The sequence below is a fragment of the Mustela erminea genome, chromosome 1 (assembly GCF_009829155.1).
Source record: "Mustela erminea isolate mMusErm1 chromosome 1, mMusErm1.Pri, whole genome shotgun sequence".
NCBI lineage: Eukaryota > Metazoa > Chordata > Mammalia > Carnivora > Mustelidae > Mustela > Mustela erminea.
The window spans coordinates 87254727-87398248 of NC_045614.1; the positions used below are offsets into that span (position 1 = coordinate 87254727).

Below are 143522 nucleotides of genomic sequence, written 5' to 3' on the forward strand. Positions count from 1 at the left end.
CTGTCTGAGTACCAAAGAGATCCTGAGTAGCCCGGCAGACAAGAGCAACAGATCATTCTTGGCCAGCCAACCAGAACTGCTGTCCAGCACTCAGCACCCGTAACGACAGAGCTGGTCCAAGACAAGGTCATGACCTGGCCCATCTCAGCAGGTTACAGAGAGTGACAGTGAGTCACTGGCAGGGTGGTGGGCAAGACTGGTGGGCCTTGCTCGGCGACCAAGGCAGGCAGGCAGGCAGACAGGCTCTGTGGTGGTGGGTGGACAGAGGCAGTGGGTGGCATCTCCCCAGGCTCCCATCTCATATTACGCTTAAGATGCTCACCCAGCACAGAAAGGCCTGGGTTGGCCACTTTCTCTGTACCTTTCCTTCCCTGCCAGATGCTTTTGCCAGTCAGCACAAGAGCCCCCTGCTGCTCCCACATTCCTGAATCTCAGGGTTCTAATGCTCCTGTGCATCTTAAGTGCTCAGCCCTAAAGCCCAGCCCTTGGGCCTGGGTCCTTTGGGGTCAACTGATGAGTCAGGGCTCCTTACAGTAGCCAGAGCTTCTCATATTCCCCTCACCTCTGAAACACTGCTGACCTCTGCCTTGAATCAACTTTGAAATTCCCATCAGGGCAACAGCCCCTTCCTTTTCTCCTGCTGAATTTAAATCTGGGATTGAAACAGTTGAGAAATGATCTCTGCTTAAAACTTGACAAAATTCAAAATCGGGCAGAGGCTGGAATACTGGTGCCAGCCATCATCAGGCCCCAAAAGTCAATGATGCCACCAAAGTCCTCACACTGTAAGGCCCACAGCCCCCAGAGATGACAAGGGCCAAGCTGTCTTTTCCCGGCAGCTCAGGAACAGAATCCCAGCCTGGGCTCCTGTGTCCCCAGGACTGATCTTTCTTTCTCCCCAGATTCCCTTTACCCTTACATAGTTCTCCAAGCTGGTAGCCTTGGGCCCGACACTGTGTGTCACAGAAAGAATGGCCTGGCCTCAACCTATGCCCTCCTTTTGGATTTTATAAAAATCTAAACGAAAGTAAGGATAGCAGTCTACTTTCTAGCAGTTTCATTAGAGCAGCCTTGGGATGAGATGAGGCTCCCCCATTGTCTCTAACTATCCTGGAGACTGCCCCCAACCCTGGGCTTAGCAAGGAGTTAAATGTCATTTGCTTTCTTTCAGTCATTTAACAAGTATGTGCTGACGAGCTGCTGGTGCCAAGAAGAACCCAGGCAAAGAAATGAAATAAAAGACAGGAAAACAGGATTTGGAAGTGGCTCTGTACCCCCTAATCAATCCTCAGCACATTCTTATAGCCAGCCAGCCTAGTCACTGAAGGCAGGTCCGACATAGAATCCAGCAGTCACCAGTGCCTTTGTCCCAAACAAGCAGCCGCCTTCTACACAGGCTGTGAAGGCAGGCGGCCAAGACGCAGAGCACAGGAAGGGTTTCGTTTGAGAAGAAACTAACAATTAGTCAGGATACATACTTAGGACATTCATTAACATTAAGCAAACATGCCAGATACTCAATTCCCTCAAGCAGTTTTCCTCATAATCTTCCACTTCCAAATCCACCTTCGATGGTCTGAAGAAGCAAGGCTTCCAGGTATAGGAAGGTGAATGAAGACATTAAATATAAGAAATTTCCAAAGTAAAATTACTAGGAACTTGTTTAAATTTTAAGTTTATTGAGCATAAGATACAAAGGTTGCTATCAAATAAAGAGAGCTTACATTTTACACACAAAACGGCATTTTTATATGATTAAATTTAAGTCTATGTCTCCTTTTTCCCTAAGAGGAAAGAAACTCTTTATTGACCACTTCAAGATACATCATGAGATAATCAGTTATTAATAAAAGAAAATCAATAGAGAAAAAAATAACTTAATCAATGAAGTCTTTGTAAAAAATTTATCATCTAAGTCTGTCAGCTGTTTTTTTTCTTTTACACTCCATCTGGTCACTTAGTTCAGCCTTAAAAAAAAAAAAAAAAAGCGAAGCCAAGTAGGGGTAAATTCGTCGTGCCACAAATCCTGTCTCTGTTGCTGTCCTGAGGAGACTTCGCACCTTTCTCTTTTCTACCTTTGCCCGCTCCCTACCACCACTTCTCAAAGCAAATGTGTTCTGGGGGAACACGGCTGTTTTCCAGTTGCTTGGAGAAAAAGTCTGTCATTGGGGGTGGGCCACAAATATAGAACAAAGTCTCTTTCGAAACATGATCACTTATCTCCTTTTCCGTTATTCTTCCTTCTACCAGAAAAACAGAAAAACACCAAATAAGCCCAGCATGCCGGTACTGGAACGAGGAAGGACTAACCACAACTCAGCAGCGGGGTTTACTTCCAGTAACCCAAGTCCCAATAGTCCAGCGTGGACGCACTCACACACCGGCGCCTGATAGCAGCCCCGGGCGTCAGACCCAGGGACAGGGTGCGCCTCCAGGTTCCCCAAGCGGACAGCGAGCCAAGCAGGGCGCTGACCACCATGCACTCTTTAGACAGGGCCAGTTAGCTTCCTGGTCTCTGGTAGAGATTCAGGACTGGGTTCAGCAAAGTAAATAAACTGTCCAAGCAGGGGGAAACCACGGCTAATTTAAATGACCATTAATGGCAAATGGCATCAATTCAGTCGAGGCCGGAACATAAATTCTTTGTATGCATACTATAGCGATGACGCAAAGTTCCCTTTAAAACATGTGGAAAATAAATTTTTAACATGGGCAGTAAGAACCCTGTATATAGTAAGTAAATCCCACCAAATCTCTCCTTTTTCCATGATGAATCACCTCCCAGTTCCCCAGGTAGGGACATTCCCAGCCGGCAGCTCCCGACAGGAAAGCGTCTTCCCTCCACCAGCTGCCCGGGGCCACCACACAACTGTGTGGAGAGAGTCCAGATCCCTCTAAGGGACTCACCCGTGATGTATGGCTTGAGTTCTGCACTGATTTGTGTTGTCTGTTTTGTAACATGCAAACGGCACGCAATCTTCTCAGGAAATTCATTTACTAAATCGAGGATATTTTTCTGGAATGTCAAATGTATCTGGTCACACTACAATTTTAAAAAATCAAAACAGATGTGCATAGCCACTGCCGCTGAACCTCGACTCCCATTCTGCACACGTCTGCCACTCTCTCCACTTAGAGAGGTATTGTTTGCAGCCTAGCGGGCCGGAGCCTTCCGAGTACAGAAGGCTATTGGGCTTTAATTGAAATCTGAATATGCTAACAAGCATATTACTAACTCTCCGGGAGTTTTTTCTTTTCCCTTTTCCTCAAGCATTGGCAATTAAGCAGCAGTTTCACTGACCACAGTTGTCTTTTAACTGTTTCTGTTCTTTTGTTCATCCCTGCAGCTGCAAAGCAATCCAGAGTGAAAGGCTTCTCCTGTCCCATGTACTTCCTTTCAACAGACAGAACCGACGGAGGTTTCATTCACCCGGTGGGGGCCAAACTCGGTGCCTCTCACCTCTACCTGTACCGGTGAGCCCCCCTGTAGGTCTCCTGACTCTGCAGCCGCTTGGGCTGTGGTGACCTTTCTGTCCATCTGCCCCCCAAGTCAGGCCCACCAAACCTGTCCTTATCCTGTCCTTTCACTGGAAGCCTCAACACTAGCTGTTTCGCTGTCCTGCCTACCAAGTGTTGCTTAACTCCCCACCTGAGCATGGTTAAGCCTTGCCACGCCTAATGTTGCAACGAACTCTTTTGGAGAAGACAGAAGTAATGGGAGGAAAGTTCCGTGGACGACTCACACGCCGCCATGCGTTCGCTCAGGGCAGGCTAGGACACGTCTGCCTCTCCCTTACCTTAAACAGGAGCTCACTGGTGTTTTGGGCACTGTAGAAGAGCTTTATCGTCCCCATCTCATAGCCGCCTCCTTTGTCTGCCCATTCTCTATGCAGGTCGGCCGCGTGCCGCAGGATGGAGAGCAGAGGGTTAATTCCGACTCCCCCTGCAATCAACACGAGGTTTCTGGGGGCATCTGCAGGCTGTGGGTCAAAGAAGAACTCTCCGCCCACTCTCACGGCCACTTCCGAGTCAAGTGTACACTATGGCAGGAAGGAAAAGATCCATAAGTGCCTTGGGGCATAAGCCTTACACCTAATGCTCGTCTTTAAGAAAACGGACTACATCCGCCTCCTGCCTTTTTATCAGTGTGGAGCATGATTTTTACAGTCGCTCTCAGTTGTCGGGGTGGGGGGGGGTGGGCTGTGACCTGGTTCCACTTGTCCATTTCGTAGGCTGTTCGCTCCTCTGCCTTTGTGATCCATACTGCACAGCCGCTCCAGAACTGAGAAGAGGGGACTCCCTTCAATCATGCTGCCACTTGTTCACTTCTTAGGGGATGAACTGGGCTGTGAGAGAGACACTGGACCCAGGGGACAGCTCTGAAGCAGGAGTTTCCTGAGTGGCGCTCCTTTTCTGGTCATAGCCATGGAGCGGGGACAGGCAGGTGGGGCAGGTGTCATTACACTGCGGCTGCCCTGGGCTGGTCAGAGAAGACTCTGGGTTCCAGGGAAGCTCCCTCCGGGCCACCAGCAGGGCATAGCCAGAGCTGCTGCGCAGGCTTAAGGCTGGGACTGCAGTGCTGATTGGGACTGTTTGCTTCTCTCTGGAGCAGCAAGAATGGGCAGCTGAGGCTTCCCTCACCAGGCAGCGACTACCATACCTGCCCACCCTTGAGCGCACCTGTTGGGTGAGGTCACTTAGGAAATACCATCAGAACTGAACGCACCAGTTCTCCATGGGGGTGACAGCAGCCCTGGAAGGAGGGGTTTGGGAAATACATGGTGATACTCTTTTATTGTCAGAATGGTTTGGAAAACCTGACTGGCATTTAGAGGGTAGGACCAGAGATGTTAGATGTCTTGTGAAATTAGCAGTGCCCTGGAGCTGGCTCCCACTCAGTTGATGGTGAAATTCTGAAGGATTTCATGAACCGGTTTTTTTAAGATTTTTTTATTTGAGAGAGAGAGAGAGGCAGCACAAGCAGGGGTAGCAGCAGGCAGAGGGAGGTGGAGAAGCAGGCTCCCCTCTGAACAGGGAGCCTGATGCAGAGCTTGATCCCAGGACCTCGGGATCATGACCTGAGCTGAAGGCAGATGCTTCACTGACTGAGCCATCCAGGCGCCCAGTGCACCAGTTTCTACTGGTAGTTTGAGATCGGCCATTGAGGGAGTATCTGCAATACAGAGATCAGCAAATCCTGCAAATCACGACTTTTCATACTCAGCCAGTTTAGCGGCACATCCTTGTCGCCAATGCACAGGACTGCCCTGCAGAAACTGCTGAATGGCCCACGGGACATACATGGAGGTGAAAACTGGTTTGTAATGAACTGAGACTAGATCTTACTCATTTATAAAAAAAAAACCAAAGCATTGTGTATGGATCTCGCGGAGTGTGAATTTTCCAGAATGTACCCATTGTGTAGACTATACTCTACTGAATCCAGAACATCAAGTATGTTCGTCACTGTTCTGGCCAACCACATGCCAGCTGGAAACCTGCATGTGTGGTTGTTCGTCACCACACAACCGCCTGTCCCACACACACCTGCAGACAGGGCACTCACGATACTGATTCTATGCCGAGGAACAGCCATCTGACCACTTCATTCTCTCTTCTAGTTAAGATCTGCCCAATCACTGATCTAGTGAAATAACATGGTCTGTGACTAGGAATCCCTTCTTTTTATTTCTCCCTGGCATTACACCTAAGAAAATTATGCCACCAAAAAAAAAAGAAGAAGAAAAAAAAAATCTTTCATGTGTTGATTACATTAACTTTGAATTTCATTTCAGGATAGTTCTAGAAAGAGGGCATTGGATCTGACAGGGCTGAGACCTCTAGTTTGGAGAAACTATACTGACATAGGAGTCAAAAGACTGAATTTTAATCCCAGTCTATGAAATCCATCAAATTCCTTCATTTCTCTGAGCCTCTGCTGCCACATCTCTTAAATGGGTACCAACCCCTGTCCTGCTCATCTAACAGGGCTGTGGTGGCTATCACGTGACACCCAGTGGGAAGGTACTCCCTGCTGGCATCGAGCTCTATTATAAGAGAGGGTTTTAGTCATTGAAGCTGCCAGTGAAGAAAAAGTGCTGGGGGTGCCTGGTCCCTTCTTCCCTGTCACTAAAATACAAAGAAATGTGTATGCAGAGCAAAGGTTTTGCTCCATTACATCTTCCTGATGTAAATCAACAAAATGAATTCCCTCCTAAGAAGCAATAAGTTGTAATGTGCTTTTTAAAGACCAAACCCTTAGCACTCACTCCTCGGCGTCCTGCATGGCAGGTAGGCAGGTAAGTACTTTTTGACGTGACTTTACTTTGGGGCTTTACAACTTAAAAGAAGAAGTCAAATCTCAAAGAAGAGTTAATCTCAGAGAAATAGAAGAAAAAATGAAAATTATTTTAATTCACAAAAGAGGTCCTTTCTGGTAGAAAACTATTAAAGGAAGGGAAATCCTTCCTCTGAGGGAAAAGAAAAATATCTAAACTTAATTTTAAATATGTGGGCCATTTTTATATGAAGGAGGATAGGTGGGTTTTATTTTTGACAAAAGAAATGAGCAGCAAGGGAGCATTCTGTGATGAATAAGTACAATCTAGGAATTACTACACCAGCCACCAAAGCGCTTTAAAATGCCCCTTCTTTGCAAGTTTCAAAAACAGAAGCTGTGGTATGAGAAGTTCTGCCTAATGACGCCAACAGATTGAATCTCTCTGTCCCCTCCCTCCCAGTCTCACTTGCCTATGCACCTCTCTTTATCCCTAAGAATCGAAGAGTAAAAGAGATGAAGAAATGAGAGAGAAATCGTTTTCCCCAATGGTCATCTTTAGCAGGCTTAGTTATGACAACAAAGTCTTTAGGATACTGTTTTTGAAACCAGAGTATTTTTAAAACCTGAAAGTTGGCCAAAAATATTTTTAAAAAATAATAATAAAAAAAAATAGAAGAAAAGAAAATGGGCCTGTCATCTCCTTAGTGACAAAATAATCTTAAATAGTCTGTCTTCTCATCTGCTAGCATCTGGAAAGAATGAAAAGCCATCTTTGTCTTTTATTGATCAATAAAACCTGCCAGGGTAGCACGAACACAATACCTCGAGTACCGTACACTGTAATACAGAAGTGAGCAAAAAGACATTACCTTCCATTATGTAGCCATGTTTCGGGTATAGATTTTCTACTTGTAAAATAAACAACTTTTCCACAGCAACTGGAGCTCAGCACACAATAGGCATCTAGAACCCTTTACCCTGCCAGGAGCCCGAGCCAAAGCCGATAAAATAAAGGAAGACATTTATGGCACTTTATCCCATGTCCCAACAGAGCAGCCTGTTGCTACCCAGACATTCACGTGCCTCCATTGTCCACTCTAATGGCTTAATAAGACAAATCCTCAGGAGGAAAACAGCCACCTGAGAATGGCTCCAAGAAAAATCTGACTTCATAAGGGCTGTTTGCAACTCCCACCAGGCAGAGTGGAGCAGGCACTACAATTAAAATGTGCATTCAAGCAATGCCACTTGAAAATTTTTTTACAGCCTCCAAGAGTAAGTTCCTTCATTGAAATGCCAATGAGGCATGAAACCAAGCAGGGGGCTGTGGAGCAGCACCAGGTCAGGTCACATGGGAGGCAGATAACCAGAGGGAGCTCCAGGGCCCTAGGAGCAGAGATGGACAAGCTCACCGCAACCCTGGGCAAGGGATGCACGGAAATCTTGCCGGTCCCACCCACATGGCATTTTTTAGAGGCTCAGGATACAGCCTACAGACAGTAATGGGTGGAAATCCAGAAAGAATCTAAAAAGGAATGAGGCAGATGAGGACACATGGAAGGAATGACTCAGAAGGTCAGAGGGTAAAAATGTGACAGGATACACTTAGAATGGAAATGCTAAGGCAAGCAGCTGCCTTATTCTGAACAGATACAACTTGACATGTAAACCATAATTAGATTAGACATTTTTTGTGCCCCTATAGATTTAAAAACCTTTTATTTTTTTTTTTTAATTATCTTGCAGTAAAACTTGCTTGGGGAAGCAGGGGAGGGAGTATAGTTCTGCGGATTTTAAGACACACCTAGATATGCCTACCTCCCACCAAAACCAACATACAGAATAGTCTCATCACTCCCCAAACCTCCCTCTGCTTTCCCTCTATGCTCACACCTTTCCCTACCCCTAACCCCTGTTAACCACTCATTTGTTTTCCATCATTGTATTTCTGTCTTCCAGAGTGTGACAAAAATGGGATTATGGAGTATATAACCTTTGAGACGGGCTTTTTTCCACTCAATATGTGGCCTCTGACACTCACCCAAGTGCAGTGCATCAATGGTTCATCCATTTTTACTGCTGAGTAACAACACATTGTATGAATGGATTACAACTTGTTTATCCATTTACCTCTTGAGGAACATTTGGGATCTTTTCAGTTTTTGATAATTATGAACAGAACGACTGTAAATGTTCACACACAGGTTTTTATATGAATAGAGCTTTCAGTTTCTCCAGAATAAAGATCCAGGAGCAGTATTACTAGGACTTAATAATAAATGTACATTTAATTTCATACAAAACTACCAAAATGTTTTCCAGATTGGCAGCAGTATCTAGCATTCCTGCTAGCAATATAAGCTATATAACAGAGTTCCAGTCACTCCACATCCTTACAAGGACTTGGTATTGTCAGGATTTTTAACTTTAGTCATTCTAATAGGTGTATAGTGATATCCCACTATATCCAGTTTTAAACTGCATTTCCCTAATGGTGGTCAACATCTTGCCATTGCCTACTAGCTGTCCTTATATCGTTTTTAGTGAAGTGTCTATTCAGTCTTTTGCCCATTTTTAAATTGTGCTTTTTTTCCATTCTGCTGACTTTTGAGAGTTCTTTATGTATTCTGGATATTACATATCCTTTGTTGGATATCTAATGTGCAAATAACTTTCTCCGAGTCTGCAGCTTGTTTCTTAACATTCTGTTAACAGTGACTTTTGCAGAAAAACGTTTTTAATTTTTATTAAGTCCTGTAAATCAATCTCTTCTTTTACAGATCTGGCTTTGGGTGTCATGTCCTAACACATCTGCCCTCAAGTTCAGAATATTTCCCATGTTTTCTTCAAAAATTGTTATAGTTTTGTGTCCTCTACTTAGATCTACAACCTATTTTGCGTGAATTTTCAACATATAGTAGGACACTTAGGACAAAGTTGGGTTTTTTTTGCATATGGATAAACAACTGTTCCAGCATGATCTATATGCTGAAAAGGCTATCCTTTTGGCACTGAATTTCTTCAGTGCTGTCATCAAAAATCAAATGGCCATATGTGTGTTGGTCTACTTCTGACCTCATTATTCTGTTCCATCAATTTTATGTGTCCATCTCTTTACCAAGACCACACTATTTTGATTACTGTAGCTTTAATTTTAAATTTGAGCAATGTGATTCTTGCCACTTTATCCTTTTCCAAAACTGTTTTAGCTATTCTAGTCCTTTGCCCTTCCATATAAATTTTAAAATCAGTTTATCTATAGCTACACTCTCTGTCCTGGTACATTCCTTTCTGGCAAAGGAGGTAAGAAGATGGGCTGGGATGGGACGGAGGTTGTTGGTAACTACAGAAGGCATACTCTAGAAATAAAAGGAATGGTCGAAAACTAGGAAGACAGCTGATTTGTGCTGAGCTCATTCCTTGTTATCAGAGTTTTCAGAGGTAACGAACAGTCAGCTTATGTGGGATTGTGTCAGGTCCCATGGTGAAACATGAGTGATAAGCCACAAATGTGGATTTCCTGCCAGGATCCCATGTGAACAGCTCTCCAGAGAGGTAAAAGCACCATGGATTTAGCCGCACTCAGCTGTGGGCACAAGCGGGATGTAATCAGAAACCACTACCTTTCCAAATGACAAAACAAAGTTCAATTCCTTTTACTTAAGATACTTAAGGGACAAAATAACCTGATTTATAGATTTACCATTTACAAGACATACAGACAGAGGGCCAATTTAAAGAAACTTAAAGTAAAATGTTTCAATAGTAAAGTAGTATTCAAATTCAGTATTCAACTGAACACTGGTAACCTGGAAGATATTTTAAGATCCCAAAGTATTTTTGCATCTTCCTTAAGGCATCAGAAAGTTTCTGCTTCTTTGACCATTATGGAGTCTGAGTTCTGGGTGTGGGGGAGCTCACTGTGAGCATGTACCCCTCCCACTCAAGCCTAGGTTTCTTAGGTGCATTAAGTGAGTTGAGCACAAACTTTGTGGGTAGGCAGAGATGCCCAGATCTCCAAGTTTAAACAAGTTTGCTCACCTGATTGTGAATCCAGAGAGCAGGAGGGTGGTTTGTATATTTCACTGCCAATTCTATCATTCTTTCTTCTTCTAGCAGTCTGGGGCTGGAGCATATTGAGAACCCACCAACCACTGAGACTCCTGGGATAAAGAAATCAACCCTATAAAGAAAGGCAAATAAACTGAAAGTGGGCAACAAGATAACCAAAACTGACAAACTTTAAGCTAGTTAAGAGAAAAGATAAAATTAGTAAAATCAAGAGTAGAAGAGGGGACATCATCACCAACCTTACAAAAATAGAAAAGGTTATTACAGGAATTCCATGAACAACTATATGACAAAAATTTGGGTAACTTAGAGGAAATGGATACATTCCTAAAAAGACAGAAATTACCAAACTGGATTCAAGAAGACACAAAAAATCTAGACCCCTAACAAGTAAATTTAGTTAATTTCAAGACTTATAGAAAGAAAAGGATAGGCATCACTGGTGAATTCTACCAAACATTAAAGAATGCTAATCTTTTACAAACTCTTCTCAAAAAAACCAGAAAAGAACATTTACCAACTCATTCTATAAGACAGTATTACCCTGCTACCAAAACCAGACAAAGATATAAGAAGAAAAGAAATTACAGTTCAATAACCCTTGTGAATATAATGCAACAATTCCAGGAATACTAGGTTGGTTTAACATCTGAAAATCAATCAGTGAAATACACCACTTAGTAGAATAATGGGCAAAACCTAGGTACCAACTCAATAGATGCAAAAAAAAAAAAAAAAAAAGCCATTTGACAATATTTAAGACCCTAACATATAAAAATACTCAAGAAACTATGAATAAGTAAAAACTTCCTTAATCTAATAAAGGACATCTATAATATATCCAACATTTAACGGAGAAAAGCTACAGGTTTCTCCCCTTAAGATAGAAACAAGACAAGGATGTCAGTTCCTACCACTTCTTTTTCACACTGTACTAGAGGTTCTAGCCAAGGCAATTAAGCAAGAAAATGAAATAAAAGGTACGAGATTAGAGAGGAAAAAATTGCAGATGACATGATGTTGTATACAGAAAATCCTCAGGAGGGTGCCTGGGTGGCTCAGTTGGTTAAGCAACTGCCTTTGGCTCAGGTAATGATCCTGGAGTCCAGGGATCGAGTCCCGCATCAGGCTCCCTAATTGGCATGGACCCTGCTTCTCCCTCTGACCTCTTCCTTCTCATGTTCTGTCTCTCATTCTCTCTCTCTCAAATAAATAATACAATAAATAAATAAATAAAATCTTAAAAAAAAATCCTCAGGAATCTATATCTACTATAAGGATATTAGAACTAACAGACAAGTTCAAATAGTGTTGCAAAATACACGAGTAATAAAAATCAATTGTATTTCTATACACTAGCAATTAACAATCTAAATATGAAATTAAGAAAAATAATTTTATTTACAATAGCATAAAAAAGAACAAGACAACTGGGAATAAATTTAACAAAGTAAATATATAAGACTTGCAAACTGAAAAATTACAAAACCTTATGGAGAAAAATCAAAGAAGATCCAAATAAATAAAAAGACATCGAATGTTCATGGACTGAAAGAAAAATATTAAAATGGCAATACTCTCCAAACTGATCTACAAAGCCAATGCAATATCTATCAAAACTCTAGCTGGTTTCTTTGCAGAAACTGACAAGTTGATCATAAAATTAATATGGAAATTCAAGGAATCCAGAATTTAACTATAATCTTTTTAGATTTATATCTTGTCTGAAATGAGCAGGAAATAGAGGTGGCTGAGTGGCTCAGTCAATTAAGCACAGTACTACTAATGTCTACAACACAAACATCCAATCTAGATGTTTCTGTGTCATCAAAGAGCAAAAGTATCACTTATCCCCATTTTATTTTCATGTAAGCCAGGAGGCCTACATGAAAATCACACTGTGTTCTCTACTGATTTGATTTATGACCTTAAAAGATGTTCTCTTCTGATCTTTGGCCTTAAACATCTGGACATTCTCTGAGTCTTAAAAAACCAGTCTGGACTGCAAGTGCTACAGAAAAGGTCCCCAGCATACTTTTGTCTATAGTCACTTGATTCTTTTCCACCAATATTTTTATTTCCTTTTTTTTTTTTAAGATTTTATTTATTTATTGGACACAGAGAGAGCGAGCGAGCACAAGCAGGGGGAGCAGGAATGGGAGAAGCAGACTCCTGGACCCTGGGATCATGACTTGAGCTGAAGGCAGGTGCTTAACTGACTGAGCCACTCAGCCTGAGGCTCCTATTTCCTTTTCATTTCAGACAAGATATAAATCTAAAAAGACTATAGTTAATATTTATTAACACAGTTGCTGTATGCTCTCCGAGAAGAAATATAATAGTATTTCCACAGCTTCCATGTTTAAAAAAAAATAAGTTAATTGATGAGCTACTCTTGCGGCTTCATCTCCTGAACTCTAGCGCCCTCTGCTGCTTGATGTTGATCAAGACCATTCTCTCAGGTGAGTGAAAGGGGATCCTTCTCTAGTAACTTTGGAAAGCAAACTTTAAAAAAAATAAAAGGACTCCTTCATTAAATGCTACAGAATTCAAATGACATAAAAACTTCACCTGAATGGATTTAAGAAAATATGCATGATACATATTTAATGAAGCATCTGTGTAAGAAAAATTTTAAGTTTTAAGCACACACACACACACACGTACACTTAAAAATGCCCCTTGCAAGATCAACATTCTTGAAGCCGAGAGCTGAGGCACCTACTGCACTCTCAGGTGAGTATATGTTAGAAGAACTGGGAGGAAGAGCCTATTTCTGTAGTGAAGCTGCATATCCATATCCAGCTGTGACCCCAGGCAGGCCCGTCCCGCCCACAGATGCCGCCCAGTGCCTGGCACACAGCAGACACAGAAGTCGTGGCCAAATGTCGATGCTTTACCATGAGATCCTAAAACTCTTTAGTCCTCAGTGTGAGGCTTGGAGGCCCTGCCTCATCCCTTGGGCGCACACCACAGAGAGCTCCTGCTCATGATCTACAGGCACCGCTGTCAGTGCCAGAGGCAGAGAAGCCAGCATGTCTGGATTCCTGCCCTCAATAAACTTACCCTAACAGGAGGAAAACTAACAAATGTAATTACATGGGCTCTGACAAAAATCTGCTTGGAGGACAGAAAAAGCCCATCACTTAAGACCTGTCTGGAAGAACTGGTACTTAGTGTAGATTTCTTCGTAGCTCCTACATACGTGATTCTGATTTTATCAAGAAAATACTAATAAAACCACTATTTTATTTTTTAAACATCTGCTTGGAGGGGAGGAAAGCAGAGGAAGAAGCAGTCAATTCTAACAGGCGAGGAAGGATTAACAAAAACTTCAGAGGAGTCTTAAAAGACGTACAACACTCACCAGACAAGCATGGAGGAGGACCCAGTCTGAGCAAGGACATCAAGGACTGCGGCACTGTCTCTGTACTGAGAGACACGGGGCTCTCACACGTGAAAGGCAGGGCTGCCGAATGCGGCCATGCAGGTTAGATGCTATCTACAATGCAGTGGCCCTGCTTGAGGGAAGGGGTAGAGTCCTTTTTCTCCAATCTTACTCCTCTCGTCTATTTCTTCTTGGAGTCCTTCTCTCAGTCACTTTCCAACATGAAAACTATGTTCTCTCATATTAAGTGAAAGACCTTGCTCTTTCCAAAAATGCTTTGGCCTTGCTTCCTTCCCCTCAGTGCCATACAAGCCCAAGTGTGGAATGCATACTGACTAAGCAGGAAGGGTGCCATCTTAGTGGAGATGCGCACTCATCCACTACTATCTGGCCTGCTGCTCTTCCAAACAGCAGGGGAACCGGCCAAGGAACTAAAAACTGGAATCTGTCCCCTGGGCCTCACCAGCACAGATGACTTAACTGACTGAGTGAAACACCAGCTATAACAAAAAGCAAAAGCAAACTAATGAAGTTAAACATTAGGCATTGTGTTAAACACCTGACATATCCCAAAACAAAGGAATATTACTATTCCCTCTTTAAAGACATGGAAACTAAACTCAGAGAAAGAAACTACCCACAACACAGAACTAGAAAAGCCAGCATGTGAGTCATGTGGCCTCCAGAGAACTAGGCATAAGACACTGTGGTAGAGACTCTCTCAGGGGATGGACCCCGCCCACAGCAGTGAGCTCCGCAAGGAACACTGAATCTGCCAACCTTAGGCACACAGACACTAAGTGAGTAGCTCCTACATTCGTGAGGACTGCTGGTGGCACTCTAGTCCCAAGAGAGAATCCCGATCTTTCTATTATCAGGAAGGAGAACTGATTAGGTCAAGAGTGGGACTCATGAAGGAGCTAAATGCTAGGCAGTGGATCTACTGGTGATAAAAACCTAAAAGTGGATTTAGTCCTGCTCCTAGGAGCAATGGTTTTGAGGGAATACCCTCTTTCGACCTTTCTCTGATTTGAGTTCTTGGAACTGGTTTCCCGGTATAGGAACTAGACCCCTCTGTATAGCACCGGAAGAGCCCCAGAGGCTGATGTCAGGTCTATACTGAAGGTGTCTACCTGGAACTCTGTGCCCAAAGTTCCAGAACATTCATTCACTTATTTAGAGGCCAGTCTAGAGCCTCCCCGTCAGTCTGGCAGGTGTCAGAGGCGGCCAGTGGTCAGGAATTCAGAGACGTGGGATCATGGCCCAAACTCTGACCCCGAAGATAAGCCCCAGAACAACCCTCTTACCCCTAGTAGCACTCCATTCCAATAATCCTAACTGTACCAGCTGCCTGGAAGCTACAGCCGTACTGTCTCTCTCTCCCTGACCCTTCCTTTCTTCCCCAGAATGCCACACGGAGCTTACTACCAAGCTGATGACCTTAGAGAGCACAGAGCGAAAGCCATCCCAGCAACAGCACCGAAGATGCAGACATCACCAACCCAAGCAAATGGCCATCCTGTAACCAAGCAGTCAAATATCCAAAGGAACTTAGAATCCCCAGAGCCACACACTAAGTCAGTGGTAAGGGAGCAATCTTTTAAAAGGGGACATTCAGATGCCAGGAATGAATACTGATGGACACCTGGCAGGGAAAGGTCAATTGGTACTTTATAGCCAGAGATGACCTTCAAGACATCTGCCCTCTGGAGCAGGGTTCGTCAGGCACATTCTAAAGCCAGTCCCAACATCAGTGAGACTACCAAATCCATTCATCGATATGGGATACAGAACCAACCCTGAAAAATTTTACCTTGAGGATCACAAGGGAACCCTATTTGTTTCTGTATCACTAAAAATACCAGTACATATTTTTCTGATCTGATAACTGCAGTTCGCAAGAGCTAATACACTTGCAGGCACACCAAGGTAGCAGCATTATAAACCAGCACCCGGGCCTTCTCTAATCCAGACTCTTGGTGCAATCCAGAGCCAAAGGCCCAGAGACAATGCTGCGCACGGGACCCAAACGCTTTCACAGAAGGCAAGTATGGAAAGACAGATCACTACAATTAAAGTTTCCACTTTTCAATGGAATAACTGCTTAACTATTTTTGAAGGGTAAAAATGTTGCCCGCCCCCCTAAAACAGCCCAAATGCATTTAATATGTATCACTGAACATGTGCAAAGATTGCAGTAAATTGCCTCACAAACGCAAATTAGTGCAATCAGCATCTTGTTTTCTAGTTCTAAATTCAAAGGCAAACTATTAACACAAGACTGCTCTCTCGCTATTATCACACATCCTCCTCCTAACAAAACCGCGTTTCCAGATGGACTGCCAAAATTAGTCAAGTGACTCCTAAGAAACACTAACTACCAAGATTGACACGCCAGAAATTCACTTAGAAATGAATGCTTTATTTAAATAAAGGAAACATACACCCAAACACACCTTTCCTAAGGAAATACAAGCTGCTTTATTTACAACTCCACTTGAATTGCAACTCAGTGAGGCCACTCGCAGGAACAGTGGGACAGCTGTGCCTGTCAGTATTCTGACCAGTCCCAGACCACCCCATTCAGCAGGGAGTCAATCCGGGCAAAATCAGGAGCATGGTGCAGGTTGGACCCAACTGGGGAATCCTGATAATAGATTCAGCAAAAAATTTATATGCAACTCAGACAAGTAAGGCAGGAATTCAGTCGACAGGGTGGCCAGCTCTGTGACCTAACTGGGCATTCTTTCCAGACTGCTGTGTTTACTCTCTATCTGACACAACAATTAATTTGTAAAAATGTATCCATCCCCAACAACAAATAATCAAGCAGTTTAGATTATTCCAGTGCATTCTATCATAGCAACCATTTCTAAAGAGCATAATCATCAATTATCAGGTCTGTGGCTCAGAACTAAGCTTTGTTTCAATCTACAAAACTGAAGGCAGCAATTTTCATCTATGACTGAGAAGGTCAAGGGCTCAAAACCAAGGTGAGCTCTGGGGCAAGGAAGGGAATCAGATTCTTCATGCGGAAAGAAGGCTCCTCCTGAATGGGGATGGTCTAGAATTCCTATTCCTCAGGAGAAACAGCTAGCCACAGTAGTCCTTTCCGGAAGAAAATATAAGCCCTTCTAGGGGCACCTGGGTGGCTCAGTTGGCTGGGTATCCAACTCTTGGTTTCGGCTCAGGTCATGATCCCAGGGTCATGGGATCAAGCCCCGCATCCGGATCCACACTCAAGACAGTCTACTTGAGATTCTCTTTCTCTCTCTTTCTCTCCAACCCTCTCTCCCTCTTCCTGCTCTCTTTCTCTAAATAAATAAATAAATAAATAAGCAAGCCCTTGTCGTTGACAGCACCTTCTTGAACACACACACTACGGAAACAGAAAAGCCACTTACCACTGGCCAGCTTTAAAAGAAAAGTCTTTATCTGCAACAAGCAGGCGGAGCCTCTTCACAGATGGTGACTCATTCGCAGCCCCACACACCTTAGCAGCTGACACGACCTAGAGTCAAGAGATGAACTGTGGCTGAGGTTAGTGTGTCTCCACACCAGGAACAAATAGTGGCTTTCTGGTAACTAAGGTTTGTTGAAATCTACAAAGACGTGATTTTTGAAAACTATAAAAAAAGGAAAAGCACACTTTGCTTTAAAATGCTGCCCACCACCTGGTGAACAAATTTAATTATAATTTAATTATTTTTGAGAGACTTGCTATCCTACTAATTGAATTTTATTCTGCAGACAAAATTTATCTCTTAAAGGGGCTATTTAATAAGTGTTGGTTTGTTGAGCATCTAGTACGTCCCATGTACCGGGCTGGATCATTTGGAAAGACCCTGGGGGAACGGGAGCCCTGTGAACCACCTGCCTAGCGGGAGTATGTATGACGTACATAAAGTGACACCCACCGTAGGATATGAGCTTGTGTGTGTTCTGAGCCTGTGAGAAGTCCAGGACTAGTAAATTTCAGAAATTACAAGCAAGCACTAGAAACTTTTTTAGCAATTTCAGTCTGTTGAATCTAATTATGGACAACAAATTGGGTTTGTACTCCCTATGTTTTCATTTTTTAAATTTTTTCTAAATCAGTGTTGATTATCTTTGACAAAATACAAACAGTCCACAACCTCTGAACTGTATCAAAACAGTCCTTCACTAAACATAGCTTGAGAAGCACTATTCAAAACACTATTCTGGTTTCTAGAAAATCCTAAAGTGTGAGCTAGGCTCTCCTCAGTGTCATCCACACCTCAGCATCCCCCAAATTCAAAATGCCTCTACTTCCTCCATCCTTTTTGTTTCTTCTACCTTTGAGTTTTTCTTCCTCCTGAAATCTGGGGTATTTTCATGACAGAGGAGAAAAGATAATATGACTCTTTCCTTGACCTCTGACTGCCATTCAACTCCACTTCTGGAAGCAAACAAAAGCAGTAGCAGGTGACCAAAACACAGTGATTCTCCTCAGATGGTGTCAGCTTCACCGTTTCATCCAAGCGTGCCTTGGAAAGTTGTCAAGATCAAAGGACCTCACACCCTAAAGCTGGCTCCTTCTGTCCCTTTCTCTAACAGGCCTCGGTCGAATCCAACTACCAGTGGGAAACAACTTATAAAAACCCACTGCAAAGTTCTCCAGATGGTTGGTCTCCCTCACCGACTCAAAACATCTCTGGAAATGTCTTACCCTTCTCTTGCTCCCATAAAATCCCTTGCCTCTTTTCCCCTGGATTTTTGCCAGTCTTCCTTCTCCTCTTCCTGAGAGCAGGTGGGTTGGTGTCCACACCGAGCTTCTTCCTGCACTTCTGGTCCTAGTCTTACCCTCCCTCATCGAACCAGGGTTGCACCTACTCCCACCGGCCCCTTCCTTCAGGGTAATGACTCCTCCCCTTAGACCTCTTGTTTATCAGACACGGTACCTACTGCCATTTGCCTGCCCTAAACAGTTCAACGACAGAATAAAAAGCAGCAGCACAGTGTGGCTGGTGACAGCACGGGCTCTGTCACCACACTGTCACACACTGCCTGGTGTGTAATCGTGCCCCCAGCACACACTTAGCAGCTGTGGGCCTCTGGGCACATTACCTAGTCCCCCCTCGGCTATAAATAAGATCAATACCTGTATCTCAGAGCTGCAGGGGGGAAGTAAAGAAGTAATACGTGCAAACCACTTATAATGCTGCTGCTCATAGTAAGTACCCATTCAATGTTGATTATAATGTATCTAAATGCATTCATTATAATTAGCTTATTAGTGTTTATTATATTATATTATATTATACATTACCCTATATTCATATATTGATATCTATACAAAACTACCCCAGGGCTGCCACACAGGCCCTCATGCACTGAGTACTGCACACCCCTGGGGGCCTATTATCATGAACAACACTAAGCACCTATAAAGTACAGTGGTCTCGTACCACATCCTAGCTATTTGCCAGAACAGACTTCAAAGCCATACTGTCTTTAAGCTATTTTAGAAATCTTGTCTTTAATCTCTGGCTCTACTGATAACTTCCTCATTCAACAGTATCTTCTCCATCCATGACACTCTTGGTCAACACAGCTAACTGGGCTCCCACTCTACAGCAACAACTTCTAAAGTGCATGGACACCTGCCTGAACAACCGAACTCAAATGTCCAGGCTCCGTTCTGCCCCTCCCTGAGCTCTCTGCGCTCCATACTTTTGACTTCCATCCCTCCTGACACATTCTCCTTGCCTGGGAGAGCTGATACGGAACTCTCCAGGTCTCCTCCTGCCTCTCCCACCTAGTCCTCGGTCCTCGCACTTCCTCAATGGCCTCTCCCTCTAAACTGCCTCGCTCCTCCGCCCTCTCCCACCTCTAGGCTAGAGCTCTCAGGTATTCTCAAAGCTACTAACCCTCACCCCAACTCATCGTTACTTTTCTGGCAATCAGGCCCACATCTGTGCTCCCCTGTGAGTAACAGCCAATGACTGAGGAGCATTTATCTCAGGTGTATTCTAGGTGCGGACTTAAGGGTTTCATGGACACCAAGTCATTTAGTTCATAGGAATAACTAGATTGTATCCCAACGGATGCTGCTACCCTCCATTCTGAATGAGCAAGGTTTGGTAACTTGCTCAAGATCACTCAGGAATGGCTGAGTCAGGATTTGAACCTAGGTATGCTTGGCCCCTTATTCACGTGACAGTCCCATCCCAATGGCAAGCTCACTTATGTGTCCAACGAAATCCACCATATTCATCCCTTCCACAAACATTCCCTGAGCATGTGCTGCCTGGCACTGGAGACGCAGAGATAGGGTCCCACAGAATCAGCTGCTTCCCCTCACCAGGATTTCCATTCAGTTCTTATCCTGAACTCAAGAGTCAAATCCATTTTCAACTGGTACATGTATACACGTAAATGCACACACACACACACACACACACACATACACACACACACAGAATCCTTGACTCTCTTCCAAGCATCCTGTCCCTACCATGAACAAGTTCCACAAATTCAGCTCCTGTCTTTTCCTCCCCATGCTCACCCACCGGCATCCTAAGCCAAGAATTTCTTCTCACTTGAACCGCTGCCTTAGCCTTACTGTCTCTCTCAAAGCAGCCAACAGCTAAATACTGCTAGTATTCTGACCTCACTGAGTGACCCTCCAGCTCAAAAACCTTCAGTGGCTAACACTCAACTGAAAAACAAAACAACAACAACAACAACAAAAACGCTAAATGGCCTTTGTAGCTTGACCTCTCTTGTATCCCTAGACTAGTGGTTTACCGGCCAAGCTGGAAAATCTGCTGTTCTCAAAGGCACCTGACATTTGCTGGCCTCCCAAAACCCTGCCTAGGTCATCTGGCACGCACCACACTCTCAGCCCTGTCCCTCAACCTCCTACTCACTCTGATCAAAGACTAACCCCTGCCTGACGTTTTCCTGCTTCTCTCCATCCCCTCAATTCTACCAATAAAATGTTTCTATCTTCTTATCATACTTAGCACATCTTAGTGTAACCACCAATCCTCAAGAACGAGTCTCTTCCACCACACGAGACTACAAGCCTCCCAAGGTCAGGTACAGGGTTCAATCTGCGTCTGTATGAATTCCCCAGATCAAGCACAGGGCTCAACACATGCTGAAGATTGAGTAAATACTTGCAGAATGAATGAATACTCTAACTAAGAGTCACTTAAAGTTAGTTTCCTGAACAAAAATTTGATGTTCAGGAACCTTTTGTTGTTTAAAAAGAAAAGGAGGGATAGGGGTAACCACTACAGAAAATCTAGATTCATGCTTAACACTGTGAGAGAGGTAAGGGAAGGTGGAACTTCTTCAGTAGAACAGGAATCTTCCTTCGTCTGCCAGATACTATTTCAAATACCTTATTACAAAAACAAGTAATAAGATGCACCAGAGGACTCTCCATTATGTTATTGCTCTTATTTTTCTTAGATATACCAAAAAGAAGTTTATTGTATAAACATTCATTATTTTCTTTCAACATAATAATCTGTAAAAACATAGCCAAGAGCTAGATTATTTCATTTATAATGGCATCTGTTTAACTGGCATCTGTCGGATTCACTGATAAAACTAGACAACTTTAAGAACATCCTCAAGAGTCACCTGGGGACAGGGAAACCAACATTAATAATCACTGAGGGGGAGCCAGGCAGGGGGGCACAGAATTTCAGCTGGAAGGTCAGCATGCTTCAGTCAATGAAAATGAAATCAACAATCGCTTGCTAATGTTCAAACATAAAATTCAATGAAGAAAGGAAAGAAGTTACATTTTCTATTAAAAAGTCATATTTTCACTTAGATAGCCTCTATGAACAAAAATGTTCCCAGACGTTTTATGCTTATTGCTATTAATACAAACGGTAATACACCTGTTGTGATCAGTCCTACTAACCTGGGCAAAACTGCTCTAACCGGTCACACAAAATATGTTGCATGACTCATTATTTTTTAACACATGCCTTCCTATTAATACTTTATTTTATTCAATTAATGCAAATCTACATACTACATAAAGAATTCTAATAATGTAGATTAAAAACATTAGAAACATATTTTTGAAGGGGACATCTTTATTTTATTCTGGAGCTAGTTTCATATAATTAAGATCTGTAATCATGGCCCTTGTTATATGCCATTCTTTCTTTACTTTTACGAATAAGCAAAACATGATGGAGAGACAATATGTTTTACCATTTGTACTTGTTCTCATGCTTAACGGATCAAAAGATTTCACAACTGAAAACCTCAACTAGCCATGTCCTAAGTTGAAACACATGGCAGGAAATGAAGTTTTCCATAAAATAACATTTAGACTTTTCTACTGTTCAATAAAATAACAATAGGTTTGCCAACTTTTACTAGCACACATTTTTAATGGTTTGACAGAGTCAGCATCTAAAAGGAAATTCCATCATACTGATTTTAAAAACTGGTTTTATGTAGGGTACTTTGTTGTTACTGTTGCTGCAAAACTCTCTGTGCAGGAAATAGGTCTTTCTTTGGGAAACCTAGCTGGCTTCCTCTGTTCACTCCCATACATTTGTTTTGCTGTTTAAAAATGTAGACAAAGCCAGGATTAGAGATAACCTTAAACAAAAATACCATTAGGACACAGAGAATTTCAGAGTCGAAGGAAATTTTAGTCATTCTCCAAAATAGTACATCATTTTACACATAGGGAGATCAAGGCCCAGAGATATTCTTTAAACTGTGGCAGAAAACCAATGTGATGAGTAGGAATCTGACTAAAAGAAACTGGTTTTACTGAAATGATTTACTGACAAGGGGAAAGATCACAAACTCCTGCCAACTGGACACCTTTGTAAGTAGCTTGGCCTGTCCACACCTTGTCCTGGCATGACAAATGGAATCTCCTTGCTCCTACCAAAGGCTAACTTGTCCCCCTGGGCTGAGTTTCCTCTCTGCTTTCTCCAGCAGTACCCTCTCTCACACATCACTCCTCTTCTCTCCTCTCCACAAGACACAGAGTGTCGCAAGCACGCAATCCTCCACTCACCTAACGTCAGCCGCAAACATCTACGCACAACTTACCATGCACCAGGCACTTTGTGTACTCATTCATGCATTCTTTGCAACAACTCTAGAAAATAGGCATTATTATTGTCATTCCCATTTTTTTTTAAAGATTTACTTATTTACTTTAGAGAGAAAGAGAGCACAAGCAGGAGGGGGCAGAGGGAGAAGGACAGAGACAAATCTTAAGCAGACTCCACGGTGCCCACTGCAGGGCTTGATCCCAGGACCCCAACATCATGATCTGAGCCAAAACCAAGAGTCGGAGGCTTAACCGACTGCGCCACCCAGGTGCCCCTCATTTTATATGTTATATATTACAAAACGGAGGTCTCAAGGCTAATAAGTGTCAAAGCAAAGATTCGAATTCAGGAATCAGGCCACTGTGCTTTGCTGCTTCTAAAGACAAACAAAACAAGCCTATCCCTTAATCCAGTTGTCTGGCCGTTTCTCTGCTCACATTCACTTACTAAAACATTTTCAAAAGGGCATATAGCCCTGGCTTCGTTTCCTTCTCTCCCATTCTCTCTCCAACAAAGTCCATTTAGGCTTTCACTCTAGCAATGTACTAGCGGTCATTCTGGTCACCCATCTTCTATTTTGCTATATCCAATGATGCCTGTCCACGTAGAGTTCAACAGTTGGCCACTCCTCCCTTGAAACCCCTTTTCCTGGCTTCCCCAACACCCTGCTGATTTCCCTCTGGCCTCACTCGTCCCTCCTTTTCTGCTGCACCTCCAAACATTGACACATTCCAGGGCTGAGCCGCAGGTCCCTTCCCCTACTCTCTACAAGGCTAAAACCTTTTATTTCCAGTAGTGAACTTCAAAACTCATATATCCAACTGCTGATTTGAATTTCCATTTCAAATGACACATCCAACATAAAACTCTTTTATCTCCCCAAGCTTCTTCTTTTTTATTATTATGGGAAACAAACATACAAAACCAATAGAAACAGTATAATGAATCTCCACCCAGATCCAACAGCTGAGAGAAGCTGATGAAATTTACGGCTAATCTTGTTTCATCTCTAACTCTACCCACATTCTACCCTCCCACCCTGGATTATTCCAAAATTGAGCACTTTGTTTCCCCTCCTCCAACTTGTTCTTCTCCATATTAGCAAATATATGCACCATTATCTACTCAGATTATTCAAATCCCAAAGCTAGAAATCTCTTGTTTCTGCTCTTACTACATCCACTACAGCCCTTTCACTCCCAATCTGTGAATCCTATCAGCCCTTCCTCTGTCTTAGTTCCCCACCTCCACCCCTACAAACCCTACTCGGAAACCACCCTGACTTCTTCTGGGACTGTGTCCTTAGCCTAGTCCTCCTCCACACCTCTAGCTGTTGTCAAAGCCCATCAAAAGCTATGTTCTATCAAGCAAGAGGTGACCCATTGAAAATATAAATCATATGGCATTTCACAGCTTAAAACCTTTCTTCATTCCCCACAGAATCAAATTCCAACTCCTTATACAAGCCCATAATAGTTTATACAACCTGGGCACTGCCTAACTCTCATCCTACCACCTTCCTCTGAATATGCCAAGCTCATTCCTGCCACCATGCCTTGGCTCTTGTCTGTTCCTCTGCCAGAAATGCTGTGCCCATGGCTGGCTCTTTTCCTCTTGTCTTGGCTCTGGTGTTACACATCAATTTAGAACAGCACCCCTGCCACCGGCCAGTCCTGCCTCACAGGACCCCACCTGTGCTACTGCCTTCAAGGATCGATGACCTCTGACATTCTCTGGCTGACCTGCCCTGGAATGAAGCTCCACATAGAGCAGCGGCTTTACCTGCTTCAGGCACTGCTGTAGCTGCTGCACCTGGAACAGGGCTGTGCGCACAGCAGGTATTCAGAGCAGGTCTGCCGGATCTCAAATAAAATCTATTTCATCAGATTAGATCCCCTAGGGGGAAAATAGAAAAGAGCCTTGCTTTTCAAATGGCTTAATTTGTTGAGCAAAAGTGTCCGTGAAAAGCATTGACACTACACATTTTATTCACTTTTTATTTTTATTTATTCATTTGAGAGAGGGAGAGTGCAAGAGCACAAACAGGGATGAGGGTCCGAGGGAGAAGCCGACTCCCTGCAGAACCAGGAGCTCGATGGGAGGGCTCGGTCCCAGGACCCCGGGATCATGACCTGAGGGGAAGGCAGATGCTTAACCAACCAAGCCACCTAGGCACCCCTACACATTTTAGACAGTAATAAGTTCTAGGTACTGCTAGGAAGTGGCAGTATAGGCAAGTCCTCATTTTTCACGCTCCCACCTGTGCAGAACCACACAGTATACTCACACTGTCACCACGTCCCTTGAGATGGAGGCCATTACCATTCCTACTACAAAGTCACTCTTCCAAGGCAGTACAGGTGATCCGCCCAAGGAAGGTGGGGGGTGGTTAACACTCATTTCTTCTACTCAGTGAACATGGAACATGGTCTCTGTGCCACCGGCACTGTGCTGGACCCTCTGGATCAACACTGGCATGCTGGGCCTTCCACCAAGGAGCCCCCCTCTCCGTTGGTTTCCACCCGGAGCATGGTAGGAGCCACAGGCTGGCTGCCAGGCCATCATACTACATGGCCCTGGGAGTCTCACCACAAGACAGGGCCCAGGCCCTCCGCAAGCCGCACAGCTACCTCTCAGAGATGGAGGCCTGACCTTTCTCCCCACCATGCTCTGCTGTCGGAGCTGACAGTGTGGTAAGGCTAATGCTGTCTATGGCTCATCCAAGACTGGATAATCTCTCCAAGGCTATCTATCACACACTGATAAGCACAGCAAATTAGGCATCAACTGTTAGAAATATTCCAGATTAAGGAGATAACTGCCCAGAGGCCCCCAAGTTGGAGAAGGCCATCCCAGCATACAATCTTCCCAGAATGTGTAGGTGATGACTGGCAGAGAATTTTAAGGGTTCAACTCAAAACACAGTCCAGATCTCCAGCTAAGCAGCTCACCCCACTCAAACCCAAGCCTCCACAAAACCACAGATCAAGCAGACTATTAGCACTTGACAGTCAGCACAGGGCCTATAGGATCCCCAGAGCTCTCTGCCCCAAGAGCTCAGCCATTTGACTTTATTAACTAACTACTGTGCCAGTCCCAACTCTCTCCTTTCTTACATCAACACTTAAGTCAAGTTTTGGTTTAGAACACAGATGAGGGTATGTGAAATTTATCTTCCACTGTGTTGCTCAATTAAACTTGGTCTAAATCAAGTGTCACATTGTTCTGTTGTAGTAGAAAGAGAAACCAATTTGATATCAAAGATCTGAATTCAAGGGCTGAGGCCCCTACTTGCTAAACAAGTCCTTCAAATGTAAGCCACCATGTAATCTGCATCAAAAACAGGGCCCTTGAGAGAGTGAAATAGCATGGCAGGCTGGGCAAACCCGGAAGCAGAGTCATCCCACCTAAATCTCTGAAATCTTCACTTCCTCAGTGGTGAAATCGGGTGAGGACCCCTTCACCTCCCTTGCAGGGTGCCTGTGAGAATGAAGTAGCAACTTGTAACAATCCAGTGCTTTGTCAACAAAAAGGTAATGACACACAGAAGGCTTTTGTGGATAAGGCTTATTAGGCTTCTAAAAGAAGCGAACTAGTACCACTGAAAAAGGATCAGAGGTTTCTCCCCAGTGAACCAGGTGCATAAAATCAGCCTCTTCTGATCAGACTCCCACTAGAACATGAGATCAAGAACTTTATGTATCACACTCAGTGCTGCAACCCTAAAACCTAGCGTAGTGTCTGGCATATCTCCAAACAAATGCATTCGAATTCGTCATTTTAAAAATGCTTTCCTTACCAAACTGGGCTGTCAAACTGAAGGACAGAGTCTGTCTTGCTCAGTGCCGGCCTTCTAGAGGCCAAGCATGGAGTGACCCCTCCAGTGAAATCTTTGTCTCACTTCAACAATCCTTGCAGCATTACATAATCTTACTTTTATCTCCTTGACATTTCTAAGGTTACCCAGACTGCTTATTCTTTGAGCCTTAAGAAAAAAATCTGAACTTGAACACCAACAGTCAAATGTCATCCAATTCAGACCTCAGCTTCCTGCATCAGCATGACCTCAGGCTGGTTACATTTAGAGCCCCAGATAAGAAAAAAGCATTAACATCATAATATGGTCATTCAATAAATTCTTCAGAGGGAACTCAAGCCCTAACAAGGAAAAAACCTTTCTGTGCGGGTGAGTGCTCTATTCTTTAGCCACTCCTGGAGGGGCAGCAGGGTCCTGAGGCCTAGGAGTCAGAAAGAGGGCTGGAGCTTCCCTCAGGGAAAGCCACTAGCTTATCTCCTCAGCTCTGCTTCCTCTTTCATAAAATGCAGATGCCGTCCTGTTCTGAGGCAACCTCACAGACTTGAACTCAAGAGCAAGTGACATGCCAGGAGTCGTTTCTGTAAAGTGCACTTGCAATACAAGTTAAAGGCCAGAGTGGAATGAGTTGGTGATCTATCCAGTTCCATTAGGGCCCAAGCTTGAGATGCTGTTCATTTCGGCCAAGTCCAAGGTCAGGCTCCTGCTCTATGGCTAGGAGCCATCCTCTGGAGGAACTGGGATGAGACCCCACAGACCTTATATACCCAATGAAGCTGTAGCCCAGACACCATCTGGCTTTATCCAGCTCTTCCCAGCTCCCATTCTGTTTGGAAGATGAGAAGAAATAAAAATGAAGAAAAAAAGAATTGCAAATGGAAAATTCTTCTGCCAAGGTCATACCATGGGTGCATTTTCTGACTTCTGGACATTACAATTCTTAACTTTGCAATCACACTATTAGAGCTTACATTAACATCCTGTGTAGTTTTCTTAAAACTTCACTCAGGGACCCCGGGGTGGCTCAGTTGGTTAAGCATAAGCCTTCGGCTCAGGTCCTGATCCCAGGGTCCTGGCATCAGGCTCCCAGCTTGGGGAGGAGTCCACTTCTCTTTTTGCCCCTCCCTCTGCTTATACACACTCTCTCAAATAAATAAAATCTTTAAAACAAAAAACTCCTCTCAAAAAACACCCCGATAGTCTCAATACTTTTGTCCTATAAAATTCTGAAATGCTACTCTAATTCAGGAATTGGCAAGCTAAGATCCACAGGCCAAATCTGGGTATTTTGATAAATAATGTTTTACTGGAACACAGTCGCTCAGATTTATTTATGTGTAATGTTTGACCACTTCACACTACAAAAGCAGAGTTTCGTAGTTATTACTAAGACAACATGGCCCATGAAGCCTAAAATACTTACTATCTGGCCCTTTATAGAAAGTATACAAAACCCTGTATACCAAAGTATACCAAACAATAGAAAAGAATGTAGTTCAAGCTTGTCAAATAAACTGCTTTTTCTTCAAAACTGGCAAGATTTCATTTTTTTTAATTAAAAAAATTTTTTAATTTATTTGTCAGAGAGTAAGAGACAGCGAGAGAAAGAGAGAGAGAGAGAGAGCGCACAACCAGGGGTAGTGGCAGGCAGAGGGAGAAGCAGGATCCCAGCTGAGCAAGAAGCCCAATGCAGAGCTTGATCCCAGGACCCTGAGCCAAATGTAGATGCTTAACTCACTGAGCTATTCAGGTGTCCCAAGATTTCACTTTTTAAAAAGAAATCCTAACAAGTCACATATTTACAGGATGAGCATTTTTGTATGTTGAGCAAACCAAAAAGAAAAAACGAATTTTCAGATTTATCATCACTGGGGAAACTGTACTTTCCTCTACATCCATAAATGCATTATGCTGAACTAATCTCAAAAAAAAAAAATATTGGCCTAAAACTGAACCTACAAACACACTACCCCTGATCTCAAAGAAATTTTCTTTAGAATTAGCTTGAAAAATAGGGCCTAAACAATAGTCTTTTACATTAAAGTGTTATCTTACTATTAATACTAAAAATCAAATTCCTACAACAATGCAATGTCTGACCATGTTTATAGAAGTGTTTAGTAACTTTCTTACTGTTTGAATACACAACAACACTAAGCTAAATATATCTAAATATGTGAAGAATTACTCGAAAAGCAAAATCCAATATCCAATTTATGTTTGTAAAACAAAATGGGATTACTCACTGAGTTAAAGGGTGAAGATCCTTTATTTCCTGACACCCCTTCAGGTGGTAGATTAGCTTTCTAGGGTCTGAATATGGTGGAAAAAAATCTGCACATGGGAAGGATAAAAAGAGCTCATCCACCTTCCTTTCTCAGATGTTAGTGCTTTCTCCTTTGATGAAATAAGAAGTTGTTCTAAAGTAGGGATAAGAACAAGGACTTTAAGACATGATGCCAAAAGAAGCAAACAAATAAACAAAAAAAGGAAAAGGTAAGCTACTCATAAAATGTAGGCTGTCAAAGTTCTATCCTTACAATATAACCCTAAACACTACACATGTCCTGAGTGTAGGTCCCTCAGTTGCTGTTATACGCCCTTCATCAAAAATTAATCCATTTATTCTCAATTTTATAGGAAAATGTGAGTATTTCGCTGCCAACTTTTCGAATCAGTTGTCATATGTCTTATCAGAAAAGTTCTGAACAAAAACATAACAAACTTTCCCAGACTGTCCTTCAAAGGGATGGAGCTCATCTATGGCCTCCTCCATGAGCTGGTAATAACTGTGTGCACTGTCCAGCCTAGAAAAACTTGCCACAGCCCAAAGATACAAACCTCCCGACGAACGACACTGGCAGTTCTCTCCAAGTGATCAGTTTTCCTTTTGGATTTCATTATGCTTTAATAGAAAGTAAAATTAGATTATTAAGTATTATCTTCATAAAAGTAATTAGTTGTCCCTGTAATATCATGATTATCCAAAATACACAAGAACATTACAGATCCTAGAAAGTGGTCAGTGAAAATTTGCACATCTAACTCAAGTTTAACAGTCTATGGGTGGCAAGCATTATTTAAGCAAGATGCTCTGCTATGCCTTCAGGAGTCTGATAAGCCTCCCATGACCATCAGCAGGTCAGGTCTTTGAATCACCTCAAATGAGCCAGAAACTCAAAGGGCCAGAAACCCACCTTGTCAGAGTAAGGTGGCGCAAAGCGCTGAATGTCAGTTTCAGTGAAGCAGCCGGACTGCAGATGGTTCCAGAAGAGCTTCGCAACAACCCAGGGACCAAGACAGCAGCACAGGCCATGACACCTCCTGGGCAAACATAAAACTGAAGTTAAAATATTTTAAGAAAAAGTAGGGAAATACCAGACTATTTTAGGGGCCAGTGAAGAAGGTTTGGATTTTTGCTTGTAGTGTTATGAGCTGATTTAACAAAACAAAGCAGCTAAAGGCCTAACTCCACTCTGACAAAATTCCTGCCACTATTTAGAGCTTATTCACCTGATCTCCACAGTATATATATATGTAATTAGTGGTACCATCAAATACTCATGCTATTAGTTTCCAAAATCACTAACCAAGCTCATGTGACTAATCTTGTGCTATGACAGAAGGAAGAGGAGATTTTATAACTGCCCAATAATTGTACTCCACCCAAACAGCACCACATAAGTCTTTAATATTTCTTGCTAGACGAAGTGCAAGAAGCAAATCTTCCAACGTTCAAGGCCATGAGGATAAACTAACTACATCGATATGCAGGCACACAGATGAGCATCAAATACCACTCTGAATGAAAAGAGTAAAAGCCGGATTCAAAAAAAGCATACCTTGCACGAGTCCAGTCATAAAAACCACAAAAACAGACTAAATTAATCTATCAACTTCAAAATCAAGTTAGCATGTACCTTTGGGGAGGTAATAGGGGCAATGCTGTTTCTTAATCTGAATTCTGATGGTATGAGTATTTTCATTTTGTAAAAATACATCAAACCACATAAAATTTTTAGGGCATTAAAGATACTCTGTCCAGTACCATAGTGACAGCGATAATACATGTCTTTATCCGTTTGTCTAAATCCATGGTACACGCCACAGTGAGAGTGAAGTGAACTACAGATTCCGGGTGATTACGCTGTGTCAGGGCAGCTTGACAGCCGTCACAGATAGACCACTCTGGTGGGGGACGCTGACAATGGGAAAATCTACCCAGGTGTGAAGGCAGGGAAAACACGGAAAATCTCTGTACTTAGCCCTCAGTTTTGCTGTAAACTTAGAAATGCTTTAAAAAAAAAGTTAAGTCTTAAAAAAATTAATTTCAAGCTGTCCAAGGATTTATGTACTTCTGTTTCAATAAAATGTTAAAAAAAAAAAAAGATTACCCAACATTTAAATTCTAAAACAAACAGGCTTATCAAAAAAAGAACTGATAGTGAGTCGGATGATATTTTTGGTTCCTACCATTCTGTTGTCCTCTGCCAATTTTTGAGTATTTGTCTCAGATGATCACATTTAACATATTATACTGCCATATATAGCTGTCCTTTCCTATATTAGAGAATAAATGAAAATGTATATACACAACTTTTTCTGAACTTTTTGAAAGGTACTATATAAATTAATTGTAATAAATTTAATGTTAGAAAAATTCAAGCTAAGTGTGCTTACGTTCCTACTCCATATTTGTTAAGTTAGTTCTTCATGGGAAAAGTATTTATTAAGAGTCCATTATGTGGCAGACACTGGGGATACAGACATAAATGAAACGAAGACCTTCTGAGGGAGATTACATTTTAGAGTCAGAAAACAAATACAAGTAAATAATCAAGTGATATAAAAGTCAGTTATAACCAAGTCATATCAAAAAGCACTGCTTTCTGACTAAAAGTTCTATTTCCTGTACAGTGTGTCACAGCATCATTGTGGGTAAACATGCTACTCACTTTTCTAAGAAATGAAAAAGCATGAGCCCTTTCATCTCATGTATGACTACTAAATTTAGTTTCTATCCTTTGAATGTACTAAACTAAAAATGGGACATTCATTGTTGAAAGAAGGAAGGCGAAACTTACTTTAGAAGTCCATGAGATTTTAGGACTCATTAAGTATGTGGCTGGCTGACTGCCTGACATGCAACACTTTGGTCCTGGTACTATAGTGAGACCTTTGGATAGACAACAGTTGGGACAAGGGCGGTGTTTCCATATACTCAAATTCTCACAAAGTTCCTGCAATAGCAGAGATGACATGTAAGAACCATGTTCTGGGAAACCGTGAAGAGGCACTCTGGGCTGCAAAAGGCAGGCTCATTACAATCAGCCAGCGTCACCTCACAGCAAGCCTACTACTCTTCACTACCTCCTTCCCATCAATTCTTCCTCGTGTTTCCACTTGTCTCTTCTGATTGTTTCCTCTTAATGCTTCCCTTTGTCAGCTTCCTTGGCCTGTCTTTGACTCTTTCTCCTTATGATAACCTGCCCCACCCCCACCCCATGAAAGCCCAGAGCAGGGGCCCCTGGGTGGCTTAGTCAATTAAGTGTCTGCCTTCTGCTCAGGTCATGATCCTGAGATTGAGCCCCATGTCAGGCTCCCTGCTCTCTCTCTCAAATAAATAGATAAAATCTTATTAAACAAACAAATAAAAAAGACCAGACCAATGGCTGGAATGATATAGTTACATGTCACTTAAGGCTAAGTTCCCTGATAAAACTGAACTGATACAGAGTTAACATGATAACACTGTTTTGCTCAATGTTTTAGGAAACCATTGCTAAAAAAAAATTGTCTTCAAATAAGACACACTTTTTAGTGATTATGCTGTTTAAAGGGTCTACTGCTCAACTGAACTTAAAAATAAAGATGTCTTGGCATCTGGGTGGCTCAATTGGTTAAGCATCTGCCTTTGGCTCAGGTTATGATCCCAGGTTCCTGGGATAGAGCCCTATAGTGGGCTCCCTGCTCAGCAGGAAGTCTGCTTCTCCCTCTCCCTCTGCTCCTCCCGCTGCTCATGCTCATGCTCTCCCTCTCTCAAATAAATAAACAAAATCTTAAAAAAAAAAAAAAAGAAATGTTAATTTTTAATTAACATATAATGTTTTATTTGTCCCAGGGCTACAGGTCTGTGAATCATCAGGATTACACATTTCACAGCATTCACCATAGCACATACCCTTCCCAATGTCCATCACCCAGCCACCCTGTCCCTCCCAACGACCCTCAATTTGTTCATGAGATTAAGAGTCTCTTATGGTTTGCCTCCCTCCAGATCCCATCTTGTTTTATTTTTTCCCTCCCTACCCCCCACGACCTCTCACCCTGCCTCTCAAATTTTTCATATCAGCGACATCATAGGATAATTGTCTTTCTCTGATTTTCTTAAATGAAATGTTAATTTTTAAAAGCTGTTCTCTTTAAAACTCTAAAATCTGGTTTTTTGAATGCCAGTAAGCATGACCAAGAGTGCCACCTACCGGTTAAAAAAAAAGGTATTTTTATCAAATTGTGTTCAGCGGGGCCTCCAAAGCATTAAGGTATTCAAAACAAAACAAAAGGCAAAAATCTACCCATTTTTTGAAATACATCCAATGGTTTCATATATTCAATGTAAGTATTTGATTAGCTCTAGAAAGTTAACATACATTAAGGATTTTCTAAAGTGATACAAGAATATTCCATCAATGTTTCTATCCTCACAGGCCTTACCTCAACCAAAAAATTCATACTTAACTCTATTACTGAAACGGGAAATTATCTTAGGATAAATAAACAAACCGTATCTACTTAAGCCATAAAAAAAAAATTACTGCAGGCAACAGACTCAGATTTAAAATGAACTATACTGGTTTCTGTTCAATAAGTACACTCATTTTATTTAAGAATTGCTGGGGTGCCAGGCACTATTTTGGGTGTGGAGACACACTAAAGAACCAGACACAACGCCCTTCTCATCATGAAGCTTTAAGTACAGTGTGTCCAGCCAATGATGGTAAACAGATAATTAATGAGACAAATATAGATTACAATGAGCACGATAAAGGAAATGAGTGGAGGAATATCAGGAAAGCGCACTCTCAAGAGACATCTGAGCTGAGACCTGAAGGATGAGTAAGAGGCAACCATTCTGACAGTTAAGGACAGAGCCAGCAGGCAAAGAGGCTCAATCACAGAAATAAGCCTACTATGCTACAGGAATCACAGCCAGTATGACTGGCGAGCGGGGAGCTAGGTGACAGTGACAAGAGGTCAAGTTCAGGAGACAGACGTGCCAGATCGCATCAGACCACGGACAGAATATTTACTCTAAGGGCAATGGGAAGCAAATGAAGGGTCCCAGTAAGCCAGAACAACCTAATTTACATTTACATCAAAAGAGCACTCAAGCTACTCTGTGAAGAATGGATCACAGAGGGAGAGAGTCTCCATTTAGCAGGTTCCCATCCAAAAGGAAAGCAGGATAAAGCTATGAGATGGCAGAAGTAGATGAACAGGGAGTGTATTTTGGAATCAGAACCCTGCACTTGGTAACAGATTGGGTAAGGTGTGAGAATAGTTTAAAAAAGAAAGGTAGAGAGAGAGAAACCCAAGAACGCCTCATAGAGCATTTATACACTGAAATAAAGTAAATTCACAGAACTATCATGGCACCTGTTGATTTAGAACGCTAAGTGTCACTGAGGAAGCAAAGGGGCTCCCAGCATCTAGCTTTTGGTAAGGGAACCCTAGCAGTACCAAAGTTAGGGAGTGCTTGACCTGAAATGGGTGAAACAAAGCTCAGATCTGATTCCTTCCTACTTTTTCATCCTGAGCGAGTCACCTCTTAAAATTTTTAAATTGGAATGCCAATACCACTTCACTGGATTGCTGAAAGGAACAAATGCCCTGGCAAGTGCCTGGCAAGCAAGAGTGTTACTAAGAATCAGGTCAATCCCATTAACCCCTGCCCTCCGCTCCCTGCCGAACTCCACCTACAGACAGTGGGATACCACCAATAACAACTCCCCTCAGCCTGATACACAACCCCATTCACAAAACACAGTTTCTATTCAGAATTATGAACTAGTTCTAAGTTCGATCACATGCTGAGAATTTTGGTCATTTTCCACAGCAGCAGTGTCAACATTTTATGATTGAAAAAGAACTTTTTTTTTCCTCATTAAGCTTTTAATGGGTCTCAAAATTCTGTGACAGATTTTTGGTTGTTTCCATTAAAAAGTACTGATTTTAAAAACTAATAACTTAAAACTGCCACATGCACAAAAAAACACAAATGGTCTGCAAAACACGCTTCTTTCCTTCTGGAGGTTTTAGGATGCATTGCTATCATTACCCATTTACTACTAAATGTAAATGGGCAATAGATACAAATAGTTCTGAGGCCATTCTTCCACCACTGAGTAAGACTGGGCTGGCAGGAATGGGGGATCATATTCATTTAGCCTTCTGAGCTTTCTGGGCAGACTTGGTGACCCTGTCAGTAGCAGCTGTCTTCTTGTCCACTGCTTTGATGACACCCACAGCAACAGTCTGTCTCGTGTCATGAACAGTAGAACAGCCCAGAGGATGAGTCAGAGAAGCTTTCAACACACACAGGCTTGCCAGGAACCATATCAACGACGGCAGCATCACCAGATTTCAAGAACTTGGGACCACCTTCCGGCTTTTCTCCGGAACGACAATCTATCTTCTCCTTCAGCTCAGCAAGCTTACAATCAGTGTGAGCTATGTGACAATCTAGCACAGATTTGGTCTGAATAGTTCAGCATAATCACCTGAGCCATGAAGCCAGCTGCTTCCATCGGTGGGTCATTTTTGCTGTCACCAGCCCCACTGCCATGCCAAACATTTTTGACAGATATGTTCTTGACACAGAAGCCCACGCTGTCTCCAGGAAGAGCCACACTCAAAGCCTCATTGTACATTTCAACAGACTTGACTTCTTTGTGAATTATAAGTTTGTGATTGCAAATGATCCTATAGCAACTAGTAAATCTGCTTTGGTCCTACCCTCACGGTCCAAAAATGGCTCATTACAAAACATTTTCACTCCCTTCTAGGAATCAAAGTAGTTTAGTAGTCATTGTGATGTTTTATTTAAAAATGTTAGGTGGAGTAAACAAACAAAAACTGCATTACATGTTTGGCTATAGGTTTTACTTTCTTCAGGATAACATGAACTCAAACTGGGCGGCACCATACAGGGGATCCCCTCTGGCAGACAAGGCCTATGGCCAAAAGACAGCAGGATGAAAGCAGTATGGAAAGCCAAGCAGACTCCCAAATCTAGGTTTTAAGAGCACCAGCACTGCTCTAGCCAGACAATCTCAGCAGTCTGCAGAGCTTCAGGGCTGGTATGTTTCATCTAGTTCTGCTTCAATGCCATCGTATCACAGATGACATCAAAGTAATTAAGAGCCTAAGTTCTAGCATCTGACAGATCTGAGTTCTCACCACAATTTACTGCCACTTACCAGCTTTGCTTCCTTACGTTAAGTTCTTCAGCCCCCGGTTTCCCAACGTTGATGATGGGATTAATGATACCTACACCTCACGCTGTTTAATGACATCAAGCATACAAAACATTTGATGCAGTGCCTCACACATAGAGTCCGTTATTACTGAGAAGTGGTCCATTAGTTTTTCTTTTCCCATTTTAGGTAATACATACTCCAAAAAAAGTTGGAAAGTTACAAGGAAATCATAAAAAAAAATTTTACCCAACAACGCCTGTAACTTCTAAGGCTATTAACCTCAAATTTTAAAATTCCCCAGCATATTGTTTTTGCTAAGTCCAAATTGCTTTCAAAGAGGTCTATCAATTTACACTTCCAAGCACCAAATATGAATGCAATCATTTCTGTACATTCGAAAATGGCTCATCTTTAATTTGTATGTACTTATGCTGAGAGGCACTGAAGAACTAAAGATGATTCCCAACCTCAAAATGATCACTGGGACTACAGAACAGACCCTGGAAAACTCTCCCTTGTCCTCCTGACTCCAAGGGACTACCTGGGAAGTATCTGTGCCTATAGAGATACAGGGAGCAGTCACGGAGCCGGGTGGGCTTTGCTGGGATTTCTCCTCTGCCCAGTCACACCAGAATCACCCCAGTTAAGCCTCAACAAGTTTCACAAGTGTTTCCTAACTACCAGGTAGATCTCCAATTATCCAAAATGTGAGGCCTTTGGGATAACCTTCCACAAACTTCTTAAATGTAACTTCTTGATTTTCTCCCACAGACTCCTCTGCCTTCAGGTTTTCAAGCCTCAAACCAGGTGCAGTTTCAACTCAGTATGCACAAAACTGGTAGCTTCATGCAAACCTGAGTATGTGTACATAAATAAGAAGAGGAATGTGTATACATGTAGGTATTACATGAAACATACCATGTAAAGGAAACATGGTATATATAAACCAGTAAATCTCATAATTTCCATGCAAAAGTAGAATGTTAGATCTGTATGTGATCTTGCACATCATCTCTAATCCAAAACTTTTTTTAGTCAATAGACAAAATAAGGCCCAAAAGAATGTAAATATCTAGCTCCCAGAGCCAGCTTCCAACAGTCAGAGTCTGATCCCAGACCTATTTCTCAAAGTATCTTTTTCACTGCACTGCATTCCTTCTCTACCGAAATTTGATTAACTGTGTGGTGATGGAGCAATCTCCCCACGGAATGTGGTTGTATTAACAGGCACTACCATTGCTTTCAAGACAAACCACCTTTTATTTGCATTCCAGTTCAATGTATAGAGGCCTCATGGTAGTATCTGCTGGTGACACTCCTTTTACAAAGAAAAAACCGTGGTTCAAATAAACTAATTTGTCTCCAGGCTTCGGGGACAGACAGGACCTTCATTTCCTAAATGGGTGGTTTTTCTCAAGATACCCAACTCTCTGTATCTCGGTTTGGAGGTTAATAATATGGAATAACATCTAAACTCCCGGGGTTGAAGTTAAGAACCGTACCCAGCGCAATAACCTGGTACATAGCAAACTCCCCATAATAAAAGGGAATGTTATTACTACTTTACAAATCACTGTCATAATCATGATATGCTTGGCAAACACAGGACTAGAACGCAATCTGCCTTCACTCCCTTGGTCCTCTCGACAACACAGGTTAGGGTATTTGAAGATAACCCGGGGTGAGGAAGAGCTGGGGGTGTACCTGAGTAGGCGAATGCAGCCACAAACTACAAGGCAGGCGTCGCCCTGAGCTCAAGGTCACTCGGTGAATCAAAATTCCAAGAGAACTTTTCGTCCGTCACCGGGGACGCAGGAAGGGAGGCCCGAGAGGGAGAGGTGCTCCGGCCGCCGCCTGAGACCCAGCAAGAGTGACTCCCCAAGGACGTCAAGGGCCAGGTCGATGCCACCGATTCCGCGGACCCAGCTTAAGGCCTCTCTAAGCTCCACGGCCTTGAGGACAGCGACCGCAAAAAGGGACCTCTGCACCGCTAGCGCGGCGGGAACCAAACTAGCCGACCTGCCGAACTCTGACACCCTCTTCGGGAACTTCCGGTGACGTGACGTCACAGCAGCGCGAGCTATCCTCACATTTTATTGATCGGTACTGCCGACCGCCGGCGCGGAGCGCAGAGTACTACGCCGCGAGCCGCCACATCCAGTGTCTCCGCCTCCTAGCTCCGCCATCTCCATGGCGACCGCCACCCGGTCACCCATTTGGCCTCCGAGGCCGGAGTTGCGTCATTGTCTATGCGCCGGAAGCGATCGCTCCTGAGCCGGCGCCGGCTGACAACACCCGGCTGGGGCCAACGCCGGCAGAGTTAGACCTTCCTCGGCCAGTGTCGACTGGCGGGGGCTACGGACCTCTGCTGGCCCCTGGACAATGTCCGTGTTTCACGACGAAGTAGAGATCGAGGACTTCCAATATGACGAAGATTCGGAGGCATATTTCTACCCCTGCCCGTGTGGGGATAACTTCTGCATTACCAAGGTAACTCCAGAGTCCCGCCCGGCGGTTCGTCCGAGCAGGCGCGTTTGCGCTTCCTCGTTCCTTCCGCCGTTCCGTCACTTTGCGGCTCACACGCCCTCTTTATCCTGTCTCTGAGTCCCTGTAAAGTTGATGCTTTGATCTGTCAATGGGCACATTGTCCTGGCCTTCAGTCTGGCCGAGGGGTGGAGAGTGGGGGTGGGAAAGGTTAGATGGCGGGAGCATGAGTCTTGCCCTCTTTACCCATTTAGAGTCCCACTTGCTGGGATAGTTATTTGGAGGCAGGGTTACGTTGTTGTCATCTCAGGGTTTTGAGGCGACGAACCTTGGCTAACCTTCCTGGGTCAGGTCTGGTCTTTTTTTTGAGAGAGGGAGTAGAGGCGGGGTGGGGGTGGGGTTACGGCATAGGAGCAGAGGTAGGGGAGAGGGAACCTTAAGCGGGCTCCAGGCCCAGCACGGAGCTGGGGTGGGGCTCGACCTCAGGACCCCGAGATCGTGACCTGAGCTGAAATTAAGAGTTGGTTGCTTAACCGACTGAGCCACCAAGGAGAACCTCTTCCTGGGTATTTTTAAGTACCGCTTGGCCGGAAGAATGGAGTTGGTATTTCTCTGGGCAGGTCTTTTTGTCCCTCACCGGCCTTTTAGGGAGGTGAGCCACAAAGGAGCTTGCCCCTAGGGCTGGAAGGAGTTTGGAAGGAGGAAATCGCAAAGGGAAGACAATACCAAAAGGTTTTTTATTTTGTTATAGGAAGATTTGGAGAATGGGGAAGACGTGGCAACCTGTCCTAGCTGCTCTCTTATTGTAAAAGTGATTTATGACAAGGTAAGTAGTTGAATTTTAAAAGGTGTCAGGGAAGGTTGCGAGGCAAGGACCTATAGCGATCTGTAAGTGCTGGAGAATATTTCTTGACAGTGTGTTAGGTAAATGTTATGTTTTTTTTAAAAAAACAAATTTTATCCCCCCCAAAAAAACCACAAAATTTTTAAACTATTACTAAACAGCTGTATTGTAAATCACAACTTGAAAAACTCTAATTAACTCATTTTAGCTTTTGAGAAGGCAAAAAAAAAAAAAAACTGCACTGTAGTTAATGAAAATTGTTGATTACTCATTAAATAGAAAAATAATATTTAATTGGCAGTCTATTCCTCCTTTATTTAATAAGTAATTTAAATCGTCAGAGCTCCTAGACTTATTTTGGAGGGAACAGTTGTATAGTATTTCTTACTTGGCTTCTACGTATAGAACGCCACATTACCTTGTTTGAGGTATGTCATAGCTGCAACTTTACAATTTCATTTTGGCCTTTAATTTACTTACTGTTTTTCACTCAAAGATATTGACAGTAGAAAACAAATGTTCAATAAGAATAAGCCCATTCCTACCCCAGCTTTTGGCCAGTATTTTGAATGGAGTCTTAAGTAAGAAGCTTTAACAGGATTTTTTGATTTTTCCTTTTTTTTTTTTTTTTTTAATATGATTGGCATATAACGGAGGTTAACATTCTTAAGGCTGAACCCTAATCTGAGTATAGGGGATGTAGCACCAGGCACTTAGTCTCATGTGACAAACTATTCTTATATCAAAATGTGTTCTAGAACAAAAACTACAGGGTAAGGGAGATTAGGAGTGCTGGTAGGAGAAGAAGTTGCAGTTTTAAATAGGGTGATCAGGGCAGGCCTTATTGAGAAAGGCCTTATCAAACGTAGATTGAAAGAGGTGATTGAAAAGTGAGCCCTGGGGGATAAAAAGCAGTCCAGCAAAGGGAACTTTGAGTGGACAGACCCTAAGGCAGGAACGTGTCTGATTTTATTGAGGAACATCAAGTGTGACCAGAGCAGAATAGATGAACGTGAGAGAGTAGCCCAGGAGGAAAGTAGCAGAGTTGGGCAGATCATAAAGGTATTTGTGGGCCACTTTAAAGACTTTGACTTTTGCTGTGAATGACTTGGGGAACCGTTGGAGGATTCTCAAGCAAGGGAGTGCTACAGTCCAACTTAAGTTATAATAGAGTGACTTTGGCTGCTGTGTTCAGAGTAGACTATGTGGAAGCAAGGACAGGAGTTAGGATATAGCAAGGGTAACAGTTAGGAGAGGCCCTTAGATGAACCAGAGTTGGAGATGGATGGCTTGGACCAAGCTGTGGCGCTGGAGGTGGCGAAAGGTGGTTGGATTCTGAATACACTTTAAAGGATAAGGATTATTTTTACTGATTGAATATAGGATATGAGAGGAATCAAAAATGATTTCAACATTTGTGGCCTTCATAACTGGAAGGATGCATTTACCATCAGCTGACGGGGAGGTGTCTGTAGGCTCAGGGGCTAGGGTTAGACATACTAAGTTTAGGAGGTCTTTTTTTGATCCAGTTGGAGAGCAAGTGAGAAAGCAACTAGATATGCAGGTCTGCTGTTCAAAGAGAGAGATCAGCTAGTGCTATAAGTTTGGGAATTATCAGTATATAAATAGCATTTATAGCCATGAGATTGGAAGAAATCACCGGGGCTGTGAATATAGGTAGAGATGGACAAAAGAAAGGACTGAGCTCTGCCACTCCCAATATTTAAAGATCAGGGAGGAAAGTGGGGAATCAGCAAAGCTGGCCAAAAAAGAAGGAGGAGGAAACCAGCAGTACCATATCCTGGAAGCCAGATGAGAAAAGGTAGAGGAAGAGAACTACCTTATCAGATGCCACTGATAGATAACTGGAAATTAACCATTGACTTTAGCGGCTTTAACCGAGAGGCCATTTGTATGGTGGTAAGAGCAGTTTTGATGAAGTAATAGAGATGGAGCCTGATTGGTGGAAAACTTACTGGAGAGAAGAAGAGAAGAATTTGAAGTAGCAAGCATAGACATTTTTTCCAAGGAGTTCGCTGCAAAGGGGAGTAGAGATATGGGGCCTGTTGATAAAGGATCAGGAGAGGGTTTAAGGTGGTAGATATTCAGCTGTGTCGGTAAATATAGACAGAGGAAGTTAGATGTAACCAGGGTGATGGTTTTGTCAAGTAGGTAGGAGGGAGTGACAGAAGGGGGATTGTGAGAATTGACCATGGACTTTAAACTAGGTCCAGAAAACATAGAGAGGAGCAGTGATGATATATGTCATGACATAAGAGTCAAAATTGGTAGGTTGTAGGGAAGGAAGGAGAACAATGGCTGAAAGGAGCAACCAGGCCCTCCTCCTGTCTCTGTGGTACCAGCACTCTCAGAGAACTCTCACTGGGGAAATTATAGGGGAAGCAGTGTCTTTAGGGGATGGCCTGTTCTCAGACTCAGCGTTATGGTCATTTGGGGCAGAATAACTCTCTGCTGTACAGAGCTGTCCAGTGCATTGTAGGGTGTTTAGTAGCTTTCCTGGCCTCTACCATTAGACGCCAGTAGCAGTTCCCCAGAATGTCTCCAGATATTGCCACGTGTCCCCTGGAGACAATATCAGCATACTCCTCCCACTACCTCTTGAGAACCACTGTGTTAGAGCAAGAAGGTGTGGGAATGTTTTAAGGAAGAGGTTAAGAATACGGAGCAATGTGCTGATCGACAAATCATAAATTCCAAAGAGGAAGTTGGGGTGGGAGAGGAGGCCCCAGGTGCTGGGCAGGAGTGAAAACATGGACACAATGTGGACTGACCCTGCTGGGGATCAGTCTACATGAAATGAGGGGTAAACTGGAAAGCACAGGTGTCTTGTGGTAGTGGACAGAAGCAGGATACATAATCAGAGACTGAATTTCATTTACAACGTAGATGACCCTGCAGGTCCCTGGTCAGGAAACAAAGAGCTACCCCTTTTAGTTGGAAGAAGTGATTACCTTGAAGAGGATAGGTCTTCAAATGACTGAATAGTGAAGTGGAGAAGTTTTAGTGTAGTAATTAATACAGAAACTTAAGATGTGATATATCTTTACAAATAAGATAAGGTGTTTTAAGTGTGAATTCAGGGCTAAAAACTGAAAAGCACTTTTAAGATTATAATTCTGGTGCTGACGTGGATTCTTTGAATAAGGACGAAGTGGTGTAGCAGTGAAAAATGAACAGACCTGCCGGGCCCATGGCTGGCTCAGTTGGAAGAGCATGCAACTCTTGCTCTCGGGCTTGTGAGTTCTAGCCCTATATTAGTTGTAGAGATGACTGAAAACTAAATAAACCTTGAAACAAAAAAAAAAATTTTTTTAAACCTTAATAGCTAGATTGATTCTGCAACAAAACTAGTCAAATATTGATGCATTTGTGATTAATAGAATTTCTTACTCTGTCTTAGGATCAGTTTATGCGTGGAGAAACAGTGTCACCCCCTTCCACCCACAAAGAATTAGTTAAATGCTAAAGAGGACTTTAGAAATCTACATCCTGAACATTTGGGAATGAGCCAAGCTGGAAAAATCAAATGCAAAGTCACCGGCTTCCTTCACGGGAACAACCCTTCCATAGTTGGCTGTGCCATTAGCGTGTGGCTCTTTACCATTGGCTGCTGAGTTCATCTCCAATTAAAGAAGCAAGTGACATTCCTGGATTTTGTGCTTAGAACTTTGAATTGGAAATGTTCTCCATTTTCCTTGTGAGTTTAAAGGAAGATCTTTTCAAATCAGCGCTTTCTTTCTCTCAGTATCATTTTTGTGTCTTACACCTGATTTCTTCCTTATCCGATAACAGCATCATCTACCTCAAAGTCATTAGGATTCCTTAATAAAAGGGGGGATTATATTTTTGGCTTAGCTATTAAGATTATTAGTATTAGCGCTTTCTTTGAAATTGGACATTCTTTTGCCATTCTAAACTTAAGCAAATTTGTTGCTTTGTCCCACTGTGTTTTCAGGTCCCACACCAAGCCAGTCTGCTCAGTCTTGCATTCGTAAGAACTCAGTTCCTGTTTTGCGTAGCAAACAATTTCCATTGTACTTCCTGCATTCAGTTCTGGTCAGTACCAAGCTCATAATTTTTCCAGAGCCTGAAGATAGAAAGTAAGGTCAAAAAGTGAAATGGTCAAGGAATTGGAAGTTTCCTTATCCTTATTCTACATGTGCCTTGAAAATTGGGACAAGATAAAAAGAAAAGCAGCCAAAGGAACTGAAGTTGGAAGCAGAACAAAAAGAAAAATTTGCCAACTTAGTAAATTGAATGCTTCAGTGGCTTTGCCAGATCCGAGCAGACCATATTTGTGTGATCTGGGTCTTGTCTGTCGTACTGTGTTTAGCTAAGGCTAATAACATGGCGCGAGAGAGGGCCCCCTGTCAAGGTTTCGTGGCTGGCCGCAGTGCTTTCAGCGTCACCTCAGCATCAGGTCACTAGCCCTGAAACGTAGAGCTGCTACAACAGCTCTTGCTGAGGATGAACCTGAATATGAGATGCCTGTTCTAAATAAATGTGTCCCTAGGGACACATCTAACCAGTGTTTATAGGCTGTAACTGAACCAGACATCCATGCTTACAGAGAAATGTTGCCCTGGAAAAAAACAAATTTATAAAGGTAGGCTATCAGTCCTCCTTTGCTGTGGATAATAGCAAGAAATTAGAATCACATGAAAATCCAAAGATGTCTTTCATATACACAACTTTGCAGTGTGTTTCTAAAATTTAAAAAAACAAAAAACAAACAAACAAAACAACCTCACTGATGCCTGGCAGGTTGTTTTGGGAACAGCTCATGCAATTAAAAAAAAAAACAGCTTGCCAGAATGTGACCATTCTGACCGTTCTACTACTGGTTGATAAATGGGCTGCATTAGTCTAAGACCTAATAATTCACCAAAAATTGTATGTCAGCATGACGGGGTACATTATGTATTATTATATGACATTCTTCATGGCATGAGAAGTCTCATGGCTATTTGGGGACACTAATGTCCCAGACTCCACCAATGGATTAGAGCCAGTGGCAGCTCAGACGAAGAGAGCATGGTATATGTTACCTCGTGGGAATGAACTTCAAAGAGCAAAGATCTGTTCCATGCTCAGTTTTGTTGTTTTTATAGATACTGGTAATACCAGCTCCTTTGGCTGATGATGAATTTAAAACAAACGGGCACCCTTGATGTGAATGTCGAAGGAATAAAAGTTGCCCCACTCCAAACATTCCAGTAGGAGTGAGTTAAACTGCACTGGCAATCAGTGACCAGTGGTAATCCTGCAGTGATGGGAGTGAGTTCATTTCTAAAGCAACTGAGTTACTAAATTTGCTAACTACAAAAGAACTTTTCTGTTAAGCAGAAAGTAAAACCAAGGTCTTTCAGACACGACTAGAGTTCTATGTGATATTCTGTGCCTTGTGTACCTTACCAGACATTTCAGACCACCTCTGAGAACTGATCTGTAATCCATGCTCTGTCTCTTACTAGCTTTGTAGTCTTGCAAGGCCAGTGGATTCGTCATCTCTACAATTAGGAGACTAGGTCAGGTGATTTTTAAACTTGCAGGAGCTGAAATGTTAATTGAAACCTTTATAGACTCAAAACTAAATCATGAACTACTAGAGAAAGACAGTGCTTCTTTATAACTTGATGTCACCACTCTTCTGAGTTTGAAAATAAAGTCAGCTATTTAAAGGATTTTGCATATATTTTAGTGTACACATTTGGAAGCAGTTTTCCTGGGAAGCACCCAACACTTTTGATTGCTGTACAAACTAATTTATTACCAGAATAAATTATTGACATACTCAATAAAGTCATAATTCAAATCGGTTTGTTTTCATGTGGTTTTCTTCCCCTAAATACCAACATCTTATATGAAAAAATTTTGGGGGCGCCTGGGTGGCTCAGTGGGTTAAGCCTCTGCCTTTGGCTCAGGTCATGATCTTGGGGTCCTGGGATCTAGCCCTGCGTGGGCTCTCTGCTGGGTGGAGAGCCTGCTTCCTCCTCTCTCTCTGCCCGCCTGTCTGCCTACTTGTGATCTCTATCTGTCAAATAAATAAATAAATCTTTAAAAAAAAAAAAGTGCAAAAAATTTTGTTGTGATTTTGTATGAGGTAGAAGTCTTTTTAACCTGTTTTGGAAAATTGTAAGGAAGTTTCTGGTATGAACAGGTGAGTTTTGAAATGGTAAAGAAATTGCCACTGATCCTACAGTTTAGCCACATGGGTTTTGATTCTGGATTTTTCCCCCCCGTGTGAAAAATCTTTGAGTCAAGTGGTGAAAAGAGTTGGTGTTCTTAGATGAGGAATTCAGTGTTTTTTTTTTTTACAGATTTTATTTATTTATTTGACAGAAAGAGATCACAAGTAGGCATAGAGGCAGGCAGAGAGAGAGAGAGGAGGAAGCAGGCTCCCTGCTGAGCAGAGTGCCCGATGCGGGACTCGATCCCAGGACCCTGAGATCATGACCTGAGCCGAAGGCAGCGGCTTAACCCACTGAGCCACCCAGGTGCCCAGGAATACAGTTTTTGCTGGAAAAGAAGGCTGCTATTCTATTTAAGGCTGAGGATCCATTCTTGCAGCAGTTTGAGAGCCCAGCTATGGTCAGAACACAGTTGGAACCTCAGTTCCTCCACTATGATCTTGGACAAGTTACTGAATCTTTTTGTATCTCTCTGTGCTTTTATGTGAAATGCAGATCATTGTAACATCTCTCCTATGGTTGCTCCTGGATTCATTCATTAAGGAAGTGCTTATGAGTCCCCACCACATGCTGGGCACTGGGTAGGGTCTCTGCATGCAAGTGGAAGAGAGGAAGTAAGATTAACACGCTGCTGTTAGGGCCCAGAAGGAAACACTAGGTGATGGGAGCTGTGGCAGGTGCATTGATAAAGGGCAGGCAGAAGGTGTCTCAGGTCCCGTACTTTTTCCAAGATCTGAAGGGAAGAAGTCTTGTGACAGTAAGATTAAGTGAGCTAAAAAACTAAGACATTTAGCACAATGACTGTCATATGCAAAATAAAGGTTAACTCTGCTAATCCAAAAGGAATTCAACATGGTTTTGAACATTGACAGCATTCTTAGACTGAATATGTGAAGTGCAAATTATTGGACACCCTTACTGAATCTGGGGTGGGTTTTAACAAGCACTGCAAGTGATTGCAATGCAGCTAACATATGAGAACCATTGGTCGAGGACTGATATTCAAACTTCAGCACATTGGAATCATCAGAGGAACTTGAAAAGTGATGCCTTAGAGAAATAGACTTGACTGGTCTGGATGCCACTTTGGCACCAGGAGTTTTAGAGTCTCAGTGTTGATTCTAATATGCAGCCAAAGCTGAGAACCACTGGACTAGAAAAACAGAAAATTCATAATCACAAAGTATAGAAAATCCAATTTTTTAAAAATTGTCACACCTGCTTTGCCCGTGGAAAAGGACTGTGGGCTCGGTTGACCCCACACCTTGTAGTCAAGTGTGCAGTCAGCCTCAGCAAGTGACCCGAGAGTCCAGGCTGGGCCAATGAGCACAGTGGGAGAGTCCCACCCTGGGCAGTCCCTGGGCTGCACCCTGTTTAAGCAATCATGTGTTTCCCAGCACACACTCTGGCTGCTAATTATACACCTTCCAAAAGTGACAGCTTCTGCAGATGTAAGTAATTAGGATTACTCTAACTCCATCTGACGATGCGTGCCATTCCCTACTTCCTACAAAGCCAATTGCTCATGATTACATATTTGACTGGGGAAGCCATTTTACAAATGATTCCTCGTTAAGGGTTTAAGACAAAAGATATATGAATAAGAAATAGTTAAAAAAATACTCTCACCCCGTCACCAGCTCACAAAATGCTTAAAATGTGGGAGGTGTATCTAAGGAAGTCACGTGAGGGGCATTTGATGAGGGAAGGTGTTCGATTCAAAGTGGCTCCCAAATAGAGGTAAATGTCTAGTAAGGGATCAAGCATCCCATTAAGTGGCACAGGGTCACAGAAGCCACTTCTGTGGGTCAGCACTTGAACTGAGGCAAGTAGTTCCTATTTGAGACCTGATCATGGTAGCAGGGTTTAGTCACTAAGCAAAGATTTGGCGGCTGACTTCATTCTTAGAGGGGAACTGAGTTCTGGGATAGGGGCAAATGTGAACCTTTGGACAAAAATTGATGCCAAGATTGAGGGTGGAGAAGAGAGGGAAACAAACCCTTAACCCAAACCCACACCTATGTTCCAGGCTCTTTCTGTAGGAGCAGTACTCGCCATCCAGGGTTACTCAGAGGGCACTGGGTCCCAGTCTGCAATCCCAAATGGAAGAACTTGGAATATTACTGTACTGGCAGGTATCTCCAAACTACCAAGTGGTGATAATGGCAAGAGTGAACCAGCCTGGACAAGGAATGTGGACCACTTAACGAGGTGAAATGAAATAATACATTAGTTAGAGCGCACATAGTAAGGGCTCAAGAAATATTTAATCTCACATACTTCTTGCTCTGTTGGAAGTGACTCTCAACTATGGGTCTGGGGAAGTTGCCTGAATTTACACCTTAAGAAACAGATTCAGCCATGATGTACAGGGGTCTGTCCAGAGACACCAAAGAACCATGAGTGATAGAGAATGAGGGATTTGTTAAAGGATTAGACTACCCAGTTGTGACAACTGGAGGCATCCAAGCAGGGCTGTTACCTCAGGATTGAGCCTAAAGTAGCTATAGGTCAGCTAACCCAGTAGTTGGAAGAGAAAGCTTGATATGAACAGGAGAAAATGCAACCTGGAACCCACCTCTGTCTTTCACCACCTCCAACCTTGATGCTGTGGGTGACTTCAGGGGAAGCTGGTGTCCTTCCTGTGGAGTTGCATAGTTAGTCAGCCTAGAACAAGGCAAGCTAGTAGATCAACAACAATGTGTGTGAGCACCCACTGTTCCTGGTCCCCTGCTCCAAACTTTAGAGCATAAAAATTATGTGTGCTGCTTTACAAGTCTTTTTCTTGTGGTCACTGCTAACTTAGGACCATACCAGAAAGGGAATTCTGGGAAGGCAGTCCTGTAGTCCCAGTTTAGCTAATTTGGCACCACATGCAATGTTGGGGAAGCCAAGGCAAGAGTGGGGGCACTTACTTGTTCTTAAGCAGGTAAAGTGATAACAGCAGGATGTCATTTAGATTACATTGTGATGTTGATATCATTATCCCTGTGTTAACGGAAACAGTCTCTATCAATGTGTCAATCAGGTATTGTATTTCAAACTACCCAAAACTTAAAACAGTAGTCTGATAATGTTTCTTATGTGTCTAGGGGTCGCCTGGGGTTGGTAGATCCTGGCTGGGTTGGTGGCTGTGAACAGCAGGCTGGGTCTGGATCTGGTCCCATGCCACTCTTCTTCCTCAGACCAGGAGACTAGCCAGGACAGAGGTGCAAGAGCCATGTCTGCCAGTTTACTGTTGGCCAAAACAAGCCACGTGGCTGAGCTCAATGTCAAGGAGACAGGGAAATACAATTCTCCTGGGAGGTGGTGGGAAGGGAAGGAGTGACTATTTTTAGAAGTAATCTAATCGACCACAGTCATTAAGTGTCAGGCTTGGCTTTTCAATCCAATACTTTTGACTCCAAATCGCATGTTCTTTCTTCCGTGGCAGGGTTGGAATAATTGAAAAACTTCCCAAGTGATAAAATGGAAGCGGGTTGAAACATTAAAGCAAATCAGCCACTCTCATGTTGTTGGCCAGGCATCAGACAGCAAGCCCATGGGACTAGTTTTTGCTATATATGCGTTTTGAGATACGCAAGGCTTTGGCTGCCTTTTCCATATTCAAATTCAGAACAATATAACTCTAGTCACAGCAGATTAATATTTCCAAAGTCTGCCATGCAATCCAGTTGAAGATATTTATTAGCTCTAATTATAGAGAGAAATGGGGCTTGGGCTCATATGATGTCATTAAAAATGAGATGTAATACCCACGGGAACCTACACTATCCACCTTCCTGATGTATGTGTTTCCTGGTTGCTGGAATTTCAGGAAGATCATTTTGAATGTTCCTATGGCAACTAATTCCCTGATGCATTCCAGCGGTGCCCAACAGTTTGCTATCCAGAATTTCTCAAATCAGGTGAGCCGTGCTCACTTCAAGTCTCAAATGACTTGTGTTGCCATGTCTGAAACCTTGAACTTTGGACATTGGACAAAGTCTGCGAGTTAGAGCTTACATGTTTCTAGCCAAATGTGACCTATTCATGACTTGTCCATCTGGTATGGCTAAGCACTCACCACTCTATGCTGAGCTGGGAAAAAAAAAAAATCAGTGAAGTTAGACATGAAGCAGGACTTTCTGCTTATTAAAGTGTTAAGACTGTTAGTAGTTACCCCCAAAACGGATAAGTAGTGTCATTCAATCAATAAATATACTTGAAGCATTTTTTTGTTTATGAAAGTTGGGCCTAATCTGTACAGGGGGGATTTTAAAAATAGAATTATATTATGAAGAATCTTTAAGAACAGGATGGAAATGTTTTTCATCTGTAAGTGACCCAAATGCCTGTGTTGGTAGTTAAAGGATTGGAAACTTGGTGCTCTTTGCCAAACTTATGCCTTATGCATCATCACTATTTTTCTAAAGATTTTACTTATTTGAGAGAGAGAGGGAGGGAGCATGGGGGGGGCGGTGCAGCAGAAGGAGAGAGAGAATCAGGCTGCCTGACCAGGGGCTCTATCTTAGGACCACAGGATCACAACCTGAGTCAAAGGTAGGTACTTAACTGACTGCAGGCACCCCCACCATCACTTTTAAGGGAATCACTGCATGGATGTAACTAGGCAGAAAGAACGCTGGCCATGGCCAGATGGCTCCAGTTTTCTTGCTTGCTTCTGTACCATCTGTGAGCTCAGTGGGTCAGGGCCCTGGGCAAAGAGGCCAAGGACATTACTGGTCACCTGTCCAGGCTTTGGTATCTCAACTGTAAAACCAGGGGGTTATGAAGAAATAATTCTGAAGGTCTTTCTCAGCTCCGTTCTGATGTGACTTTTGAGCAGGTGAACGATTATTTTTCTTGTTTGATGCAGTTGTCCTGATCTGCCTGCAGAAGGAACCCAGGGATGAGTGCTGTGTTCTGGGCTGGGGAGGGGGTGGAGGAATAGAAGGAGTGGAGAGCTGACAGGGGCTAGGGCTGTGGAGGGAGCCAGAGCCACACCAGACAGGAGTGTTGACAGCCCAAGCCCTTGCCAGCAGCTGAAACCTCCTGGGCCCACATGCTCTCCTTCCCAAGGGGCAGCCTACTTAGGTAAGCGACATCTGTGGGAGCTTCACTCCAAGGTCTGAGGCAAACACAGCCACCTGTTATTGGCCTACCTGACATCTTGAGACCACCCACCTAGCATTCTGGCTTTTGCATTCTGGAACTGTCCTGTCCAACATGGTAGCCACTGGATACATGTGTTTTTGTTTTTTTCTTAATCTTCATTTCAATTCAGATGAAATAAAGTTAAGAAGTCAATTCTTAATTTTGAGTATGCGTGTACACATGAAGCTGTGGCTTATGGCTACCACATTGGACGATTCAAGTGAAGAACATTTCCATCATGACAGAAAATTCTGTTGAATGGCTCTGTTGTAGAATGCCATGCTGTGCTCAAACACTGAAGAAATATAAAATGCCTCTCCCAACTTCCTCTTCTTAGTTACCTTTCTTTCTTCGCTTGCATTAGAATGGCCTACTAATACATTCTTAGAGACTGAAAAAGATGAGATGTTTGACATCAAAGACCTGGGTTCATGTCTCAACTTCTCCATAGCAAATTTACAAGAGTCACTTCCTCTGTTTCTTTGTCAGTAAAATGAGGGTAATGAATCACCTCCCCCAGGCTGTAAAGATCAGATGGGATAATAAACATGAAGTTATTGGTAAGCCCTATGCACTGTACAAATTCTCATCAAGTAATGCACAAAGAGTAGAAAGAGAGGAGAGTGTCATTAGAATTCTGTCCAAAAAGGGTTGGGTTCTGGAATAATATTGGTGGGCTTCTGGGAGGGGACTGTAAAGGTAAAAGAAGTATGATTTCCTTGAGGGGGAAAGCATCTACCTCCCACTTCCCGATGCTTAGGGGGTTTTCGTGCAAACACAGTAGGCCTGAGAAGAGGCACGACCTTGTGATTTTATAATGCAAGGTCAAGGGCCTTCTGACCCCGGAACTGTAAACACACACCGTGAACATGAACTCAGGAGTCTCTGGAGGTACTTGGAAGATCATCAGGAGGCCCACCATTTGTCTCAGGGAGAGGAAAGGCAAGAGAAGTTTTCCTTCTTCCTTCTTCCACATTACTGCCTAAATTCATGTGAAATTGTGTCCATGCTCCAGTCACTTTCAAGTCACCTCCCATGTGAGTCTGCTGGTTCTCACCTAACAATAAATTGTTAATTTAATTTATTATTTATTTATTAATAAATAAATAAATTGTCAATGCATTGTCTCTCTTCTATGTAAGTGTGAAGGGATCTTTTTTGTTGGCAAGATTGCTTTCTTTGCCCAGTAGGACCAGAGGATACTTGGATTTCTGATGTGGAATGGAGGTACCAAAGGGAAAGCCCCCTTCTGGAGGAGATGAGCTTGGAGGAGGCAAGGGGTGGGTTTCTGGCTGATTTCATGCCTGGGATCCTGCAAATGAGACGTAGGCCAGAGGATAGCAGCAGCTCTGGTACCCCGAGGCGCAGCAATGACGCAGCTCAGGAAGGGAGAGGAGTACTACAGGCCAGTCCTCAGACTGCCTGGCTTTATGCCTCTAGGATGGCAGACTCATCGATGACTCTAAAAATGTTACCTCTGGAAAAGTCCTTGAAGTGAAATCTCTCTCTCTTTTTTAAAGATGTTATTTGTTTGTTTGTTTGTTTAGGGAGTGAGCAGAGGGAGAGGGAGAGAGAGAATTTTAAGTAGACACCACGCTGAGCACAAAGCCCCATGAGGGGCTCGACCTCATGACCCTGAGATCATGACTGAGCCAAAAGCAAGAGTCAGATGCATAACCTACTGAGCCACCCCGATGTCCCTGAAATTTCTGTTTTAAGTGCTACAAAGCTTTGGCTTACATGGGATTTCAAATCGCTGAGCTTTCAACAACAATGGAAATCCTCTCAGTTTCCTAGAAGCTGGGAAGGAGCCCGAGGTCATTCTATGAATTAGCAGTGGAAGCAGGTGGCAGATTTGGGGAGCCCGTGTGCCCTTTGCAAAAGGGTGGTGGGTGATGACACACACCTAAGTACAGTGCGACGCAGGGGCAGAGTGCAGGGCGCAGGCGCAGGGTGAGGGGCACTCAATGGCTGTGAGAACTAAGATGGCCGAGGGACAAATGAGGGAGGCAACCACTTCTTCTCACCAAATCTGGAGCTCACGTTTGGATCCAAAAAGCAAGTCAGCTGGCAATTTCTAAGACGAATTTGGCCAAAACCAATATATACATATATTCCAGTCAATATTTTTTCCATTATTCCTAATTTTGTTACATCATGGCATATGATATTGGACAACTGCTTTGCACACGTGTACACTTTCAGGTCTCTTTTCCCTCACTCCATCTCCTCATATAGGCATTTCATCATGTCACATCATCACAAAAACAAGGATAAGGACAATACAGTAAGATATTTTGAGCGAGAAAGATCACAGTCACATAATTTTTTTTTACAATGTCGTTATAACTGCCCCATTTTTTAAATTAGCTGTTGTTAATCTCTTCCTGTGCATAATTTACAAACAAGACTTGAGCATAGGTGGGCATGTATAGGGAAAAACAATATATGTAGGGTTCAGTCCTACGGGTGGATTCAGGCATCCAATGGGTTATTGGAACATATGCCCTAAGGGTACGGGTTGGAGACTACAGTAGTGAAAACAGTGAAGAGAGGCCTGCAACCGAGTGGGGAATGGAGCAGTGGGTGCGCAGAGGGAGAATGATTGGGATGGGGAGTTATAATCACCCAAATGTCCTGGCTGCCCACCGAGGAGCCGGAGGCCTCTTTGCTATGTATAGAAGCCCTGTGGTTCCCAGGAGCATCATGTGCTGTGGGAGGTGTTGCCAAAAAGCTGGGCTTTGTGGGCACCAGGTAGATCTTCAGTATTCAAACAGGATGGAAGGCGGCAGACTGGGGTCAAGGAAAGCCTTGGAAATTTTGATGGGTCAGGGGAATGGTAAGGGGCTTCTATGACTCTCGTGTAGAGAAAACAAATTCGTATTTCAGTAGAAAACTCCGCTCCATCTAGAGGACACTCCTGCGGGTTTTCTGGATCCAGCTTCTCATTCTCTTTGAGCTATTTTGCAACTCCGGAGTTGTAGGCAACCCCAGCTTCACCACTAGACCATTCTGGCCTGCACGTTCTGTATTGTCCAATAAAGGTTCCATTGTCTTCCCTCCCACCACTAGAAAAGCCAGATTGTGCCTCCGCTTGCATATTCATTTCAATATTCTTCATCCATGAATGTGTCTGTTCCTTGGATTCTCTTTTGAACTGGTTATAACATCTCCTGGTCTCTCCTTAGTTAAATAAAATGGTTCCCCCATTAGTTAAATATAAACTTTAACATGTTCCCTTTCATATCTGTATGAGGCTCATGGTTTTACCATTTCGTTGAGAATTATCTTTTAATGGTGTTCCCAGGATTGTGGAGAGGGCAGCTGGAAGTAGGTGAGGAGGAAGAGCCAGCTGGACACACCTGGGCGCGTGGAGAAGTCGGTGATGGACACCGGGTATGTGTGGAGGGGCAGAGTGTGAGGGAGAGACAGAGCCCAGGCACGGGTGAGGAAAGGAGTTGGGGATATTGTCCTGAGAGTCTGCAAGGGCTGGATATCTGGGAGCTCCACGGAACCCACAGTCCTAGGCGAGGGAGCTCTGTACTGGACTCCCCCTAGCACAGCACCAATTCTCTGGTGACGAATTTTCTTATCCTTGAATCCCTCGTCTACAAAACTGAAGGTCTTAGGTGCTTTCTGAGCATCCTCGCAGGATGAAGATTCCACGTTGTTTTAGAAACATCTAGAAACAATGGGACTAGTCCATCGGTTCTGCTAAGAAATCATCTAAAACCTATAAACAAGGCAAAATGATGGCTGTATGTCCTTCCAGTATCATAGCAGGATATTAGCCAACAGGACCTACCTAAGGATGATCTAAATCTCTTTAGACACGTGAATCTGGCTTACAATTTATTATTGACTAGGGCTGGACTCATGAGATTAGGTGTTAATTTAGATATTAATTTGTGGAAGAGTGGGCTGTTCTAAGTGACTTGATCCTGGTACAGAAGCAAATAATTTCTATCCTCCAGAAAATATAACTCCCAAAGGTTTTCTTGGCCTGTGAGACATTATCTAATTTCCATGTCTTACCTCAACATTCTTTCTTCCTCCACGTGATTATGCCAGTCTCTCCTATTCTTCTTTGAACAGCTTTATCATTCTGTGGATTCCCTCATAAATGAGCTAAATAAACCTTCGGCACATGCTCACTATACTTTGAAAGAGGGCGATATTTTTTTAACCTTTTGAAATTTACCATATTGACAATGCGGTTGGTAGCTTGCAGTAGATTTTGCATGGTACCGTCCTGAGATCTCCCCAAAGAGCAGTGGGATCCCTACTCTCCCGTTATACACCCAGTGCCCACCTTGTGCCTGACACCAGGCTGCGTGCTGAAGTTGCAGGGGGGTGGGATGGGAAAGAAGCAGACACTGATCTCAAAGAATTCACACCTGTGGCCAGAGAAAACCTGTTTGTTTCTTAAATGGACAATTACAATGAAATGTGAGTCCCTTAATAGAGGGTTTCCAAGCTAAAGCTTAGATACTTACAACAACCCCCCGCTGACGCCTGTGTTCATGTCATCTTTCGTATAATGGGCATTTTTTTTTTAAGATTTTATTTATTTATTTGACAGATAGAGATCACAAATAGGCAGAGAGGCAGGCAGAGAGAGAGGAGGAAGCAGGCTCCCTGCTGAGCAGACAGCCCGATGTGGGGCTCGATTCCAGGACCCTGAGATCATGACCGGAGCCGAAGGCAGAGGCTTTAACACACTGAGCCACCCGGGCGCCCCTCATATAATGGGCATTTAAAATGGATGTTGAAGATAGTAGCTGGACTTCAAAAGGAACGAAATCTTGACATTTGCAGCTATGTGGATGGAACTACAGAACATTACTCTAAGTAAAATAAGTCAGTCAGAGGAAGACAAATACCATATGATTTCACTCATATGTGGAATTTGAGAAACAAACGCACAAAGAAAAAAGAGACAACTCCCTAAACAGACTCTTGAACTATAGAGAACAAACTAATGGTTACCAGAGGGGAGGAGGGAATGGAAGGGTGGGTGCTACAGGTGATGGGGATTAAGAGTAACAGGAAGGAAGGGAGAGAGGGAGGGAGGGAGAAAATGAGCAAAGAACGAAAGAAAGAAAAGAAAAGAAAAAAGAAAAGGAATGGAAGGAAGAAAGAAGAGAAAAGAAAAATGAACACATAAAATGGTAGCTGGAATCTTCAGCAGCTGAACTGGTTTTGAGCTACTCAAAAGTGTGGTGACGTTTGAAAGGAAATAGGAGTTTCCTCTCTGAAGCATTTCACCCCATCAAGGCATGCCCAGCCGCCCAGGGTTTTGAACTTTCCTGAAATCTCCTGGCACTATTTGTTCTTCTTTTGTATTATGGTGGCATTAGTTTTTGTTGCCTTTTTAAATCACGGTGTTGGGGGGACGGTGGGACACCGGCCCGTTTGTTTTTCCAAGTTTCAGGAAACTTTTCAGGGGCGTGTAGCCTGCGGTATTCATTGTCCGATGCGCGAGGACCTGGGGCCTATTCCAATTGTGCCACTAGATGGCGCACGTTCACCGATCTGGGCGGCCGCCCCTCCTCACGGAAGAACGCTGGGGCGCTGAGATCCGGGGCTTCGGGATTGGAATCCTTTGTTAGTTTTGTGACCTTGGACAAGCCCGTTTCTCCTCCTGTAAAACTGGGATGATGCTGGCTTAGGACAGCTCCGTCAGGACGGGGTTCGTGGGCCAGTGTGTGCCCTGAATGGAGAGTGTGTGAGAGGTGGTTAGGGCTGGGCTGTGGGTGAATTGCATGGAACTTAAATTAAGCGGGTGGGATCTTTGTCCTAAACAATGGAGAGCCGCAGCAGCCTTCTGAGCAGAGGAATAAGGGGACATTATCACCTGTCATGACCCCGGGAAAGAGCAGGGACTGCCCAAAGCTGGGGACTAGATAATTTCATCCTCATTTCCTCCCCAAACCTCCTTCCTTCACCTACCTCCTCTCTTTCTCGCCTTCTCCTTCTTCCTTCACTGATAGATTCATCCATTCAATAAATATCTATTAACCATATCCCATACTGAAGATATGTTTTAAGTACTTGAATTAATCAGTGAACAGCAGTGACGAAGCTTCTTCCTGGAGCTTACAGAAACCCATTCACATTACTATATTTGTAGATTCATTTATCTTCTTTAATATGAGCCTCCTGAGCTGTCCTCTCTATGTAAAGAATCTGTGTCATGCTACTCTGGGTCGTCCAGCCCTTCCTTCAATTATATGAGGTACTAAAGTAACCTAACTCTGTATCTCCCAGCCTCTGTAGGACTAGCACACTTAAGTGCATGTCTGCCACATGCCGGCAAAAGGTGACTGTTAGAAAGGCAAACTCGTCAAAGGAAACTGAAAAGAACTTCTTGGTTATGTTAGGGTACAGGACTAGCCCTGTAGTGGGGCCTCGGGCCCCGTGGCAGGATTCTCAGAGGCCCTGGTCTAATTTTGCAGCCCTAAGCTGGTGAAGAATGTACTAGGAGAAGGAATGTGTTAGCCCGGAAAGCTAATGTAATAAAGGAAGACTGTGTTTATGTGTGGTTTCATTTAGATTCTTCTGAAAGCAGAGCCTGGGGCAAGGCTTTGGTACAAGTGGTTGACGTGGGAGATGAGCTTGCGAAGTAGGACTGTGGGAGTGAGGAAGTGAGATAGGGAAGAAGGAAAAGCCAATTTAAGGGCACATTCTCAAAGTTGTAGCCTGATTTTGTGATACCCTTCCAAGAAGTATACAGAATGCCTCCTAGAATTATCCAGCTAAAAAAAGGAGACGGGAACTTCCTTGCACAGATTCCCATCCCCGCGGAGTGACTAAGAGTTGCCTTGGGATTGTTAACTTGCCCAGCAAGCCAAGATTCCTGCTCCCCGGCTCTGTGAACACCTCTGTTTTCAAAGAAGACCCTTAGCATGGGGCTAAGGGAATCAGAGCCACACAGAGCTGTCCAGGAGCCGTGGCTGGAAGAAGTGGCCTGATGGCATGTGACGCAGGCACCGGAGATGTCTCAGCAATGCCTTACTGAACTTCGTAGTCATAATAAGTTTTATAACCCAGGCTGGGTGAGATGCTGCTGGCTAGATGAGGTCGTCTCTGGCTTATAGCCAGAATACTAGCCTCTGTGCATAATTCCAGTCTTAAACATGGTGAGAAAATGTTGAGCTTCCAGAAATTCTGATGAGATCCTTCTTTGATTTTGCAGTTTGAGTGGCAATGTGAGGCTGATTTGGGGATCAAGGCGTGTGAACCTTCTTTGGAACATGTAATTTTCTCTACCACATACCCTGACTCTGCTGACTTTCTTAAACCTTTGATTTATCCAATGGCATTAAAATGCCTGGCTGTCCTCTAGCCTGGGCTACTGTACACATTGGTCAGCATAGTGGCCTTGCACAAACCCTGCTTCAGAAACTGCTCTACATGCTCCAAATTCCGTTTAAAGTACTTTTGTGATGGTTGCAGGCAGCCACAGAGTCTACAACATGTTGCATGCCTGTTGCTTTCCTCCCTGACAGCCTGGCTCCGTTTAGCTGAAGTATTTTGGGGCTGGGAAGGTTATCTGAGCCATCACCATCATGCTTTGTCACCTGCAAACAGACGGCAGGAAATGAATTGGTGAGCCCTAACGGTTTCTGAGGTTGGGCAGTGAATATCATGGTTGTGAGTCACTGAGGAGAGAGAGGGAATCTTCTCCTGTGTCTCCAGTCACAATTAGAGTTTTTCGAGAAAAGGAAGAATGCTCCTGATCTGGGCCTACTCTTCTGCTCCTTGTGCTTCATGAGTTGATTTTTCTCAGAGCCATGCAGCTGGGCTAATGAGGGAACCTGTCACTTGTGAGGGCACAGCTTGTATCATATGACAGCTGAGAAGAAAAAGACACCAGCCACCAAGTCTGGCACCCATACCTGGGCTGCAGATTTCCCTGCCTGCTTAACACACAACGTGATGAACATCAGCCTTGGACAAGGTCACTCTGTGTCCAGGATGGAATGAAACAGAGCAAGTCCACACTGTCAGCATGGGTGAGCAAAGACAAAAGCAAGAAATGAGCAAACTACAAGAATGGTCCAATAGCATTCTCTTGCTGGAAAACATGAATTGTTGTTGATCAATCATACTTTAGTCTCCCTCTGTTCCTTCCACTGCCTTCTATTAAAAAAATTACTAAGATGCCCAATCGTAAAATTACCCCATTTTCTGACAGCCTCCAGTCTAGAGTAAGACCATACTTCCTAGAACTCTTCCCAAGTCACCCAACCCGAGCTCTGATCTCATAAGCTTCTTTCAACAGCCTCCTACATGGTTCTTCATGGTGTGTGGTGTCCCTTGTTGCAACAAGTGCCAAAGAACCTGACGTGGATTGGCCACAGGTGGTGTTGGCTGGTGCCACCAACAGGCCCAAAGGGAAGATGGTCTGTGCTGATCTGCTGCACAGGAGGGGCCTGGGATGCCTGCCACATCTACTGCAGAAACGCTTCCCAGAACCACTTGGCAAGGTGATTTGGGCTCTGACCCTGCAGGGGACATTGGTTTGTTGGCTCGTGCGGCAGGTGTTTTTGATACCTAGAATCACATCCCTGGTCTTTTTTGGATTTCAGCATCAGCTCTGGGACCACATTTCCATACAGGCTAGACTCATCTTACGCCATATGAAGGTCAAGCCCATGTCTTCCCACTTTTCTGCCTGGGGTCTTCTCTGAAGCCTTGGGAGCCTGCTTTGCTTCTGCAAGTACAGCCTGTAAGGTGTATTGGAGATGCTCCCAAGGGAAGCCTCCAAACTAAGGGAAGGGAACTGGTGGGAAAATGTCCCAGGGTAGAAGAATCAAGCGTCATTGCTCACTACATTCTTATATTGGCTCTTCCTCCCTCCTTGTCTCATTCCCACTACTCCCTCCCTCTTGCTCACTGAGGTTACCTCCCAAATAAAGCACCTGCTTACAAGACCTTGTACAGGTCTGCTCCTTAGGTTACCCCAAGCTAACATCCCTTCCCAGGACCCATCCACCACCATTCCCTCCCTATAGGATTCCTTAGCCATAATATTGGCTGGGATTATATCCTCACCCAGCTCCAATCACATGACACCAACTGGAGCCACATGAAGCAGAAGAACTGCCTAGTTGAGCCATTCCCAAACACCTAACCCACAAAATTGTGAGCTATAATAACAACAGTTGTTTTAAGCCATTAAGTTTAGGGATAATTTCTTACACAGCTATAGAGCACTAGAGCAGTGTAGGGGTTGTAAAGAATATAAAGTTTAGTTTTGTTCTGGCGTCTGCAATTGTTGAAGGACAGTTACCTGATAAGGGTACATGTCAAGGACATCAGAAACCCCTGAACCTGGCTACATGTCAGAATTCATCTACATAGAGATCACCGGGTCTGTAGCATTTACTGCCTCAGGGGAAAAACAACAATTCAAAGAAAAGGTTTGAGAGTGTGTGAAAGCCTGGGTTCTGAGGGAAAATGAGGGTATACCCCCATATCCTAAACTCTCCTGAGGAGCCAGAGAGAAACTTCCATACAAGCCCCCACCTTGTTGTCTGAGAGTTTGGACATGCCCGGAGGGAGCCCGGCAGACTTGGGAGAGCAGTAGGGTGCGGTAGAGGCCGGTATGTGCTTTGGAAAGGGTGCTGGGTCAGTGCCCACCCCCAACTCCAATCAGGGGGCTGTTGAGTGCAGGGTACATCTATGGCCTTTCAGGAGGACCCCCATTTCCCTGGTTTGCTCTGAAACCCACAGATTCCAGGTAGAATGCCATGCCTTCTGCGGGGGAGGCGGGTGTGTACTTCCCACCCCCCAGCACTGGTGTCTTTCCTATCTTCCAGGCCCTTTGAAGCTTTTCTCCTTAGTCTCCTCCATTAGAAAAATGAGTTTTGCTCAATCCGTTTCTAGTCCGAGCACTCTTGGCTTTTCTGATTTGTGTCCCTGCGTGCACTATTTGGAAAAAAAATTTTTTTAAGACATTCTATTTTGCAAAAAGATTCCTTTTGATCTCAGTGAACTAGACGTGTGCACTCTTCAAAGAAAATCTTTTCTCCACTGATGTTCTTTGCCTCCTAGTCTATCAACGCTGGAAGACTGAAAAGTGATCAGGACAAAATCCTCTGAAGGTTGACCTCACGTAAGAGCTCTTGTGTGACTGCATTTAAGTTCTACAACTTTTCTTCTCTTGCTTTTACTCCACCTGACTCTGCATACAAACACACACACACACACACACACACACACACACACACACAACACCATGACCACTTCAGTTCAAATTCAGTAAACATGTGTTGTGTATATAACAGAAGTCAGAAAGTGTGCGAAGGACTCCAGGCAAAAAGATATGCAAAATGTAATGAGTCTAGTAGAGGAAATGTGTGCAGTTATTGTCATACGGAGTGGTCCATGTTTAGGCAAGAAGGTACACGTTAGGTCCAGAAGAGGCGCCCTTAGCCCAGCCTGGGAGTTCAGAGGGATGATGGATGAGCAAGTCTTGCACGATGAGCAAGATGGTGAAAGGAGAGAAGGGTGCTCTGGGCAGAGGGAACAGTGTGGCCAAAGTAGAGACAATAAAGTGTTGTGTTTGAGGACTATGTGTTAAGAGATGGTCCAGTGAGTCCACAGGGTCAGGCCCAGGGTTAGAAAAGACCTCGTGGGCAGGTTGTGTTGGGAGGGCAAGGCATTGTTTTGAAGGCAATGGAAAGTCATGGAAGGATTTCCGGCAGGAGAGCACTTAGGCTACGTTACTTGGGCTCTAGTGTCAATGGAAGGTGCCTGGATGAGCGGGTCTGAGGTTCCAGAGGAGTCCAGGCTGGAGAAATACCTGAAAATGATCTTAGCATAGCTGAATTATATTTTAAGGATCACTGACGGCTGGTCATGTCCTCATAGCAATTTTGGGAAAATAATTGTTATGTTATTTACAAATTTAGGTCTATTTTGTGCCCTACTTGGCAAATGTATCAAAAGACACATTTGCTTCCTTTCCTGGAATTGTTTTTGAAATATCTCTGCCTTCCCAGAAACTGAAGAGTACATATCCAGCTCGGAGACTGAGCTGACACAACATGCAGTGAAGATGATATTTTGCAATTTTTCTGATTCATGGGTGATTCATCAAGATCATCAGAGCTAAAGTTCAGAATACACAGGGGACAAGGACCTGGAAATGTTCTCAGCACATAGTAGATATTCAAGGAATATTTATAGTTTTTTTTTTTGGAAAGTGACCCTAAGAGTCTAGAATTCACTCTGGAAAGAGCATTATAATCTGGATTTATAGGAGTAAACGTATCACTCAGATACTTTACTTTGTGCTTTGTAAACCTAAGCCAAGCCATTGAAATGTCTGGGATTTTCACCGCATTGCCTTGCTTTCAGAGCCCAGAAAGATTTTAGCTTTCCAACTTAACCCTCACGGGTATCAGCCAGATGCTCCTGCCTTCTGTGGTTACTGACTGGATTAAGAGGGAGAAGATTAGAACCAAAAAGCTGGGAGTTTTGTATTAAGCCCCCGCCTTATGGAAAAGCCTTGAGAAAATCCAGAGGCCCCTTGACATGATCGCATAATAGCTTTCCTGCTCATGGGAAACAGATGGGTTCACAGGCTGTAACTTGTTTTAAGCAAAATTCCCAAGCATCTTCCTATATCAAATACTCACTCCCATGTTATATACAATAAAGGAAGAAAACCACAATACATCCCATGGGAAGATCACCCTCTCATATTTTTAAGCCACGCTTCCTTGTTTTCTATGTTTCTGTTAAAAAGCAAATAGAAATGTGCCTCTGGGAGACAGAAATAAAGGAAAAGGGCTTTTTGGGGTGGTACTTTTGGGCCGTAGTGTTTTTCAAAGAGGTGTGTAATAAAAGAGATCAAAACACTTCTGCTTTGTCTGACCAGTTGGTGGGGGTGGAGGGTAATTTCCAGATGGCAGGTACCCTTATGCCTTCCTCATACCCCAGCATGAGTAAACTGAGCCAGGTCTGGGGCAATTGAAGAGTCTTACTTTGGGCAGGGGGTAGGAGTTGATCAGATGATACCATGGGGTTGGGCGCACAAAACTTTATAGGTCTTTGTCTCAGTGTCCTGCCATTTTTGTCTCATAATGATACACTTGATCCTAGCCAAAAGGCCGAGAAGTGATCATCATCTCATAATGATTTAAAAAAAAAAAAAAAGTGAAAAAGAAAAGAAACAAAGCCCCCCCCCCCCTTGCTTGAGGGAGGAGTCATTCCCCAAATACAGACACTGTTACTGGCTAACCATCAAGCAACTTCCCATCTTCTCCACTTGCAGACCCCAGTTATGTTCTGGGTGGCACTGTGCCCGGCCTGTTCCCACTTTGCTGAGGTACCTTCTTCATCGTTTTCCCAGCTTCCCATGCTGCCAAAGGTGACCATGTGTCACAGTTCTGACCAATGAGACTGAAGGAGAAGTCCTCTGGGGAGCAAGGGGACCTCTGGGGAAGAATAGAAATAAAGACGTTGGGGAGGAGCTTCCTTCTGCTACCTCTCTTCCTTCCTATTTGGGATATGGGGGCAAGGATGTTTGGTGTTGTGGTGTTTGGTGTTGTGGTGTTTGGTGTTGTGGTGGCTATCTTGTAATGACAAGGAGATAGATATCAGAATCAAAAGCCATGGGGGATGGTAAATGGAAGGTTAAGAAGAGCCTGGGTCCTAGATGATGTCTCTGAGCCATTGCACCAAATATGGAACTAGCTACCATTGCATTGGGCATGTGTGATGACTAAAGACCTTTATTTCTTCAGCCCCCGGGAGTTGGTTATTTGGTTACTGACGCCTGAACACATCCAGGCTAATACATCTAATTTTGGCAGGTCCCAGGTCACCTTGGCCCTGATTTTCACCTCTCTCCATTTGGAAGGTCACTGCTTTACTTCATTTTCTTTACTCACAAATACTGGGAAGCAGTAAAATGTGTAGGTCAAAAGCAAAGGCTTCTGGGCCCATTTATATCACTTTCTAGTTGTATGGCCTTGGGAAACTTACCTGTGTAAGTTTTACTTTTCTCAACTATAGAATGGGATAATGTAAAATAGAATAATAAAGGTACCTACTTCATTGGCCTATTTTGAATATAAGAAAAAATAATGCAAATAAAAGCTTGTACAGGCTTAACACTTGTGGCTATTGTCATTATTTCTGATGATGGATACATATATTTGTTCACAGAGGTCTTCCTGGTTATTGCTCATTTGGTATCCAGAGTTTTTTAGACCTGATTTTTCTCCCATCTCTTGACATTTCATTCTTCTGTATCCCACCTCCCGGATTTTCCTTTTCCATAATATAATCCACGTAGTAAAGAGCCCAGCCCTGTGGTAATGGTAAGGGGGAAAACAAGGAAGTATGGATCATGGCTCTTTGCTTTAAAAAAATGCCTATTGCTTAGTCTGGAATATAATTCCACCATGAGCCATATTGAAGGAGTCATGTTAAGGCAACCTGTATCGTGTTTCCATCAGGATTCCATATGCAAGGGCAGGGCAAGCTGGGTAGGGAAGCTATGCAAGGAAGTGGCAGGTGGCTTGGAGAAAGACTGGAGACCAACCTGACCATTTGGCCATTGCCCAAACAAACATGTGAAGGGATGTCATTGCTGGGCACAGAGCTGGAACCTTAGGGAGTCAGTGGGGGCTCTACCACCATGCAAACCAACCCACTTCCTAGGGCTATGTGTGAAGACTTCCCCTGGAGAGTGGTCAAGGATATTTGCAAAGAGTTGACTGAAGAAGAAAATGATGTTCCCAATGAATAATAAGAACAGGACTTCTCATTCTTCCATTACTTTAAGCATCTGATGAACACGGGGGAAAAAACAGGATCTCCCCAAAAAAGAAGTCAACAGCCTTCAACTGTGGCTTCCATCTGGGCAACCTGAGCTATGGAGTCATCTGTCCCTTGTGCATGGTGAAGGCTCACGGGGCAATGACAGGTGGCATCAGCAGGGGGGAGAGTAGATATCTCTCTACAGGTTGCAAGGTTGAGATGGGCTCGGACAGCTCGGGCCCTGTCTGTGATACTGGAGAAGGGAAAGCATCCTAGGCTTTTTAAAAATAATCTGGAGCCAGTCTTGGATGTGCCAACATTGACACTTGAAGGGGCATGATGGACCAGCAGCCCCAAACATAGATTATAAGGGTCAGAAGGTGCCCCTGCGTCTGGCCTCTAAGCATGTGTTACAGGCCTATGCTGGCTTAGGAGCACAAGGAGTGAGACTTGTTGGCCTGGTACACCCTTGGCCTCAAGCCAAGCTTTTGGAAATCCCTTGGCTCCACTTGACTTTCGCTGTTTGTGTTTTGAAGCCTGGTGAACTTGGATGTCAGGGATGAGGGTTTTTATAAATACAAAGAGGTCATCACTTTTGCCCACATGAGAACTGGTGCCTGACTGTCTTCAAATCCCAATTGCAGGGGCACCTGGGTGGCTCAGTGGGTTGAGCCTCTACCTTTGGCTCAGGTCATGATTCCAGGGTCCTGAGATCAAGCCCAGCATTGGGCTCTCTGCTCAGCAGGGAGCCTGCTTCCCGCTCTCTCTCTGCCTGCCTCTCTGCCTACTTGTGATCTCTGTCTGTCGAATAAATAAATAAAATCTTAAAAAAAAAATCCCAATTGCAAGAGAGAACTGTGGGAGGAAAGGGAGGGAGGATAAGTGTTTCCCTCTGTGAGCAGCTTCACCACAGTAAGGAAAACTACGGTGACAAATTTTATCTGTTAGCACAGTGTCATCCCCCCGGCTTGGCTGAAAGGCTTCTTAGCAGCCCTCCCTCCCATGTTGCTGGTCTCACTGCAGCCTGCGGACTCACTAAGAAGGCTTGGTCCGCCCAACTGTCGATAACAACAAAGGCCTCTGGAGTCCGTATGTCCCCAAAGGAAAGAGGACTATGGGCTGAGTGTCAATGTTTTATATTTTGATGAAGAAAAAGAGATTTATTTGTTTATTCCTATTTCTTTCTAAAAAGGACCGAAGTCTGCTTACACTGGGAATGTGCTATACTGGTCTGTTTTTCTTTGCTTTTTTGTTATTTATAGTACAGAAATACTTTGTTTTTATATTTTTCAGGGATACTTACAATTTCTTTGGTACTATTTTTCTGTTTTTTAAAATCTGTGATTTATCTCCTTCTGCAGCTGGGTCAAAAACTCTACTCCCCGGGGAGGGGGGGGTGGCAAACTAGGGTTGTGGGCTAACTCTGTTTTCAAAAATGAAGTTTGATTGGAACACAGCCATACTCTTTTGTTTACTATTGTCCATGGCTGCTTCTGTGTTACAGTGGCAGATGTGAGTAGTTGTGACGGAGACCAAAGAGCCCACAAAGCTAAAAATATGTATTGTCTTGCCCGGTATAGAAAAAGTTTGCTGATCCCTGCTCTGGTCCATAGCCTAATATAATTTTAACATACGATCTTGCTTCAGTGAATTCATCCTTATTGACATGATGTGGCAGCAAGAACTTGTGTCAGTTTGTCTATACACCAATGTTACCCTGCTCCCACTGAATGCCTAGTCTCACTGGTATCGATCTATCCAACCCGCACAGGCTCTCTCTTCCTTCTCTGTCCTGGACAGGGAGCTCAGCCCTGTTCCTTGATTTACACCCTCCAACACAGCACACAAGTCAGTACATAAGTCACGGCCATAAGTGTCTGGTGAATATAAGGAAACACCTTTGTAGTGTGAACTAGTCACCTAACTCTGAAAAATCCCTCTGGCAACCCCTTCTGCCCCCACTGGAAAGATCTCCACATCATCTTGCTCTTCAGGACTTTACCATATTGTCTGGCCCACCTCTTCCTCAATACCCACCTTATATCGGAGTCCCCACACTTGGTTGTGGAGAACAACCGTGCTCTCCGCTCCTAACTTACATGGTATACCTACCTGTACATCCTCTTACACTGATATGTACAAGTTATTGGACAAGAACTATATATGAAAGGGAAAAGTGTGTGTGTGTGTGTGTGTGTGTGAGAGAGAGAGAGAGAGAGAGAGAGAGAGAGAGAGATATTCAGGGGGAACCTAGGCTCCCTCAGGCTTCAGGTTTCTACAAGGAAGGATATCAATTAGGAGAATACTTGTGGCCTCTCTCTACCCCCTCACTCATTCTTCCTCAGGGAGGAAGGATGTCTAATATTATTGAATATTTGGGATAAAGTCTGTGCATATTGCTCCCTCAGTCTCTCCCTTCCTGAGACGCAGCTGCCTAGAGATCCATTCTCTGGTCTTACATTTCAGTGGAATAAGTTCAGCTCAGGGGAGTGGGGCATCTGATGGGGTGGGACAACTGATCAGGACTGCCATTTAATGAGCAGAATAACTCCCTCAGCTGGAAGATTTTTGAGGGCCAGGCCATGTATGTGAAGGCAGGTTTGCCATTAAGAGACACTGAAGTAAGGATTTGAGTGTAAGTGGTTTACCTGGAAGGTGAGATTGGGAAGCACCAGTGGGGGATGGGATAGGAAAGGAATGTAGCCAATTGAAGATGTATTATCAAGCCAGCCAGAGCTCTGGATGATTGGAGTGTAATCCCACAGCAGGCTCTGGGAAATAGTGTGGAATTTGTACCTCAGCCTGAACCTACTGGAGCAGTGAGGGAACTGAGGTATCTATACTCTCGGCAATCATTGATTGAGGGCTGCTCCTTGGGGGTGACTTTCTGCTCTGCCCCACATCATAAAGCGGACTTCTTCAGCTTTAGGAAAAACCCTTAAGCAAAGAAATGCAGATACTGCTGGTTGGAAGTTCTTCAGGAGCTCCCTGAAGCTGTAAGACAGGAGGGAGGTGGGTCGGGCCAGAATACTCTGTGTGAACACCAGAGACTCCAATGTCAAAGGGTGAATCTGGCATCTCCATCTTGGTTAGTTGTGCTTTACCTTTATTGTGTGACTTAAGGATTGAGAGAATCAAATTTTGGGCTTTGGCAGGATTTGCTTTCTGGTCATCTAATCTTATGTCTGGCTATTAGATGTGGCTGTATTCAGAGGTCACAGGTCCTGGACCATCTCCCAAGGGTCCCCTACATCTTCCTCTCTGTGGGTCCTCTATATAGGGCTACCTGCCTGCCAGACCCCAGCCGCCTCCTCAAGACAAGGGCTGTATTTCCATGACCAGCAGTAGGTCCTTTAGTAGCCCAGTCATCTCATGTCCATGTGAAATGATATGTCTACTCCTCCATACTCTGGATTCTTCTTGGAGAGAAGCTAGGGCTGAGAAGAACTAAAAAATCCAACAATTAATTGGTATGCTCAGTGCTCCAAAAATCCTTTGGAGAAACTGATGGTGTTCACTCCATCAAGATTGGTCAGTTGGACTTGGTGATGGAAGGGCATAGAAGGCCTGAGAGAGGAAAGGGAGAGTGAGAGAAAAGCTGTCACAAGACCATGGATGCTGGAAAAGCAGCCTTGATCAGAGATAAAAAAAGAGGGAAGCTGAGGACAAGATAAGAAAAGTGAGGAGATCATAACATGACCACAGGCCAAGCAGCAAAAATAACAAGAAAGGAAAAGAACTCTCCTGGCTGAAAGAATAGAACTAGTAGACAGAATAAGAAAAGAGGAAAAGTGTTGATGGAGAGAGAAAAAGGAATTATACTGAGCAAGATGTGTTGTCTTATATCATACAGGAGCAAATCATCCTGCCATGTGGATTCAAACAGAGCTTGATGAGAAGCAAAGAATAAGTAGTCCAAGAACTGGTCTGGTGGCCACTCTCTTAGTTCCAAGTAGCAACAGACTGCTGTTCACTGCTCAGAAAGTGGCCTACAGACCAGCATCAGCATCCCCTGGGAGCTCATTAGGAAGGCAGAATCTCAGGTCCCACCCCAGACCTACCAAATTAGAATCTGAGTCTTAATATAATCCCCACGTGATCTGTGAATACAGTGAAATTTGAGGAGCACTGGATTGAGCCAAAATATTATGGCCTGTCTCATGGACTCTGAGGACAGGGATCTACAAGACCTCAAGAACAAAACAGAACCATCAACCTGAATACAGTCAAGATGTTCCATCGATCTCTTACTCCTTACTCATGAACAATAAAGTCCAATCATAAAAGTGAAGATCAAATTCTTGGGAATCAAATCTTTCAACTGCCAGGTTTCTCTACTTTTAAAATGATTGTTGTGGATAAAATCAAAGCAGAGTCCACAGAAAACAGAATTTGAACACTTGGTTACACTATGAGGAGAAGGTTGAATGTCTTTTTGAACTAAATGGAGACATCTGTTTTGTTTAAATTAAGGATTTGTAAGTACCAGCTAGGGACTGAGTTGACAGCCATTTCTATAATAAAGTAATAAATCACGGGGATGGTTAAGGAAGCAAGGAACCCCACATTCTTGCTTTATTCAACCAATTAAGCAATAAGCCATCTGGGTCCTTTTGATAATTACTGTCAAACACAACTCAGACAATTGAATTCAGCCTTTTATTTAATTATATTAATTTATTCCAGCAACTTCAAATACTCACAATGCCAATAATTAAGTTCATTTAAAAAAATAGAGGTCTTGTTTAATTTTTAGTTTGCAATTATTAATACCATTTACAAGGTTGCTGTCTGAGAATTTTTAGCTCCATCTCAGCCTCAGGATGTTAGAGGAATTTGTTTTAAATATAGACATGTCTGAAGGAAGAAGACAGTGGCTAAAATCTCTTCTCTCAATGGGATGATCAGTCTATCCAGATCAGCACTATCCAATAGAACTATCTGCCATGATAGAATGTTCTGTGTCTGTGCTCTCCAGTACAGTAGCCACTAGGCATGGGCAGCTATTAAGCCCTAGACATGTGACCAGTACAACTGAAGAACTGAGTCTAATTTTTTTTTTTTATTTTTAATGAATTTACATTTAAATAGCCACATGCGGCTAATGGTTACTGTGGACAGCACAAATCTGGAGTGCATTCTGAGGAAGGAGAAATGCAGTGGGCCATTGACTTAAGCTGATGGAAAAAGAATACATAATTATAATAGGCATTGTTTAGAAACCCTCACGTCCTACCTAGTTTTTCTTATTTGAAACACACTGACTTCTGAGATAGCCCAGAGGAGATCAAGATCTTTGAAGGGAGGTTTCTAAGCTGAGCCTAGGGAGAGCAAACTCTCCTCAGAAGAGAAATAGGCATAAATGGTGTCTTCCTAACAGCAGAACTAAGCCCACTCAACAGCTCCTTATGGCCGAACTAGGTAGGCCAGGTCACAGCAAGGAGAGCCATTCAGGTCTTGCTAGCACTGGATCTGCTATACTGGAGGCATGTTCCTCGCCCAGCTGTGAACATTCATCCTGCAGGCATATAAGGGGGTCCCAGACTAGGAAATGGCCACGTCAGTCCTAATGGACATTAATACCCAACTCTGGTTCCTTTCATATGAATTTTGGCTCAAATGCAGGCATTTCCCTTCTAGCAGGCTTGCCTTTTGGGGAGGTTGCTATTTCTGATCCAATCCATGCAAACCCTATAACCAGGCATCAGGAGAGTTTCTCAACTTCGTTATTGGGAACGCTCAGTCTGAGCTGACCCTTCCAATACCAACGACTAAAGAGAAATACATTGCATAAGATTCTGGTTGGGGTTAACCAAGGTAAAGAAGGGATAGGGCAGGGTGAATGGAGGTAGAAAGTATGGAGGAAATTCTCATTTACATGAAAACATCCTATTCCAGGTCCGCTGGCTCTTTCCAGCTGCCAGGCTGAGCTGGAAAATTAAGTCAAAGGTCTCCCATCTCTCTTCAACCCAATTCTTTGCTCAGTGGCTTCTCTTCCTTCTTCTATGGCTTAGCCAGTGAACATGGAATTTGTCCTAATGAGCTTAATCCAAAGTTCTGGAAACTTCAGGCCTTTACAACCTCATCACACTTTTTCATTGTTGGCTACACAGATGATCCAAAGTAACGCTATTTGCAAAACATTTATCGATTGGATTTATGTATCCTTGGGGGTGTTGCCTGAGACTGTTTATGCCTCTTTCCTTTATGAGAGATAAAAGCAATTATCAAGTGCTCAATAGAAAAAAAAAAATCTTATGTACTATGTAATGACCATCTACCAGTGATGAAGACAATGAGACAATGAATCCTCTGTTTTCTTTTTCTAAAACAGCCAGAAGTCAATGCAATAAGGTGCAAGAAGGAAAGACTTTCTATATTCATTCACAGAGCTTTCTTCTGTACTATCACCAGGAGTATAAACACAAAAGGATCTGCTTCATGAAATATACATGCTCTTGTAGCTCTCTTGGGGCCGAATTGTGATGACTAAACTTCTCTATTCCCTCTGACACAGGCATTCATCATTTATCCACACTGCTGACGTTGTCAAATCGCCACAGCTGGCTGGCTTTTCCATCACATTGGCGCAGGTACAAATCTTTACTGTTTTCCTGCACCACAGCTTCCATGCATTTCCCAGAAAGAATGTGGACAATCATTCCATTCTGAAAAGGGGGGGGTGGGAGGAAAGGAAAAAAAAAAGAAAAGAAAAAAGAAGGAGAAGAAGAAGAAGAAGAAAAAAATGTCAGTTCCCAGCAATCAGTCAGCAAAAGATATTCCTAAGCTTTGTGCTAATCATTATGAGACTCATAGAGGTGGTGCAAACTGGCCTGGTAAGGAACTGCAGTATGTTGGTTAATATAAAATATAATTTAGGTAGCCCTAAATAAAAATATCATTTGGAAGCTTGAGATCATTAATTAAATTATCTTTATTGAGATTATATAATTGTACTATTTTGGAGAGTTCTGGTTGGTAGCATGCCAGTATGTAGAGCATGTTTAGTCTTTATACCTTACTGGTGACATTCACTGTTATCACTGTACTTGTACATTTTTGTTTTCAAAAACATTTAGTTTGGGGGTGCCTGGGTGGCTCAGTGGGTTAAGCCTCTGCCTTCAGCTCAGGTCATGATCTCAGGGTCTTGGGACTGAACCCTGCATTGGGCTCTCTGCTCAGCAGGGAGCCTCCCTCTGCCTACCTCTCTGCCTACTTGTAGTCTCTTTCTCTGTCAAATAAATAAATAAAATCTTTTAAAAAAGTTTTTTTGGTTTGATCTCTGCCCCTTGTGAATCCTGCAATTTAGCACTTCTGCCACCAGGTTGCAGTAGAGAGTAAAGCTCAAGGATACACAGAGGGCCAGTCAGTCAGGTTTGGAGGCTGATGGCTGCTTCCTACTCAAAATCCACCAGATTTGATATTGAATCCAGCCATCCCTTTTTCAACAACAACAAAAAAATATTTCTTGTTGAAATGTTAAACATTTAACCAACAAGGCTGCCATTTGTGTGTTTGTTGTTGTTGTTTTTTTTTAGATAAAATTTACAAATCACAATATTCCCTCTTTTCAAGTATACAACTTGATGGCTTTTAGTATACGCACAGTGTATGCAATCCTCAGTGTAAAAAGAAACCCACTATCCATTAACAATAACTTCCTGCCCCTCCCTCCTCCTAGCTCCTGGAAATCACTAATTTGCTTTCTGTATTAATGGATTTGTCTATTCCAGACATATCCTATAAATGAAGTCATAGAATACATGGCCTTTTGTGATTGGCTTCTTTCACTGCATGATATCTTCAAGGGTCATCCATGTTGTAGCATAAATACATCTAATTTCTTTTTTTTTCTTTTCATTGTGGTAAAAACAAATAATATAAAAGTTACCATCTTAACCATTTTTAAGGGTAAAGTTTAGTAGTGTTAAGTATATTCACATTGTTGTGAAACAGATATTCAGAACTTTTTCATCTTTCAAGACTGAAACTCTGTACCTATTAAACAACTCTCCCCTCCCCCCGCCAGCCCCTGGTAACCACTATTTTACTTTCTGTTTTTATGAATTTGACTACTTTTGATACCTTATGTGGGTGGAATTATACTGCATTTGTTCTTTGTGACACATTTATTTTACTTAGAGTGATGTCCTCCAGGTTCATCCATGCTGTGGCATGTGACAGAATTTCCTTTCCTTTTAAGGTTGAATAGTATTCTATTATATGTCTACCACATTTTGTTTATCCATTCATCCATCATTGAATGCTTGGGTTGCTTCTACCTCTTGGATACTATAAATAGTGCTACTATGAACAGTACTTCATTCCTTTCTATGGCTGAACGACAATACTTTAAATTTTAAAGTCTTAGTTTTTAATGTCTGAATTATACTGGATGAATCTTACTCGCTAATCTTTTCCTTATTATTTTAAAATGCTCTTTTAAAAACATATCTTATCCACAGGACTTGGTTAGAATGATCCTTTATGATCATTCATAATGGACCTTAACTTGGTTTCTAAGATGTCTTTGAGCATGTGTGAGTCCTGAGTTTTAGGTTCACTTGTCACCAAAAGAGAAAGAAGGGTCATTCTATCATTCCTAAAACCACATCATTGAGGTAGCTGACTGCTTCTGTAACACGCTCCGTGGTCTTACTGGTGACCTGAACTAAGAAACTTCAAAAAGGGACTATCTCCTCTGTCTGCCATGGTTACAGTCAGAGCTTTACAGAGATGTGCCAAATCAGTACACGTCAAGGTACTGGTGATCCAACTTTGCTGCAAGGTTGGCTTTACTTCTCCCTGAGGACTTAATGCTAAGTCACTAAGTTCAATAGCAGGGGCACTGGCTGGTTGGTAGTATTTGACCTCTTGGAAGACCCTGGGACACCGTCCCAGCTGGAGACACTGCTGCACGCTTCCTGAACAGATTACATACCTCTTGGAAGTCCCAGTACTGTTGATGGATATCAGGGCCTTCCTCCGTGCAGTTCTGAAGAATCACCTGCTCTTGCCTGACAGCAAAACACAGATGCTGTGGGCTGCCAAAGTGGATCCCCTTCCTGCTGGTGTGCTTGAGGTGCTGGGACAGGGGAATGGTCATTAGCATAGCTAGAATGAGATCTTCTCCAAAGCTGGAGATGCAGGAAGAAGAGCTCACCATAGGGCTGAGGTCCAGGGGTAATCTTTAGATTCTACGAGGGTCAGCAATACCATATCTCATAGTCGAATCTAAACATACAATGCTAGACTACACTTGGCCTCTGAAATCTCCACATGCCACCTGCTGTTGCATTCGTATTTTTATGTTTTGGCATGTGTTCCCATTATTCTATTTCCTGCATCACGGATGATGCCATAAAGAATTCTGTGTGTTGTGGGAGTGCTCTGGGAGAGGAGCAGATGAGGAACACTCTTGGGGCCCAAGGGGATCTCTTTCTGGAGAGATCTGACCTGGCCTGTAACTAATTCTCCTGCTGTCTGTTGCATCTGCTGACTCTTGCTCATGGTCATTTTGTCCTCCCATTTTTTTTTTTTTTAAGATATTATGTATTTGACAGAAATCACAAGTAGGCAGAGAGGCAGGCGGTGGGCCGAGGTTGAGCGGGGGAGCAGGCTCCCTGCCAAGCAGAGACCTTATGCGGGCCTTGATCCCAGGACCCTGAAACCATGACCTGAGCGAAGGCAGTGGCTTAACCCACTGAGCCACCCAGGCGGCCCATCTTCCCATGTTTCATAGTATTGGATGTGCCTGTCTTTGCAGAGGGGCTTTAACTGTAGGAAGCCTGTGTGGCCCAGCTGGAGTGCACTTTCCTAACAAAACCATTTTCTGTTCTGGCCAGGTGCAGCCTGAATGATTTTTTATATTAATTTTGTGGCTGGGAGACAAAGCGATCTGTGCATTCATGTGGGGCCTCATGCCTAGAAGAGTTCAATGTTTTGGGTTTAATATACTTGGTTTACTGTTCTGTTGTTACTATCTTGAAATTCTTAATAATTGTTGAATGAAGGACCCCACATTTTCATTTTGCACTGGGACCCACGAATTAGGTAGCCAGTCCTGCTTAAGGATCCCCATACCACACATAAATTTGAACCCTAAACCCAAATTAGATGCAGATTTGTGGTTAAAAGAAATTTTTTTTTAATTCCTTTTTCTTATACAAAGCCCCTGTGGAGACAGACAAATTTCCTTGTCATCTTCCTGGGGCAATGGGCGGATTTTTCTAGTCAAACTTTTGGCAGATAGGTTACTCTTTGAAGGTCAAAGTTGGCTTTATGGGATGTTTCATTAACTTCTCTTCTGTCACAGGCTGTAGGTAGGCTCTCATTAACTACTCTTACATGTAACTAATGACTTTGGATTCCCCAGTTTCCCTCACCTCAGGCAGGGAGCTTGGCCAATGCCATACGGCTCCATTTTCAGTTGCCTTCTGATTTTTGGCCCCTTTGTTACAAATTCAGCTAGGTATGTATTTCTTCTTAATTTTTATATGGCATATCTAAGTGTTTTGAGGAGAAGGGCTCTCAGCTTATCTAGCTCATGACTTTGCTACATATCAAGTCCTTGTTAGTCCCCTCTTCCCCACCAAGAATCAGAACCCTCACAAAAGTGAACATTCTGGTGGCACACGGGAGACTGCATGATTCCCAACTGCAGAAGAGGAAACCAAGACTCGGAGGTGTTAAGAAGGCTTCTGATGTCATGCAGCTAGAAAGTGGTGAGCTGTTTCTACCACATCACATGGCTTCCTCACTTAGCTTTATATCTATGTCCTCCTCCCCTCTACCAGGAGTGAATGCATTTTGGTATGTTCTGGAACACTGGTAAAGGGCAAAACTGAAAGAGTCCACGTGGATCCTGAGCACCTGGTTCCACATGTGCCCTCCTGGTGCAGGCCTTCCTCCGGGATCCCAGGGCCCACACTGCCAAGCCTGGCTTCATGGGTCCTCCCTGCAGGGCTGGACTCCAGACCCTCCAAGACATGTTCTGGAGTTTGCTCCCAGGTTCTTGGGGCCTTACTTGACCCATTTGATCAATAATCAACTTGCACTTTGTTGTTTATTTTTAACAGAGGCCTTAAAGCAAAGGTCCCTGTCACAGGCTGAAAGAGATTTGGGGGAAATCTAGGCTTTCTAGGTTCATCCAAGTTGTGAAATGAGTGGCCCCACCAACCCTCAGCTAGCATCACTGAGGTTTCCCAACACCTTGGGAAGTTATTCTGTGATAGAAATTTGAGAAGCATCTATACCATAAGATACAAAGAGACCTTTCCAATAACCAAGAGGCCTACATGGGTGCTGGAATGACCCTGCAGCATCTAGAGCCTTTCCCTGACTTAGTTACCTTCTTCTCTCTTCAGGCAATAGCGGGCATGAAGTTTATCAGCCTCTGGGGCGCCGCAAGAGGAGACATGGTTCTTCACTTTGACTCCTTCCTTTAGCTTCTGGAGGTTACGAACCAGGGGTTTTAGAGCCCATGGACCATAGGGGCTTCAAGAGATCCATGAACCCTGATAATTTTTAAAAATTTTGTCCAGATGTGCTTATATGTGTTTTTTTCTGGAAAATTGTCCTTAGAATTCATCACCTTCTTACAGGAACCATGTGACTTATAATAAAGATTCTGACTCCATGTGTGATGTCTGACCTCTGAGATTTCAAGCTCCACCCCCTTCGCCTTATCCCCTTCCTGCACTTCAGGGCAAGCTCATAAGAAATCCCAGTCCTGGGGCACCTGGGTGGCTCAGTGGGTTAAAGCCTCTGCCTTCAGCTCTGGTCATGATCCCAGGGTCCTAGGCTGGAGCCCCACATCAGGCTCTCTGCTCAGCGGGGAGCCTGCTCCCCTCCCCCACTCCCACCTGCCTCTCTGCCTAATTGTGATCTCTGTCTGTCAAATAAATAAAATCTTAAAAAAATTTTTTTCTTTAAAAAAAAAAAGAAAAGAAATTCCAGTCCTTTCTTCTTTGGTGCTGGCAGGAAGTTCAAACCAGGTCAGCCCCGCTGGACCTGGGAACACTCACCTGGCCCATCCCCCGACCACATAAGCGCCAAAGCCAGTTGCCACCTGCCTGGGAGCCTGCCCTGCTCTCCCTGAGATGGTTCATGATGCTTTCCATTCTCTCCTATTGCATGTGTGCAGTCATCAGTCTCCAGATCTGAACCAGATTCGGAGTCAAGGGTTGATCTGCCCCCATGGGGCAACCGCCATATATGACCTAAAAAGGTTAAGAACCACAGGTAGGGAATGGACAAGCCACTGGACTGACCCACCCTTACTAGGCCTAGATTTTAACCAGGCACCACCTGGATTTCTCAGTGTTGATTTCAGACAGTCTGCCCTGTGGTGAGCCATCTCTATCCAAGAGCAGGAGCTCTGGCTCCGGTAGGGGCCTCTCCCTGTGGCAGGGTGCCTTTTGGGCATGTTCAGCCTTTCTCTTCAGCTGCCCTTTGGGCCATAAGCTTCAGCTGTTGCCAATTCAGCCCCATCTTTGTCAGGTCCTGCCAGGGCCAGCTGTGCTGCAGAGTGGGGCCTCGGGGGAAAGTCATGCATTTTTTCTGTCTTCACTGAAGCCTCTTGTCCCCTCCCCAAACAAGGTATCAGAGCACTGCATTGGAGAGGGGCCCTACCAACCTGGGCATCCCCGAAGAGCTCCTGTGTTATACCCCTCTGCTCCTGAGGGACATTTGTACCCTCTGCTTTCCTTCTGAGCATGCAGGAAAAGGCTTCCTCCCTGTGGGAGGCATTTCACAGACTAAATTGCTCTGTGCTTGGGAAATGTCCTGAATGAGGCCAGTGCTGAACCCAGGAGCCAATGGCTCCATCTGTGTGTAAGCCTTCCTCTGGCAAGTGGAGCAGATGGTCACCTGAGGCCATGAGGCCTGTCTGCCCCCAAATCAGCCCTCCTTCTCCGCTTCACACAGACACACAGACACATGCGTATGCACACACACGTGTGCAGAGACACCCACACAGAAAGACAGACACACACACACACCGTGCTCCTGTGGTGCCCTAAAAATCCCCCCTTTGTGCACTCTGGCTACCACAGAGCCACATTACATTCCCAAAGCCACAGCACACCTGCGTGGGAGGCCTCAGAATCAGGGGACTGAGAAAAGCCTATAACCTTGAGTCATGGCTTTGAGGCACCACTGCAAATGGAGAACACTTTCTGGGCTCCCCTCGCCTCCTCAGTGCTTCTGTGTCTGCACAGCCCACTCGGGTGACCTCCTTTCCCCGTCTCTGGTCCTAGTTGGCTGAAGATCTCTGGCTGGTCCACATGTTTCTGCCCATGTCCCGGGGGAAATGTATGTGCACGTGGTGGTTTTCTTTGACCTCTGATTATAGATGTGTAATTTAAATGAGGTGATTTTCCATAAACCCTGGGTTTCAAATGTCTTTTAAATTTTGGGGGTGGGGGGCACCTGGGTGGCTCAGTGGGTTAAGCCTCTGCCTTCGGCTCGGGTCATGATCTCAGGATCCTGGGGTCGAGTCCCGCAGCAGGGAGCCTGCTTCCCCCTCTCTTTCTGCTGCTCCCCTCACTTGTGCTCTCTCTCCTTTTCTCACTCTCTGTCAAATAAATAAATTCTTAAAAAAAAAAAAATTGGGGGGTGGGACACCTGGATGGCTCAGTTGGTTAAGCATCTGCCTTTGGCTCAGGTCATGATCCCAGGGTCCTAGGATCAAGTCCCACAACAGGCTCCCTGCGAGGGGGGAAGCCTGCTTCTCCTTCTGCCTCTGCCTGCTGCTCCCCCAGCCTGTACTTGCTCTCTCTCTCTCTGATAAATAAATAAATAAGTAAATAAATCTTAAAAAAAATGGATGTGATCTCATATGTTGAGCCCACTTTCATACTGAAGAGAAGACATCTGTGAGTCTGGGGGGCGGGTACCACGTGCTTTCAAATGGGCATGAGCTCCTCAGGCCCAGCAGCCTCCACTCAGCTCACTGTGCTCACCCCCTTTCCCTGCGTGACCCTGGGCATATCTGAGTTTGTAACCCCAGGCTCAGGTAACTCCCTGAGCCTCAGTTTCCTCATCTGCTTGATAAAAACATCGACCAGATAGTCTCCGTTTCCCCCAACCCCAGATACGTGTCTTCTCTGATGATGGCCCGTGTTTGTGCTTGTGCCTGGGGGCAGAGTGGGCAGAGTCAGACAAGTCAGAGGAGCAGGAGACATGGGACCACTGAAAGGAGGTGCCCCAAAGGGAAGCGAGGAGCTTCCTGACATTCTCAGGTCAGCCCTTGCTGTGACACTGAGAATTCTGATTACCCACCTGCTGCTGCCGGCTGTCACTGCAAGGAGCTAGCCTCATGGCGCAGCCCAGGATGTCCCCTTCCGCCTGGCAGTCTACACAGAAGCCAAGTCCAGTGTTGTGGAGCTGAAAGTGGACACCCATACAGAAGTGAACCCCGACGTCCACTGTAAAGACACCCTCTGTCAGGCGCCATTCCTCTCCTCTCTCTCCCCAGTGTAGCTCATGGGGTCAGGTTCAGACCCAAAATGAGCAACGTCAAGCTGAAGCCTCTAATCCCAAGGGACAGGAGGCAGGCCACATCTGTCACAAAGAAGGACCCTGGGACAGGTTTCATGGCAACCAGTCACCTCCCTCAGGGCAGGCACGAAAGCCTCTGGGGCCCCATGGACTTTGGGACTGTGTGGCCAGGGTTCAGTTTCTGTCTTGGGAGGCTGCCCACCCCCTCTCCTTCCTGTTCATCTTCCCCAGGTCAGGCCTTGCCTTTCCAGAGAACCTGGGCCTGCACTCCGATGGGTACAGCTCAGGGTAGATGTTGGCCAGAAACCAGTGGAACATTCGACAGCCCAGCCTCCTTTGCAGCTGTAGGCGTTCTGTGCAGTCTGGCTTCTCGGTCTGAGAAAGACAAGGGCAGTGAGACGGGGAAGAAGCCGGCTGTCCGCCACCATTCATGCATGGGGGAAGGACAGAGGTGACTGAGGAAGTGGGACAGAGAGAGGGAACCAAGGCCATGGATCCCCAGGACTGCAGACAAGGGGGAAGCTCATGTGTTGGAAGAAGAGGTTTAAAAGGGACAGAATAGGATGGATGCTCCCTAAAGAGAGTTGTGGAACCAGCAATGTGGGTGTGAAGTCACTCCCTCCCCATAATCCCTCACATTTTCGATCAACAGAGACCATTATGCCGGAGCTCTAAGGACTTTTCTGTGGAAGCTGGCAAAATGGTGGGGCTTTGCTGGTGTGGTGCAGCACTAGAATGAGCCTTATGGAGGCAGGAAATGGCCCAAAGGCCACTCAGATGAAATAAGCTGGGAAATTGCGGGGTGCGGTGGAGACAAGACAAGTTTACTTTTCTTCCCCTCCAAGTGCCCAATCTCTTCCATTAATGAATCATTCCTTTGGGTGATGCTATCCGCTTTCCTTGAGATTTTCCTTTATAATATAATTGTCCTGGGATGGTTATCGGGTAAGTCCTTAACACTTTAGTATAAATTTACCTATTTGGCTATATTGATAAGATCTGAGAAAACCTGCCCATACATTTGGTACTAAGTCCTGGTTTAGGGAAGACAGGGGTGCTAAAGAGTGGTTAGAAAGATCAAAAACAAAACAAAAGTGGGGGGGCACCCGAGTGGCTCAGTTGGTTAAGCATCCAACTCTTGATCTCGGCTCGGGTCTTAATCTCAGGGTCATGAGTTCAAGCCCCACTTTGGCATGGAGCCTACTTAATAAAAGAGAGAGAGAGCGAATATTTCCTGGGGTGAGGAGAAGAAAGGAGAGAGGCCTGGAATAAGAAGTCCATTTCAGAGTTCCAGCTTGATGGTCTCTAGGCTGCCAACTAGACACTAGGCTAACAGACTGTATGACGTGAGTTTGGTTTGATTCAGCTTCCTCCTTCTTTTACTCCTCAGATGGAAATGTTGGAAGGAGTAAGGCCTGAATCCTCCATGCTGAAATGCTCTCGATATGCTCCTCAAATTGCGATCCCGAGCACCTGGCTCAGAAATGCCCAAGGAGGTTGTTAAAAATGCAGATTCCTTGGCCCTACGCCCAACATTATGATTCAGTAGGTAGGGGCAGCACTCCAGGAATCTGCATTTTAATCATCTCTCCTGGTGAGTTTCAGCCACAGGAAGTCTGAGAACAACTTCTCTGAGGCAGGAATGTCTTGCTCATTCAGCATTTGTACCTACCATTAACCAAAGAGATCTATTACTCTTTCCTCTAGGAAATTAGTGTAAGTTTTTTATCATTTCTTGGCATTCTGAGTGTTTGCTTAAGACCCCGCCAGCCATGCCTTAGGGCTGGATTTTGCTCCCAGAGCAGGAACATTCCTTCATGCACATCCCATTCCCTTCACCTTTCCTGGTAATGAAACAAACTGGCAAATCTACCCTGTCCTTGTCTGACCTCCAGTGAGGAGGCATCTGACAATGAACTTGTCCTTCTGTACAACCTTGCCTGAGAGGAAAAAACAAGACAATATTAACTCTTCCAATAGTGAAACCCTGGCCTTGTGTTTTGGGTGCCCAGAATTTCTGCATCTCAAAATCCACATGAGGGTTTTGCAGGTGGAGTGGGAGAGGGGAAGGAAGGATAGAAATTGTAGAGCGAAATTAATTTTTAATTATTTAAATTTAAAGTAAATGCCTCTGCCTTAAGGGAGGCAGTGATATTCTTAACATCTCGACACTGACGTCAGCAACAGGACATTTCCAAAACAGGAATTAATAGGAATGCTCAACAGGGGAGAAGAACAAAAAAGTTCTTCTCATTTACCAGTAGGAGGTGGCATTGTCCTTGTGAAAGTCATCAGATGAACAGATGGGGAGATCTGTGGCTCAGAGAATAGAGAACACCCAACAGTGTAGGCTGGCAAGAAGCTTGTGGGAATTATCCCAAGACCTTTGTAGGTCCAAGACGTTTGTGGTTCCAAATCTTACCTTTGGAGCCCCTACTCCCAGCATAGCAAACATCAGTGGGAACGCGCATCTCATGTCGAATAGTATGTATGTGTCAGCCACAAGAATCGAGCTGAATGGCAGTTGAAAAAGCACTACTTATGGACATTTAATTAAATGTTTAAATTTTAATTTTTCTGTGACTTGTTTTAGATCTTTTCTGTTTATTTTTATACTTTATTTGTTTCTTGTCTTGGATAATTTCATAGCCTTGAGCACTTTGTCCAGGATGAAAGGGCCCTCTGAGACCTGTTACTGCTTCTTTCCTGCCCAATCTGTCCTCTGCTCCCATATGTCCTATGCCATTTCCCATAGATGTCATCCCACCGACATCTCTCCTGGTGGGCTCTAGGCCAAGACCAGCTGGGAGACTCTGATGCCTGGAAGAGATGCTTGGGAGAGACGGACAGCCCTGCCTGGTTGAAGAGCCCCTTAAGAGGGGCAACTTAAGGGAAGCACAGGCCAAAAGCTTTTATTTTCCCTTCCAGCCTAGAGGGAGAGGTCCAGAAGCCCCTGCCAGGATCTCTCCTTACCTTGCTCAAGGAGAGGGCCTCTGGGCTGTGCTTATAGAAGGTCTCTTTGAAAGAGCCCAGCCAAGTCTCAGCAATGCGAACCTTGTTCCTCAGAGTGGCCTCCTGATCAACGGGGGAGTGGGTTTCCCGATTCCGGTAGATGTGTCCCACCCTAGAGCAGGGGAGGATTTCAACAGAGCCACCACAGAGCCAGACCTGCCAGAAAAGGAGAAAAATAAACATCTGAACACTATTCCACGTTCACGGGAAGTGAAGGATCCAGGGGCTGGCAAAATGCACAAGAAATCAGGAGTACGAAACGGGAAAGAGAATTCTAGTCCTTGGGGTGCCACACAGTTTCTGGGTCTGGGAGTTCTGGGCTGGGGAGAGAAAGGGTGGGAAGAACGGGTCCAGCTGTCCTGAGACAGAGCCAGTGGAGTAAGGGCACCACATCCACAGAGCAACCTGAACATGTCCTTCCCCTAAAGCACACCCACACATTTAGAGCTGCTAGACATGTGGCTTAGTGTCTCTGTTCCCCAAAGCTCCTTCCTCAGGGAATAAGGAGTCCTTAGTGATCAGAGAATTTCTCAAAGCTTGTGATGTCTCCTGTTGCAAAGGCACCAGAGCCATTTATGTGGAGATCAAAGCAAGCTTTCCTTAAACATAATCAGTCTCCCCTTTTTCAAGAAGGTTCTCACTATTCTCCACTAACCTTCCTGCCTATTTCCACAGGCCTGGAATTCATTTGGCAGGAAGCTTTTCATGTCATTCTTAGGGATAAAGAGGAAAAACAAAACCTTTCCTAGCATAGGCAGCATATGAACTGGAACAAAGATGGGGTTCCCAAACTGTATGCCAAGGTACCCCCAGGGTGCCCCAGCAACTTCAAAGGGCCTCAAGGGGGTATTTTAAATATTTGAGAGAAATGTAGTGACATCTGTCAGATGTTCTGCAAACGACAAGCTTGAGGTAATTCATGGTTTCAACATTAGATGGCTGCACTTTGTATAATAAACATCTCTACTAGGTTTGGCTTTCAGTGGTTGCTGTGATGAAAAAGCCAGTATTGTGTTAAAATTGACATGGAGCAGGAAATGAGGGTGGTCGGGTCTGATCTGATTCTGAGGTTCGAGGAGCTGTGTGGTGCCCAATGGGTGCTGAATTTTTAGGACAAATACTTATTTTTTGGAGCTACAGTAGTTTCCTCTTATCCATGGGAGATATGTTCAAGACCCGTTGTAGATGCCTGAAATCACTGATAGTTCTGGACTCTCTGTATACTATGTCTTTTCTTAGACATACATACATACATACCCGTGATAAAGCTTCATTTATAAATTAGGCACAGAAGGAGATTAACAATTACTAATAAAATAGAACAATATAATGACATACTGTAATAAAAGTTACATGAATGTTGTGTCTTTCTCTCAAAATATCTTCCTCTTTTTTTTTTTTAAAGATTTTATTTGATATTTATTTGACAGAGAGTGAAGTTGAGAGAGAGAGATTAGAGAAAGCACAAGCACAAGCAGGGGCAGCAGGAGAAGGAGATATAGGTTCTCCTCTGAGCAGGGAGCCTGATGCACGACTCGATCCCAGGACCCTGTAATCATGACCTGAGCCGAAGGCAGATGCTCAACCAACTGAGCCACTCAGGTGCCCCTTTCAAAATATCTTCTTATAGGGTACCCGCCCTTCTTGTGATGCCACAAGATGATAAAATGTCCCTGTGATGAGATGGAATGAGAGAAATGTGGCAGACACTGTGACCTGGTGTTCGGCTACCACCAACCTCACGATACCTCAGAAGGACGTCTGCTTCTGATCATGGCTGACCACAGGCAAATGAAACCACGGATAAGGGACCACTGTACTTAGGGCACAGAACTTTCTGGTGTGGTTTGGGCCTATGGGTGCTGCGAATAATGACGGGGCCGCGCAAAGAGAATGTATGGGAATCCCTGCGTGACAGTATTCTTGGCTGATACCGTGCCCTTTCCTACAGGCAGGTTTCCTAGCTGGCTTCATGAGAGAAGCTGGGGGCACAGTCTAGGTAGGGCATGAGACAGATGGGAAGGGGAGATTTGACATACTCCATTTCATGATTTTATACTTTGCCTGCAGCCTTTGACCTGACCAGGAGCATTTTCTAATGGCTGCCCCCAACGTGGGGCCTTACCCACTACTCAATAGAGCCTCTGGCTCCTCCCGTGGTCCAGGACATACCTTGAGAGAAAGCTCGAGGTTTTCGCCACCCTGCAGAGACATGAGAGGGTCATACGCTCCAGTGTTTTGGAAGTAATGTCTGTCGATGGCCACAACCCCGCTGGGCACCACGGGGCTCCTGGGCAGAGAGAAAATGGAACAGACGGCAGTTCAGAACCCCGAGCGTATCAGGAAGGTTTACCCTGCGGGAGCTCTAGTGGCCAAGAGAGTGGGCTACGGGCCCAGATAGACCTCGAGCCAAGCAACCACGTCAAAAATCCCAGCATTTTATGAGAAGGGAGCTACAGTTGCCTGGGCCCTTTATACCTCCTAAAGGGAGGGCCATGGGGCTGTACCCAAGGCTCCCCTGACCTCTGGCTTGAGTGCCTCTAGAGAGACCTTTGGGAAGAAGGTCTTGGTTTGCATAATATATGCTAAGACAGGTAGCACTAGGCCTGCACAAAGAGAAACAGTCAGGATTTTTCTTCCCACGTCCCAAAGTGGGACTTGGGCAGATACTGAGAGGAGGGCGCAGGCCGCTGGGGGCCGGGTGTGCCAACCTCTGGCCAGAGGCCATGACCAGTGAAAGTGCATCGTGGTGAAAACTGATGCTGGATAGCTTGAGCCCAAGGTGGGACACTCCCTCCCCACACCGATACTGTACCCCCCGCGGAAGTCTGGAGCTCAAAATCAACTTCAGGGAGACAGGGAGAGGGGACAAGCCTAGATGAGAGATTTGAGTATGAGGTCACTAAGCTGTCATGGAATTTGACTAACTTGCATAGAAGTTTTCTGCTGTTAGGTGCAAAGGGGGTTAAGATAGACATGACCTAAGTCCAGTTATTAGAAAATAAAGACCTTTTTTTTTTTTTTTCACTTCTAAGCTTGTGGCTTATCAAACTTCTGTTAGAGTCCTACTCCCTTGGGCAGACCCTTGGTAAGGCCTATTTGGGCCTAATGCCTTTATTCTGTGTCCCTGTACTAGGCATTCAGAAGCCAGCTGGATAACTGGTAGGCGTTGGGCCGTGTATGATGGAGATGGACCATGGCTATGGAGGTCAACTGCCTGAGGTGAACACCACAGGATTCCAATGTCCCACCTGTGGGACATTGACGTGAGGGGTAGGGTCTATGTTTCCTTCCCTTGAACCTAGGTGGGCCTGTAATTTTTCTGGAAGTGACCCTGGGTGGCTTCTGAGGCTTGGTGAGAGAAGGGGATACATCCTCTAAAACATTATACTGAGTGAAAGGAGACAGGAAAGGTCACACATCATATGATTCCATTTATATGCCGTATCCAGAATAGATCTATACATAGAGACAGACAGTGGTTGCCAGGCACTGAGGGGAGGAGGGGGCGGAGAAAACCACTTAATAGGTACGGGAATCTACTTTACAGTGATGGAAATGTTTTCGGCACTAGAATGAGGTGGTGGTTCAAAACTTGGGCTACTTGCTGCAGGATTGTTCGTATTTAAATGGCTCATTTGTGGTATGTGAAAGTCACCTCAACAAATTGTTTTTTTAAAGGGAGAGGGGGATACAGCTTGCTTCACTTGGCCATCTTGGAATACTTTGTCGCAGAACCCAGTGTCATCATCCAGCAAGCCCCAGGTGCAGTGGCCTGCTGGAGGGATTGGGTAAATGCCCGTGGGGGTCCCAGCTGATGGCCAGTCATTGGCATCCCACCCCCACTGCCATCTTGAGCCATTTCCTGCCGTCTTGGATACCATGCAGCAGAGACCACCAACCCTAGTGCTCTCTTTCATAATTCCTGACCCCCAGAATCTGTGAGCTTAATAAAACTGTTGTTGTTCTACAGCACCAAGTTTGGGTGGTTTGTTATGCAAAAGAAGATACCTAGAACATCTTAAATAGAATACTTGTCCAAAACCCAAACATGCCCCAACACCAAAGCAAACAACACATAAAATTTGATATATTTTGAGAGTTAGGTTTTCTTAGCATTCACCTGATTGAGTCTTTCTTTAGCAAGAAAGCACCTGAGGTTAGGGAAATCCAGTGTTACCTGGGGAGGAAAAGTTAGGTGAGGATTCCAGCTCGGGTTCTCTCACTGCCCCAAATGGAGACATCCACTGAAGAAACCACCTGAAAGAGCTTAAGCTGGACCCCATTCCCATAAGAATATACTAATAGTAACACCAACGGTTGAGCACCCAGTACTCTCTCCATGCTTTTTGCATAGTGACTCTTTCAATCTTCACAACAACCCTGTTATCCCCAATTCATTGATGAGGAAACTGAGGCACAGATTGAGTAACTTGCTGGGAAACTTGTGGGGCCAGGATTTGATCCCAAGCAGTTTGGCTGCCGAGTTCTTCCTGAGGAAGCAAAGGAGAAACAGGTTGTGAAGAGCCTCACCTGATGGGGCTGATGGGGGACTGGAGGGCCTTCCTGTCTCGCTCCGGCAGAGGCTCCCAGTGGAAATCCAGCTTCCAGTCCAACACCCCACGCTGCAGGTCCTTGGAGGGGTAATACTGGAAAGTCTTCCAGTCAATTACATCTATGACAGGAGACACCACTAGGCTCCTGGAAAGAATTGTGGAATCAAATAAGGGATACAAACCGTTCACTTGCTGGGGGATAGACGTGTAATCTACACCCATGCTGTGAAACATGGCAGTCAGGAGCCCCATGGGGCTGGCGGGCACCTAAAACATGGCCCGTCTGAATTGAGATGTGGTGTAAGTACAAAAAACACCCTGGGTTTAGAAGACTTAGTATGAAAAAAAGATGTAGAAATCTCAGTAATTTTGACATTGATTACATGTTGAAATGATAACATTTTGGATATAGGGGGCTTACTAAAATATATTACTAACATTAATTGCATCTGTTTCTTTTTGTTTTGGTAATATGACTCTTAGAAACATTTAAATTATGTACATGGCTTATCATATTTCCATTAGACAGCACTGTTCTATGTATGTTCTATGTATGTTTTTCCATAAGGAATCAGGAAACCATTTAAGTAAAGAGCATGCCTGCCTCTTTCTTTTTTGAAAAACCTCTGTTGACAGCAGCAAAGGACAAGAGAGTGGGGTTCTAGGCTCAGCTCTGCTGCATGTGTCTGGGCCTCAGTGTCTTCAGTTGTAGAATGGGAATTTGAACCACTTCCCATAGACGCCTTTCTCAGCTGTAACGTCCTGAGACTACGGCTTTTGCTTTCTTTGGGGGCCTTTGATCCCTTTGAGAATCAGGGGAAAACTATGGACTCCTCTTCAGAAAAATAATCACATGCACATATCCAAAATATGATGCACAATTTCGGAAGGTTCACGGGTCCCTGCTCTAGGATCCAGTTCCTGTTCCTCCCTGTATCAGACAACTTGATGGGCGTGAGGAATGAGGACCGCCAAGCTCCAGCAGTGTCCCTGGTGTAAAGGCACCTGTATGAGCATGCAGCGTCTACCGGCCAACCGACCGCAGTCCCAAGTCGAGGCTTGCCTGCTTACCCACTTACTGATGCTGTTGGTGACTGGATTTTACCCCTTTTGTGCTGTTGTCGTTGCTTGTTTTGCTTTGCTTGCACGGCCTGGGGTATGACTTCAGAAAGGGTGATGGGGGAAATGATACAGGTCAGAAACCTCACATTTTAACCAAACAGGTCATTTATTAGGTATACCAGGAGCTGATCTCCTCCTAGCCAATATCCGAGTCACATTTTTTTCTGGCCTCTCATGACTCTTACTTCTAAAATCTATGCCATGGTGTGTCCGAGTGGCTCCATCAGTTAAGCCTCCAACTCTTGATTTTGGCTTGGGTCATGATCTCAGGGTTGGTCCTGAGATCAAGCCCCGCATTGGGCTCTGCACTGACCCAGGAGCCTGCTTAAAATTCTCTTTCTCTCCCTTTCCCTGTGCCCCTCCGCTTCCCCCCTGTTCGCTCGCTCTCTCTCTCTCTCTCAAATAAAATAAGTTAAACTCTATGCCATAAAGTGGATCAGGCCTGAACTCAGGGGGTGCTGGAAGTTCTCATTCGAAGAGAAGAGAGATTCCTGGCAGAGAGATGCCCCCCACACTGTTTATACTTCTATCGATTTCCATCTCTATTCCTTCCATCTCACAGATGGCCAGGCTGGAGTAGCCCAGGCTACATGGAGAGGGCTAGGCTGGTCCTAGGCCTCAATTATCTGTCCTTAAGTGGCTGACAGTGACAGAAGAGTCATGGGGTTTATATTTAGAACAAAGATCCCAATATGATTTTCCTGCCCTTTTCACACTCTTCCCTCTGGAAGGTAAAGGAAACTTAATCCGTCTGGGTCCCCTCTACTTCTGGCATCCTGAATTGATCTGAGAAAACGGAGAAGCAAGATCAAAGGAAAAAGGAGGACACCCAGCCCCCCTCCCAAGTTCCCACTTACTGGGGAGTGAACTGAGCAGATGGGATGGATTTGGCTACTGGCAAAGCGTTTTGTGGAATTTCAGAGTCAAGAGCCAGGGAAGACACGTGACTGAATCCTGAAGAATCCCATCAAATTCGTGCCATCTTAGTAATCACAGCGGGATAGGAAAGGACATTGCATCCAAGCATCCAAACAACTAGCTGGTCTTAGATCTTTGAGTTGTGTCCTTCCTGACAAAGCTGTACATTACTTTTGACCAGAAAATGGGAACTCTAGAATATTGTCAGGTTTCTCTATTTGCTCTGTCTTGCTGGAAGCTCAGAGTCCTATGCAAAAATCATGGTTGATAACCATATCACCCCAAATATCCAATGCTATCTTTTTCTGTCTGAGATCTCCCTTTCCTTCTGTTTTAACGAGACACCTAAGTGAAGAATCAGGACACACTCTGAGTGCCTTTTGGATAGAGACAAAGAGGATAGCAGCTGCTTAGCCACGGCTGAATTAGGGAGTAACTGCAGTCTCGTGACTCAAAAATAGTGATTTAAAAAACCCAAACAGTCTTATATTTAGTTTCGGGTTCCATACCTACAGATGTGTCTGGTGTTCTTGGAATACATTTAAAGCAAAATAGCAATGCTGCCCTGTTTGACTTGGAAGGAGGTAGAAGTGTCTGCTTACACCTTCATTCTGTCTTGCAAATTGATTTTTAACTCTCAGGCAAGTACAAGGTTGATTCTCTCTTAAGCTTTTCTAAGCTCCAGGGAGTCAGGCAGCTGGGTTTCCAAAGACAAACAGGGGTTGTAGAGCTGTCTGCAAAGACTGGCTGACTGCAGAACATGAGCTCAGCTAATAGACCACTGGCCAAGTGTTCAAAAGGTAGCTGTGGCTTCAACCTTACCAACCGGACCTAGGCTACTCATCAGCCCTAACTTACCTCATCCCTCTTCTTACTCCTGCAGCTCCCTGTTCCTCCTGCTCTGTGATATCTAAAGTCGTTTTGGAAGTTCACACAAATTCTTGGTGTTGCGGAAAGTATCTTATATCAAGATGCAAAAGTCTCTGAATGCTCTAATCCTAGAGCTCTTGCTTCTCAAGCATGCCCTCAAGACTCGAGAGTCAGCCGTTTCAGGACTTTGTCATGTTGAAGGGAGTGCGGTAGGATGAGGCTGGAGAGTTTCCCTGGGGCAGGAGACCAAAAGAAGGCTGCTCCCTTTGTGGGCTGGAGGTAGCTTGGTCCCCCTGTTGCTCCTCGCCACACACACACACACACACACACACACACACACATGCACGCATACACATTCACATGGGATTCCTCAGACTGCTTTCCATCATTTAACCCCTTGCAGGGCGGGTGACGGGAGGTGGTCTGTTCCCTGTCCTACCTTGCTTCTCCCCATTGAGCAACCTCAGCCTTAGCTGAACACTATGTGACCTCATGAACTAGATGTCTCTAAGATACAGGACCAGATCAAATTCAAGGGGAAAACAGCTTGGACAGCCTGTGGAGCCGGTATCGCCCCTCAGGGGATGTTGTCTTTCAGCACTTCACAAAGGACTGCCTCTTTCCCACTGGAAACCTTCATTTTTCTAGCACCATGACTCTCACTCCATGGCTTGGCTATTAGAGCTGACAGTTAGCAGAAGGCAGTTGACAGCTGGCAGCTGGAATAACAGCTACCCCTGATCTTCATCTTTGTTACTTTACCCGGAAACCAACTACCAATCAGCACCTCCAACACTGCTCTAAAAAATGCTCTTTGAGCAACTCTGTCTGCTGCTATGTACAGTTATGTGGGTTGTGCACTGCCCAAACTTAGAGAATGCTTCAAATATCATAGACACTGTAATTTGCATACTTAATTCTAAAATTTCTGGCAGTTATCATTCAAGTAACTTGTTCTAAAAAAAATGAATGTATTATGACACATGTTCTGAGAAATGAGAGTAAAGGGTAATGAGGAAGGGAATCCTCTTACCAGTTCACACAAAGTTGCCATATGGCTCTCTATAGACCTGTTCTGTGGGCAGGGGTAGGGAACCAGAACTAGGAACCAGGACTTGAACCCTCTGGTCAGGATGCTGAGGAAGTTATGACTCTTTGAAATAGCTGATTTATGGCTTACTACACTGTTACTCATCATCTCACTTTACCTTTTAAATGAAAGGTCTTAAAGACCATTTCTTGCCTTCTGCACAATGGGTCCTCACCTGGGGACAGAATGTTTCTTGCCATGAGCCTCAGAGCCAGTTGGGGCCCCTTTCCTCTCTTCAAGAGCAGCAGATGTTTGAAGTGTGCCCAATGGCTTCTACAACTTTGCTCCCCATGAGGTGAGCTACCATGGGAAGGCAGAGGAAACACTTGAGCAAAACTGCTGTAGAAGCAAAGAAGACCTTGAAAGGGTCACTCTCCCAGGCCATGGATTTCAGAGCTTCACTGGGGGTAGAGAGAGATGAGAACCCATGAGAGCTAGCTTTTCTTTCAGACCCTCACCTATGAAGGCCTGCAAGCCGAACACTAGGTCCCAAAGAGAACAGGCTACACAGGAAGTTGTGAAAGAGATGTGGGATGACAAAAAGATGGTTGAACTATAGAAGAGAGGGGACGTGAAAAGGAAGCCAAGCCAAAATGGGGTCTAAGACCAGAGGCCATGTGTGCGTGCATGCATGTTGGGGGGCAGAGAGGCAGGGAGAGAGGGAAGGAGAATAAGAGGGAAAGAGATGGGGAGGGGAGAAGTTGGATAAAGAGGGGAAGGAAAGAGCCCAGGAAATGAAAATTTCATGGACCCACCTCTTAACTGTGGAAGGTTTCTCAGGGAGCCCCATTTTATTTATAGCTGAGGACACTGAGGGATTGCCAAGTCTTCCTCTCTCAGCCTAGAGTGAGAAATCTCCAGATCTGTGAAAATGGCACCAATGTGAGAAGCAGACATGAGGGGCTCATTCTAATCAATGTTTTAACACATGTCTCACAACGAGGGTGGAGGGAGGGAATGAGTAAATGTCACTCCCTGATCAACTTCTCCAATTCTTAAAATAACTCAGATAACAAAAAGAGCAATAGACTCAGTTCGAACACCTGACTCAGTGGCAAAGTCTCCGCATGCCCTCGCAGATCACTTCACCCCCTGAAACCCCACTATCCCTCTCTGTGAAACAGAAACAGAAGTACCTGCCTCAGGCATCTCATGGGGGCATCAGTAAAGAATTGTATGAAAAAGGTCTATTCGGGTTATACATACATAAGGCTATATATTAAGTCTTGGATTCCTAAATGTCTGCTAAAAGAAGCATAGCCAACAGCCTAGCTCTTGAGTGACTGTGTGGCCCTGAGGGGTCTCCTTTACCGTAACTCCCTGGAACTCAGTTCTTTTCAGCAGTGAAATCGTGAGATAGGTCTAGATGACCTTACAGGTCCCTCTGAAAGCCATCTTTCAGTGCCACGGGGATGAGAATTAGATGAGGAATTGGCTGGACCAACTTCAGTTCCTATAGCAATGATACATGGTTATTGTGATTTTGAGGACGGAATCCAAGATGGCAGCGTTTGTCCGGTTTGTGTGTTTGCTTGTCCTCGTCCTGGTGCTGGATTTATATACGTCTCCTTTCCTTCTGAGCTAAGAGACAGGAGTGGGTGATAATCTGTATCACAATGCTGGTCAAAACTAATCCTTCCTGATTTCGCTTAAACTGTGATTGTTCTTTATTAAAAAGGAATTGTTGGACTATTAGCAATTGACATCATATTGTTTGAAACCTCCCTCATCGAGAGGAGTATGCTAATTCCTCTACCTCCTCATCCAGAAAGGGCTTTTCTCTGATGTTGTCAAATCCAACTTCAAAGGAGAGAGTGAATCTTTACCATGGGGAGGAGTGCAAGAATAGAAGTCATAAGGCTTGGTTCTGGCATCAGCCCTATCTGGCTGGCCATCATCAGAAACAGTCGTTTGTTGAACTCCTACTGTGTGATAGGCCTCTGCAAACCCCCAGGGGTATGCCTGGATGGGGGAGCCCAAGGTGGGCTAGTCACCAGGTTTTGCTTTCCTTACTGAGATATTCAGATTGAGGAAAATGGTTGATAGGACACATTTAGGAATTGTATGAGGAGAACAGGGAAGTGGGGAGTGAATGACAGCATGATGGGGGAAGAACAGAGAAATGGTCAAAGAAAACTTTTTAAATGTGGGGCTAAGGGGTGTGTAATGACTTCACATTCCTGAGGCCTTGGTTAGAACTTTGGAGACCCCTTATCCCAAAAACCAACGGTGGTTTTTGATGGAAGTTTAGCAATCACAGAATCTAACACATTCTGTTTAGGGGTAAGTACCTATGAGCAAAATACAAAGATTTTTCCCAGTTTATCTGATAATCTTGATTAAAATTCCTCGCTTTTCAACAAAGGGAGTGATCACCATGGTAAGATGTTACCCTATTCAGGAGTGTTTGCCACTTAAGAGAAGTTGCTTCTCCAGGCCCGTTTTGGTCTTTAGAAAACAAGACAGATGGGCTGGAGGACATCTAACTTCCAATATACCTCCTATGCTTTCAAAAAGGTTCGACTTCAAACATCTGAAAAACAACAACAACAACAACAACAACAACAAAGAAACATTGCTTTGGCATGGGGGAGCCTTGGGGACTTGTTCAATGGTGGCTAGATGTTCTGTGAGTGGCGGAGACTATAGACTATTTCTCCCAGCCCCACCTCCACCCTCCAGAACCTGGGGGCAAAGTTACCTGTCACCAGCTATTCTGCTGAGAAGGGGCTCCAGCCAGCCCGGGTGGCACTCACAGTGGGAATCCATGAAGACCAGCACATCCCCGGTGGCCCTGGTGGCCCCCAGCATCCGGGCCCCGATGGCCCCCAGCCTCCTGTTGCTTCTGAGCAACTTCACCCCCTCCAGCCTGGCCACATACTCGCTGAGAGAAGACTTGAGTTGTCCTGGAATCAACAGAGTTGTGGTCAGTGGGGTCACAGATGCCGCAGCCAATGAGATCACGATGACTTGTCTCTAGGATCATTGTCAGCCAGTCTCTCTCTCTCAGGAGCTGTGGTGAGTACCAGGGTCTCAAGACTCAGATACATGACACTGTGGTTGTTGCTAAGATATAAGTTGCTTCCTTAGTTTGCGGTGGATCAGTACTCTCTCCAGTAAAAGCCAGGAGAGACGGTGTCATAAAACCAGGAGAGGGGAGAAATGGCTAACCTTCTCTAAATTCATGCAACAGGGAGGTTATGCAGATACTGTTGGTGCCTGACTCAGATGGCCTGGGGTCCCTTTTTAGGTTTGGTTTGCACATAGTCAGCAACTATAGGTCTGCTGCTAACTAGTCTGCACCCTTCTCTGGAGACACGCCTTTGGGTATCAAACTGCCTCTCCAGCGAGTGCCAGTGAGTCCTACAGAATGCCACCCCTGGTCCCAGAAGCCAAGGGTCAATGACCAACCAGCGCAGGGCTACCAAAGCCCACTCCCTTGCCTTGAGGTAAGACAGACTCTGAGATGCAGTTGGCACTGCAGAGCTCTCCACGGGTTCAGGCTATGGCTGGACTTCATCTGAAACCTCATCTTGGCTCAGCTCCTTCCTCTGCGTCTCCTGCTTCCCCTACCCTCCTACAGGCCTCCCCTGAGATTACATCCCCTAAAATTCACAAACCCATGAATCCCATCTCAGGCTCCACTTCTAAGAAATCTGACCTAAGACAGTGGTTAAGGAGGTCAAAGACAGAGGTCCATTAAATACGGCCACCAGTAGATCATCAGGGGTGCTGGCCAAAGTGGCTTCATTATAGGGGTAGGGGTGGATGGACAATGCAGTGGGTCGACGAGGAAGTGGGACATGAGAAACCAAGACCAAGAGTCTAGACATTCTTTTAGGAACCATGATTCTGGAGGAGATAAAGGAAGAGAGAGGCTTATTAGGTTTTGTGTTTAAGATAAGAAAAACTGTGTGTGTGCACCCACATACATGCATACATACATCAAGATGAGAAAGCCAGTGGAGAAAGTAGAAATAATGCATTCATGGAGAAGTAGTGTCCTTCATGAAGTCTTGGAAATGGGGCACCCCTAGTCCACTGAACTAAGATCTCAAGGGCAAGGATTATACCTTCTGCATTTCCAGGGTTCTGATCCCTAGCTTAGAGCTGGCCCATGGTAAGCATTCAGTATATGTGTGTTGAACAGAACTGTACCAAAGAGCAAGAGTTTCCCTGGTTCTCCAGCCCAGAGGCAGTCTTGATGGGAATGCACATAGACTTGCTACTTTGTTAGCTGTGTCTCCAGGGAGCTGGGGAAAGCTCAGGCAGCCTTTCCTGAAGACACCACCAGACTCCCTGGAGAGTTGTCTTCTGAGTAGCATGCAGCTAGCTCCTCAGGGAGACTTTTCTATAAAGGAAACTGTCCTGAGCAGTGGACATAAGGATTCCCAGTCAATGGTTGTTGGATTTCTTGGTGGCAAAATATTATGCCAATTTATTACTTTATAATTATTTTTCTGGTACGTTTGTTAGTCCCAAGTCCATTCCCTAGAGAAGGAGCTCTGTTAGCAAAACTATTAAAATTTCTGAACTTGACTATATTAGAGCCACCCCTTGGTGACCCCAGTGTACTGAGAACTGCTAGTCGTCTTGTCCAACATTCATTCTCCCCTTCTACCGTACTAGCAGAAACTTGATTTTGTTCAGAGCAGCTAAAAGCACTAACCTACCAAGACTCTCTTGCTGTTGCTAATAGCCTTATAATCTAACTCTGGTGGAAATACATACACTAGGTGAGAAGATTCTGGAAAAACTATTGTTTTCCTGATTTTTTTCTAAAGGACAAACTTGCTTGACCTCTGTCTATCTGCATTTCTTCCTTTCCTGTTTGGAATGTGATGAGATACTCAGAAGTAGAGCAACCTCATTGGATTATGAGACCAAAAGCCACACTCCCAAGTAGGGCTAACTGGAAGGAAGAAGATGCAGAGGGTGGGGCGCCTGGGTGGCTCAGTCAGTTAAGCCTCTGCTTGGGTCGTGATCTCAGGGTCCTGGGGTTGAACCCCGTTTCAGGATCCCTATTCAGTAGGGAGTCTGCTTCTTCCTCTCCCTCTACCCCTCCTCCCTGCTCTTGTTTTCATTGTCTGTCTCACTCAAATAAATAAATGAAATCTTTTTTTAAAAAAAAAAAAGGTGAGATGATTTAAAATAATTAAATTAAAATAAAATAATAAAAATAAAAAATAAAATAAAACAAGAAGAAGATGCCAAGGACATTGGAGGACCCAACTGCGCTGGGGCCCAGCTCCTCTGCTTCTACGCACACAAGGAGAAGGGAAGGCTACCAAAGGACACTGACATAACACAGTTCATCAGCTGATGAGGGAGGAAGCACAGATGTGCTCTTGGGAGGACTCTGGCACAGCCAAGAGTTCAGACACTATGGGTACTTCCACCAGCCAGCTGAGCCCAGCCCAGGAATCGCTCAGTGGTCCTGCCTAATATGCAGCCGAATGTACCCTAGTAACCTCTTCCAGAACCTCTGGCTCGTCCAATTCACTGCCATGCCTGAGCTGGGCAAATTCCCCACATGAGGACCTACAGAAGACCTAACAGAGGCCTGTGGCTACTCAAGCTTGTCTTCTATCATTCCCCTCAGAAAGGTGTTTTTTGGACCTCAGCAAGTGTTCATTTTACCTGGGAGCAGTCTTTTCTCCCCACAGAGCCAAGGGGGACCTCCACAGGACATTTGGTTGAGCCAGAAACAAAGCCTGAGAAGAGCAGTAGTTCTGAAAGTGTCATTTACGGACCGGCATCATGCATGTCACCAGAGACCTTGTTAGAAATGCAAATTCGGGGACACCTGGGTGGCTCAGTGGGTTAAGCCTCTGCCTTGGGCTCAGGTCATGATTTCAGGGTTCTGGGATCGAGCCCCGCATTGGGCTCTCTGCTCGACAGGGAGTCTGCTTCCCCCTCTCTCTCTGCCTGCTTCTCTGACTACTTATGATCTCTCCCTCTCTGTCAAATAAATAAAATCTTAAAAAAGAAAAAGAAATGCAAATTGGCGCGTCCAGTACCAGATCCAGAAACTCTGAGGAGATCCTAGCAATCAGTGTTTTAACAAGCCTGCCAGGTGATTCTGAGGTACATTCAAGCTTGAGAAGCACTGACCTAGAACCTTCTTCTGGCTCCATCTTCTCTGAATGACTCAGCCATTCAATGGACTGGTCCCTAGGAGTGAGTTTCCCATCAGTGGAAACATTTGAGCAGATTCTATAAGTCTGGGCTCTGGGCCTGACTCTGCTGCCCTTGGCATGACTCAGTCCTGGTAAATTCTCTTCTCCAGGCCTCAGTTTCCTTAGCTGGAAAATGAATGGATCGGGCTAAACGAGAATGATTTGGGGACTCATACATGTCAAGTGCTTCACCCAGTGTCTAGGAGGCAGTGAGACCTTAGGAATGGCCACCCGGCTGTGATTCCTGAGTGTCTGGGCAAGAAGCATATTGGACTGTGGGGAGACTGGGACTGGGAGGGATCCCGCTGGAATCAGGCTGGAGTGCCCCTCCTGAGATCCTCGCCGGAATCTCCTTGTCTTGCTTGTCCACTTTGTCTTCTCTGTCTTCTCCCCACAACTGCCTTACTGGGTGCCCCTGGGGCTTTTCACTAATGAGTTACCTGCACCTGATCATCACCTGGAGACACGCTACTGGGAACCTTGACTCTACAGGCTCTAAACCCTAATCTTTGCGTGGAATTCCCTCCCGCCCCTCCCAAGGTCTCAGCCCACCCAAGGAGCCAGGAGGAGCCAATAGCCACCTTGCTGACTGAGGTCGTCCACCAAGATGATCTCCTTCAGAAAGGCCCTGGGCACCGTGTCAAGGATGCTCTGCACGGTCCTCAGGAGGGTGGACCAGGCCTCGTCGTGGAAACAGAGGATGACGCTGGCAGTGGGCAGGCTGTCTCCGTAGTGCTGCTGCAGACACCTGTAGGGAAGAGGAGCAGTGAGCCATGGGAAGAGAAGACCAAAAAGAGCACTGGACCTCCTCTAACACATTCCCGTGGCCCTGGCTGGGGCTGCTTTAATCAGATAGCTCCCCTGCCCCCAAACTCAGTAGCTCTCTTGCTTGAAATTTCCATGGAAAGAGAACCCATCACGCCCTCACAGTAACGCTGTCTGCTGTCCCCAATCCTCAAATCCCAGGAGCAATGTTTAATCCACGCCTTCTCATAGCGGTTGAGAGGTACTGGCACTCTTCCCTGCAAACGACTGTTCTAACCTATAAAATGGGAATGAATGACATCACCAACCTCATAGAGCCTAAAGAGGATGAAGTACATAGTGAGTGTCCTGTGAGCACGCCTTGTCCTTCGTTTAAGGGCAGAAACACAGTTTTCTTTACTTTTATATCTGTATAATCTAGCACAGCACCTGCACATCATAAATGTTAAGCATTATTAGTTTTCTTGAAGAAGGGCAAGGAGGGAACATTTGTGAGTGCCAACGATATGCCAGATACCGTGCTAGGTCCCCTACACATATTACTGCTTGTTTACACTGAAATAAGTCTTTGGTTTGGGTCTTACCTTCATTTTGTGGATAAGGAAACAGGGTCAGAAAGTGGTCAAGACTTATCAAAACTCCCAGTACTGGTAAGTAGCAGAGTTTTGAGCTCCTGGGCCCTTTCCCCTCTGGGGGTTTGCAGCTGGAGAGGTAGGAGTGGGAGGTACCGCCTTTGCAAGGAGCCTGCCCAGTTCCCTCTTTCCTTTGCAGATGAGTAAGAAACTCTGTATTTGCATTGCATCTGGGGAGAGTTCTGAGTGAGACCACAGTGGAAGGCTTTATAATAACAACGGGATGCTGGGAGCAGTGTGCGGCTCACAATTGTTCACAAAAGGCACTATTTTTTTTCTAGGTAGCTTCTGAATGTCCCTCCCGATTTGCATTTGAGGAGGGGTTGGCTCAAGGATCTCAAAGTCCAATACCTAAAGGCAATTGTGATGGTAGAACTGTCTGCAGACAGACCGCCAGACTAAGGCTGGCCCAGCTGGAGGGAAAGGCACTGTCCATACAATCCTAACCAAGGCTGAGCCTCTCAATGTGCAGGACACCTGTGTGACTCCAGGTAAAAATCCTACATCAGGGGGTAGAAGGGGAATACAAGCTAAGTGCTTTAAGGTAACAGTAAAATAGAAATCCTAGATTAAAAAAAAAACAAAAAACAAAAACAAAACAAAACATATGAACATCTCACAAATCAGCTGTCAATTATTTTATCAGTTAATATATTAATGCACTATTTCTTTCCATAAAGGATTTGAAGTCATTTCCAACACTATGCACGATAAAATAATGGTAATATAAAAGTTAAGATGGGGGCACCGAGTGGCTCAGTTAGTTAAGCCTCTGCCTTCTGCTCAGGTCATGATCCCAAGCTCTGGGATCCAGTCCCACATGGGGCTCCTTGCTCAGCAGAGAGCCTTCCTCTCCCTTCTGTCTGCCTGCCTACCGTTTCCCCTGCTTGTGCTCTCTCTCTCACTATCTCTCTGTCTGTGTCAAATAAATAAAATATTAAAAAAAAAAAGTAAGGATGAAAAGTCAGGAGGATGGGAATATAAGTAAGAATAGAAAGTCAAGAGGTACCTGGGTGGCTCAGTCAATTAAGCGGCTGACTCTTGATTTCGGCTTAGGTCATGATCTCAGGGTGGTGAGTTCGAGCCCTGCATGTGGCTCTGAGCTCAACGAGGAGTCTGCTTGAGATTCTATCCCTCTCCCACTGCCCCTCCCCATGACAATGCCCTGTCTCTCTCTCTCTCAAATGAATAAATAAATCTTGAAAAAGAAAGAACAGAAATTCAACATCTAGAGAAAGAGCATAAACATATAGACCATAAGGGCCTTGGAGTTTCCAGAATGAATTTTAAGTTTGAGCTTCCCAGTAGCCAAAGGAAAACAGGAGGTTTGTTCTGCATGAGAATTGTCACCATCAGAGAAACTATATCCTAGAATCTTTAGGGAAAGTGACGCTCTTTCTAGGATTTTTTTTTTTTTTTACAATTTAGAACTTTTATTTTGAAATAGTTTAAGACTTGCAAGAAGTTGTGAAAATAGTCCAGAGAGTTCCTATGTTATCTTCAGGCAGCTTTGCCCAGGGATGATAGATTGCATAACCATCCCCCACGAGCAGAATCGGGACTCTAACTCAGTTCAAGTACTGTCAGCTCAAGTACAGGCTTTATTCGAACTTTGCCAGTTTTCACATCTCATACTAGTTTTTAAGAGAAATTCCTACAGACTTCAGAAGAAGTCCCTAAATGGATGACTGTCCTTAGAAGAGTCCCTAAGACGAATGAAATCATGAATTTTATGTGCACTTTTCCAGGCTGCTTTCAGGGCTGCTCACATAACATGTCCAAAGTGGAACCCCAACCCGCCCTGCAAGGTTTGGGGGAGATAACAGAGGTCCCAGGGCTCTGAAGCTCTGCGGAGGGATTCCACCCCTAGTGCCCCTCTCCGCTCTCACCCTCCTCTCTCCTCAAGCCCTGGTGGCACTTTGCTCCCCCACCTCACCCGACTTCGAGAATTTCCACACTGCACTTAGGATTGCTCTAGACCTGCTCACAAACAGGTTCAAAATTTCCTTCGTGTCCTAATTCCTTTGAGGTTGGGAGAGTAGGAAAATCCAAGTGTCTAGGATTGGGGCCTCCAGTGGCTGTGAGAAGAAATCATGTCTCAGTATATTCAATGGGTACAAATGAAACCAAAAACATTACTAGGGCAGTGGCTCGGGGGCTGGCTGTTTTCCAACTCAGGAGAGATGCATGGGGACCGGGAGGCCTGCAAATGGCATTCTCGTGGCTGCAGTTTTATAAGGACTGAAGTCTGTCACCTGAGGGCAGAACACAGCCATGCCTTCCGAAAGGACAGGTCTTTTCTCACTCCGAGTCCATAGAATTCGAGCACAGAAAAAGCACAAGTGTGTGTGTGTGTGTGTGTGTGCACACGCACGGGCGCACTTGTATGTGCTTGCGATCATGCATGTGTGTCCTTAAGAAAAGGTTAAAGAGCTTAGACTTCAGAATCAAATTGAGATTTCAATCTTCACCCTGTTTCCTAACTCTTTGGGTAATATACTCAATATTTACAAGCCTTAGTTTCGTCATCTGAAGACTGAATAATATTTACCCCTGGGACTGTTGTGAGAATGGAAGAGACAGCGGCCCTTTTATAGCTATATTTGAAAAAATGTACTTTACATGTGTATTGTATTTATGCTTATCTTTGTAAAATATAACGATCTCTAAACAACCACTCTACAGGATAGTGTGAAGGGCTGCCTGAACTCCTTTCCGAAGTTGTCTCCTCATGAGCAATAAGGATCATGATATCTATGGTGTTTCCTTTTTCAGTCTGGCCGCCAGGAAGCTCACAGTAAGGTCATTGAGAGGGTTCTATGGATTGCCTACCTTCGTCCTAATTTTCTCTTTGATCCTGACATTCCCTCTTTCCATCCAGTCATTTAACAGATATTTCCTGACAACCTGAAGTCTGTGAGGGCTGAAAGATGAATTAAACAGATAAGATCCTTAAAGCAGAATCTGTGGTGCCCTACCTATAGCCCCTTCAGCTATATCCTTAAAGTACACCACACCGTCTTTCCAACTGCCTGAGGGCTTTCTCTGCCTGCTAGAGATGCTCTCCCCATGCTGATCTGAAGAGCTGCCCTCCCCTGAGAGCTGCCCTCAGCCTGTGACTAAAAGGAGCTGACGTATTATTTCCCTGACCCTAAGGAGGTCAAACATGGATAGGCTGTTCCACAGCCCCTCCCAAATTCCCCAGCAGGCTGAGCCCTAGTTGCCCACTGAGGCACACACTTGAGAACACACCTTTCATCGGTCTATTTTCTGCTCCACATTCCCAGTCCCTTATCAGGGCTCCCTGGCATCGAGCGCAAAATGAATCCTAGTCTCAGGCTCTGCTTTGGAGGAACCCAAACTAAGACAGTCTCTGAGGTCATGGAGTTTATATCCTGTGAAGCTGATAACCAAATAATTACTTAACAGCCACACCAAGTCCTCCAAGGAGACCCTCAGGGAGCCAACAAGCTGGGCAGTGGTATGGAAGCCAGGACCAGAATGGTGGCCAGGATACCATTGAAGGAAGGGGTCTGGGTAGGGAACAGGGTTCCTGGCAGATGTCACAGCCTCTGCTAAGGCCTGAGGGTGAAAAGGAGCTTGGGCATACCAAGAGCTGAAGGGGAGGTATTCCAAATTGATTTCCCCTTATCTTGATTAACATTATATTAATAGCAACTTTCTATTTTATGATGTATTTTTAAATTGTCCGAGGGAATAAAGTAGGTAGGTAAGAAAACAAGTAAGCAAAAGGGCCCCAGGCAAGTCACCCCCCCTCTGCATGTTTCTGATTCTTTCTGTCAAGTGGCGGTGCACGTTCTTCCTGCTGTACCCCTGCCATGGCTTCGTGGGGTTGGGGGATCGGTGAGGTGGTATCTGGAAACTGGTTTTGAGCATTGCAAAGTGGTCCCCAAATGGGACAGGTGGCTGCGAAGAGGGTCCCTGAGGAAATGCTTGTTCTCCTTCTTTCCTAATGCAGTTACTTTCCTTGTCCTTCAACCACAGAGCTGGTGGATATTTCGCTCTCTCCGTGAGTACACGTCCACAGCCTCACCCTGCCCTCATTTGTCCATCTTTCTGAGCGGCAGCAGCGGGGAAGGAAAGACCCAGGGCTTCGGCATCAAATCAACTTGGCTTTGACTCCTGGCTCCATTTACATCCCCTAATTAGCCAACAGAGGGAGGCTGAAGCGTTCCTATAGCCCAAGGGTGCGGCTGGGATCAGAGGACTCCTCCAGGCCCAAGAGGGTTGCTAAATAAATGTTAGCTTCATATCTTCACTCTCTGAGATCAGAGGAGCCCAAGGTCTGTGTTTACACACAGATGCACGCCCTCGCCGCGTGCAGCTCCAGGATCCCCTGTGAACTCAGAAAATGCATTTGGACGATGATTCTGAGAAGGATGAGTCACAGCTTTGCGCCAGATGGCCTGGCTAGGCCACCAACACCACCCCCACCCTTAATGTGCCTGGCCAGCGTAGAAAGGATTCTGCTGGGTTTTTTGTTTGGGGGTTACTGACCTCCAGCTTCCACCAAATCGGCAGAGGTCCCCCACTCAGATGAGTTTCCGTATCACTGCCTGGAGCCCTCCGATGCAACAATCTGGGGCCTTATCTGCATTCCTCAGGGCTCCCCTTGGGTTTAAGGCTGGCTCTTGCTCACCTTCTCACCTTTCATAGTCGCTGAATAAATATTTGCTCAGCAAATGAAGGTGTGGGCACTGCTCTTGCTTGCAAGGAGTATGTAGACTGGTGATCTATAGAAACAGGCGGGTAAGGCCACTGAGTCAGTGTCCCACGTTCTGCGAAAATCCCAGTGCTCAGTCCGTTTTGTCTGTAATTGGGGGGGTTTATCTTGGGAATACCAATTTCCAGGCCAGGCCTGGAGACAGAAGGGCTGGGACACAGCCTGGGAGTGATCCTTTGAGGGATGGATGATTTCCTACAAATGAGAGAGGTATATGGGAGAGACTGGACCCTAGAGCTGAGCCTGAGGCCGCGTACCCATCATTCCCCAGAGTTGGAGAGAAGTCACACAAGAAGCACACAGTCCCCTTCTCTTCCTGCGGCCCGCAGAAGCCTCACAGCCTCCTCCTGAGGGGTTCCAGGCAGCCTTGACACTACTCTGATTCTGCTCTCCAGACCTGGACTAAAGATGGGCACTGACCCTGACCAGGGCCCATAAGGCATTCTGGGGCAATTGTCCCCCTAATAGGCATAGCCTTCCTCAAGTCATGGCCAAGAGAACTTTCCAGGCCCTCTCTCTCAAGGAGTTTGATATTCAGACATACAAAGAGGGTCAGCAGTTGGTAGCAGGTCATAGAACAGGCAGTAAGCCAAAGACAGGCAGCAGAAGCCGAGAGGTTGCTCAGAGCCTCTCAGATGTCAACGCCCCCCTCTTGTCCCCTTCCCTGTCCCCATCTTCATCCCTAAACGCAGATTTGGATTCCCCAAGTCTGCCCTTCAGGTGGTTCTGATGTTGCTGGCCTCTGGACCGGAGCCTGAGCACAGGACAGTGGTTGTTAGCAGTGAGACATTAGAAGGCGAGTAGCCAGGAAGCCAACCAGCACACTCTGGGGACACCAGCTGCTGGAGGACATCAGGAAGGCCCAGCTCCGGAGGGGCTCTGGCTTGTGAGCCTCTTGCCTGTCCTCCTCCTGCACACCCGGCCCTCCTCCCTGGGCAGTCCCAGCTCCTCACGCCCTGTGCAGACTGCTGTGAGCCCACCTCCAGCACCAACACCAGGGTCTCTGCTCCCGCGCACCCCAAAGGGCAGTTGCACGCTAGTATCAGTTAGGAGAGTCCCCGCAAGTGGTATTTCACTGGCTGGTCTGGGGTGGGGCCTGGGCGCGATGAGCTGTGAAACTCTCCAGTTGATTCTAATGCACAGGCAAGGCTGTGAACCACGGGCCTCATCAGAGTTTCTGAAACTCTGACATGAATATCAATCCGCTAGGGATCTCGTTAACAATAGAGATTTTCATCTGGTAGGAGTGGGGCCTGAAATTCTGCATTTTCAATGCTGCAGGCCTGAGGACCACACTTGCAGGGGAAATAGCAGTTTTTCTAAGCATTAAAAAAGGTAAGAGAGGAATTAACTACCTCTGATCTAATCCCCCAGCCTAACCCAAAGCACGAAGCTAGACTTGGCTTCAAGGACTCCCGTGAACACATTTGATCTCAGAAAGTTATCTTCAGCCTGTCTATAGGATAAGCCCACTAAAGGGTGACAGATCCAGAATGGAAGTTGAGGGGCAGGGTGGGGAGGCACTGCTCCTAACCGTGGCTGCCCTGGGCTTGAGGGCAGAAAGCTTGGTACATGTGTATGCCCTCTGGACTCCACTGGCCAGGGCCCAGACAGCATTCCTACTGTCCACACTGGGTTGTCTTCCCTCCCTTCCAGGTTGGGGTGGCAGGTAAGCTGAGCTCCAGCTCAAGGTGACTGCCCCAGCCTGCTCCTTCTGCTCTTGCCTCGCAGCCCCCACCCTGGGGTCGTGCCCACCCCACTCACTCAGACTTACTGATGCCTGCCAACTGTCTTCTCTCTCTTTGGCCATCTGGGCGTCAGAGCCAACATCCTGAGGTGGCTCTCCCTGCCTGTTGGGAATGGTTGACAGGAAGGTAGACTGCAACACCACCCTCTTCTCGACAACAAAGCTGCTGCCAAAGCAGCCTCTGGGCAGGAGGGAAGGAACAAAGGACAGGATACCCCTGCCAGGATCTCCCCACTGGCTGTGGACCTGGGGCCTTGCAGCCCTGGTCCTCGGCTCTGGTTGTGCATCAGAGTCACCTGGGAAGGGCCAGGCCTCTCTCCAGACCAATTCAGAATTCCTGAGAGCAGAACCCAGTATGAGTAGTTTTTAACACTTACCAGGTAATTCCACTATGCCACCACGTCGGTGAAGAATTAGTAGCCCATGGGGTAGAAAATAACTCTTTGGTCAGAGCTAGGACAGTGACATGCTGTCCACAGCTGCCTGCTCTTAGTCTTCTCCATCTCTCAATTCATTCCCAGGCCCTACACTCAACAATAGGATAAGGAGGGCGCCTGGGTGGCTCAGTTGTTGGGCGTCTGCCTTTGCCTCAGGTCATTATCTCAGGGTCCTGGGATTGAGGCCCACATGGGGCTCCCTGTTCAGTGGGGAGCCTGCTTCTCCCTCTCCCACTCCCCCTGCTTGTGCTCCCTCTCTCGCTGTCTTTCTCTCTGTCAAATAAATAAATAAAATCTTTAAAAAAATATATGATAAGGACACCTTTTGTTTGGACTTGAATACCAAGGGGGGAATCAACACACATTTTATCTCATTTAACCCATAACCCACAGGACGGTGTTATTTTAGCTACATTTTAGAGGAAACTGTGGCAAGGAGAAGTTGGGTGACCACACAGGTCCCACAGGAAGAGCTGGCGCCGGAATTCAGCCCCAGGTCTGCTGTTCTTTGGGCATATGTGTTAGTCACTGTTGTGGGGATAAAAACCAGGGAGACATGGGCCAAAATAGGAATGCAAGTTCCAAATTTATGCAAGTAGTTAGCGTACAGCAAGGTAGGGCTAAGCTGATATTTATATTTAAGTACAGAACTCTGGGTCATGAAAGGGAGTATGTTCTCTGCCTCTCCTTTCTATTTTCCAATCCCAGTACCACCTCTTCCATGGAAGCTTCCAGAACTCTACTCCCTCTCCATTCACTGTCCAAATCAGCTTTTAAAAACATCAGCTGAATGAACATCAGCTTTTAAAAATCCAGATCACTGCACTCCAACTCAGAACTGTGGAGTGTCTCCAGCAAAGGGGTCTACATTTTTAACAAGCCATATGGGGAATCTGATAAGTACATACTTTGGTGACCCAACAGCCTCTTGCTGCTCAAACATGTGGTCTGTGGACCAGCAGCCCCAGTCCCAGCTAGGAGCTTGATGGAAGTGTCACATCTGGGGCCAAGCCCCTGGCCTACTACGCTAGACTGTGCATTTTAACCAGAGTCCTGGGGGGTGAGGTTACATACACTTTAAAGTTTGAGAAGCACGGCTCTGTCTAACCTGTTGGGTATAGAGTGTCCGCAGATCAGCAGCCTGAGCATCACGCAGGAAACGTGTAGAAACCAAATGCTTGGGCCCCACCCTTGACCTACTGAGTCGGGCGCTGCAGGAGTGGGGGCCAGGAATCTGCACTTCAGCAAGACCTCTAGGTGATCCCAAGTGACTCAGCTTTGAGGGCCACTGCCTCGGTCAGGAGATCCCAAAGCACTTTCTCAGTCGGGAGCCTCTTTGATCCTGGCCATCAGTTGCCCTACACCAGATGCCAGGATGATCAAAGGAGAGCTGGGCCTGGCGGAGCCTTGAAAGCTGTCCTGCCACACAGACTGAATGGGCAAGGCCTCTTCCGACCCTCTCTTTGATAGCAGCTTTGAAGGACTGAGTCTGCTCTGGTCTTCGGTCTGGGCCTCTTCACTTCATCCATGTATTCATTCACTTCTAGTCCCCCCACTGCCCCCAAACCCCTGCCCTCCCCAGAGCACGGCCAGTCCCTGGAGCTTCATCTGTTCTTATAAAGAACGCACTGGTCAGTGTGCCCAGAGCTCACATTCCCCCAGTGATGTCACGCTATGGATCTCTTTTCTGCGTCTCATTTGCTTCGTTCCGCGTGATGTTTGAAGCGCTCCCCCCATCAGTATTGTGCACCGAGTCTGTGCCTTCTCTCTCCCCCGGAGTGCCTCTGGGATGCACCCAGCTCCCCCAGCACCCTCTGATCATGTGCTCAGGTGGCTTCCCAGTCCTCAATGCCACCAACGACGCTGTGACAGACACCCCCCTTCCTGCTGCCCTGTGGACCCGTGTGAGTTCTCCCTCATTCACAGGTGGAGAAACTGGAAATGCTTCCAGCCCAAGTGACTTGCTCAGAGGGTATAACATGGTGGTTAAGAACATGGCTTTGGTGCCAGACACACCAGGTCAGATAACCTGGCCTCAGTCCCTTCGTTTTCTGTGCCTCAGTTTTCATATCCATAAAATGGAAATGATAAAGTATCTAGCTTAGGTTCTTTATGAAGATTAAATGAATGAAAACCACTTAGCAGCACCCCCAGCACATAGGAAGTGTGTTCACAGATAAATGTTCACTGTAATTTGGCCTTTCTTTCCAGAGCCTGCCTTTTGACCTTTTATACTGACTTTCCCCCCCTTGTTTCATTCTTGTGTTATTATTGACTTCCTTGAATACTGCTTTTCAACGTGACCTTCCGCAGTGATTCTAGAGGTCCTCAGATAAAGCCTGTGGCTTTGGGGGGGAATGAGCAAAGGCCAGGACTGGTTTCGAGATTTTGGTGCATGAATCGAGGCCAGCAGGACAGGCTTGCAGGAAGCCCTGGGACGGGTGGTGCTTGGTACACTACAGCCGAAGGTAGAGGCACGGGATCTCCAGAGTTCTCCTTGGCCTGGTGGAAAAGCAGTGTAGGACTCACACGGGGTAGGACCTTTATCCACGGCTGGTTTTTTATGAGCTGGATTTGGGCCTGGTTTTGTAGTGGGGAGAGGCGGAGGGTCCCGTCCGCCTGGTTGCCTCACTTTGCAGAGAATCCCTTGTGGGTCCTGAGAGAGGCAGGAGGGGGAGACAGCAGCACCTGAGGGGCAGAGGGGAGAGGAGAGAGAGGCTGGGGGCCAAGGCCCCGGCCACACAGGCTGCGTGGAGAAGCTGGGCCAGCAGAGGGCGCCACACACCTCCACACGGAGCTGCCGGTGGGCCTGGGAGAACCAAGGCAAGCTGGGCGAGGGGGTTTGCCTTGGACTGTGGGGTTTCCCAGTCTGGAAAGTCCCAGACAAACTGAGACCAGTGGGTTTCGCTGGCTTGAAGGGGCGCCCACTGAAGAGGCTCCCACACACACGCGTCAGTGAACATTGCACACGTGACACAAACCGTACCCGCACTCATACCACACACGCAAACAACACGCACATGCTCTTCACATCCCAAGCATAGCACACGCAACACACTTGCACACACACGTATACCTCGCCTATCACACTTACAACATGTATGCAACACATTCAATGCACACGTGTACCTGCAAACTTGCAAAATAAGCAGTACCTCATAACAGACACGTGTACACCCCATACCCACATACACGCCACCTACAGGTGCACAACACACACTCTGCAAAATTCACCCAGACTTGCATCACACACACACACACACACACAATACTCATGCACTTCACATCACATGACTAATACATAACGCACATATACATGTACAGGTTGATACCACACGTGTGCAACATATGCAACCCACACACCCACATAAGCACATCTGCACACGTAACGCAGTCACCACACAGTGTCTATTCACGCGTGTGCTACAAACACACACACAAAACAAAACCCCAATCACAACACATACCTGCATAATGCATGTCATACTATGTGCAAAACACACATATATGCCCCTTCATATATCAACATGCACACACATAAGAACATGGACACGTGCAGGTGTGACTCCACACCGCACAACTCACACCTGTGCACAGCACAACACAACACATGCAGGATATGTATGTATGTCCAACACAACAGACATGCAATGTACTTACTACACAAAACACACACATGCACAAACACACATATACAAGGCACCTACAGCTATGCGTATGCACAACGCATTTCCATAAAGTACACACACACACACACACACACACACACACACACCTGTGGGTAACCAGCGACCCTCTTGTTTTAGGCAATGTTTCTTATTGGCAAGATGAAGACACTCCTTGCGCTACGCCAAAGCAAAAACGTATGCAAAGAATTTGAAAACTATATATACATTCATTCAGCCCTCATTTCTTTCTGTCTGCAAGGCAGGGACCCGAGCATTGAGCAAACGTCAGGGACCACTTAGCTTTGGTTGTAGTGAGTGTGATGAATTCAAACTTCTGAGAGCACAAAATCGCACCGGGGTGGGCCTGGCTGGGTCTGGAAGTTTCCTGAAAAGAGCTTTTTAAGTGAAGACCTGAAGCTGGAACAGCAGGGTTGGGACGGGTAAGATGAGTGAGGCAGTTACACGCGCAAAGTAAGGAGCCACTGTCTCACGCGTGGACCTGTATTTGCATGCCTCGAGGGTGATACTGGCCAGTCAGGCTACCAGGAAGCCACCACCTCCCCGCCCCCTTCCCGCTGCCCACCTCTGGGCTCAGAGGAGCACATCGCCTCGCTCTTGACTGCAACTCTACATGGACCTGCCCATCCAGCGAGGGTCAGAACTTGTATTTGCTTGGTGGGAAACTCGCTGGGCTCTAGAAGTGCAGTGGCTTCTAGGGAAGGAACTTCCCAGAGCTAACCAGCCACCTTGGCCCTGGCTGCTGGACCAGAGCCCTCCCCTGCAGCCTGCCATGGTGATGGTGGGGGAGGACAGGGGATGCACAAGGCAAGCTCAGCATCTCCCTGGGTCCAGCCTGCATGTTGTCACACTTCCCAGTTTGCCTCCAAGGGTGCAGCCAGGCTCCGCTGCCGCAGCACAGCATTCTAGCCCCTGAGGACTGGGACTGTGTCCCAAGTCTAGTAAACAAAGGAAGGTGGCGTGAGGTGGCAGTCCAGGGAGACTGGAGCTTCTTGGATTCCAGTCTCTGCTTTGGTAACTGTTGGCTGTGTGACTGTGGGCGAGTTATTTTACTTCTCTGTGGCTTGTTTTCATATCTATAAAATCAGCCTGAAAGTAATCCTCTCACACATCTGACAGAGTTGTAAGGACTAATATATGAACAGCTCTTAGATTAAAATCCGGCACCTGGCAGGAGTCACAGAAATGTTAGTTTCAATTGTTATTTTGACCCAAAAGGAAAGCAAACAATAGCAACAACCATAATATCCAAATGCATGGAGGCAGAGTGTTAGAAGTGGAAAGTGGGCTGAAGAACATATGCCCCACGCTCACTCTGTGTTGAATGGATAAAGCTGTTTGACCTGATCATCCCGAGTCAGAAGGACTAGCACCGGAGTGGGGAAGAGCAGTAAGAGCTCCTCCTTTTCACACCTGGAGGGCTGGTTAAATCACCAGACCTATCCAGAGTTTCTCACTCCCTGCATCTGGGATGTGGTCTGAGACCGCCCATTACTAACAAGTCCCCAGGTGATGCTTCTGCCACCCAGTCCAGGGACCACATCTTGGGAATTACTGCCCTAAGGACAGTGGAGGCAGAATGGAGAACATTGGTGTCTCTGAGTCTGCAGATAAGGCCTCGGGAGCTTGGGGAAGGGAAAGCCAGGGCCTTACTTACAGTGGATGCCGTACCTCAGGCAGCGCCCTCTGCAGGGGGATGCGGGCACTGAACGCTTCCTCCAGGCTGCGTGGGGTCAGCTCATCTTCAGATGCTGCCCCATCTTCCTCCTCTGCAGCCCAGTCCCTCTCTGGAGCCTCTTCATCCTGCCTTCTGCTTGGCTGTTTGATGAGCCGGTAGCTGCCACCTCTCCTGCTCTGGGTCTTGTTCCTTCTGGCCCTGGGTGAGGCCACGGCCACCAGGAGCTGATCCTCTCGCAGAGAGATAAAGGGGGGCAGGCCCTCCAGGGGGCTGTACTCTTGGCCCTCATCCTCGGCCTCCAGCACCCATTCCTGGGATTCCCCGAAGTCCAGGCGATACCCAGCATCTGGGCTGCGCTGGGCGGCCTGGGCTGTGACGGCAGGGTGTGGGGTATGCGGGGGAGGGAGCAGCACGGCCACCATCAGCAGCACGCACCCCAGCATCAGCAAGAGCAGCAGGAATGGCAGTCTGCTCGGTCCATGCCGGCATCGCTTCCTTAGGAGCATGTTGCTGGAACTTGCCAAGTGCAACAGGTCATATTCAAGTTCGCGTCCTCCTCCAGCTCCAGGTTCCTTCAGGCTTGCAGGAGAACCTGGCCTCCTAGTTCCACCTGGAAGTTTCTCGCTGGTCTCTTAATCTGCTCCTTTTTTTCCATCTGGCATTTGCCAACAGCACGTGCAGGACTGACTTGTACTCACAACCAGGAGGCCACGGGACCTAGGTCCCACGCTGGTTCCTCCCTCTCTGAATGGAGTTCTGAAATTGCCTTCTGAAAGCCCATTCACGGGGTCTTCAAATGGAATAGTTTTGCCCCTTTTACCCTCTTTATCTCCTTGGGGGAAAAAAATTATTCCATTCTGCTCAGGTGTTTGGTCTCACGTGTTTCTTCTCCGCCCCCCCCCACCCCCTGCGCTCGCATGAATGGTCAGGTTGCTATGCGATGTCTTGAGGGGAGCTGGTGGGTCCTCAGTCCAGCAGAGCTGACAGTCGTCCTCCTTTGGACACTTCAAGTCAGGTCAGATCAACAGATGTGAAGCCACAGGCAGCGCCTGATTTCCTTTCACACATAGCTCGGAGCTCAGCTGAGAGCCCTCTGCCAGACACATCGGGAGCCAAGCGTGCGCCTCGCTCCTGGTCCTAATGCCCTCACTGTTCCCAGACTTTGCACAATCCCACAGAACACAACTCTGGGGCAAAATAAACACTGTCACCGCCAGGACCAAACCCAAACAGGAATGTGCCAGGAGTTGCAATTTGAATCTCGCAGATAGGAAAACTTCTTTCCCCATCCACAGGGGCAGTCAAGAGTGTTCCCTCCTGATTTCAGGAAGGCTGTAACCTGGGGCATAGATGCAAACAGCTAGCTGTCTGTTTGCACCCTCAGCCTCCCACAAGTGGTCTGGGAAGTTAGGCTGGACTCTCCCTCCTTCTGAGAATGAGGGAAGCTGGGGGGAGATGCTCTTACAGTTAAGCCCCTCCTGCCCACAAGAGCATCCGAAGGCCTCTTATACACAGTCACTAAGGGGGGCAATCAGGGAAGGAGTGGTGTGTTCTTCAGTTATAAAACCTTCATTCAACCAACCGATTTTAATGAGCACCTACTATGTGCCAAAACTATTCTGGGACTGGGAGTGCAGCAGTGAATAAAACACCAAAATTGGTCTTTCGGACTGGAGTTTACATTCTAGCGGGACAGACAGATAATTAATTGAAAAATGCAGTGGGCCAGGTGCTGGTAAGGGCTCAGGAGAAAAATAAAACAGGGCAAGGGGCTGGGGAGCATGCACTGGGGGTTGACAACAGACACTGAGCGGTGAGAGAAGATTTCACAGAGGAGTTCGCTTCTGCGGAAGGAGAGGCCAGGCAGCAATGTGGGGGCGAGCATTGGGGTCAGGGGATAGCAAAGGCAAAGATCCCACAGAGAGCATGTGCTGAGCCTTTCCAGGAGCAGCAGAGAACCTGTGTGGCAGGAACGGAGTGAGGAGGGCAGAGTGTGGTGGAAAACAGGATGAGAATGGTAACGGGGTTGAGGTGAGGGGGGGTCATGGAGGGCCGCGGAGGGTATTGTAGGGATTTGGGCTTGTCCTCTTTCTTCTGCGTGAGATGGGAGCTCTTGGAGTGTGGTGAGTGGAGGACAGACACAACTGACTTAGATTTGAACGAGATCACTCTGGCTGCCGTGTCGGGATCACACTGGGGGAACAGAAGGGAGGAGCAGGGAGACCAACTCGGGTGCTGTTGCAGCGAGAAATAATGAAGGCATGGACCCACGTGGAGGTGGGGAGGAGCAGTCAGCTTCTGGACGTATGCTATCCAGTGTAAAGAGAAAGAAGAGTCCAGGGTGATTTCAAGTTTTGGGTCTGGTGGTTGGAAGAACAAAGTTACCCTTACCCAAGAAGGGGAAGGGCAGGAGTTGGGAGAAGGAGATGTAGGACAGCGGCTGTTTGGGCCATGTGAAGCTCAATATGTCATGTAGGTAGTTGAGGGGAGGTAACGGGTGGGCAGCGGGATACGCCATAGCTGGGGGCCGGGGGAGAGGTCTGGCCTGCTGATGGTAAAGCTGCACGGGGACGGTGTCTGAGGCCATGAGATTCGAGGGGGTGATGTAGATGGGAGAGAGGAGGGAATCCACCATGCTCAGAGTTCCTGGGCCTCTGGCTGGCATAGCCAATTAAGGGTGACCAACCATCACAGCGAGGTGCATTTCTTCTCCTCACTGCAGAACTGCTAGGCTGCCCCGTAACCAGGAGTGGGGTGTGGGGTGGGGTGGAGGGACTGCCATTGGGGAATTCCTGAGATGAATTACTCATTGTTTCTACTCTGATTTTGATCTTAGAATGTGAACTTAAACATCTCATGGAAAAAAATGTTTTTCCTTTTGATTCAGTTGCTTCTTCCAGAGATAGAGCTCAGTGTGTGTGTGTGTGTGTGTGTGTGTGTGTGTGTGTGAGAGAGAGAGAGAGAGAGAGAGAGAGAGAGCATTTTTCCTGAAGACATTCAGAGTCAGAGGCGACATAGTGAGTTATACGTGACTGTTCTTCACAGCCCAACGTAGTGTCCCGATGGACAGCAGTTAGGATTGCTGGATTGGACCATATCTTCCCAATCCCACATCGGGGTGGAGTGGGGTGGGAGTTCTATGACTTTCCGTTTCAAGAAGCAGGCACTCTGGGAGATGTCATTTGGAATTTCTGGGACATTTTGAGGTTAACCAGGATGATTCCAGGAGACTTCCAGAGAACAAGCAATGCTTGGTCTCCAGCCTCAGGGCATAACACCCTCCCTGACCCTCTCCAGAAACACTGGTTTCAAACTCATCAGCCAACCCTCCCTGACCCCTGCCCAGGGCCTTTACCTGACTGATCATTTGCTTGACCTTTCCTTCCCCAGAAAGCCACCCAGAAGGCTCACTTACTTGCTTTTATGTTTCTTCCGATATTGCCTCCTCAAGTGAAGCGTCCCCTGACCCACCTTTCCACACCAGAAGCTCCTCCATCTACGCATGGCATTCTGTCCTCTTGCCTCGCTTTCTCTGAGGTTCTGTAGATTTGCCCAACACTTGATAAGTAAGATAACTTGGTTCTTCATTGTCTATATCCCCATCCCACCCTCATAAAAAGTAAGCCCTACAAGGAGAGCTGTTCCACCTGTTTATTCACTGATGTTTCCCCGGAGAACTGTGTGAGTGGGCACTCAGTAAATATTTCTCAAATGAACGTAGAGACAACAATATAGCTATTCTGATTCAAGTCAAGTGAGGTCAGCATGTCCTCTGAGACGCCGGGGTTTGGATAGGCCCTAAAAGAATCCCACACAGCCCATAATCATGGGATGATACTTGATGATACTTGAAGTCTGCTAAGAATGAAGTAAAATTCCCACATACTTCCCCCATGGACAGAGTCACTCTGAGCTGACGGAGTGGCAGGCCTTTCGGGCCCCAGGCCACTGGGACCATCTACACATGCCCTCTGCCCCATCCCAGCTCCTGGCTCATGGGAGCGAGCTGCTTGTACACCTCCCAGCTAGAGCCTCCCTTCAGCACCCAGATGTCAGCAAGTCCTCCTCAGTCTACAACCCTGGTTCTTAGCTTCTGTCTTCGTGCAACTGGAATTTTTTTCTGGTCACTGAATTGTTGAAAATGCCAACCATATTCTAAAACTATGGTCGACCAGTTCTTGCTAATGCTGGGTAAGTGTTAGGGGATGGTTTGAGTTTTGTTGATCCTTACACTGAATTTTCACTGCTACAGTTGAGAATCACAGGCTCTAAGTGAGTTTCTCTAAATGAATTTTTTTTCATAGTTTTGTAACTATACATATATGTACCAAGAAAGCTATAACTTAGGGTTCGGTTGTGGGTTTTTTTTTTAATTTTTTTTATTTTTTCATGATGATTTGTTGATTTTTCTAACCTTCCCGAAATTTGAGCTTATACCTCAATAGAACAGGGATATTTTATGTCACACAACTGCAGACAAAGAGGAGTAATCCTGGGAGTGGGGACAATGGACACTCCAGTTAGACATCGGGATGTCTGCATCTTACTTCCTTTAGCCTTTTATCTGCCTGTTCTAAGGCCACAGCCCCTTTAGTGTAGAAAAGTCTGCTATTTGCCTAGAAAAAAAATTGTCTTCAATGCAGTGTGGCAGCAGGTCAAAGTGCCTGAACAAGCCAGAGACCGAGGCTTTCACTGAAGGAACGGCGGACATCAGCTAGTAAATAAACTCCCTGTCACATGACAAGACACCGGGCCCAGGCCATTCATGATGTCGTTAACAGGTGAATGTCTGGTCACTATTCGGTTCCTGTATGAACTTGAGGTAGAAAAGAAGAGCCAGAAACAAGAGGAGAAGAGAAAACAGTTCCCCCAAGTGCTTGACCACAGACATGTGGTCTGTGCGATTTTTGTTATGTTAAATGGTGATGGCTGTTCACTTTTTGGCCTCCCCTAGTAATGGTCTCTCCATCTTTGTCTCTCCCACACACAGCACGATGCCTGACCTTGCAACACGTGTACAGAGATGGGATTAGTACACTAGACATTGTGCACTGACTGAATCATTGACAGTAAGGTAACAGCCTGGGGTGGGTACCAATGTTCGGCCTTAGAAAGGGGAGAAGGGAATGAGAGGCCATGTCAGCGCCCCCTCCTCCCTTCCTTCAGACCGCCTGACAGGAACAGGTCTGAGGTGGACAACCTCACTCCAGCTTCTCTGACAGAACCCCTTCGGCTCGGCTTTCCTTGTGCGGGGACCATACTGGGAAAGAACATGATCACTGATCAGAGTGTAACCGTGTGTGTAAATACCACAGCGATAAGCAATGACAGAGTAGAGTTTTTACACAGGGCTGCTTAAGGGAGGAGCAACATCTATGATGCTTCTAGGGTCATCTTCAGATGTAAAAGTGGCCAAGAACAGAGACCCTTCTTAGGCCCTTCTCAGACTTCCTGAGCTAGAGTTGATGGAGGGTGGGCTCAGGCATCTGTGTTTTAACGAGCCCTCCAGATCCTTCTAATGTCTGCCAGGGAAGGAGGAAAATTGCCAAATCACTATGCTGTACACCTAAAACTAATATAATATCTAATGTCTGCCCTATTTCAATTCAAATAAAAATTTTGAAAAATATATAAAGAATACCTCTCCCCTAATATGACAAAGAAGAAATCCAAGCTCAATTTGCTTCTTTCTGTCTTTCTCTCAAGGCCGGGACCTCATCTTCCTAGGCATGAAAGGGCAGCAAGGGAGCTCAGTTCTGTGTGTATAAACCCCAGATGTGCGAGGCCACATTCTCCTTGGTGTGGGTTTATGAGCTCATTTGCCCCCAAAATAAAAACACTCATCTGGGTTCACACATAAGCTAGTCTTGGGCCCTCACCTGTCCTCTTCCTTGTTATTTACCCATGCCAGGGTCCCCTGAAGGGGCTCTGGTCCCATCTGGCCCCCAAATGCAAGGGTTCCTGGGGCCACACTCCTTGAGGCCCAGCCATGACACTCTTCTGGGTGGGGGGAGCTCGGGGAGCTCTGTGAGACCACCTCACACTCATCAGCCTAAACCCATGCAAGACTTTTCTCCTGCTTGCACAGCATGCTGGTTGTAGAGGACTCTGGGGGCTTGTCACTGCCCCGGACCGTACCTGAACATGGGGATTCTGGTCCTCTCTCTCTCTGGGGCTTCGGTCGTTCACCTCCACATACGCTTTCTGCCTTGGGGATTGGCTTGGAGGAGGGACATAGGGCAACTTTCCAGGGATTCACTGGGATCCAAGGTCTCTTTGCTCTCCCTTCAACTTTTCTTCTCCTGGACTACTGCATTTAAAAATAGGTACATTTAATATATATATTTATAAAAAAGGGACTGTAGCAGCCACTGTACTAGGTCCCTCAGCCTCTCTCTGAGTTCACCTGCAGCTACAGACAGACATTGGCTGTGCCCACAGAGAGGGCACCACGGTGCCCGCGTCTCCGCCACCAGGGGAACTTGCTCCCCCTTTGAGCAGAGCAAGGCAGGAGTGCTAGGGACTTAACTACAGAAGCAACTCTAGTCATAAAGGAAAGGAGATTGGTGGATAAATGTCTCAGTGAAAAATACCGGATAAGCTCAGCGCAACTATTCTGAGGTGTGGTTTACATAATTCGTTAGAGAATTCCTAGCGGTACTGAGGTCCCAGCTGTCCACAGCGGCAGTCCGTCATCAGTCTACCCTTTATCCACATTCTCCCTTCTTCGTCTCCTTCTCACCACCCCCTCGCTTGTACTTCTTGGTTCTCTTCCCAAGTGAACTCCTCATACCTAATTTCTTACCCCAGAGTTTGCTGTCAGGGGAATCCAAAGTAAGACAGGGATGCCACCAACATAAATACGTGATCCATCCCTTTTGTTTTCTGGTTGTGGAGGACAGTAATCACTGAAAGAGGTACCGTCCTCTAGTATTCTGCAAGGTTATTTCTGTTCTTTTTGTGTAAGTGGGACTGTGACATGTTTGCTGATCTATGCTCTGTGCAAAATATGTGATCAGTACTCTTTTAGATCTAAAGTCCTCAAAAGAGTGAAACATTCTTCAGCATATTCTGTACGATGCCTAGAATAATATGTTGCAGGGTAAAGGCCATGCCCGACATTGTAAATACAGCCTGTCTTAAAAAAACACAGTTAATCCCAACAATCCTAACAGTATTTTGGAATTCATTCTAACCACCCAATTCCACTAAAAAAAATTTTTTTAAAAGCTCCTGTTATTTGTTTTCAAGTCACAGTTATGTTTTTTTTAAATTTTATTTATTTATTTGAGAGAGACAGAGAGCATAAGTGGGGAGAGGGGCAGAGGGAGAGGGAGCAGGGAGTCTGAGGCAGGGCTCCGTCTCAGGACCCCAGGACCCTGAGACCAGGACCTGAGCTGAAAGCAGATGCTTAATTGACTGAATCATCCAGGCGCCCCACGATTATGTATTTTTTAAGGGCAACAGATTTTCATCTAAAAATGACTTTTGTTCCTAAAAACAAGTACTCAGAAAATTACCTCTGTTGCTCAGTAAGAGCAGGTGGGGGTCATATTGGGAGGAAGATCATGGACACTAAGCTTATTCCCCATGGATCCATCCAGATAGGGTGGTGGGGAGGCAGCTCTCCTGATTCTGGCTGCCTGGGGAGGCCTAGGCTCAGGCAATGGCCATGACCCAAATCAGCATCTTGCTGAGCCCAGAAACAAAACTTGAGGCAGCTCCTGCCAGCTCCCAGCAACAGATGTACCGGAAAAATAACTCCATACAAATGCAGGCGGTGTGCATGTCAGCTTCATGCTGTGGAACGCTCCAGGAGAGTCTCCACTTAGTTCTTCCATCTCTTCAGCTACCACTGACTCTGAAGGACTCTACCACTGACAAGAGGTACTCTTGTCCCTCTGAAGGAGGGACCGGGCCTGGGTCTGAGATTCTCGGACCACCTTCAGACTAACCTCATGAGCCCCTTCTGGGTGACATCAGTCACTGTCAACACCACAATCTACTCTCAACAGACTGCTCAGGGGACATTTGGCTCTTGTACAGAACAGGGAGGCTGTGCTACCAGTCTTCAGGTGTTCTTTGTTGATTGGTTGATTGATCCCTCGTTTGCTTGAGGTCCTTTTTAGTCTATTGAACCTGGAAAGCCAAGCATCTGACTTCTTTGTAAGCAGCACTCTTCAGTGTCCCCTTTTCCCCAAGGCAATGAGGATGGGCACCAGTTGTCAGAATGGGGAAGGGCTAGGCCACCGAGGAGATGAAGGACAGCAAACTTCTCAGGCATCCTGCCCACCCCCCGCCTCCCCTCCCCCTTCCCCCGAGTTCCAGGGTTCTTTGAAGGTTGAATCCGGTCTGGGAGAACTACACGCCTCTATCCTTCATTGTTCCTCTAATTCTGAGAACAAAGGTCTACTTTCTGTCCTCGTGCAAAAAGTAGGGTGAGCTCAGCGCTCTCTGTACTTGAAAACTTGTAGCTGTGGGTGCGTGTGCCCACGCGGGCATGCGTATGTGTTTATACTACACATTTGAAATAGACTTTGTGGATAATTACACTGACTTGAGCTGAGGTTGCAGGGATTAAAGATGCTGCCAAACTTTTGAGAGGACCTGGAAGACTAATTGTACAGGGCGTGTGTGGGTTTTGGAGATAGAGATGAGTTCTGTGACTGATAGATGAGGTTTGGAGTATCTGTAATGATTCTTTTGAAAAAGCACTGTGAAGCCCTACTCGGTGTATTTACGATTGCGTTGTCTCCATTCATTCTAAAGACATTACTGAACATCCACCAGGTGCCAGGCAAGGTGCTCTGCATGCTGAATAAAAAGATGAACCAAGGGTGCCTGGGTGGCTCAGTGGGTTAAGCCTCTGCCTTTGGCTCAGGTCATGGTCTCAGGGTCCTGGGATCAAGCCTCAAATCAGGCTCTCTGCTCAGCAGGAAGCCTGCTTCCTCCTATCTCCCTGCCTGCCTCTCTGACTACTTGTAATCTCTGTCTATCAAATAAATAAATAAAATCTTAAAAAAAAAAAAAAGAGAAAAAAAAGATGAACAAGATGTGGCCAATAAGACAGGTCCACAAGGTGTGATAACCACATACCGAGCTGGGAGTACTCCTGGAGATGTGTACTAACTAATATTTGGGTACATGTGACGACAAAATAAAATGTACAGGCCTGACGTTTCTGCACGCCTTTTGATGAACACCAAAAGTGCAATTACTTCTCCACCCGCCCATAGGCTGTAAGATCTTAGAAAGCTCTTGGGATCTCGTGTGCTTGGCTCCTGCCGATGCTGTGACTTCAAAAGGGCTTTTTAATAGTGTGTTAATAATGAATTAAAGCCAGATTGGTTCCAGCTTCAGGGCTGGCACTCTCAAAGCCTGGCTTTCCGTTCTGTGAGATAGACACAGAGCTAAGAAGGAGTTTATGGCAGATGACCTTGAGGGAGGAAGGTAATCCTGCCAAGGGTGATTAAAGTTTTATTTATACAATTTCCCATTGGGTCTTGATCCACAGAAGATGGGTCTAGAGGGAACATTTTTGTCTTCACCAGTTCATTTTAACCATATGGAGGATTCTGATCATATGGAGAGCTTTTTCCTTATCAACCCCGTTCCTGGACTTTTTCTACAACAGCTTTAGGAAAATGGATAGAGAGACACCAAACTAGAGAGGCCCTGGTAAAAGGAATGAATTCTTGTGTTGGTATGTTCTCAGGTTCTGTTTTGGTCTGGGAGAATCTAAACGATCAGCCAAGTGGAGAAGAAAGAGAAGAAAGAGGCAGAAGACTGAGAGCCACCAGGAGAGAGGCTATATAATATAATATATAATATATATTATATATAATAAATATATATAATAAAAATGTAAGATAAGAGAAAGGAAAAAAATGAGGAAAGCCTGATGGATTAGGCATAGAGAGTGAGAGATGTCAAGTTGGAGGAAGAGATGCTCGGAACTAACCTCAAGGAAGAGAGGAGGAGAAGAGAGGAAAGGAATTTTAGGAGGTGTCTCTGTTCCTCACTTATCAATAGCAGAATACACACTCTTCTGAAGTGCATATGGAACATTCTCCATGATAGACCACATGTTAAACCTTAGAACAAGCCTCAATAAATTTAAGGATTGAAGTCATACAAAGTATGTTCTCCAACATACTTTTTGTTCTCCAAGAGCAATCAATACCAGAAGGAAATTTGAGAAACTTACAAATATGTGGATATTGAACAATACATTCCTTAATAACCAATGGATCAAAGAAGAAATTATAGGGGAACTTGGAAAATACTTGGAAATAAATCAAAGTGAAAGTACAATATACCTAAACTCTTGGCATGTAGCTAAAGCAGATTTAGAGGGAAATTTACAGCCTATAAGGAAAGAGAAGATAAACTTCAAATCAAACCTATCCTATTACTTTAGGGTACTGCAAAATAAAGAGTGAGCTAAACCTAAAGCAAGCAGGAAGAGGAAAAAAAATTAAAAATATTGGAGGATTTTCTCATGTAAGAATTTATAAAGCTGCTTCATTTTATTTAATGGCCATATAGTATTTCATTGACTGGATAAACTATTCAGCAGTTAATTTAACTAGTCTTGTACTGATATACATTGTTATTATCAATTTTTTGCTCTTATGATAATCCTGCCTTAAATACCCTTAGACACACAAACTCTCATATGTATGTGCATATACTTGTGAATTCTTGGAAGGGAATTTCTGGGTCAAATAAAATATGCATTAAAAACTTCACAGCTATTACAATTTGTACTCCAAAGAGGCTGAATTAATTTATACTTACGATAAAATATAAAAATGCCCATATCTCCATAACATTACCAGTATAGAGTGTTAGTAACCCTTTTAATCTTTGCCTACCTGAGAAGTGAAAAATGGTGTCTCAGCCACAAAAGCTTTAAGGTACCTAGTAATAAGTTTCACAAAATTTGTGGGACAAACTATAATCTTTACTGAAGGAATAAAAGTAAACCTGGAGAGAAATAACATGATCCTCGGTGAAAAGACTCAATATCATAAAGATGTGAATCTTCCTCAAATTCATCTATAAATTCACTCTCATTTCAATTGAAGTGCTAATTGAGCTCCATAGATCTTCACAAGCCATTCTACAATTCCTACAGAAGGGTAAAGAACCAAGGATGGATAATTTGAAGAACAAAGAAGGAGATCCCTTTCCCTGGATATGCAAATTTATAAAGTTATAATACTTAAAATAGTGTAGCATTAGAAAATGAATGAGAAAGAGATCAATGAACAGAATAGAAATTCCAGATAAAGACTGGTAAAATTTATAAGGCTGATGATATCAATTCAGTCAGGGATATGGGGAATGGGGACTGTTCACATCACCGGAGGCAATGTAAACTACCTTTGAGGAGCATTTTGCCGATATCCAGTAACATCGAGAATGCCCATATTAGACAGCCCACTGTTTGCACTTCTGGAAAAATCTTTTGTATATTTCTACAAAAAAAGATGTGCAGCAATATTCATTGAAACACGGTAATGGCAAAAAATAGGAAATAACCAAATGTCACATAATGAAGTCCACACAAACAAATCTCTAAAACACCACGTCAAGTGAGAAATTAAGTTATAACAGGACAACGTAATATCTACATGAAATTTTTAAAAAATCAAAATGATACTACACATTAAGCATATGTAGTAAACACAGAAATTATTAAAAAGTAAAACACTTTTAGGAGATGAACACTACTGGGAATGGAGAAAAAATAGAATAGAATAGGGGCAGCAGGGGTAGCTGTACCTGTAATTCCAAATACTAATTAAAACCAAAGTTCTGAGGCTAATATGACCAAAAGTCAACTTTTTAAAGACTTAGAATGTAAATATGAGTCATTTACATTATTTTCAATGTGTTTGAGACATTTCATAATCAAAAGAAATTTAACAGGTATGTTACTGAGGTTTGAATAGCTATCTCTGCAGGGCCTCACCAGTTATTTGTGGTAGATCCATATCATCTGAGAATGGGCTCAGAGATGTCCATTGAAAAAGGCAAATTCACAGCCATTTTTATGTTTTACCATCTCATAGAAACAAGAGCTATGAGACTTTAGTGTGGTATTTAGGACATTTCTCTCATCTTCATTTTTTTGTTCTTGTCATTTAGCCTTTCTCATTAATGAGTAGATGGTCTTAAGACAAAAAGTTCCTGTGTTTATAGGAGGCCAAAAATAAGGGAAGGAAATGGAGAGACAGAAGACTCCATAGACATTCTTTCCATTTCCTGGGAAGAACATCCCTTAAAAGTATAGCAGACAACTTCCCAGCAAATCTCTAAAGCCTGGAAGAAGAAAGCTGGGGCGTGTTGGAAGCCACCTTAAACTGAGCATGACAGGAGGTTTGTCCATCCCTTCTCTTTGACAGCGTATCTAGGAAACTTGGCCCCTAGTCCAGCTTCCCCATTGTGTTTCCTCCCAAGGATCACAAGAGCGCATATACCATAAGGTTCCAGGAACAGACCTAAATGACCTTCAATTAGAAGTCACACTCTAACAATGCGTCTGACTTCTCTTACTCTTTCCTTTTTGAATTTCATTTTCTATTTCTAGTTTCTTTTGCTCTGTCTTCAAGTTAACTAATCTTTCCTTCTATAGCATCTAGTTTGCTGTTAATCCCATCTAGTGTGTTGTTTCATTTTTCCTCTTAGACATTCTGGTTTTATCACTAGCAGTTCTATTTTGATCTTTTTTTATATCTTCCATGTCTCTACTTAATATACTCCATCTGTCTTCCACTTTAAAACATGTGAAATATAGTTACAATAATGGTTTCAATGTTCCTGTCTACTAATACTACCATCTGTGTCATTTCTCAGTCTATTTTTATTAATATTTCTCCTTACTATACATCATATTTTACTGGTTCTCTGCATGCCAGGTAATTTTTTCTTTGATGTCATATGTTGTGAATCTTATCATGTTGGAAGTTGGATGTTTTTGTATTCCTGTAAGTATTATTGAACTTTGCTCTGGAAGGTAGTTGACTTAGTTCGAAACAGCTTAGTCTTCTCAGCAGTCTTTAGCTGAGGGCCAGTTTTTTCCACACTATCAAGGCAAGACCCTTCGAGTACTCCACCTGATGCTCCAGGAGTGATAAGGTTTTCCACTCAACTGGTGGGAACACTGTTCGCAACCCTGTGTAAGGTCTGAGGATTCTTCCCTCTGTTCCTTTAGGTGGCTTTGGTGTTTCCTCACACACATGCTCTGATCAGAGTTCATATGAGGGTTCACACATCCTTACAAACCTCTGGAGCACTCTCTGAGCACAGGTCTCCACTCTCCAGTACTCTGCCTTGCCAACTCTAAACACTTCGACATTCTTGGTCTCCCAGCTCCATCTCTTCAACTCAAGGTGAACCCCAGGCTCCACCTGGGTTCCTCTTTCCTGCAGTAGAGCCTGGAAATGGTCTCTGGGTAATACTCTGGGGAAGTTATAGGGCTTACCTCATCTGTCCCCCTCTCTTGGGGATCTTGTACTGATGGCCATTGCCTGAAAACCATCATTTTATATTTCTTCCCTGGGGTTTTTAGTTGTTCCTGAATTGAGGAAGAAAGCATTTCTATAGTGCTGTCTTTATTTGGGGTCCCCTGGAAGCAGACTCTGGGGTATAGTTGATATTTATTATTTATGAATTCTGTATTTGTGAATTTGCTTCCTTACTGTAATATTTGTAACCTCAAAATCAACATCTGTGGCACTTTCACATTTATTTGTGGGCACGCACAGAGTGGCAAAGAGTTTGTTACCTGATGGGCCCATTCCCAGCTGAGGTCAAACAAGGTAATGCTCTGCCTTCTTATTTCAGTTCTTATGTTGTAGAAAAGTATCCTTTTTATATTCTATTTAGTGTTACATTTTTCCCATTTTTGTTTTTTTCACTAGTGCCCCCAAGCCTAGTACTGAAGTGCTAGCTAGTGTTCCTAAGCCCAAGAAGGTTGTGATGTGGTATATGAAAAAATATGTGTTTGATAAGCTCCATTCAGGCAAGAGTTAATGTGTTGTTACCTATGAGTTCAATGTTTATGAGTCAACAGTGCATATTGAATAACATATCTTTGAACATAAACACAAAAAACAAGGTTCTCTATTGATTGGTTGAGGAAAACATTGTGACCAGAAGACTAGGAACCCATCCCCAGAAGCAATGGTTCAGTATTCACTAATTCTGCATTCACAACAACTGCATAATACACAGCAACTACAAGTTCTTATTATTATGCAGTAAACTGTACACTGAATTTATTCAGGTGGCAGAAAAGAAAAGAAAAGAAAAGAAAAACTGCTAGTGGAGAGAGAAGAGAATGAAGAAGGTAAGGCAGCCTTTAAAGGGCACGTCATCTAGGCAGTTACCACGGTGGGTAAATAGAGCTTAATACCTTTGGGAGTTCTGGGAGCCCGGGTACAACCTGTGTGTCAGAGTGATCCCAAGTGGAGGGAGGAAGCCGGGGTATTTATCCACCAGCTCCAATCAGCTGGAGACTGCTGGGAATGAGCAATTGATGACCTTCTGGGGAACAGACAGAGGAAAGAAAGTCCTCAGGCAAAGAAGTGTGTTCACTGACAATTGAAGTCGGAGAGGGGGATCTGCTACAGACAGGATGCCCAGGGCTGTAAACTTCAGTGGCTTTAGAAGCCAGGCAGGTAACAAAAGCAAGAGAGAAAAGCAAGGTGGGGTTGCAGGAGCTGGCAGGTTCTTATCCCTGCTGGACAAGAACAGCTGTCCCTTAGTATGGCCAATTTTTGCCATGCTGGAAAAATGGGACTATCCTTGCCAAATCTTCTGATTTTTCAAGAAAAGTGGGAGATTTATATTTTTAAAAATGTGAAATCCCCAATTTGCAAAAGTTGGCAATAGATTCAAAAATTTTAAAATATACCGTCAAGGCCAAAGAAAACACGCTGGCAGGCCAACTTCAGCCCACAGACTGCCAGTTTGCAACCTCTATGGTGGAAGATGTATGAAACCCCACCTGTTGGGTACGAGCCCAGGAAAAGGTCTCTTTATCTTCTGCACAATCTAAGCCATTCTAGCTGGGGCAAGAGATGCCGAGAAGTCTGCCCTGACACGTGTGTCACAAGTTACCTCCATGTCTGTCTAGTGACATCATCTCTCTCTCCTGCCTGGAGGTTTATTCGATGTCCAAGGACTGCCTTTGTCATGGCTGCTGAAGCTCTCCATGATTTCTTTTCACTGTTCTGCCATTTTTCTTCTCGTGATTTTTTGACTCATAGTGACCCACAGGGCTTCTGTAGCCAATAAGGACTTTTTTTGGCTAAGTCCAAGAGGGCTTGGCTGTTCTGGCCTGTGACCTCATTGTTTATCATCATGTTTTAAAGCTTCTGCCTCCCTTCCGTAGGCCAGATCAAAGCTGGAGACAGCAGGGTCAATGTGTGAAATAAACTCCAGCCAGCGTTACTATAATCTCGAGCATCCAAACAATGGGTCACATGTCTACAGCTTGTGACTTCTCCGCAGCTAGGCTGACCCTGAGCTCTTCCACTCTTATCTGCCATTTGAGATGAGAAGTGTTGGAAACAGCTAATCTGTGAACATTTACAGTGTAAAATCCAAATGGATAGGGAAGAGATGAACTGATGAGCAGCCCAGTCTGAGCCCTCAGGGAAAGACTAGAAAATACATATAGTCAGACATGCAAAGATCTGTCATGATCCAGATGTTTTCAGTTTGGCATCCAACACTCCCTACACTGTACAGCACCTGGAAGGGGGAAGGCGGGGTGCCATAAGACATTCAGGTGTAGGAGGACAATGAGGAAAATAGTTCCCAAGATGGAGGACTGGGATTTACTCCCTGGATGTCCTTCCCACGGTGTCCCAACTTGCAAGAGTGGAGCTGTCTCTAAAGGAGTCTCTTGAAAACCTTGTATGATCTCTTTATAAACATGAGATGATCCCTGAGAGAAAGAGGCTGGAGATGACTCTTGACAACAGTGGTTTGCTAAGAATCAAGACTGGGACAGGCAGAAATGTAGGCCTTCCTTGAATTTAGAGAGGAGGCAGGGCTGGGTTCCCAAACAGAGAATTCTCATGGCCTACTGGAGCCTTCCAGTAGGCCTCATGTTCAGAAGGCTATGTATCCAGACAGTTTGGGGCATGGATCACCCCCACCCTTCAGGCACTTTTGCAATTCTCGAAAGAAGTACATTGTCATGAATGTACCTTGGATGTACTCAGTAAGTTGGAGGTAAGTCTGGAGGAACTTTCTGAGAGATTGTCTTAGAGGCTAGAATTGACGTTTACGCATCTGATTCTGGGTTGGCCACAGGTATGGTGGACATTGGATCCCAGTACAAATTCTGCAACTCATTCTATGTGTAATACTGGAAATGTTTCTATATATTCACAGAAGGAAAGGGCTGGATACAAGAGATTTTCACCAGAGTAAAAATTCCCGAGATTTTTCACCACTCATGTTCTATGATGGAAACTGGATGTGCATTATAAAATGGAGATTTTACTTGAGCTACTTATACTGAATAGTCATGCAGCTGAAGGAAAGTGAATAACTCTTAAACATTCCATGTAGCCTTCCTGCTTTCAGAACAAGAGTTCTTGAGATAACCAAATTCCTAGCATCTGCAAATATAACCCCATTTACAACCAAGTCATCAGCCACAAAGAACCACAACTTCAGACACAAGACTACCCTGCATTCCCATTAAAAATGCCCATGTTCTTTCCTCAAAATATTGATTTACGTTTTCAATTATATTTGCATATGGATTTCAAAAGACACCTCCACCCCACAGCTCTGTAAGTAAATCAAATAAATTAAATAGGAGAACTGATTGTGGTAGCACTCCAATCCAGCAGTGAAATCACTCACAAGTGCAGAACTAAGCTTATAAACCCATCAAGTTGATTGTGTCCCTGATTGGGGAAGAGAAGTGTGCTGTTGAAGGTAATCATCTGCTCCTTACTGGGACTCTGGGAGAGACCGAGAGACAGTGTCAGAGAAAGACCAAAGGCATTTCTGGGGTTGGGTATTCAGGCATTAGTACTTTTTCTGTATGAGTCATGGGTTGTGGGGGGTGGGGGGGAGACTGAATCTTGCAAAGGTAGCTTTGGATTGAACATTGGAAGACTTGCATCATGAGAATCAGCATGATCTGCTTTACAGAGTCTGTCCAACATTTTTTATGCTCTGTTTCTTCCTAAAAATAGCTATTACCATCTGCATTTTATTTATTTATATTTCAGGCCTTTCTTCTGAAAGGATTTGTGGCAGCTTGTGTGTACATTCAATTTAATAGGATGGAATAAATAGCTAAGGACTCTGGGTGGAAGGGAAAGTCACCTTAGAGAGTATGATGGAACCAGAAGTAAAGTTAGCACACGAAGCCTAGACCACAAGTCTATGCAATTGCTAAAACTGAGCCACTCTGATCTTCCTAGCAGCCAGCGTAAAGACGGAAATATGATTAGTCTTCAGATTCACAGTGTTCATAGATTAAGAACATCCTGACTGGACAATCAGTAGATTCTCCTGGTCATTGTCCATGAAACCTGGGGTCCAGGCTTTTAGTCTTTATTTTATTTTTTCAAAGTTTTAATCTTTAAACGGCAAGTACCTAGAGAGAAAATACCTATGTTGGTCAGTTAAAACCAATGCCAAATGCTTTGACAATCAAGAAGATGTAATATAAGCGTTATATTCTTTTTGGTTTGAAAAAAAAATTGTTCACACCAGGAATTATGCTTGTATGGAGATTCACTCTACACTTGTGGGGAGGTGGGCTGGAGGAGATCGTGAATAGATGCAAAATTTTCCTTAGAAAACTGTTTTTTGGACATAGGAGCATTTAAGTGTTCAGTGTTCTAGGTCCTAGGGCAGTGGATCTCAACCTTGGCACACATCAGAATGACTGAGAGCTTTGAACAACATTAAAACCCAGTCCCCCAGAGGATCCTCGTGTATAGCCAGAGATGAGGACTGTTGCCCAGGGCATGGATGGGGTTGTTTCAGGTGGGAAAAACCCAGAGTAGCTAATACCAATCACCAACCATAACCCTTGCTATATCTGATTGTGAGTGGTGAAAGATCCTGGTGAACAATGAGGAAAAATGTACCTAGAGGGAGTAAGGGAGTTGACTTGTTGCATTAAATTGTTAGAACTTCGCCAGTTAGTCTTGGAGGATGCCTGCCCACAGAAGGGACTTAATTAAGCCTTTTCAGAATGGGGCCTCCTCCTGTGACTTTAGTTTGTAGCATGACCAACCATCTCAGTTCTCTCAGGCTAACCAGGCCATGGGGCTTTCGTTGCTCAAACTGGGATGAGTTGGTCATTCTGGTGGTTTGGCTTCTTCTCAAGACAGGATCAAAGAGTAGAAAGAGGTGACTTGGCCAATGAGGAAGAGACTGAGGCAGAGCAGAGCTGTGGTTCTCTGTGAATGTTTATCTGGTCAACTGTGGCCTCCTTTCTAGAGGGGCTTCCAATGGCAGTGTTCTTTGCCTTCACCTCTGTCATTATCTCCCTGGGATTTCTGTGTCCCCTCCAGATTTCAGCAGTGTCCCAGGGCTCTGGAACCTTTGAGGTCTTGAGGAAGTGGAACTTCCCTAAACCTTGAGATCTGTTCTGTTGGACCCTGTAGAATCATGGCTCTCCTCCAAAGTCAGGGCACAGGCTTTCAAGACTCACTGCATTTTGCCTGGAAGCCTTGTCCTTGAAAATCAGGTGGGCAGCTCCTGGGTTACAAACACTCAGATAATGCAAGATCCCCACAAGCAAATGGTGACCTGTTACCAGGGTTGGTTTCATGGGTGTTCACAAAGGGCCTGTGATCAGAAGGGTCCATGTTTGGTCTAATAGTCTACTGTCACCATTTTGAAATCTTCAATAAATTTTGAGCAAAGTATCCCACAGTTTCATTTTATGCTGGCTCCTGAAAATTATGTAGCCCAAAGGTTTCCCCAGCCCAAAGGCTTCATTCCACCCCAACAAATGCCTTCTGCCGCCTTTGCCAGGGATGCCATCATGAAAAAAACTGAGAATAAAATGGAGAGACGTGATCTCAGGAACTCACAAGCTTAGCCAACACCCGAGACTGTTTTACGGCATGTCACTATAAAGTGCTTCCAGATACCATATATGTAAATAACCTTGAGTGCATAGATAATAATAATAAAATGTAAGAAAATAATTAGGAAGTGATAGATTTTGAGTATCCATATACCTCACTCAAGTATACATTTACATAATTTAATATTTAATAATGAGTATGTTCAACAACCAGCTAGTAAGATTCCTGAAATTTAACAACTGACTCTGTTTAGCTAGGACCTGTTGGCTGGAGCACATCACCCCTTCTAGAAACGGGCTCAGTGATTAACAGGGCTGTGATCAATTAACAGTGTCTCTTAAGGACACAGAAGGGAAGATAGGTGGCACACATTTTCTAAATGTCAGTGAATTTATGAAAACAACTTTTGTTTTTTTAATTGCAAAGAACCTGGGAAGGAAATAGCACATTTCTCCCTGGGAAGGAACATGTAGACCTTGCCCTGGTTTATAATGCTTCTTCAGTGCTATCTGACGGCCTCTCACTGGCATTGTCAAAGTTCTGGAGAGAAAGGAGAGGAAACAACCTGGGGGAAAAGTTCTCATTTTTGCCCCAAGTTTCTAACAACTCCATTAGCACTGTACACTCCAGGAAAGTCAAGTGCTCGAATGTGGGCGCAAATAGTTAGCAGATTCTTTTGTTGGAGTAGAGAGAGTGTTTAAGGTCTGAGTCTTACAGTTTAATATCTCCTCAAGACTTTCTGCACCACATTTCCCATTTCCCTTTTGTTTTTCCTCATGGTATTTGCCTGCAGACCCCTGCAGATTTGCCGGGGTCTGCCCAGTTCTCAAAGGGCCCAGGCAACAGCCACCTCAGTAGAAGTATGGAGGAGTTAAGGTGAACTTTGGAGTGTCAGAAACTGTCTTAATGAGCTGTTAGCATTTGGTACAACTTGCCTCAGTGGCTGTAACTTGAGGACTTCCAGAGATTGCTTTTGGAACTAAAAAAGGTTCTCCGAGTTCTGGAGACCAGGCTTGTTTCCCCTCACCCTATCAATATATCTGTGGTTATTGCAAGAATCTGTCCATAGTGAGTGTTTGGTAAACCTTCATCCCAGGTTGTTCCGTTGGAGGGTGTTAGTTATAGTGAAGAGATAATCGTTCTTACCAATAGACATTTTTTTCATTTCTTTGTTGAGTTATAATTTACATATAATAAAATACACATATCTTAAGTGAATAGCTCAATATTTATTGTATATACATTTGTAAATATCCATGTGACCACTACACCATCAAGAACTAGAACATTTCCTTCATCCTAGAAAGTCCCCTCGTGTCCTTTTCCATTCAATGCCAACTTCCCCAGAGGCAACCGTGATTTCCCTCTCGTCTTGGGGTTGCCATAATAAAATATCATAGGTTAGTGGCTTAGACAACAAAATTTATTTTCTCATGGTCTGGAGCCTAGAGGTCCAAGAATCAAGGTTCTGGCCAATTCAGTTCCTGTTAAGAGTCTTCTTCCTGGTTTGTGATGGCCATCTTCCCACTGTGTCCTCACATGACCTCTTCTTTGTATGCATATGAGCCCTCTGATTTCCCTTCTTAGGAAGACACAAATCTTATTGGATCAAGGCCTCTCCATTATGGCCTCTTCATACCTCGGTTTATTTTCTAGAGGCTCCATCTCCAAATAGAGTCACACTGGGAATTAAGGCTTCAACACAGGAATTCGGGAGGCACACAAATGTTCAGTCCATAATAGACCTTGATTGTTCTAGAGCTCCATATACATGGAATCATATGGTACACACTCTTTTGGGTGTGCTTTTGCTCAGTGTAAGGCTTTTGAGATTCATCCAGGTTGTAAGGATTTGCAATGTGTATTTGCATGTGTAAGGATTTGGAATACTGAGAGGTAGTTTGTTGTACAAATAAGCCATAAATTATTTATCCATTCTCCTATTGATAAATATTTGAGTTGTTTCCAGTTTGCCAAGAGATGTATTTTTTTTAAGATTTATTTACTTATTTTAGAGACACAGAGAGAGACAAAGAGAGAGAGAAAGTGGGAAGAGGGGCAGAAGGCGAGAATCCTCAAGCAGACTCTCCAGTGAGATTGAAGCCTGACATGGGGTTTAATCCCAGAACACTGAGATGGTGACCTGAACTGAAAGTAAGAGTTGGATGCTTCATTAACTGAGCCACCCAGGTGCCCTGAGATATTTATTCTTTGTAGGTCATTATGTTAGCTTCTGGGCTATAGAGAAATGCAAAATATGTTCCTGCCCATTAGAAGCTTACACTTGGGAGTCTGTGCTTGAAAAATAGCTAAGACTACACCAACATAGCAAACAAAATATGACTCTGACTCAATGAATAGAGACTGAGGCAAGGACTTAGGAGGGGGGAGCTTTGAAAGGAACGTCAGTAAAGTCTCTTTGTAAATATATGCCCTTACAAGATGAGGCAGCTTAAAAACATCAGTGGCCAGAGAAGCTAAAGCAACAGCAGACGAGGTCAGAGCTGGCCCGTAGTTGGGCCTGTTGCATGGGTACCGCTGGGAGGCCTCACAAATGCCTCATGGCCTGTGTCCTGTGCCAAAGAGCTCAATGAAATGGGAGCAGGGTGAAAACATTCCCCTTGGAACATAGCTGGCTCCTGTTTTGTTTTTGTGGTTTTCTCCAAGAGGGCGGGAGGGAAAGGCCTGTCCTCAGAAGGATAGCGAGATGTCACATCCACGGTCAGCTAGGGCTCTCTGTGGCCAGGCATAGATGTTCCAAGTGGTGGGAAGGCAGGGTGGGCAAAGGGGATATTGGTCCTGGGTCCCAATTTGGAGTCTAAAGGGTGCATATTGAGCAGTTCCTCCCCAATTGTGGATATGGGTGAGTTGGGTAGAGTTTGGCTTTGCCTTTCTTTGCTCCAGTCACATAGCATGATTGAGTTGAAAGTGACCTTGGAGATCCTAAGCATTCAGAAGGAGTAAAGGAGTGATAGAATGGGCAAGTTTGGGGATATTTCTGGAGAGTTATTCAGTGAAATCTCCAAACCATGGTTTCATGGCCATGTCGGTGGCAATGACATCAATAAGATCCCATAATGTTAGTGTTCTGCTTGCTTGGGTTTTAAATTTTCTCTTTTATTTTTTTTTCATTGAAAGGACAAAAAAATCTTAAATAAAATTTGAAGAAAAAAAATCAGAAATCTTCCTAATAGCATTTCCTCACAGATAATTTCATGTTTGTCTTAACTTCCAGTTTATATTGTGTATATGGTCTTCTCACATGCTTACCTCTGCATTTTCCGTGTTGCTACAATAGTTTGACAATGATTATATGATTATAGCTGCATGGTATTTAATGTTGATGTACCATACTTTCTTATTTTCCATTGTCAGATACCGTAGAGTCCAGATTTTATTACTATCTGTAACTCTGCAATTGAGTAATTCCTTTAAATTTTTTTTTTACCCAGAAGTGCCACTTACCACAACCTCAAGGGAGGCCCATGGTGTCGTGAGTGACTGAAGAACAGAAAGATGAAGAGGACCCGGACTTGAAAAACTGCATTGTTTTGGGTCCAAAGAGAACCAAAAATGGAGGTGCAATGGGGGGAACGGCCCCAAGCATAATTTTTAAAATGCTAAAATACATAACTCTCATACAAATACTTATGAGTACATGCCGAAGTTTTATTTTAGTAAGAGAACCAACCACATATACAAGATCTATAAGATGATGCATGTATGGTAGTAAAAGAAAAAATGTGGAATGTGTCGGGTGCCTGAGTGCCTCAGTCACTTGAGCATCTGTGGTTTTGGCTTGGGTTGTGATCCCAGGGTTCTGGGGTCAATTCCTCTGTCATGCTCTACACTCAGTGTGGAGTCTGCTTGAGACTCTCTCTCTCTCTCTCTCTCTCCCTCTGCCCCTCCCCCAATCTGGGTGCATGCACAAGCTCTCTCTCTTACTCTCTCAAGTAGATGAATGAATCTATTCACATAGGAAATTCACATTTTCTTTAAAAATGTGAAATAAGTTTACTAAATTAGATACAACACTAGTTCTTTTTCTTCAATGCTGCAAAACTCTAACCTTTAGAGTTATAGTTTCCCTCAAACAAAGTCATTTTGATCTCTACAGGAAAACCCATTTGTACCACTATTGGATAAACACCATTTGTATCTTAATGATTTTCAACAAATTAATAGCTAATCTTAGAGAACTCTAGCATGTTGGAGCAAGAGTAAATAGTAAATCAAACAAAGTTACTAGAAAATCAAGTGACCCTGAAGCAGGTTTGACCATGAGGGTCATGCCTCTATTTTGCTTTATTTCTGACTTCGAGGGGTGCCTGGGTTGCTCAATGGGTTAAAGCCTCTGCCTTCGGCTCCGGTCATGGTCTTAGGGTCCTGGAATCGAGCCCCGCATCAGGTTCTCTGCGCAGCGGGGAGCCTGCTTCCTCCTCTTTCTCTCCCTGACTCCTCTGCCTACTTGTGATCTCTCTCTCTGTCAAATACATAAAGAAAATCTTTTTAAAAAATTAAAAAATATATTTCTGACTTTGGGATATTGTTTTTCTTGAAGAGACAAGTGACCATAAAGGAGAGTCCAGGTGACTGGTGCTAGGAAGCGCCCCTCTAGTTATTTTAGTGCAGAGATGTAAGAAGTCATGTGGGGTCCCCAGGGCCCTTGAGCACAAGAAAGGGAACTTGGAATAACAAAAGCTCTGCCACTGGAGATGGACAGAAAGGGGAGGGCCCCGGCAGGTGAGAGGAGCAGGAGTGGAGCCCTGAGATCTGGCGAGAGGCCCAGACTGCCCCTAACTCCCGGGGATTCTTGGAAAGCTGTATGGGAGGAACCTTAAAAGCTCAGGTGCAACCTGGGTTTTTGTGGTTGATTAAATTAGCCAAAATAGATGCATATGACATTTTGCAAAATGGAGTGATGCTTTCCTTACAGGGTGGCGTTCTGCTGTGGTGCTTTTGAGCCATTAAGAGTATCATTCCTTTAAAAGAAATAAAATTTTTCTGCTGATTAAGGAAAAAAAAAAAAAGAGAGTGTTGTTCCCTTTACACCACTGCCACTGTCTTACCCCAAACATCCCTTAACACCCTGAGACCAGAAGCCTAAAAGCCTGGCTGGGCCTCTGGCTCTTTTCTTTCCCTTCCAGGCCCTGGCCCAGGATCAGTGTTTCCCCTTCCTGTGGTTCCAGAGCAGACCCTGCCCCCGGGGCAGCAGAGCAGTGGGGGTAGTATCTGCTTAAGGAAGGGAAGTCCACTCCCCGCATTTCCAGGACTTTCTGGATTAAAATACAGAGAGTCTCACATCCTAGGACCCCCATCAGCCCAGGCAAACCAGGACAGATGGTCACCCTAACTCCAGGCCCACTTGCCATCCGAGCAGCTGTTGGATGCTGCCAATCCCACTCCTGGCGGTTCCTTTAACTCTTTCTTCTTTGGTTTCCTACACCTGATGCTCTCCTTGCAGCTATCTTAAATACCCTCTTAATTCCTGAAGCTCAGGCCATAGGTCAGGACTCTTAACAGTTCCCTGTATATTTCAGTCTGGACCAGAATTGGATACCAATGTTGCATTTTTGTTTTCTAGCCCGGAGATATTGAACAGGATGGGGTGTTTGTTTTCCTGGATCAGAAAAGAATCCCATCGTTTTCTTCCAGTCATGGCACAAAAAGATAGTCACAAGAAGGAAAAACAGAAAAAAAAAAAATGTTTTCTGGTGGAGATTTGTGAATAAACGCTCCTGTGTGGAGACCTGGGATTTCAAGACAGAGAAGGACAGTGGTTGACTGTGGTTCAATCTCGAAGGACGCTTAACTTGCTATGCTTATTTACACCAGGAGGGTGTTTCCAAATGTTCTTTCTAGGTGTTTATTCTGCTCCAGGGTCTGCAAAAAAAAACCACACGAGATTTATAATTGGCCAAGGGAAAGGAGGAAAGGCGGACTTGTGTCAGTGTTCCATGGCGGAACTCCTCTCAGGGATGAAGGCAAAAACAGATCCCTGGATAAGGGGGCATCACACACAGCTCTGAAAATAAAACATTTTTGGCTCAAGTCTGAAACTGTCAATTTCCACTGAGATGGAATATATTACTCAGAAAAGAGAAGCACCAAATATTATGCAGACTGCCTTTGGGGAAAGAAGAAAAAAAAACACCCACTTCTTACAAAAACACTTTTTTGGGATGAAGGATTTGATTTCAACTGATGAGTCATCACTGTTTTTTTTACCACCTAGCCAAAAAATGAGGTTTTTAAAAAAGTATTTCTTGAAGCAAATTCTTCCATTGCTTGGGTTTCCCTCATCTGAGAGAAAAGGCATTCTAAGCACTTAGATCCACAGTGCCAGAAGCTGCCCCAATTAGTAGGAGAGAAGTAGCGGGACAAGATTCGTAACTATCAAGTTCCAGAGTCATCATGAACAAGCAACCTCAAGGTAATAATGATGATTTAGAAGAAAGAAATAACCAAAAAATAAATTTTAAGGCATAAAATTCAATGAGTAAAGAGTATGCTTCAGTCTCATAAAATGACACAATGTATGTCATTGAGGCAACAGAATTTAAAAGAGCTCCGTGAGCATAGTAGGAGAGGTGACCTGGCGTGGTTTACCAAGGCCAGTTTTATTCATACTTGAAAAGCACCCAGTTTTCCTCTCAAAATGTCTTGCTTTGGACAGTGAGTTATACGGTCACTCCAGGTGGAGTGGTTCTAAAACATGTCTGCAGACTCATTGACTCTCTCACCATCAAGAAGGAACATCTAGGCGCCTGAGTGGCTCAGTTGGTTAAGTAAGTGCCTGCCTTCAGCTCAGGTCATGATCCCAGGGTCCTGGGACCAAGTCCCGCATCAGGCTCCTTGCTCAGTAGGAAGCCTGCTTCTCCCTCTGCCTACTGTTCCCCCTGCTTGTGTTTTCTCTCTCTGACAAACAAATAAATAAAATCTTTTTTAAAAAGTAACACTTATTTAAAAATAAATAAAGTTAATGTTCCCAATATTCACTAGATCCTATCTGCTTAAGCCTACTTGAGACTGTCAGTTTAGAAATTCTTCATTGTGTCCTGTAATAAGGACTTTTTGTAGGACTCTTCCTAGATTATTTCCATGTGTATGTAAACATTATTTCCCTCATCTTAAAAATTCTTCTATTAAGGGGCACCTGAATGGCTCAGTCAGTTAAGTGTCTGCCGTCGGCTCAGATCATGATCCCAGGGTCCTGAGATCAAGTCCCGCATCAAGTTCCTTACTCAGCGGGGAGCCTGTTTTTCCCTCAGTCTGCTGCTCCCCCTGCTGTGCGCTCTCGCTCGCTCGCTCTCTCTCTCTGACAATTAAATAAAATCTTTAAAAAAGAGAGAGAGAGTCTACATTCCCTCCCCTTGAAAATGGGTGAACTTTTGTAACTGCCTGGATAAGTAGGGTGTGATATGGTAGGACTTCTATCTTGCTATCTATCAGGACACACAGCCTAGAAACCCAGCCACCACCTTGCCCAGGCCACATGGAGAGGCCACATGTATGTGTCCCATCTGGTAGGTGCGGCTTAGGTCCCAGTAGGGATGCGCTCTCCCCTTTGAGTGCTCATCAACATGATGCAATCTATTGCCATTGTTTTAAGACTAGGCTTTGGGACGTTTGTCATGCAGCAACAGGTAATCAGAACACTGCTATATTTTTATTTCTTAGAACTATCCCAATTGTGATATATAAATAAATATTATATATATAAATATTTATAAATATTTTTTATATATAAATATATAAATATATAAATATATATAAATATATAAATATTTTTAAAATAATTTACTAAATGTCTGTTTTTCTTCCTAAATTGCAAACTACATGAGAGCTGGGATCCTGAGGGCCTTATCCATTGTGGTATTTCCAGCATGTGACTGTGGCTGCTCGTGCAACAGGTGACCTTACATATGTTTATGGAACGAATCATGTATACAAAGTCCTGAAAAGTACATGGGAATGCCAACAAGATGGAAATGAAAAATCAGAACAGTTCCTGAGGATCTAAAAAAAATTATTTTGGTTATTAAAAAAGTGAGGAAGGATATATTGCTCATGCAAGACATCTGTGGAGCTGGCTGCCATTTTGTAGTTTTCCATTTATCAAGCATCCATCCACATTTGGGTGCACGTAACACTCTGTCTCAACAAAAGCCTTTTGTAATCTTTTGACACCTGAAGAGTTGGGTTCAGGGTAGATTCTCGGCTCCCACAATTTCATTAATGTGTTTATACAAGATTTGGCTGTACCCACATACCAAAACAAGTATCCTCTCTCACGGGTGGAAAGGTGTGTGTCAGACTACACTCCACACCATAAAGTTTGTTTGAGGGTGGGTTTATTCAAACTGGCAAAGTAGGAGACTTAAGGAGTGAACAAGTGGAAGACCGAGATTTCAGAGGGGGAAAGTTACAACAGTGTCCATCTTTTCAAAAAGAAATAACTTCTCAAGAAAGGAGAGGGGCGCCTGGGTGGCTCAGTCCATTAAGCGTCCACCTTCGGCTCAGGTCATGATCCCAGGGTCCTTGGATCGAGTCCCACATCCTGCTCCCTGCTGAGCAGAGAGCCCGTTTCTCCCTCTGCCTGCTGCTACCCCGGCTTCTGCTCTCACTATCTGAGAAATAAAGAAGTAAAAAAAGAAAAAGAAAAAAGAAAAGAAAGAAAGGAGAAAAACAGAACAAAACACCAATTTATGAATTTGTGAATGCCAGTCCTGAGCAACCAGCTTGGCTAGAAGAAGATGGATTCGGAGCCAGGACCAACTAGTTGCCTCCGATGAAAGTGACAGACTATGTAAACAATGGCAGAGTCTGAACTGCATTTGGGCTTCTCTAGTGTTGACTGCAGGTGAACCAATCAAATGCCTCTTCAAAGAGCTGGGCCTGAGAAGAGTTGGGGGGAGAAAGAGACAGCCTTGTGAATTGGAGCCACTCAACATCATGTAACTTCCATGGGTCACCCTTCTGTGTATTACCTCTTCCATCCATCCTCTGGATCAGTTTCTCCAAGGACAACATCTCTAGTCTCCTCTAGGATGGAAGAAGGGTAGACATCAAATACCAGAGATAGAGAAGGGTCCTCGCCTACTGACTTTAGCTGGTGATGCCCCTCCTCTTTTGTTTTTATTATTTATTATTTTTTTAAGATTTTATTTATTTATTTGACAGACAGAGATCACAAGTAGGCAGAGAGACAGGCAGAGAGGTAGGCAGAGAGAGAGGGGAAAGCAGGCTCTCCGCTGAGCAGAGAGCCTGATGCTGGGCTCGATCCCAGGACCCTGGGATCATGACCTGAGCTGAAGGCAGAGGCCTTAACCCACTGAGCCACCCAGGTGCCCCGCCACCCCCCTTTTAAACCCAGTGTTCTATCTGTCCGATTTAGAGTGCAATGGACTAAATGTTGGTGCCCAATTCCAATTCATATGTTAAAACCCTAACCCCCAGTGCAACCGTATTTGGAGGTGGGACCTTCGGATGTAATTAGAAGTAGTATGCTTATAAAAGGGACCCCAGATTGCTCTCTTGCCCTCTTTCCACAGCATGGGACTACCACAAGGAAACCATAGTCTACAACCCCAGAAGAGGGCTCTCACCAGGACCTGACCATACTGGTCTGATCTCTGACTTCTAGTCTCCAGAACTGTGAGAAATACATTTCTGTTGTTTGTAAGCCGCTCCGGTTACAGTTATTTTGTTATAGCAGCCTGAGCTAAGAAATCTACCAAACCTCTGTCCTTTCTGAACTCACTGTGTTCTCTCTGCCCTCCGTAAGTTTGCCCTGAAATGCCCGACCCTTCCCCCTCCTATATACTCCTGATAGCTAACCTTGACTGCTCTCCTCTGGAGGGTCAGCTCAGGCATTGGAGTAGAAACCTCACCCCACCGAGATCCCTGGTTGGTAGCAGGTCCACTCATTCCAGCTGCTCAAAGCTGCCTCCTTCTCCAGAGATTCACCCGCTGCCAGCAGGAGCTTCTTCCAGAATAACGCACACAGGCCCTTCCCCCCCTGGGGAGCCTCCTGTAGCCTGAAAAGGAGCACAGAAGTCTGACTTCTTTGACCCCATGAGGGGCAAACCTAGTGTGATTTACACTCCCTCCAGATACACCTTTGGAATCAGACTAAGGCTAAAGCCCGCGGCTGAATTCACATCTGTGCACACATCTATCAGACTTCCCTCATTTCTTCACGGGTTTCTTCTGATCTCCTTCAATAAATCACTTGTCCAAGATTTCTCCTCGCTATGGGATATTGGTTAGCACCGTTGAAAACGAAATGCAGTCTGGTAGGTGGGTCAGTGAATGATTATCAAGTCAGTTACGCACAAGGTACATTGGAAGGTTTTAGTTTTTTTTTTTTTTTTTTTTTTTTTTAAATGTCATATGTGGGCCTGACTTCAAACAACTTAAAATCCAGTTTGGGAAAGACTGATTGCAAATATATGAAGGACCATTCCAGAGCATAACACAAACCGACTTCTAGCCCCAGTAAAGAACAGGAAGAAATGGGTTTAAATCACGGCGAGAAATACGGTGAAATCTCTGAATCAGCATTCTGACGGCAGGGTACTGGCAGTCTCGTCAGCACGGACAGCCTCCGTCTTGACCAAACTTGAGTCAGGCTCCTCCATGGCCTCTTCTTGAGCAGGCCTCCCCTCCCCTAGGAAAACCGCAGACTTCCAGAAAAAATTATTCTTCCACGCTTCACACTGAGAGACTTAAACAACACCCGCACAGCTTCGAGCAGCTCAGCTCAAGGGCGCATTCCTAGAATGATGGACCCAGGCTCTTCAAATTCCTGCTTTGAGAAAGTTCCATGCTGCCGGAAGAATTTACTGTTTGTTCTAAAACATGACTGTAGGCTCCTGACCTCCATTTTCTTAGAAGCATTAGTTTTTAAAACGTGCGATTGTAAATCTTTTCTCTGTCCTTTTGTGACGTACCTTCCACGGGCCAGGAATGTTTTTCTCAAGGACCTGGGAGCCATCGCTTTGAAATGCAATCATCAAGAAAGGTAGAACCCTGTCACCTGGTTTCTGGGGAGCAGAGCGGGGAAGAGGCTGACTATAATAAGCAAGCACAGGTGGCCTATTCGCATCAGTCTTCCTGCCCTGACCCCAACTTTTCCCAGTACTTTTCCTTTAGCACACCCCAGCACTTGAAAACCTTCCTGCCTTTCATTTCAGTGAGGTCAGACTGAGGTCTCTCCCATGTGCAGTAGCGCTGGATGAAATCGTGCTGCCTTCACTAGTATTTGGCTGTTTGTCTTCGAAGGCACCCAAGGGGAGCTGTGACTTCAACATCAGTGGACAGCTCTGAAGATAAGAGCGATGGGGTTCCACATCCGAGGTTTCATCCTGAGTGAAGTCGGAGGTGGGCGCAGTGACCTTTCACACCCCTCTCCTGGCCAATTTGTCAGATTCGTTGGTAAAACGTCCCTTAGCAGCTCTGGGAATTTAAGGAAACAGAAAAGTAAACAGAAAAGTAAACAGAAAAGTTGTCTCTCTAGTAATTAAGAATGAGACCAGTCCTGCTTCTCCATTGCTGGTGATTTTAGATAGATTACAGAACTACCCCACGCCCCACCTCAGTTTCACCATTCTTTAAAAAGAAGGGTTTGCCCTAAATGATGTTCAAGCTCCTTCCCTACATCCCTGAATTTTCTGGAAAATCCCTCCTGCTAATCACCATCGGTGCCTGTGTTGAAATCCCTGTCATCTGTGTGTTGAGGTGGAGGGGAGGGAGCCCTCTCCTGCGTGCCAAGAAAGAGCTCTCACACCTCTTCTGGGGCCATATGTGGCCAGGATCCCCTGGGAAACCAAAAGCACACATGGTTGCCAGAGAGTCTAACTTTGGGACTCGGCAATTGCCATCTGCTAAACAGCTTTTAATTGAAGCTCCAAGAGGCAGGAGCTGGCTGGAAAAAATCTTGCAAGTTGATCCAATAGGATTATCTTCTCTAAAAGAGGTTTTTCTATGTTTAATTAGTTGGAAGCCATTTTGCTACAGATGGATTATTCAGGTGTCTGTCCTTTTGGTGCTCTGCCCCCTCCCCTCTGTGTTTGAGCCCCACAGATTCTTTACTTAGCAGCAGCCTCTATTTTTTTCCACCCCAGAGACCGCCCTGCCCATCCTCTGAGGCAGCCAGTGTCACAGAAGCCTTTTCTCCACCACTCAGGACCCAGGTGAGGTATTTTGCCATGGAGGGAGAAGGCAAATGCCATCAGTCCTCAATTTGGGGCAATCTGAGTCAGTGACATACACTCAGGAACCAAAAAAATCATGGTCACGTTGATCCTGAGTCATCGGGAAGGCACGAGCCTGAAAGACAACACTGACCAAAAGGAAACCCAGTCATTTCAGGGGCAGAGTGGTAACCCTTTGCAGTCACGGTTAGAGAGGGCTTTCAGCTTCAGCAGGCAAGAGGTGGGTGAAGTGATAAGGACCCCAAGTTAGAGGCTTCTACCAGTGTGGAATTTAGATGGCTGCAGTTCCTCATCTGTCCTCACGGGGCGTAGTGTGAGATTCTGCTGTGACAAAACTGGTAGAATCAGGCAGTGGAGACAGGATGGAACCAATGTCAGATAGGGCTACACCAATAAAGATGCTGTTCAAAGTGTTTCTAGGTTTGCAATTGGGTAAAATACTCAATTTCAACATGGAAGCAGGTAATATTTTCTTCACATAACCATTTTATTATGGATAATTTCAAAACACAAAAGTGGAGAGAACATTTAAAGAATTTCCATATACCAATTGCCCAGTTGCAACAATTATCAACTCGAGGCCATTCTTGCTTGTTTCATCTATACCCCCACCGGTCTCCTCACGCCCACCTCAATCCCCATATAATGTCTTCACATTTCATAAGGAAACCAAGGTTAAAAGCACAAATGAGGAATAATAAATTGGGTCGGTTATCCTCAATGAGTGGGGAGAGGCAGAGGGTAGAGGGCATAGATTACGTTCTTCAGTGTGACGTGTGTGTTTTGGAAAAAACAAGATCGATAATACACTGTTATTATATAATTTTTTCTTGAAACATGAGAAAACAATACCTATTGTTTTCATAATATAAATTACAGAAAACAAAGCTGGACAAAAGTTTTCGTGAGTCAGAAGTTGGGAATGACATCAAACTTCTCAGTCTGTGAGATTTTTATGTTTATCAGAAAGAGGTCATAGGTGAGAATAGGTCACAAAATATAGAATTAGAATCTGTCTGAAGTCCCTTTCCTCTTTCTCCTTCCAGGATTTACTGTCCTAACAACTGGGAACAGGAGGCCATGCCTATTCTCTTTTATAACATCTAGCCCCAGTTCTGTGTAACCAGGAGACTTTACTAAATGCCTTGGAGAAGTGGCCTTTCCTAAAGCTGTAGTTAAAATATGAACTAGTGGGACTCTTAAAGAATTGCTCATAAACAGCTTTCGCATGGCATTTCCAAACTGGAAAAATAAGCAATCTCCAAATTGGAAAAATTGTTTAAAAATAAGCGAACTCTGTAGTTTTAAAACTCTGTTCCCTGGAACCTTATGGCTGCAAGAGGGAATTGGTCAGCACTGACATGTCCTGATCAACCTTGGAAGAACTGAACTCTGTATTTCTTTTGTTTTATATTTGGGTTTTGCTCTACAATTTCATTAACATTTCAAAAATTAGTTCGACATATGATCTCCCTGATATGAGGAAGTGGTGATGCAATATGGGGGCTTAAGGGGGTAGGAGAAGAATAAATGAAACAAGATGGGACTGGGAGGGAGACAAACCATAAGTGACTCTTAATCTCACAAAACAAACTGAGGGTTGCTGGGGGGAGGGGGGTTGGGAGAAGGGGGGTGGGGTTATGGACATTGGGGGTGGGTGTGTGCTTTGGTGAGTGCTGTGGGGTGTGTGGACCTGGCGATTCAAGGACCTGTA

General features: G+C 44.8%; 3 protein-coding genes across 9 annotated transcripts; 1 reads left to right on the top strand and 2 right to left on the bottom strand.

Moving 5' to 3' along the window:
* Window positions 1-1659: 1659 nt before the first annotated feature.
* OXNAD1 (oxidoreductase NAD binding domain containing 1) lies at window positions 1660-38153 on the bottom strand. 5 transcript variants are annotated; one of them, XM_032332367.1, is made up of 10 exons: window positions 29822-29870; window positions 29466-29529; window positions 28871-29044; window positions 26218-26290; window positions 22806-22854; window positions 17144-17250; window positions 10322-10463; window positions 3798-4040; window positions 2908-3016; window positions 1660-2243 (listed from the first exon to the last, which is right to left on the bottom strand). In XM_032332367.1, exons 5-10 carry the CDS (start codon window positions 22830-22832, stop codon window positions 2089-2091), a joined length of 783 nt encoding a protein of 260 aa, XP_032188258.1. In that variant the 5' UTR covers window positions 22833-22854; window positions 26218-26290; window positions 28871-29044; window positions 29466-29529; window positions 29822-29870; the 3' UTR covers window positions 1660-2088. The 5 variants fall into 5 exon arrangements, with proteins under 5 accessions (XP_032188258.1, XP_032188267.1, XP_032188248.1 ...); XM_032332376.1 differs by lacking the exon at window positions 26218-26290; XM_032332357.1 differs by lacking the exons at window positions 22806-22854; window positions 26218-26290; window positions 28871-29044 and adding an exon at window positions 37808-38153 and having other exon boundaries at window positions 29822-29948.
* Window positions 38154-38287: 134 nt separating this feature from the next.
* DPH3 (diphthamide biosynthesis 3) lies at window positions 38288-44254 on the top strand. 2 transcript variants are annotated; one of them, XM_032332405.1, is made up of 3 exons: window positions 38288-38593; window positions 39339-39413; window positions 42853-44254. In XM_032332405.1, the coding sequence occupies exons 1-3, from the start codon at window positions 38486-38488 to the stop codon at window positions 42916-42918; spliced, it is 249 nt and encodes an 82-aa protein (XP_032188296.1). In that variant the 5' UTR covers window positions 38288-38485; the 3' UTR covers window positions 42919-44254. The 2 variants fall into 2 exon arrangements, with proteins under 2 accessions (XP_032188296.1, XP_032188306.1); XM_032332415.1 differs by lacking the exon at window positions 39339-39413.
* A 24952-nt stretch (window positions 44255-69206) lies between these two features.
* GALNT15 (polypeptide N-acetylgalactosaminyltransferase 15) lies at window positions 69207-111718 on the bottom strand. 2 transcript variants are annotated; one of them, XM_032332429.1, is made up of 10 exons: window positions 110479-111718; window positions 97392-97558; window positions 93333-93537; window positions 86609-86776; window positions 84248-84365; window positions 82037-82231; window positions 79307-79438; window positions 78845-78949; window positions 73503-73646; window positions 69207-71229 (listed from the first exon to the last, which is right to left on the bottom strand). In XM_032332429.1, the coding sequence occupies exons 1-10, from the start codon at window positions 111003-111005 to the stop codon at window positions 71086-71088; spliced, it is 1905 nt and encodes a 634-aa protein (XP_032188320.1). In that variant the 5' UTR covers window positions 111006-111718; the 3' UTR covers window positions 69207-71085. The 2 variants fall into 2 exon arrangements, with proteins under 2 accessions (XP_032188320.1, XP_032188331.1); XM_032332440.1 differs by lacking the exon at window positions 73503-73646.
* Between the last annotated feature and the right edge of the window lie 31804 nt (window positions 111719-143522).

Coding starts and splice junctions, on each gene's coding strand:
- GALNT15 (XM_032332429.1), bottom strand. CDS start 111,005: ATGCTCCTAAGGAAGCGATGCCGGCATGGACCGAGCAGACTGCCATTC. Junction 97,559..110,478: donor CCTGAGGTACGGCATCCACT/GTAAGTAAGGCC, acceptor TCTTCCCTACAG/GTGTCTGCAGCAGCACTACG. Junction 79,439..82,036: donor AGGCCCTCTCCTTGAGCAAG/GTAAGGAGAGAT, acceptor TGTCTTTCTCAG/ACCGAGAAGCCAGACTGCAC.
- OXNAD1 (XM_032332357.1), bottom strand. CDS start 29,940: ATGGCCTGTGCTGCTGTCTTGGTCCCTGGGTTGTTGCGAAGCTCTTCT. Junction 17,251..29,465: donor CCAGTGTCGTTCGTCGGGAG/GTTTGTATCTTT, acceptor TCTTGACTCTAG/GTCGTGTCAGCTGCTAAGGT. Junction 10,464..17,143: donor TCTTTTAAAGCTGGCCAGTG/GTAAGTGGCTTT, acceptor CTTTCTTTATAG/GGTTGATTTCTTTATCCCAG.
- DPH3 (XM_032332405.1), top strand. CDS start 38,486: ATGTCCGTGTTTCACGACGAAGTAGAGATCGAGGACTTCCAATATGAC. Junction 38,594..39,338: donor ATAACTTCTGCATTACCAAG/GTAACTCCAGAG, acceptor ATTTTGTTATAG/GAAGATTTGGAGAATGGGGA. Junction 39,414..42,852: donor TAAAAGTGATTTATGACAAG/GTAAGTAGTTGA, acceptor ACTCTGTCTTAG/GATCAGTTTATGCGTGGAGA.